At 40.8% G+C, this 135,033-nt stretch overlaps 1 protein-coding gene across 2 annotated transcripts; it reads right to left on the reverse strand.

Moving 5' to 3' along the window:
• Window positions 1-508: 508 nt before the first annotated feature.
• Window positions 509-106,461, reverse strand: AGPAT3 (1-acylglycerol-3-phosphate O-acyltransferase 3). 2 transcript variants are annotated; one of them, XM_063305277.1, is made up of 9 exons: window positions 105,895-106,461; window positions 24,005-24,231; window positions 15,195-15,364; window positions 14,628-14,789; window positions 13,319-13,472; window positions 11,036-11,138; window positions 8,258-8,333; window positions 6,965-7,163; window positions 509-3,303 (listed from the first exon to the last, which is right to left on the reverse strand). In XM_063305277.1, exons 2-9 carry the CDS (start codon window positions 24,180-24,182, stop codon window positions 3,215-3,217), a joined length of 1,131 nt encoding a protein of 376 aa, XP_063161347.1. In that variant the 5' UTR covers window positions 24,183-24,231; window positions 105,895-106,461; the 3' UTR covers window positions 509-3,214. The 2 variants fall into 2 exon arrangements, with proteins under 2 accessions (XP_063161347.1, XP_063161348.1); XM_063305278.1 differs by lacking the exon at window positions 105,895-106,461 and adding an exon at window positions 86,047-86,153.
• Between the last annotated feature and the right edge of the window lie 28,572 nt (window positions 106,462-135,033).

A 135,033-nucleotide genomic window follows, 5' to 3' on the forward strand; every position in this document is an offset into this window, starting at 1 on the left:
AGTGTTGTGATGTAATTTTTTAAAAATCCTAGATATAATGAAAGCACTAAATTAAAACTAACTGGATTAGGGTACCAGATTGCATCCAATCCCAGGAGGCTTGTGGCCAACAGTATAGTTCCAATGAAGTGAACAGCTAGCTTTGGACAGGCAACTGGCAGTGAAAAGGTAAGCCGTATTTCTTAATGAACAAAAAAAATTGTTCTCCCAAAAAGGCTACATTACCACGCTTAACCCAATAAATCAACCACCAACCAACCAACTTGCTGTATGGGGTAATGTTGGCCATGGAAAGGAAAAAAGAAAATTCTCAAGTATCCATGCTCAAGTACTTCCACTTACCTCAAGTGGAATCCCATCCTCATTTTTTTATACCTAGAATTTAACCCAATACATCTAAACCCAAACAGAACATTGAAAATGGAGAGGAAGAAGGGAGAAATACTGCTATATTTGAATGATGATCAAAATTTAATAATGAAGACCAGAAAGAAAAAGGAAAAAAAAATTATGATATATTTTGTTTATTATTGCTCTCAAAGGGCTTGATAGTCAAATATACAGGCTATGTTCTATTAAACGAGAAGAAAATAGTGGAAAGTATAAAATCTATTCTTACTGTTCCAATCCAAATAAACTGATATTTTTTATGCCATACACTGCTATTTTGAGATATATTCTTTCACATATATTCTGCTTAGTTGTTATTTTATTTGAAAGACAAACCAAAAAGATGAACTATCATTGTGCAGTGTTGTACACTTCAGTTTTCAAAATGGATGTGTCTTTCTAGATTTCAAACAAAATCTTCTACGGTTTTAAAACAAAGTATGATCTGTATGTTAGGAGATGAAAATAAAACAAGTGTGACGTATGTTTTTCCTCCTCATTATAGGCATGCACTACCTTCCGTTATCTGCACTAAGCAGACAGTGGACACCTGCTTATTCTTCCTAGCAGCTATATTCTCAATGACCCTCCCTCCGTTCCCACCCTGTCCCATTTATTTCTGTCAGGATATCTGGTTTTTATCTACCAGCACAGAACTCCTTGTAGTTGCAACACGAAACATGAGGCCTTTCTACTTGGCTTCTGTTAAAATATTTTGAACGTCTTTGTCAGAAAGCAATATCACATCTGCCAAAGGGAAAAAACTTCCAACAAGCAAGACATATTTATCAAGCTTAAAAAAAGTCAGAAAACGGAATCATTCCTAATGATTTAAAAACAAACACAAGCAGAACCTATTTACTGAGTGAATAATAGAGTCATGTCCCCAAATCACCTTATTCAACTTTCAGTGAAGCTGATCAGAGCTCTCAGCCCTTAGAAACAAGGTGGATATGATCCTTTGTAGGAGGCATTACTGCTTATCCTGGGTCTGGCAGCTCAGGGGGACAATGCAGCAAAAGGTTGTACTCTAAATGTGCATGTATTCATGCAGAAAATAAATGTGCGTCAAACTTTGCTGTAGCAGTTCCCTCTGCTAGAGACAAGTTGCAAAGCTGCAAACCAAAACACTACGAAAACACTTAAAATGAGCTCCAAAAGGCAGACAACCTTAGTGTCATTAGTGTTTGAAGGTAAAATGTGACATATTTACCTTTGGCTATGAAAGAATAACTATTTAATAGAATTATTAAAATTAATATAAATCAGATAAGGTTCTAAGTTTATGAAGAATTTTAGTTAAAAAGCTGTGTCAGATTCTGTATGTATGTTTGTATTGAGCTGATGTCAAATTTCTTCCCAGCACTGAAGGAAGAAAATAACCACGGCCACATGCTAATAAATGAATACTTCCTTTCTAAATATTTGCAAACATCAGCCAGCACAGCTATATATTAAAGATACCCACTCACGAATTCTATGAGATTTCTTCCTGGTGGTTAACCATTTACATATAGTATCCATTAAAGAGCTGCCATAAAAATCTAAATTTGGCTGGCATGCAGTCCACTTCAGCCTCATAGCTTTCCAAATGGAGGCACCACCCATGCACTGAAATTGGAGACGGATGCCGCATAAAGCTATCTAGCTCCTTTAGGTATATTTCCAAGCCAGAGAGAGCAAAAAACATTATTGTTAACATTATCACGGCAGAAAATTAAAAAAAGGTATTAACCTTATCCCAACCTCCAATGTTTAGGTATTAAAGCAACTGTTGGTTTACATGGCAATGTATACAGATAACCAGGCAACTTAGATCCTACCCCATCAACACATTTACCTGGAAAACATCTCGTCTGATTGCAGATTAAAATATTTTCAAGTAAGTATATATCAGGTTCGAGCCCCAGAGGTACAACATTGTCCCCTAGTTCTCAGCACAAGGATCTTTCTATAGTGCTATGCTGGTTTTTTAACACGCCATGCAGAAGATTTGAGCAGAAGAGACATTTTGAAGAAACTCTCAAGTCCTAGAGACTGAGCACTCTGAGACATGCAGGTACAAATTACAGGCCTGTCATGTCACTTTTTTTGTTGTTTTCAAAGAAAGGAAAAAAGCAAAGCAATATCTATGTAAGCAATTGAGCTAAACATGTTTCAGTTTTAATTAGGACAATATAGAGTAGCTGTGCAAAAATAAAATAGACTAGAATCGCATTAGGTTTTAGGAAGTTCTGGTTGAAAGGATGTATTTATCTGTTGGGTGATGCTGTCATCAAAATACTGCTTTTGTGGAAGGTAATAATTATTAAAATAAAAATACTTCTAAAATAAAAATGCCTGGAAGGATATGCAGCTTCTTCCAAGTGGTTCCTCCACAAGAAACATCTGTAAATAAATTAGACACTGTAGTTTGCTGCACTGTATGCTGATTAAAAAACAACAACCCTAAGAACAGATTTTATTTTAGCAAGTAGAAACATTTAGTGGTTTCTCTTGAAAAGCAAATGTGACACTCTTGAAAGATAAACAGTTATCTGAAGATGCTTGTACTTCCCTCTGTTAATTCATCCTCCCATCCGCCACAGAGCAAAGCAAAATAAAAAACATGAGGTTAGCCCAAAAACTACAAACAAGGATCCTTAGTCAGGTAAGTAGTCAGCTTTTTCCATGTTTCTTGAATCTTCCCAATTCTTCAGTCTTGGCTCAAGTATTATTAGTTATCAGTTAATAAGAAAAAAAGATAAGTTTTCTAAGTGTCTTTCTTTCCAATGAAGTTAATTTGATACCATTGTCTTTTATAGTCAAAAATGCATTTGTAAAATTATTTCTTTTTCTTGAATTCTTGGTTGCCATAGCTGGAGCCCTTTTCTATTTCCGTTACTCCTATCAGTCTGCGAACTCCAAAGGATGCTTTACACAGGAGGGAAAAAAGATTGCATTATTCCAGGAGTAATTTCAATATTCAGTAGCAAAAAATATGTACATGTATAAAGTAGATGCAAACACATTCCAAACATGTGCAGGTTGGATAATCTCTGTGGTTTTTTTAAAGTGCCTAACTCTTACACCAAGATAAAATCTGTAATTTTTACAAAATTGCATGTGCATTATTTAGCCATACATTCAACTTTTTGCAAGATGTATGATGTTTCCACCAGCTATTAGGAAAAGGACAGAACAATTCAGGATACTACAGCCCCACTTACTAGCAATTCTACTGCCACAGTTTTTATCTTCAGAGCAACTCTTCAGAGGAAGAAAAGTGGGTCAGGAAATCTCAAAGAATCTTCTGTGATAGCTGAGAACCTGAGTCAGAATCATTCCTATTAACTAAGGGTCCTCTTCCTAGATTCACTGGTACAGCTAAGCCCACATGAACAAGTGAGGGTGCTAAACTGAGTATCAAAAGGTAAAAAGATACTGCATTGTTCAAGGAAGAGCATCTTTGAAGCTCTTAGCATGCATGGATGACTTGCAGCCAGATCAGCTTGTTGAGCACCAGCTGAGATAAGGCAGGATAATTCAATAGGCTGCATGGTCTGGCGGCTAGATCAGGCTTAAGTGAGTACTACTTGTTAGGATTCAGACCTGGACTCCGCATAAATCACTGATATCCAGACATTTGATCTAAATTCGGTTCCTAGCTAGACTCGGCAGAAGGCTCTTAGAAAAATTCATCTGGTTTTGAATGTTTATTGCAGACAAGAATGAAGCCTCAAACACAACCATGCAAAGATGTTAGAGATTTTAATATAGCTATACTCCAGAATTTAAACTTTAGATTTCTTCCTCGCCTCTTTTGGCATTGCCAAATACTTGGTGGTTCACTTGAGGGTTTTGGGAGCAGCTGAGATAAGTTCACAAAACAGCTCTCTTTAGCCAGGGAACAGCTAGATCCTGTCTTAGCCCATACATTAGCTATATAAGCAGAGATTCCTAATGTCATCAGTATAGAGCACTTTCTTCATGTACTTCAGCAAATGTTTCTTGTAGTCTAGGGGTAAATTTGTATAGTTTAGTTTTAAATTATCCTATCCAAGAAATTTATACATAAATTTATACATAAAATTGTCCATGTATGAATACTGATTAGTGCGTGTGTGTATATTAAAGGTAAAGGTAAAGGTTTCCCTTGACATTAAGTCCAGTCGTGTCTGACTCTAGGGGGCGGTGCTCATCTCCGTTTCAAAGCCGAAGAGCCGGCGTTTGTCTGTAGACACTTCCATGGTCATGTGGCCAGTATGAATACACGGAACGCCGTTACCTGCCCGCCGAAGCGGTACCTATTAATCTACTTACATTTGCATGTTTTCGAACTGCTAGGTTGGCAGGAGCTGGGACTAGCAACGGGAGCTCACCCCGTCACGCAGATTCGAACCGCCGACCTTCCGATCGGCAAGCCCAGCAGCTCAGCGGTTTAACCCGCAGAGGACAAAAACTCTAATATTTCCTTTTAATTAAACGTTACCGCAAATGCTAGCTTTATAGCAAATTGTCTTTGCATTTTGATAGGAAATAAGGTACCTTAAAAATACAAAAAAAAAAAAAAGTGTGGGAGGTTATACTTGCAGTGTAAATTCCAACTACTTGATAGATTACTTGGGTGCCCTGATGCGTATCTTTGCCCTCTCATCTTCATCCCCTGAAACCATACCTAGAACACTTATTTGTTTTTGACTTCTGGACCAATTTACTAATACATTTATGTAAGTCTCTCCGGCTTTGAGTAATGTTTTGTTATTTGACTACACTACGTAAGTCAACTTTTGTCACATCTGAACACCTTGACCTAGAATAGCATACTTGTTCAACATCTTCCACAATAACTATTTCTGAGATTTTCCCCAAAATTTCCACATTTTTTACACAGCTGATAGTGACTTACGACACTGTATCTTGCACCATCATTTTCTGCAACTTCACAGAACGGTGGAATATGTACAATCTTATGTGTTTATTGTAAACCACCCAGAGTCCCTTTTGGGAGATGGGCGGTGATAAATTTGATTAATAAATAAATAAAATGTGTGCACAAAGATACATGCAAAGTAGAGACTCAAGAGGACCAAGCAACTAAAAGTGGGAAAAAGAAAAATTCTACTGTCTTTGGTATATATTTATTCAGATGTCTGTGTTAAAACAATAGTACTTAGCATATTTTAGTATCATTAACAGAAATCAATCTTTGGGGTTTTTTTCCTTTTTCCAGCTAAACTGATTTCGTCTGTCAAATTCCTTATACAACTAGCACACCTTTGCTTTCTTTTCATTTCTCCAGTGGAAATTTGCACTAATGAGGTAAATAGAAGAATTTGTGAAAATCCTAGGAGAGCCAGCCGCAGAATAGAAGTGAAAGGGACAAAGTAGGTACAAAAGCAATTTCAGTTCTAATGAATAGGTTATAAAAAGTGTAACTGCTAAGGGTGCATTATACAAAATACTGTATTACAGTGAGTTTAATCTCTTAAAATTCTGAGAGGAAGGTGCTCAGCACAAAATCTGAATGATTGCTCTGAAGTTATTAGCCTAAATGATTAAAAAATGTCAGTGCTACAAATGACTGGCTAATTTTGTTGTTAAAGCACTAGTTCAAAACAGGGTAAGCACAACTGATACTATTTCTTTGAACTGATTTAAATAATCTTAAAATTATGTTCAAATTATGTTACCTAAAACAGAGACTGTCCAACTTGTGGGGGTCTACTTAAAAAACAACAACAAAACCTAAGGCCTGAGAACCACCCAACATAGTATGGCACAAAACAGCATACGCTTGAAACTAAAACGTGGTTAAGTCTCTTGCAACAAAAGCCAAATAATCTCATACCCATCTTAAAAATGAACTCTTGTACTATGGTTTAAATATTGACTGAATTCCATACAATCCACTCTTCATTAACCCAAGGTTTCTTTTTTTCACTCATAACTTGATAGTCCAGGACCATCCATTTGTTATTACACACTGTTAAAAATTAGGAAAGAACAGGCCTTGCAGATCTACTGCAAATCATCCAGGCATCTGAAAGTTGGTTTCAACAGATTTTTTTACCCATCCTCGTAGAAGAGAGCAATACCTACAAGAATAGATATGATTTACAGGCTGTTGTATTATGTTACTCTGGGGGCATATTAAAGGAAATTGTTAGGGAGTAGCTTCTAACATGGATGTTCAGAAGAAATTTGAACTATATATTGCAACTGGATTTGACATTAGAAATAAAATTTTAAATAAGGAATAAAGTAGTCCATTGCAGATAGAGCAACCACTGTGGTCTAGTGAAAAATACAGGATCAGCCTCTCTCAACCAATGTCCAAGATAACTTGCAATGAAAACTCCCAAGATTTTCAGCCAGAATGCCTCGGGCATGAGGCTGGGATGAACGGATAGAGATAGATGGGCAAATACTAAAAGACATTTAATACTGTAAGCACCATTCTTCCCCATCCTGTCACTGAGCTGACTATGTGAGTAAATTTATTGGGAACTGGCCACCTGATTAGATGCAGGCAACTGGTTACAAGCACATTTTAAATTCAGCTTTTATAGGAAACTCTAGCCATTTTTATTACCTGCCCCAACAAAGCCCAGGAATGCAAGAATCAGAAGAGGTGATCCACTTGCAAAAATTCCAAAACCAAATTTGAAAAGAGGAGACAGAAGAACGGTAGCCCAGAAGAGAAAGTTGAGGAGGGTCCATGGTCTTCTGGGAGGTTTAAATTGTTGCCCAGGAAATAAACCTTCTTGATTATATTTCTCTTGTAAGGCATCCTTGAAGAGAGAAATAACTTTTTTTAATGTTCTAATTACTTATGCTTTCTTCTATATACCAGTATATTGGTAAATACTATACAGTTTTTCAATCGAGAAAGGATATTGCCAGTAGAATTCTTCCCTACAATGTGCCAGGTATGGGCCAACTGAGGAAAAAATGGAAAATAAGATGAGCAGCACCATATAGATTCCAGACAGGCAACTTTCAGGATCTGAGAGCTCCACACACTCTTTGGCAGAATGGCAAGGGCAGTTCCCCAAAAGTGGCAAAGCCAAAAGGGGGAGTGAGTGGAAACAAAGGACTCCATCCATCCACCCACCCACCCATCCCAGGATATGAATTCAATGTATAAACAAACATTCTGCCTCCAGCAGCAGCAACCAAATGATTTCAGAAGGCCCAGAGCATATGAAAACTCAACAGACAGGACAGCACCCACTCAGGTATGCTTGAGCACCATTCTCCAACACTTTTCCCCTTAAAATTGAAGATAGACCATCCCAAAATTAGATACAGACTCAGATACTGCGGCATCTGAAAAAAAATGCAATTCCAAAACTACTACTGCCTCAAACCACTTGGGGGTGGGGCACAAAGGCAATCCATAAGGTCATCAATTGCCCATACTTGATAACACTAATTTCAATCTCCCAAAGGAGACAAAGGAAAGAAGTGCTTTTGATCATGCTATCAATTATAGTATGAAATGTAATAAGATATTTAATTAAATCCAATATATAGTAATGATACCAATAAATCTGGCCCTTGGAAAAAACATACACATGTTCACTGATCAACTAGATGTGCTTAAGGTCTTTCAAAGTTATTTTAAAGCTAATAGCCGTTGGGGCAAATCAGGTTAGGAGCATGGCCCTAAGGAAATAATAGCACTGATATGATAGCAGGACAGTTTTACTAACTCCCTTTAATAACTTCATAAATAATCATGCAAGATCTTTATTACAGAACTTTCCCATTGCACTTAAAGAGGAAAAAAAAATGTTTGGAGTTATCAATACTGTCTTTCCTAAAAAAATCATTCTGTTAGCACACAGCTCTGCAAGATTTTAAATGCAAATAACACGTTTACCTTTTCCTGATAAAGTTTATGAAGCCACTTTGCTGCTTCCTTTTCATCCAAAGGGATATCTTCTAAAGGAAACCTCCTAGGTTGTTGGAAAAGGGTTCAATAAAGAGTTTTTATTACAATAATTACAATATTAAAATATCTTCAGAATTATAAGCTGCATGTACAGTATTTTGGAATGCTGAGTACAAATAACCAGGATGTTAACATCTCTTTCTCCTTTTACCAGATCTCTTATATCCTATACAAATGCATTTTATGAATGTACCCTTACATTGGAAATAGCTACAACAGGTGATACATGAAATATGTAGCAGTAATTCAATATAGCCATCACTTACATTACACTTAAGAGTAGATATTAGTTTCTATCTCAGTCTTAGAATATCTTCACAATAAAAAATGTTCTTGCAGATGGGCAAAATGCCACTCTTACACTCTTGAGCAATCACTGTCAAATCTGAAACGGTGACTTAACCTCTGAAATTCCTATTTCAGAAATTAGCAGTGAAATTATATTCACTGAATTGATGAAGTATTTTTTCGTATCTCCTAGGCCAAGAACCTATCTTCCCTGATTCTACTGACAATCTAAGATCAAAAGATGAAATGTCATGGCTACAAGACTGAGCTCTGAGCATCTGGTTGAATTCGTAATTTTACCATGAATCTGCACAAGAGAAGCAGCAAATTTATTTGCTTGTTTGTTTGTTTATATATTCGTTTGTATTTCAAATTTAGTCACTGCCCATCTCACTCAGAGCAACTCTGGGCAGTTTACAATAAAACCAGAATAAATAGACATTAAAATATAATAAAAACAATGTTCTTAAATAAAAAATATAATCCAAGATATAGATGTTAAAAGTTCTTAATTTAATTTATGGGAGCATCTTCAGGGTGCTAACCACCCACAGGATTGATTACCCCTCCTCACACCCCACGCGAGATGGCAGAGCCAGGCCTTCACCCCTTTCCGGAAGGCTGGGAGAGTGCAGGCCTGCCTCAACTCTGGGGGAAGAGTGTTCCATAGGGTGGGGGCAACAGCAGAGAAGGCTTACTTCCTGGGCCCCACCAATTGACAATCTTTCATGAACGGGCTCCATAACATGCCCTCTCTGCCTAACCGGGTGGGATGGGTCGATGTAAAGGGGGTAAGATGGTCCCTCAGGTAACCTGGACCCATGCCATGCAGGGCTTTAAAGGTGATAACCAACACCTTGAATTGGACCCAGAAGCAAACTGGCATCCAATGAGAACAACCTGCAACAAAGAGCCTGAACAACTGAGTATCTTGGGATATAGCCGTCCCAAACCTGTTTAGGTGAACTTCCGATCATTTCATCTGGTATTGTGCTTGAAATGCTCCTGGCAGAGTGGCCCTATGGAGTTAAACTGAGTTACAGCTTTGCTAAATTTTCTGCACAGCCTCTGTAAGATTTTATGTGTCAAATTAACCTTACAAAAATTTACTTAGGCTGCAACCCTATGCATACTTACCTGGGAATAAAACCCTCTGATCACAGTGGAACTTACTACTGGGTAAACATATATAGGATTGCACTGTTTATTCATAGTTATGTAGAGGGTTGCCAAAAGGTTGTACAAGTCTTAGCATGACCATCCACTGAATGTTTTGCTTGCAGAGTATGTGCAAAAGTGGCATACATCTGTAACCTTCAGTAAGCTATATGGCTAAACTATTAGTTTTTTCCATTGCTGGACAATACCGATTCCTATTTTCTGCATAGAGCTCTCAAAATCAGGGTTTCTCAACCAGGGTTCCGTGGAACCCTAGGGTTCTGCAAGAGGTCACTAGGGCTTCCCTGGGAGATCACGATTTATTTAAACATTTATTTCAAATTTGGGCAATGTCACAATTAAGAGGTAAGTTTCATTCTTCATTTTTAGTTTAAGAATACTGTTAACGCATATATACAGGCCTACACATGAAACAAATATAGTAATTTTGTCACTTCTCACCTATATTTCAGCCTGAATGTGCAGGGGTTCCCCAAGGTCTGAAAAATATTTCAAGGGTTCCTCCAGGGTCAAAAGGATGAGAAAGGCTGCTCTAAATTACCTGTCAGTGCAAACTATATTGTCACATCCTGCAATACATTTGCCACTAGAGGGAGCCAATGGCAAAGATCATATAATCAACAGTTTTCTTATCTGAAGCCTATTGTGAACATAGAAAAAAGCATTTGCTTTATACAGAAAGGGAAATTGTGTTTTCTGGAAAATGTATTGCATTGATTTAAATTCCCCCAATCCCAAGACAGCATGGCCAACATGTTAGATCCTTATCTCATTCAAAGGAATTCAAAGACTTAACTAAGTAAGGTCCTGATTCCTTTCTTAAAAATAGAAAGAAATAATGGAGGCTGAGTATCAGTTCCCAAGAGTGCATTCTACAGAGTGGGAAGAACACAGGGGAAGGCCCTCGTCCATTTTCGCAAGGTGCTTATTTTATATAAGACATATTTTTGGAGTTTTGAAAGTTGTATATCTAGTGACCATATTGAGCTTTCATACTAAACCTAAAACCAAGTGAAACAACATACACTAGAGAGTAAATTACCATATTTTAAAGAATTTGATTCTCTTAGATGCACATATTTGCCTCTATCCTCTAAAATTAATAGTAAAACAAGTCTCTTCCAAACTAAGTCTGAAAAGCTGAAGATGGGAAAGCATAGAGGTGAGGGTGCAAAGGTTTTATTGCAATAACTGGACACAGTGACAGCTCTCAGCTGTAAACCATGCTCATGCACTCACCTGACACACATATCTGCTTCGTATTTCTTCCCGTAAAGAATTCCTAGTAAGGATGGGTTCTTGTTTCCTCTGAAGTTTAATGTTACATCATACACTGCTGAAACTAACACAAGAAAGATAACATTATTATTTCAATATTCAAACAGCTGGAATTCAATTGGTTATTATATTAAAAGGCACAAGCACATACACATACACACAGACAGAGAGAGACTATTATACCTATGTTTCAGATATCATGGTCACTAGTGGCAACAAGGAGTTCTAGGGGTCATGCAGATTTTTGCAGTCCAGCTATGGTAGCCCTAGAATTACATCAGTGGGTACACCTGAATCTGGAGGCCCACCATTCTCTAAACTTAGTGTGTGTTCTATTTGCCAGACAGATTACCCAAAATCTTGACTGCACAGCCATTCTAATAAAAGTGTGGATGGTTGAGGCACATCTATATTGTAATAACTTACATACTTTCTCCTGTTCTTTTACTAGGTTTGGATAATGCCAAACCCTCATCCGTCTACAATAACAGGACTGAAAGCCATGGTCTGATGATTTCAAATTCTGATTTGGATGCAGACAATGTCTCACGGTATATTTAAATGGAACACTACACACACACCCCTTTCCTAGTCCATTTGTTGATTGGCTGGAAGGAAATCAAAAGCATTCACTTCTCTTTTAAACTACATTTTGTAGTTTCATCTGAACTGGAGCAAGCTGTGTTCAGTTTTGTGCTTAGCTATGATATGTTTCAATCAGAGTTTACAGTGCTGAAGAACATAAACAATGGCTGGGTTCCTGTGAACAGTAAGTCTTAAAAGCATGGTTCTCATGTACAGTGTTTGTGTGCACACATGCATAAATGTATATATATATATGTACATGTGTATATGTGCATAAATATTTATTACAGTCAATAACCAGTTCATAAAACACACTGCATACATAAAACAAATACTGATTAATTAATTAGGTAAGCATGTCAATCAAACTGCTGCACATCTTACATAATACATGATAGAATTTGGCCACAGTTAAAGAAACAGAATCACTTGAGTCCAAAAGTAAGAGTTGTAAATAAAACTGATCTGAATGACCAGAAAATTTGATTAAATGTGAAGTTAACAACTCATGGCAGATATCAGCATAAAACAAACAGTATAGTAAGATATGTCTGGTGGTTTCAATGGCTGCTTTTCCACATGGGCATAGTCTAGATTTGAATGGAACCCCTTGTATCTCTAAAACCACTGATGGGAGCACATTGAACCATGCCAAAGTTATAGCCAGTGGTGTGCTGGAGCAGGCGTGCTAGACCTGGTTGTTAAATGTCCTGAAATTTTGCGAGCCAGTTGACAACAGAAGTGAGCCTCGACCCCTAACGTGCCAATCAGGTGTTCCACAGCTAGTGGTGCAGTGCAGTAGCAGCAATGGGGCCAACAGAACCAGTTCTTAAACATTTAGCAGCACATCACTGGCTAAGGGCCCTCCTAAGTTTGGCAACAGTAATTTGATTAAAATATCTAGCAGGTCTGAAAGGGATGTGAGGGCTACTTAGAAATAAGTCTTTTGGGAAAGACATCAGATTTAATTGAATAAATTATCAAGAACATAAATGAAAGAAAACCACAAGTGTTCCAGTTTCTTATGTATTGCCTTGGCCCAAAATAAAACCAAATTATCAGAAAGGACTTCGGGGATTAAATCAGCTAGGGAGAAAAATAGTTTACTGCAGTATGTTGAATTGTGTATTCAGGCACTGGATTCAGTCTTATTGATGTCAGCTTGTCTTTACTTTTTAATGTGAATGAGGACTAATGTAAAATAATATAATTGGCTGTCTATCAGAGAAAAGAAATGGTGTGTATTTCTAAACACATTTAGCTTCAAGATCCACAGTGCTCCCTTAATGCTGCTAGCTGGGAGAATGTAGTTAAACATTTAACTCACCCATAGTATTTAGCCAGCCATCTGTCCTATTTAACAACTTTTCCTATGTGGTATAACATGAACTTACATCTCACATGCGTGCTGGGAGTGTTAATTAGGCAATGTTTACACACCACTTAGAAATGTGAAGTGCTAAGTAGCATTATTAATTTCTCTAAATTCAAAAAGAAAACTAATCAATGTATTAAGATTTATTTATATGACCAAGTTCACAACTTTAAATACTAACTTTTGTATCAATACAGATATTGCATGTTGAAAAATTTAGTGACCATCATAACAATTACGCTAAGAAATCATATTCACGAACACAGTAAGCGAGGCCAAGATACCTGTTCCCCTGAGACACTGGACAGCAGTCGTAAAACCTCTGGTTCTGGGCAACAAGTGATATTTGAGTTTAGGCAATCCTTTGGATTCAGCCACCTCCATACTGATACGATGCTTAGTTTCTGTAAATCGAGTTCCCTCACAGTATAAGAGAAACTGTAACACAGAACAGGGTGGGTGGAGAAATCTTGCTTTACAGTACTGTTCCACTGTTTTACAAAAGGTTTTAGGGCATGAAGACGAGAATAAATATGGTTTTAAATCTGGATGCAAAATCTGCCTTAGAAGAAAGATCAGAGGACGTTCATAGCCTACAGACTTTTGCCCTGAAACCTTCTTCCTGAAAAAAACATTCTGCTGCAAAGATCTCCATAGATCAGTGTTTCTCAACAGCACACTGGCTAGAGAATTCAGTTGAAGTCCACACAACTTAAAGTTGCTAAGATTGAGAAATAAAGCTGAAGGTAATGAGGAATGCCTCCCAATGTTCTTGGATACCAGTAACTCATCCCCAGAACTTCCCTCATTTCTGGTATCCCACCTTCATTACACCAAAACCAGCAGCAATAAGCAGCAGTTTGGCCCAAACATACATTTCAGAATCAGAAATGTTTACGTCAGTGTTCTTTCAGCCACCAATCCTTGCAATAATATTTTATTCCTCAAAATCATTACATTACATCTAAATTAGTGCTACCATCTCTGGGCTGCAAGACTCTAGATGAGGATTACATGATAGCAAAGTTTTCTGCTGTGGTTGTTCAGATTTTTGCAGCCCAGATCTGAAAGCATCCCCAATGCCCCTGTTCCTGTTGTTGCATGTGGAGTTCTGAAGCAGGGTTCTGCTTGGGTTGCCTTGAATGCCAGAAGCCTTCCTGTGAACAGGAGCCTCATCTGCGCAGGTCCCAGGGAGCACAAAGGATTCTGCTGTATTAAAACAAAGGAGGATACAATCCTCACCCTGTGAGAGACCTGGAGATGGTGTGGGCAAGCATGGCCCTATTGCTCTCTTTAGATTCCTTTAATGATATTGTACCAGTAAGTGATGGTTCGCTTCAATTATGATTGATCTATGTGTATGTTACATCCCTCTGTAAACTACTAAAGACAGAATGTAATGAGATATCCTGTAAAAGCTAAGGATTTAATTTAATAACATAATAATCCATGTATGACAGGAAAGACAGACTGTGCACTGCATATGACCAATGTTATGTCTTATAAAAACACAGAAATGCAATATACATATCCATACAAAACTGTATTTTTCACCATCCCATTAAAAGAATTGATGTGCAGAACTTCACTTACCCACATATACTCAGGATAATCGGATAGTCGTTTTAGCCCTTCAATAACAGTATCTCTATCTTCTTCCCATTTCCTTTTGCAAAAAACAATCTCCAAGAAGTACCACGTCCAGCCAATTATGGGCACATACAATAGTTCTTTCTTAGCAAGAACTTTTGAACTCTAAAACACACATAAACACTATTTGCATTTGTTTATCTGAAATGTATCAATTGCAAATACAATTGCTTTCAAACGTGTTCTGAAATGGCCTAAAGAATTTCTCCAAAATTATCTGTCTCCTGTCCAAAAGCCTGTGGTGTAGGTCAGTTTGAACCAATGACTGCCTCAAGGTCACACAACAAGTTAATAGCAAAGTGTAACTAAGAAATTTTGCCTCCCTACCTAAACTACATTGGATCTCTTGTATTGAATTGAACTGAATTTAAATTCAATGAGATACCACAAAAGAAATATGTCCAGTCTAAGAGCTTCCTACTCTCTGATTTAAAACAAAAAACAAAAACAAAACATCCAATTCCCTAATTTCAGTTACAATGAACAAAGTTATAAGTTAAGACCACTCACCCCTAACACACCAAACCGTTCTGTCATGGTCCAGCCACACAGAAAATCTATTTCAAAGTTGTGGTTGAGAATAATGATGACATGTTCTTTTCCAAACTTATCAATTGTGGCCTGGTCTGAGAATAAAGTGCATTCTGTTCCAGACCACCATTCCAGCAACATCACTAACTCTAGATTATGGGAGACAAAAAAATCGAAGATATTAGGTATGACAAAACCTATTCTATCAGTCTCTGCTACTGCTGTAGATATTAATTCCACAGTTACATTATTTACATAGGGCAGAAGAAAGCAATATGTAGTCTACATCTCCTGGTTTATTATTGGGCAGGCCAAGGTTCATATTTCAAAACATCAAGTTTTCTAAATTTCAGCAGTGTATAGAAATTTTAATTCAATGAAATTGACCAAGGTTTCCAATCTGGTTTAATCCCAAACAAGACCACCATTTCTATTAATAGGAAGAATATCATTTTTCAAAAGCTCTTATAACAACAGGGACATAACTTTGCCAGCTGTTAAACACTGTTAAATCATTCAGGCTTATGCAATAGGACTGTATATTAGCTTTCCTCTATCCCTCCTCCTCTCCATTCTGCACCATAATTTTACTCTGTTGACATTTCTTACTAACACGATATAGCTTGAGGCAAAAATGTGAAGCAGAGCTGAAAAACTGACTTCACTACGACTAGGGAAAAGAGTCCTAGTTTTGTTCTATCTATCTATCTATCTATCTATCTATCTATCTATCTATCTATCTATCTATCTATCTATCTATCTATATATCTCCATATGATTTTGTGTGTGTTTGTGTTTGTCTATTTAATCATAACTCCTACAGTATTTTTCCAGTGCTAAACATTGGTAATTGTTGGTTGAAAATTGAATAAATGGTACATTGCGTTCTATAAGAACTAGCCAGCTAGCCTGAATATGTTTTAATAGAGGTAAAGTACAATTAAGGTACACTGTTAATGAATTCAACCTTTAAGCTTCTTCATTTTAATACTTCGTTTAAATATTAATAGATGTAGCTTTGTTCAATCTGCTGATTGGCAAGCCTAAAACAGAATTATTTAGCTGTCAGCCTAAGCAAAGCTTTTTGTTCTCAGTGCTATGGATCTCAAAAGCCATGAAACAGGGTATTATGTCAAGAGTTTAGAATAATAGTTTCTAAATGCATTTTCCCCCATTGTTGAATATCGTATTTTGTTTTTGATGAGTGTCAAATTATTCCATACTACTAAATATCAAAATTGACATACATAAAATAAAAGGGGAAACAAATGTAAGTAAAGTCCTAGTTAAAGAACTTAATTGGATCAGGGGCACAATGATTATTAGAAGGCAACGATGCATGGTCACTGTCATGTTCATCATTCCAATGGTCTGGATACATCGTAACGTTTCTCATGTCAATTTCCTGATCCGTGTCTGTCATTTGCTGGGAGGAGAATTTCAGCCGTGCCGGGCTGTAATCTCCTTACTGTTACTGAGGAATGTATGTTTGGGTTATTGCATGTGTTCAAGGTTACTTTCCCAGGCCGATGTGTAACGGTTACCAACACCTGGGAGGGGGTGGTTGCTATGGTGGGGCGAGGGGCGGGATCGGGTTTGAAGCAAGGGTTTTTAGTTTGTATTTGGCGTGCTTTTGGTCATTCTCAGCTTTCTTTGTATTTGCACACTATTCTTTCAATAAATCAGTTATCCTTAAGCACCTGCTTGTGAGACTGAATCTGTCAGAATAGGCAACCATTACATAAAGCTGAGAATCTTAAAACTCTTACCACTAACCTCCTTCCAGTGTTACTGTGAGGAAATAAAGTTAGTGATGACTGAACCTGCTTCCCGCTCTGGAGAGAGTGAGGATTCCAGCGTGGGGGAAACAGATTCCATGAGGCAAAGAAGGGAAAGGACCCTCACTCCGGAATCGGAGGAGCTGTCGGAGACCTCGGACGCCAGCTCAGCTACTGCGAAAGCGGTAAAGTCCAAGGTGGTCAGAAAGGATGAGGGAACCCTGTCCGGAACGCCCCAGGCACCTGTGAAGCCAAGGTATCCGCTGTCCCCAGATGTGGCCATAAGGGAGAGGAGTGGGTCGGACGTCTCCGAGGCCAGTGAGAAATCACAGAGATTGGAAGCCAGGGTAAAGTCTCTAGAAGACATGATGGTGAGGATGTCATTTGCGAGGGGCAGCCAGGATAGAGGAAGAAGGGAATATCACTACAGACGGTCGTCTCCATCCGTTTCTCCCTCCCCCCCCCCCCGAGTGTGAGGAGGAAAGACCGGAGGAGGTACTGGGTGGGATCACCACCGTGCAGTCCCCGGCGGGCGTCCCCATCGCCCCCGCAGCGGACTGAGGATGCAGGGAGGGGATGAAGCAGGGAGCGGAAGAAAAGTCCCAAAGTCGGAGTTGCGAGTCCCCCCCCCCTCGGGAGAAGAGGTCTCCAGAGCCCAGGAGGAGGGCCGGGAGGAAGGAGAGGAAGAGCAGCCCACAAAGAGCCAGGTATAGGGATTTCACTGTCAAGTTTGATGGGGATCCCACAAAAATGTCATTCTTCCTGACTAATGTGAAAAGCTATATGGAGGAGTTTGGGAGGCTGTTTCCTTCAGAAAGGGCAAAGATAAACGCTGTAGCTACCCAACTGGAGGGGAGGGCAGCTGACTGGTTTGTCCAATTAACCGAGATGGATGCCCTGGAGTTGGATTATTTCAGAGACTTTCTGTGGGCGCTAAAAATGCATTTTGCTGACCCATTAGCAAAAGAAAAAGCTAAGGTGGCTCTGAGGGAACTGATCCAAGGATCAAAGTCCGTGGCAGATTATGCCCTGGAATTCCAAGCCCTAGCAGCCAAGGTGGATGATTGGTCGCCAACTACTCTAATAGAAATGTTCAAAGACGGAATGCGACCTGACTTACTGAGATGGGCGTTGGGAAGGGCAGATCCGCTCACCCTATATGACTGGATTCAACTAGCGGCGAATGTCGAGCAAGCCCAGGCTAGGTTCGCACAAACCAGGAGGGGTCCCAAGCAAATGGCCATGACAAGGACGGCCAAGCCACCGGACACCACTGACAGAGCGGGACGTACGGCCTGGCAGGAGGAGAGGGAGAGCCGCTTTGCGAAAGGGCAATGCCTGCGATGTGGGAAGGAGGGGCACCAAGCAGCGGCGTGCCCACAGAGGAAGACCGAGGAGCGTCTGGCAAAGCCGTCAGGGAAATCCCCCTCCGTGCCCAGGAAGATGAAGGCAGCGATGGCTGAAACCGAGGCTGAGAACATTCCTTTCTATGGGGACGAAGGGGAGCTTGAGCCGTCTCAGCCGGCGGGAAATGCCAGCCACCTGCCCTAAGAGGCGCCACTGGGCAGGTGGTAGAGGAGGGGCGCGACCACGCTTCGCCTGCTCAAGCCTTTCCACCCGTCCAATCGCTGGCACCCGCAACCCTCACCACCTGCTCCCATTATGATTGATGGGCAGCAACACTTCGAAGTCCAAGAGATTCTTGATTCTAGATGCCTTCATTCTACTTTGCAATACCTGGTCCGGTGGAAACATTTCCCTCATCCGGAGTGGGTTGCTGCCCGCGATGTTAACTCCCCTGTTTTAATTACCCATTTTCATACTGCCTATCCTGATAAGCCTGCTTCTTAGTTTAGTTTCTTTAAGGGGGGCGGTATGTCATGTTCATCGTTCCAATGGTCTGGATACATCGTAACGTTTCTCATGTCAATTTCCTGATCCGTGTCTGTCATTTGCTGGGAGGAGAATTTCAGCCGTGCCGGGCTGTAATCTCCTTACTGTTACTGAGGAATGTATGTTTGGGTTATTGCATGTGTTCAAGGTTACTTTCCCAGGCCGATGTGTAACGGTTACCAACACCTGGGAGGGGGTGGTTGCTATGGTGGGGCGAGGGGCGGGATCGGGTTTGAAGCAAGGGTTTTTAGTTTGTATTTGGCGCGCTTTTGGTCATTCTCAGCTTTCTTTGTATTTGCACACTATTCTTTCAATAAATCAGTTATCCTTAAGCACCTGCTTGTGAGACTGAATCTGTCAGAATAGGCAACCATTACAGTCACAGTCCAATATTTTCCTGTGACATCATGCAACTTGGGAATGGAAATGCCAAAATGTCTAAAATCCAAAAAACTCATAGATCTAATTCCTTGAGACCACTGAGATTTTACTATTGTTTTTGCTCAAACAATAGTCAGAGCAGGAATATTAGACTGCTTATAGAGCAAAGAGCTAACAAATGCTAACAAAATGGAAGCCAGCTGTTCAAAGAAAAACATTTCATTATAGGAATGGAAACCCCTACATAAATCATATGATGACCCCTAAAAGCCAAGTGGTAGTTTATAGCATATCCTTTGTTTTTTATTTCCTAGAAACATTACAATTACTTTTGCTTCTTCCTCTTATTATTACTCAATTATAACTGGGAGATTATGAGAACTATGCCTATCGTACTAGAGATTACCAGATCAGGAAATCTGGCATGAATGAATGAATGAATGAATGAATGAATGAATGAATGAATGAATGAATCTATCTATCTATCTATCTATCTATCTATCTATCTATCTATCTATCTATCTATCTATCTATCTATCTATCTATCTATTTTCTTTTGCACTGAGTAGCCTCCAAAATTGCATAATCTGGTAAAAATCCATTGGCATGAAACATGTCCAGTTTATATATCTGATATCAGTAAGTTTGTCTCCTGCATTTCAGAGTTCAGCCTGGTTACCTGAAGAGGAATGGTCCCATTTATTTTCAGTACTGTAAAAAAAAAATGTCATGGCGCTCCTTTAAATCTGAATGTGCACTAGGCTGCTATGTTCAGAAATACTACAAATAATAAATGTGTAAATAATAAAGCCTCCAATTAGGTTTAGATTATCATTAGACACAATAGCATTAAAAACTGGCCATGCTAAACTATTGAAATGCTCAGGTCATTGAGAGGTAGCTTGAATATGTAAGGTTGAACCACAAATTCTCCTTATGAATTAAATACGCAGCCAAGTGTCTTCTCTATGCAGGAAGTCAGACAAAACATCCATGCTGCTTTACATCAGGAAGAAGCTTTTTAGAGAAGTGCAGCATTGAAAATTGAGCTGCTCAGCAAGAGATTGCAATCTCCTACGGAAGCAAGTTTGTGAATGACTTGAACACGGCTGTCATCCCAAGGTGAGGAAAAGGTTTCTAGTTCCAAGATTACCTCATCAAATACCTATATAATGCTTAAAAGAAAATGAAAGTCCTTAAATAACAGGGTTTCTTTCTAGAGACATCTAAATTAGAGGGACCTGGATGTAAACAGCTCAATTTGAACTGTGCTATGAATAAAATAGTTGTCATCCTAGGCTACCATCAACTGACATCTTTCTATCTCTTCACATTACTCTAAATTCAGTGCATGATAGGTCACACGATCTGCTCTAAGTCCTCAAACAATGAGAAATATTGAGTAGAGAAATATGGGTGAATCATCCTCAAGGCGAGAATTCCTTTAAAGAAAAAGGCTAAACTGCTGGTATATTAGTCTCAGTGTGTGTGTGAATGCAAATAAATAAATTTGAGAACTAGACATTTTAAAAACAAAGTGTTAAATAGTTCCTGCTATTTGGAAGAGACCATACCAAAATCTTACTCCCTGAAGTCTACTGATTTAGCACTTTGTAGATAAGGAACATGCAACAGATGCCCTCCCCACTGCCCCCGATAGCTTGAACTTCAGTGAATTCCAGCTTGCCAGTGATCAATGACCAGATGTCATGGGAATTGTAACACCACCATCTTTTTCACCTACTTACTCCCAAATGGACAGATTAGCCTTTGATATTACATGGACAGAATCCATATTCAAAAACCCACAGATGCAAAGCTTTTGTTTGTTTCTGAGTTCCCATAAGATATATAACAAAAAAAATTAGAGCTACTTTCAGTTTGGCCAAAACACTTGCCAACATTGGGGACATTTCCCTAGATGTCTGGCTGAGATTTGAATATGGTATTACATAGCTTTTCCCTTGGCCTGCCACATTTCTATGCCTTGTGCTTTTGGGGTTTTTTTTTTTTTTTTTGGCTCTTCTGTTCACATCATGGTTTCCTAGTAGAAGAACATTTCAGGTGGCAGACTTGACATATCTCATCTAAAGCTCACCCCAGACCTATTTTTTAAGCTACAACTGTACCCTAAGTCAATGTGGGAAGAACCAGGAGAAACTATATTTAACACAATGAAAATTAACTTAAGGTACACAAATGCCCCCATGTATTTATTTTCTCCTCCTACCTCCTGCCAACATTAAAAGTTGCAATTCAGTAGCAACTTTGGATGGGCTTTGGGGTGACACCAAAGACTTTTGGGGCTGCATGCAACCTTGAGATCTCAGGTTTCGTATCCCAGCTTTAAAAAGATTACTCATGTTTAGTCTTCATGGTCTAACAATAGCTCTAAATCCTCCTTTTCATCTCTTGTATCTGAGATCCTTTAACTGGAGATGCCACTGACTGAACCTCTTGACATGTACCAAAAAATGAAAGTAAATTACTGTTTTGTCTCTCCTGAAATGAAGTTTTTATACTTTATGCAAAGCTCTTCTCCTACCTCTCCTGCCTCAGTAAAGTGGTTAATTAGTTAATTTTAATTGCAGTATTATTCTTGCCTGCAAGTTCTACCACCCATGGCCAAGCTAACCAATAATCTGAAATAGAATTTTCTATTTCCTTAAGTTATCGATAGCAGGATTAGCTTAAAACATAGAAATATTCTGAGTTCCATGGTAATCAAAAGAAGTAGGTATATAAAAAGGAGATGAAGACTCTTATACTTTCTCATGAACAAGAATAACACACTAAGAGTAACATATGCTGGATATGCTCCAACATATCCAAATGGAAACAGGAAGGAACTTTAAGTGAGAGAGTGCATTTTGAGTTATAAACTAATTAAACTGATCTTAGTGATTTTCAGTATTTTTTCTCTCTGACATTCATTAATTGTCTGTAAGAAACAATTAGATTATATTGGAAATACTAGTTTCATTTTCTCCAGTAAATATTCCTAGATGTGACATTTTGTATGCCCTACAGACTTGATTTATTAATCATCACTGAAAACGTTAGTTTTTTATGAAATGGTAGTTTTTATTCTGAAAAGAAATAGACTTTATTGAAATTAAATACATAGTACTAGAGTCTCAGATGTATATCCCCCTCCAGTTATTTTGAATTACTTGTTTGTTTTTGCAATCACATTCCTTTCATTAACCCATTATTTGAATGGATATTTCTTAAAAGTATTATGATTGCTTTCTTTTTAAAATTTGACTTGAAATCGATATAGCCCACCGGTTCCTACTTAAGTGAGATATTCTGTAGGGTATTTCCTTAATGCCTTTTCTCTATTTATTTGGAAGTTTGGATCTGAAGGGGAAGCCTATACCTTAACTAACACTTGATAGCATATAGTGAGGTCACCATTAATTACCTCTCCCCCTTTAATGAACATCTGTAAAAGATAATTAATCACCTGCTCTTTAGCAATTCAGACATACGAAGTAGATTATGTCATTTAAAAAACATGTGGACAAGAAAGCTAAATAATTGTTTCAGCTTCACTTGTTTAAATTTAAAGACACAATTTATATACATATACAAACTCCTCCTGCTTGTACAAAATCTGTTCTACATTTTTCAGAATAAGATCATGGTAACCAGAACCTTTTGGGCCAGCACTGCAGTACAAATATACTGCATAAAGACCAGAGATAGGCACCAAGGGTATCAAGGTTGAAGGGAAGTGCTGTTAACAATTAAATTGTTTGTTGAGCAACAGAGTTAAATATATTTCAATTCAATAGCAATTTTGCTTTGGGCATGTTGAAAAGATATGCAGCAAAATAGTTGTTTCCTCAATGTTTTTCAGATAAAGAAATGAAAGGCGTATGAGTCCTCCACTATTGAGACAGTAAAATGCACAAGATTTTACATGTGTTTGTTGTCATAGGCTGCTGTAGTTAGCATTCTTATTCTTGAACACAATAAGCCAAAGGCCTATGAGACTTATTTAAAATCCTGATCTACTTACTACCTTTTACAACAACCTTTGGAAGAAAACAAGTACTAGAATAAATAGTAGAAATAAGCATATAATCCAAAAGATTGGGAGAACTGACAGTGAGCAAACTGGGGAAGTCTAATAAGATAAATGGATTTTCAAATTCTAATCATTTAAAAAAGAAAAGAAAAATAATCTTCTCCAGTGGTTACAGAAGATACTGGGTGGGATTGAAAGCAATATCAGAGAAGGAATTGCCAATACTCACTTGAAATATCTCCTGAATGGCAAGATGAAGGATCTATGCTAGCTGTGCAGATAAGCTATTTCTTTGTGGGACTGAAAGGGGGTGAGCAAGGAAAGACAATAACAACTTCAGAGGAGGTGCTTTAGGTATTGCCAGAGTGGGAATTGTGTGTTCCTTCTTCATCCACTTGCTTCTCATAGGAACCTATTTTCCTTTCATCCTAGCAGCTAGTCCATACCTATAACTACAAAGACTGGGAAAATGGGAAAGAGATACTTTGTGTTCAAGTCCTTCATGCACAAATAATTCTGAGACAATGCTTCCTGAGATAAGGCAGCCATAGATCATCCCAGAGTCATAATACTTGTGCATGCAAACACATTTCTGAAGGATGATTCCACTCCAATAAAGGATTCTCTACAGTATGAGAAGAAACCAACAATCCGAAGAAGCCACATTCCAAGCTAATGTAGAGAAACTATAGCATACTCACGGCTCCACAATGAATAGGAAAGGCGACAGTTTACTCGTCGGTAAAACTGCTTGTTTATAGGCCAGAGAATTAGTGTGCATAGTTGGATGAAGTTAATGATGAAGCCACTCACAACAAAGACAAACCCAATCAGGAGGTGAACTATAAACTGGGTCTTCAGAAATGCAATTTTGCCCATGATAGTCCCTTAGTAGCGCTTGCAAGGTCCTTCACTCAGAATAACAATCCTAGAGAGAGAAGGAAAGAAAAAAATTGTTTAGCAAATAAAAAGTTTGTAATCTAGGGAGTAAGGGGTGGGGGGGAGGAGAGGAGAGGAAAAAAAAGGGCACTGAGAGTTCTGCTTCATGTAGCAGCTGGGGAACCATAAAAGACATTTTTGTCACCAGGCCAATTCCATTCAGGTCTTCTCTGGCTGTGAGTCAAGAGTTGGTTAGCACTTGGTGTTACAGACGCATTTCCAATCAATAGTAACAGGAGCTCTTGCTATTAAATGACAACCCAGTTCTAATATACTTTATAGTAAAATGGTTTTCCAAAAGTCCTAGCATCTAAAGCCACAGTATATTAAAAAAAAAAAAACAATTTTGCCTAGGCATGAACAGGGAAATAAAAATGCCTTGTTTTTACACACAAATGCCGATCTTAAAATGCCTTTGAAATTGTAAATGGTCAGCATTGGCTCACATTAAGAATATACAGGACTGGCCCACAGTTCAAGGACATCTAGGCTTTTGCCCTGCATTGAAATACAAATTTAAGTTCCTTAAAAGGAAATGGAGTATCTGCAGTTCTTCCTTAGCCCTAGACAGAGGGGTCCCAAACATACATAAACAGGCCCTGGCGACATGTTGTTTCTACCATGTCCCCGTATCACTGCTTTCATCTTGTCTCCAGCTCATGAGTGGAGCAGGCTGAAGTTATCCTTGGCTGTATTCTTATTCTGACACCATCCAAAGGCAGCCTCACAGCATGTAAAATCTGTTAGGCTTTATCCTATGTGATGGTGGAGGGAACCCAGGTGACAAAGGCAACAGAGAATGAATAGGGATCAACAGTGGGCTCAGCATACTTCATGTGAGTATAGTCTCCTCCTGACTCAAGTACAAGTGGATAGCACTCTAACTTTGAATAAGGGGAGTAAGAGGGAAAAAAATGACCATAGGCTTAATGGGTGATGCCATGGCACACTTCTCCCCAAATAACCTTTTTCAAAACTGACTGGTACCCAAAGAAAAATGCCCTCAAACAGCAGGAAGGCTTCATATCTCAGTAGTTTAGAACTAAATGTAACCTAGGTTTGGAATAACATTCTGCATCAAAGTAATACAGTTTTTGGGTCAAGAAAAACTAAATCCTGGGAGAGTTTGTATATTTTTAAACAAACTGGAGCCCCACCCCCAAGAGTATACATGCTAATAATTGTGCATTTTTAAAGACTCCCGCAAGACTCCCTGCTGGTTTTGTTGTAACAAATACAGCCACCCCTCTGGAGAGTGTACTTTTCTTGGTTGCACAAGCAAAAGAAAGAAAGAAGTAACCACTTAATTTGTATCGGGGAGCTAATCCAGTGAGTACAGTCCCTAACTTGTTTAGTTATTCCAGAAATATGATTTGACATTTCAAATGCTAATATAACATCTCTGCTGTGCCACATTCTCTCACAGGACAGATCTGTTAGCTTAAAAGTATTTCCATTAATGTCAATACTGCTCAAATCAAATTATGATGGAAGCCTAAGAGCTTAAGCTTTTATAACCATACATTAAGATGTAATTTCTGAGCACCGTTAAGGATTAGAGCTCATGAGGCAGGAACCAACAGCACTCAGTTCAGGCAGAATCATTATATCAGTGTTTCTCAACCTTGTCAACTTTAAGAGTTGTAGACTTCAACTCCCAAAATTCCCCAGCAAGCTGGCTGGGAAATTCTGGGAGTTGAAGTCCACACCTCTTAAAGTTGACAAGGTTGAGAAACACTGCATTATACAGTATAAACTTGGAACAGATGTCTTTTGACTATTAAGACTGGGAAAAGAATGACCCAAAATCTGCTTTCTGAAGAGGGTGGGGGAAAAAAGGCCTAGGATTTAAACCTTGGGGCTCTTCTCATATCTATCTATCTATCTATCTATCTATCTATCTATCTATCTATCTATCTATCTATCTATCTATCTATTTCTATGTTTGGCAGAGGGGTTGACTTTATTATATATGTTGCAGCAAAATCTGCTGTCCTTGGATGGACTGTAGCTCCCATAACCCCTTGTGACTGGTCATGCTGGCTGCTAGGGTGGCTAGAAACTAAAATCTGCCACATCTGGACAGTTACACCTTCCTCATCTCCATCCTACAGCTATCTCACTTGGTCTTCAAATTTCCATATAAGAAAACTGTTAGAAAAAAAGCAAGTTACTTAATAAGTGGCATAGTCTTCAAGAAGACAGATTCACTCTGCTAATGTTATACTTAGTAAATGAGAAGGACAATGTGTTGGTAAGGATACCCTCTTGTATTTGTATAACAGCAGTAATTGGCAACTTAATTATCATAAATTAAGAATGTATGAATATACATTCATAATACTACAAGTAATATTCATAAATTCTTAATATAATAATATTAAGAATTTATGAATATATCTCATGCTGTATATCAGGTCAATGGGCTAGAGAAAGTTGCTGTCCGTTCTTGCTTCCCAGCAACATGGAAAAGAGGTACCTAGTAGGAAGAAAGGTCTGTACACCTGGGGGTGTCTTCAAAAGTTGTCATAGTGATTTACAAAGACAAATCACAGGCATATCTATGCTGATTACCTACAATAGGTTGTTGGTTATCTGAAAATATTCATGATGCAAATTTGGCTTCCAGTAGTCATAGGAATAATACAAGTGAACCATGGAGACACAGAAACAGTAATTAAACTATACCAATTTATGAGGGCAAAGTTCTCTGCTCAAAAATATATCAGAACAAGTAAGGAAAAAAAACTCCCCCAAACTTTCATCTTTATCTGTGGTTTCAAAAAGTGGTATTTTCAAAAGATTGTCTTTGCTTTCTGTCTGTACTTAAATCATTTGTACAAAATTTTCCTGTGTTTCTATGGTGAGCAGATAGAAATAGGAGGAGATGTAATCACTGCAGACAAAACATAAAATTGCCAGACATCTCACACAGGAAAGTAGAAGTCTAGAAGGATGACTAAAACTAAACCATGCCAATACTGAAACATAGTCTATCAGCTTATGCTGCCATTATTTTTTTGTTTCTGCTCATTCCAGAAAATTCAGTTTCTTTTGATGACAACTTTTTCTTCCAAAAGGTGGAGGAAAACAGAAGATTTCAGCTGTCCTTGACTTGTATCTAATCTATAGGGAAGCTTTAGCTGACGAAATCAAAGTGCAGGAACATTGGGTAATGTTCCTCCATGTAATACTGGAGTTCTTGATAATAAGGGAAGTGAACATATTTAAAAAAGCAGTTTCTAATGAACTCAGAATAATTATAGTTAAAAATGCACGGCAAATAAAATTAAAGGGAAAAGGAACTCAAGATGAGAGGTGTTAGAAGATGCTAAAACCACAATCACAAAAAATCCCAATGAGGGGAAACATGGAGGACAACAGAAGAAATCAGTATATCCACACAAGAATTTTAGTGAAAATCTGAAGAAACAAAGAAGGATGCATATTGAAGGTGAAATGAGGGACAGGCTACCAAGGAGGAATACATACAGTAGATATAGCTTGGAACTATATAGCTAGTGTCAGGAAGACTAAACTTCAGAATGGACTATGGTTGGTGAAGGATGGTAAGGAAATATCCCAATAAGACCAATCTCCAAAAAGTGGAAGAACTATGACTACAAACCAGTTAGTGTGATATCAATACCTGGGAAAATTTCAGAGCAGATTACAAAGCAATTGATCTGCAACCACTTGGAAAACAATGAGGCAGGTCAGCATAGATATACCAAGATTTTTGGTGATGGCGGGGGTGGTGCCTTCAAGTCAGTGTTGACTCCTGGTGACTGCCTGGATAAATCCCTGCAGTTTTCTTGGCAAGATTTCAGAAATGGTTTGTCATTGCTTCCTTCCTAGGGCTAAAGAGTGACTGGCCCAAGGTCACCCAGCTAGCTTTCTGCCTAAGGCAGGACTAGAACTCACGGTCTCCCAGTTTCTAGTCTGATGCCTTAACCACTACACTAAACTGGCTTATACCAAGAATAAGCCGTGCCAAATTAAACTAATAAACTAATTTTTGATGAGGTAACTTCTGTAGCATATTTGCCAATTTGCAGATGACACAAAACCAGGTAGGATAATACCCTAAAAAAGAGAAATAAATGCACAGGACTGAATGGAAAACACCTGGGTTGCTAATGCTCCTTGTGAACAAGATAGTAGGTTGCATAAACTGAACTACAGTTTTGAATCACAGAAAGTAAATATTCTACTTTACTCTGCATGAGTCAGACTCCAATGCATTACATTTCACAAAGGATTCAGACAAACTGGGAAAACATTCAAGAAAGACAGTGATCATTAAAACCTATGAAGAGAAATGGATGGATTCACATTTGAAAGAGAAAACTTGAGCAGGGGATGATATGATGGCACTCTTCAAATACCCCAAAGCGGAGATGTGCTGGAGGGGTCTGGTGGAGCTCATGCAAGGCCCTTGTTAATTTTGGGGGGATAATCTAATCCAGCAAAAGTAGGTTATTAAATAGTTCCTCTCATCCTGCAGCTTTTTTCAATGTGATGCCTCTTCTTTTGATACAGCTACCAATCAGACCTTTTGCCTAGATTCTACCGGAACTGGGAAGGGTTGATTGTGGCACAAAGAGGATTCCCCTCTGCCAACGGTAATGACAGCCCATGCTTTCATTGCCTAATAAGCCCTGTGCTAACAACAGGGCTGCAGTCGAGGCAACCTGATACTGCTGCTTCATACTTTATTGTCCTTTTGAGAGCCTCTGGACTCATTCCTCAGTGTTTTCTTCCTCTGTAGCCTTCTCTCATCAGGGCAGTCAGCTCAGCAAGAACAAGCTAATTCCCTCCAGCCACTCCAGTTTACCCAGGAGCCACTCTTCTCACCTCCACCAGTACCCTCATTCCCTTTCCCACCCAGGCCACAGAGAGCCCCTTGTTAACTAGTTGCCAGCACATCCCTGCCTGGAAGGGTGTTACACAGAAGGTTAAGGTTAAGAGCCCTTCTCTATCATTCCAGAATGTAGGACACAGAACAATGGATTTATGTTACAAGCAGGCAGATTCTGACTGAATGTTAGGAAAAACACTCAAAAAAAGTAAGAGCAGTTCAACAGTAGAATCAATTATCTGGCCTGGTGGTAGTCTCCCCTTCACTGGTTGCATTCCAAATAGAGGCCAGGGAGGCATATGTCAGTGATGCTTTAATTTGGATTTCTCCACTGTACAAAAATTGGACTCAGTAACCAATCTGGGACATCCTAACAACGAGAAAGTCTGATTGTTTCAGAGAAAAGTGGTTTCTGTTCTTAATAATAATGAATTCTGAGGATTCTTTGTAGATGGCCTCTACCTTTAATTGCATTAATTTACTTAAGTAATAATGGGATCAATCACCACAAGATTTTGACTGTTTTCAAGAATTCTGACAACTTTGTAAATTTTAGTATTATCCTTTCACCTACTTCTCTCCACATTTTTTTGTTTTTATAATTTTATAATAAAAGCAAACCAAGCCAAATAGTATTCTTAAAGTGTAAGTAAAAGGATAATACTACAATTTACAAAGTTGCCACCACTCATTCTATATATAAGAGAAAACCCAGCTCTGTACTGTTTATTGGGAGGAAAAAGTAAAAAAATTCTCCTGATTCAACTTTTTCCCTTTGCTATACCTAGCAGAGCAATTAATACATGGAATAGCTAAATTCTGTCAGAGTGAGAGTACAGAATCAAAAAGAAGATATAAATCTTTTATTATATAGATTAAAGCCAAGGACCTAAGAGTTGAAGACAGTGGGGAGAAGTGGAAAAGGAAATATGAACTTATTACAGGCATTAATTCTGTGGCACCTATTCCAGGCAGGAATACACATCCATACAAAAATACAGTTAGGATACCAAAGCACAGCTCAGATTAATCCATAAAATAATGAAAGGGGAAAAGAAAATATCATGACTACTGCACGCTTTAAGCACCAGCTATTCTTCCACGTAGAGATGCATATCCACACACATGCATATTACAGGTAGAACAAAATAGGACTCAGGATACCATGGCACAGCCTAGGTTAATCAATAAAATAAATCAGCAAAGGGATCCTGTCCTACATCTAGCTCTGCTATTCCCTAGACAGTTATTTTCTTCTGATTCTCCCCCCTGCTCCAGGTTGGGGTAGCTTTCTTATCTGGCTGAAGCCAGATGGCCTCTGTTCATGTGATGAAAGATGAAAAAACAAAAGGCAAAATAGAGCCGCCCCTCCCCCTTTAAAAGCTTACCTGAGAGAGAGGAAACCAGCCATTCCTGATTGGTTGCTCAGAGTCTCCCTGGCCTTTGATGGTCTCTCTAGATTGGCAGGAACAGTTTAAATTTCCTTGAATTGTTTTGCATTGGCAAGTTTTGGGGATGGGATTGGACCCCCTTAATTGCAACAGCACATTCCACATTTATATTAAGTTATCTCTCTTACGGGAAAAGAAGCTGGTGCATATAACAAGATACAATGGAATCAATTAGAGCAGGGTTTCCCAAATTGTGATGTGTACCTCCCTTGGGGAGGTGCAAACAGAATCCAGGGGAGGTGCAAAGAACCTTTTAGCTGTACATTCTTACAATAAATCCACTTTTCCCAAGGTTTCGTATTGTTTTCATTGTTCATTTGTGTTCATTTTGGTGTTCGGATTTTTAGGGGAGCTGCGTACACTTAGATTACACTAAAGGGAGGTGTGATGGCAAAAAGTTTAGGAACCCCTGATTGAAAAACACTCTAAGACAACTGCCACGAAAGTCTAAGAATTGGTATGTAAATATGCCAATTATATTTCATGACCTCAGGAAAAACAGACATGAAATCAGACTACCCCACAAGTTCACCTTTATCAGCAAATGGGGCAGCAAATCTTAAACAGCATGCCAACATGAACTCTTCACACACATATCTGCAGTTATCAGATGGCAAACTTGAGAGCAAAACGTTATATTTCATTTCATTTTAGAAAAAAATAATATGGAAACTGTTAGACTACAGGTATTTGTTGCAGAATAAGCTTCTATTGTGAGGAACTTTGGGGCATTCTGGATGGGTCTGTAGTAGCTGCTTGTTGGAGAAAAATTGTGACTTATAAACAGGCAAATCTAAACCTCTCTCTGGGAGGCCAAATGAAAAGTCAGTTTTTGCCATCCCTCCTCCCTGTTCTGCTGACTTTTTATTTATTTATTCTAAGATTTTCTTCTTTATTGGTATCATTGGAAGGAAAATGAATACATCAACAGCACACCTAGCAAACATTTTCACTTATTCTAGATGTCTGTCTTGAGCAAATATCTTTGAATCTACTATATCAAAGCTTCCCAATTTCTGCCCTTTTTTCTTTTCCCATTGTGACGCTACTAAAAAGTAGAAATGACTGACTTTTCCTCTACCATTTTATGGAGTTATCTAAGTGCAGATCTCTCTCCCTCCCTGCAAAGAGATACAGTATATCAACAAAAACCTACAGATTCCACATTTTCTTTGCATAAATATTAACAAGTAAATAGGATTATACACACAGTGTATGTGTTCTATATATTTATATTCACTGACCTTTTCTTAACTTTACTTTTTTTTATTACTTACACACAGAAATAGGAAACATCAGCTTGAAAGAAGATCTCTTTATAGCAGTACATTTTCCTATTGCCCTTTTCATATATATTACTCTGCATTTGGCACTGGGACCTATGCTCAAGATCTACTAGCCAGCATGAACATGTCATCTGTAACGTCTAGGTCAGTGTTTTTCGAACTTCAATTCCCAGAATTCCCCAGCCAGCATAAAAATGAAAAAAAGAAAAACATTAAACATGCATAATGACAAAACTGAAATCTCATGAAATGACTGTAGGCACTAAATACTGTTAATAACAAGCTAAACACACCAGGGTTCTTTATAATTTCTTATGAGCATAGACCCTTATTTCTCCATTCCTAGAGGTATTTATGTTTCACATAACCTGTATAATGAAAACATAAAACAAAACAAAACAAACAAAAAACCAATAAAGACAATTGTTCAGATGCTAGAGGTTAGGAGGGAGAATGCTAGATGAGGTGTTCCCTTGAAAGACAGGTGGTGGCAGGAACCAGGAAGCCAGTACCCCAGGCTGGGGGGTGGAGCCAAGGTGTAAAAGCCCAGAGGATGTCTGGAACAGGAAGTTTGAGATTTCCAGCTATGTCCTGATGGGCTTAGCTCTGTTCACTATAGTGTATTCAGAACTTTCTTTTCAAGAGACTGAAGGATTACTTGTATGAAGGATTATTTGTGCACATACACATACATACACACCAACATAAGAACACACTCATTATTTTTCTTGATTCAACAATTATACTATTAATGGACAAATAGGTCATTTTTTGAAGTTAGTCACTGAAATAAGCAAATTTTATTTATTTATCAAGTTTATTTATCAGATACTTTATAATCACCAGGCTGGCTCTATGACCAATTCCACTAATTCTAGGCAGAGAAAATAAGTAAACTTTGTAGTTCTAAAGACACTCCATATTCAGCACTAAGATAGCCAGAGCAGCTGTTATTCCATTATAAACAAAAACAAAGGGTGTCTATGATGACCAGTATAGTTGTATGACTCAAGGAGTTTCTCCTGCAGACAGTCACACTGACCAAAAGTACATACATAAATCCATTTTGAGAATAAGATTTTAAAAATAATATTATGCATTGAAATGATACAGTGCTGTTAATGAGAGAGCCTTGTACCTTTTTTATGCTGTGTGTGTTAAGAGCATGCAAGATTTCTTCCAATTTGTAGATGCACTGGGTAGAGATACAACTTTAAAAACTGCCACCTACAAAATATTTCAATCCATGTAAGCACATTCCAAAACCGCTCTTTTTAAAAGCAGGTATTTGAAAAATGGTTTTGTTGATGGAATGAAGATTACTAAACAGCATCTGCAGGATGGGAAAAGAAAAGTTTTCATGCCAAGTTTATGATTTAGCAACTGATGCGGCCAGGGCAAATAATTCTGATCAGTACATTTATATGTATAGGCTGTTCTAACAAAGGTACTTAAGATTCACAAACAGAAAATTAAATCTAATGCTCATTTTATATTGAAACCATACAGCATTAGTAACAAGCATGCTATATGTAATTTCTTTTCCTTCTGCCCCATGTACTGTGATGCTACCTGTCTCTTCAGATCCCTCCTTTTCCCCATTACTCAATCACAGACATAAACAGGGATGCTGTGCAAAGACTGGTTTACTGCCCTTTTGTATGGATGATTGTAATGGCTGGTTGGCCAGAAGTCCTAGAATGGAGGGGTTGGAAGATTACTTTCATAGAGCATCTTATCTGGGCAATGCAATATGCCTACTGAAATTAGTAAGAAGTTCTGTAACAGTTCCCTGATTTAGTCAATCGTTTGGCTTGTGAATCACCAAAACTCAAAACAGTAGAAGTTCAGGAATCCAATCTTTTTCTCTATCCAAATGACTTCATACATTATAGTGAGGTTTGAATCAGGAAAGAAGGCAGCTTCATTGGAAAAGGCAAGGAAAAAACAGACAAAGAGTTCTTGATATCTAGCTCTGAGGCCTTGAATAGCTAACTAATCTTTTATGTGCTTAATTGCATTATAGAGAAATCTTTACTTCAGTAGGTCTGCATTTCAGAAATCAGAATTATAGTATTATTTCCTCTAAAAATTCTAATCTACTGCCTCATCGCTACTGCTGTTAGGATATTTTGCACAAGGCGCTTTAGCAACAGAAATCTACCAACTCAAGTAACAGGAAAAGATGCTGATTCTATTGGTTGCAGCTGTATCTTTGCCACTCTTACACATGAACAGTTATGAACATTAAGGGCAGAAAGACACACCAAGATGAGCTACATAACATTGCTTTCTGAAGAGTGATTGGTACGCTAAGAATTGTGACATTTCTTACCATATCACACAACCACAGAGCCAAGACACCAGTTTAACAGGAGGTTTAACAGTTCAGTTGTATATTTGCTAAGTGCACTGAGGACTGCAAAGCTTTCTGGGTTGATGTTTTAAATGTATATGTTGCATTTTTGCTGTTAACTTTACTTTACTGGTTCTAGTTCTCCCAAGGTTTGGGAAGAATGGGCCTGAATTTCTCATCAGGGTGCATTAAATCTGTTTTCTTAAAGGACTTGCTTTACATCTAAGAAAAACTGGGAACTTCCTCTCCCCCTAAATCCCCCTGCCACTCCTTGGAGATAAAGTTGTGTTTAAATAGTTCTTAAGAGACCACAAGAAGCCAGCAGACCACTCCAATTTAAGTGTCCCCAGTCACAGCTAGACATCAGGTTGCTCAAAACTAAGTCTTTTTTAATCCACTACACATGGATTTGAGGCTTACAGTTTTGTTTTGTTTTTTGAAGAAACTTTATTAATTTTCAGAATGTAAGTAAAACATATAAGAATAGAGACTGAAGAAAGAAAGAAAGAAAGAAAGAAAGAAAGAAAGAAAGAAAGAAAGAAAGAAAACTTAAAAGTACAGAAATTAAAAGAGACATGGAAAAAAGAGTGACTTCCAACCATCTTCAGTACAGATACAAACATAAAAATACATTAACCTCTTACTCTATTTTAACTACAAAACACATTATTTCTATATTCTTATACAATCCTAATCATCAAATCCCAAAATTAAAACTTTTTCAGTTTCAAGCAAAAAGTCCAAAAGTGGTTTTCAAGTAGAAACAACGTCAGTTTCGCCATCTCTGCCAGCTCCATTAATTTCACCATCCATTCTTCCACTGTAGGAATTCATTAGTCCTTCCATCTTTGTGCATATAAAAGTCTTGCTGCTGTTATCATGTATAAAAAAAAAAATACAAATTTTCTTTCAAACTGTTTATCCATCAAAACTAAAAGAAAAACTTCTGGCTTCAACTGTATGTTGACCTTAAGAATCCTTTGAATTAAAGGAGGTTTCCAGTTTTCACCGCTGCCTAGATGGTTGCCTTTCCCTATTCTGCACCAACTCTGTGCATGGAATTGTTCTTATTTTTTTAATAGTAATTTTATCAAAAATTACATTTACAAAGATAAAAATGAATAGAAATTAAAAAAAGAAAAAATAGAAAGTGCAGAAAAGAAAAAATAGAAAAAAAATAGAAAAGGAAAAAATAAGAATACAGTAAAGGAAAAGGAAAAGAAATAAAGAAATGAATTGTTCTTACAGATACCTGAATTTATCCCTAAATGGTTTCACTGTTCCTCAGTGATTTAATAATATGTCAATGATATACTTAAAAAAATGAAGAAGATGGCTTCTGTTTAGTCATCACAAGCTAGGGGTTCCACTCCAGATACTGACGAAGAAGAAAAGCTGGATGGGCATTCTACTGAGATCCTGGATTCAGATGAAGTAGTGACAGCAACCTTCTCAAATTCTGAAGCGTTAGATAGAGCTACATTAACTCCTGATATCTCCCAGTAAGATCAGATAAAATTAATAGAATTGATGATTAAATTGCAGGCTATTTCTCAGCAGAACAAGAGAAAATTTATAAATTTGGAAGCAGGCATATCAAAAGGGATATTAAAATTAAATTTGATAAAAAGGTTGGAAGTACTGAAGACAATTATTGTTATATTTCCCCTGAAATCAGAATTAAGATTTCAGGAGTAAGTTTTAGGATAGGCTCATTACAATTTACGATTTGAATTACTTACATACAGGGCAACTCACCAGAAATAACTTTACAATAATTTACCTACCCTCGGATGTTGAAGAGCAGAAGCCCCTGTTAAACTACATCAAAAAATGCCTTAAAAAAGTCTTCTCACTGCCAGCTGATTTTCAGCTTGAGATCATAAACACTTATGAGTAGAGGCAATCTCTCATGGAGATCTGCCCCTATGATTGTTAAGTTTTTTAACTGCAGCATTAGAGATAATCTTTTACAAATTTCCAAGCAGGCCACTGAACTGAAATGCTTTGAGCATAGAATTATGATTTATCCTGAACTTCCAAATGCTTTAACTTCAGAAAGATTACAATTTGGCACATATGCTTGCAAGATTGAAGAAAAAATTTTTTCCTCCTGTATCCAGCAATTTTTTGTCTCTTATCTCATAAGCAACAGCTCTGTTTCTTTGTTGTCTTCTTATCCTTTCTTCTTCCTAAATGGCTAAAAGGTATGGAGCCTTTTTTATTTTTAATATTAATACAGTTGGAGTGGGAACTTCTTTGTTTTAGGTTATACATTATGTTTTTTTTTAAAAAAATTAGATCCATATTTACCAACTCCTTTAATTTAAAACTTCTTTTACATAGTGCTCATTTAGTATGCTTATTACAGCGCTAAATTTATAATGCTGGGAAGCTGACCTTGAGGAATATTTTGTCTACAAAGAAGCAGGGTACTTAAAAGTAGTCAGCTGGCATCTAAATGGATTTAGATTAAAAAAAAAAACAGAAGGGACAAATCTGTAACAAGTACAAAAAATTGTAACCTGATACTATTATGCTGCAAGAAACATACATTCTATCGACAGCTTTTTTCAAGGTCTAGAACTTGGATTAGACAAAATTATATTAGCGAATATTCAAATAAAGCATGCGAGGTAGCTGTCATATTTTATAGCTGCCTCAACACTGATATGGAATATAAACATTGTGACAGTGGACACTTTGTTTTTTGATGGTTAAGACAGCTACTCTCATGATCGTTCTTATTAATTTTTATGGTTCTGTTAAGAACACTCCTGAAACATTTCATTGGTTTTTTTGCAAAAGTATATTCTGTAAACTGTCAATATGTAATATCTGCTGGCAATTTCAGTCAAATTCAAGATTCTAAGTTAGACAGAAGTGCTCCAAAACAACAACAGCTTTTTCTCAAAACAGGAAGGTATGCAAGCATATACATTGGAATTCAAATTAACAGATATTTGGAGTTTTTAAAATCCAAAACACAGAAAATATATATGTTTTCATATACACATCAAAGCTGTTTAGATTATTTTTAAATTTCCTCTGGTTTGGTGGACTCTTCTATAGGTCCTACTGCAATTTCAGATCATGTTCCTGTGACACTAACTTTGAAAATTAGTAATTATAAATGAGATAATTCCAGATGGTACTTGAATGTATTTGAATGGTTCCTGCCTTAGAGACTCTCTTTTTGTTCTATCTATCTATCTATCTATCTATCTATCTATCTATCTATCTATCTATCTATCTATCTGGAAAAGTCGTTTTTTTAAAATTAATTGGGTTTCAAATAACATTTTAACTGTATGGGATGTGTTTAAGGCATTTATTAGGGTATCTAGTATTGCTTTTGCAAAAAAGAGATTTAGAAACTAATTTTATATAGTTGGAACAGATGATAAAGGACTCACATTTGTATATTCTAAAAATCCCACAGATGAATCATACTAAGCATTTACAGCAGCAAATTTGGAGCTTTTACATTCAGAACAGTTTAATACTCTTTGAAATGTATTGACTAGAAACACAATGATCAAGGTCTGCAACTTGGGGGATCCTCTTGGATACACAGCTCCTGCTAGAGCTGCAAGCAGAAGCCTTAGCCAGAGGGATCTTTACCACCTCTGGCTGGTGCAGCAGTTGCACTGAAATGGGAGGACCTTGTCATAGTAACTCATTACTACCCAGCTGAATTCCTGCAAGACACAGTACTTGCCTTTAAAGACCGCTCAGAAGCTGCAACTGGTCCAGAATGGAGTGGCCCATGTGTTAACGGGCAGCATGTTACCCCTATGCTATGGGGCCTGCATTGACTTCCAACAGACAATTTAAAATGTTAGTTTTGATCTAGAAAGCCCTACATGGCTTGGCACCTAGGTATTTCAAAGGCTGCCTCCTCTAACTAGACTTGTCCCAGCCAACGCAGTCCTCTCATGAAATGCAGCTAATATAGTTCTGTTTAGTGACAACACTCATTCTTTGGAACGGCTTTCTAGTTGAAATTTGCCCTGCTACCTCCCTGATGTCATTCAGGAAATCACTTAAACCCAAGCTCATTCACTGAGCATTTAGATAGTGGTGACACTCTCCTACCTGAGTTATTTATTGAATGATAGTATTGATCAAGTTTGGTTATGTTACAGGTTGATTTTATTTTTACTACCTTACTACTCTTATTAATGTACCATGGATGTATAAATAAATATAGATTTGCTTCTTTACTTATAACTGTGAGCACATTTCTTCCAGAAATCTTACTTTCTATTATATTCATGGGAAAACAAAGGTAGACAAAAGAGAGCTACTGTGTCTCTTTGGAACATTAAAGTTGCTGATATTTTTTATATCTGGCTCAATACTTTTTAAATATTTGAGCACTTCATTTCCCAGTTGCACCACTGCTTTGTATACTGATTTAGCTGCTTATTTTTAAAGCTCATTTTAAATATGGAAGTCTCTTTGCAAGACAGTGTACATTTGTTACACAGGTATTCAACCTTTATGCTTTCAATTTAGTAGCCATTCTTATGTGCTCAACTGTGCTTCTTTGCATGCTGGGTTTGCACTCATACTTTCTAATGCCTTCTCCCAAAGAGGTCTTACCCACCAAATTCAAAATTTAGAAAGAAATCCTGACAAATTGCTTCTCTGGCCACCAAAACCAATTCTCATTTATTCAAACCATTTATTTATGTAAAATGTTTTCCTTCTCTTCTTTATACAGGATATTAAAGAGGGCTGTAGTAATTCACAATATCTTTCCTCTTTGAGGTCCAGGGGAAAAGAACACAATTGGAAGCTCAAGGTCACATCCTCCCATGAAAGCCTTAAGAGAAGCTGCCAATTACCAAATTGCAATTTCTAGTGCAATTGAAAGGAAATAATTAAACACTTGATTGGCAAATATTGTTCAAGTTTAAATCAAACTAATTTTTTGTCTTGGTTCTATGAACTAGTTTTGAGGGAGCACCACAATCAAAAGCAAAATGAGACCCTTAGTCTATAGCTAGATTAACTTCTATAATTAGAAATAGACTCTGCACATTTCATAACACTCCAAACATTCAGTGCTTATTTTTAGATCTTACTGTCATAATATTAGCCTTCTTAGAGCTGAAAGAAGTTCTTACTACTAATAAAACCTAATAAGATTCATGAGATCAGCTAAGGCACATTAGGATACACTCAAGTTGTCTCTAGAGATCAATACTTTGGATATTCTCCACTTAAATGTAAAGAAAATCATGGAGAGGGATATTGTTTAGAAATACTACAAAGCACAACAAGCAATAAACGCATGTATAATTTTTGCATGGAAAACTGAAGAGGTTCCTTTTCATTAAATGCCCAAATGTGTATTTCTAGCTTGCAGAATTTTACTTTAAAATAATAGGATTTCAAAGATGGGGCATTTATCTTCACACAATATTTTTCTTTTTATACTTACCAGGAAAGATGGGAAAAGAGTGAACTTCTGGTAAGTTTGAAATGCTGGAATTCCAGTACTTTGGTAACTCGGGTAGCTTAATATCCAATGTATGCCAATTAGATTATCAAGAGTGCTATTTTCCTATGTGCTCCCCCAATGTGTTGTTTTTGCTCTTCACTATTCCAAATATCTGATGCTTACAATCTTCTCCTATTATCATAGAAGGAAAAGGTCCCTATTGTTACCGAAAACAGTAAGAATGTCTCTTATGTTGGCCATAGATGGGGCAGTAGAAACAGCCTCAAGAGGTTCTGACATTAACAGAGAGAAAACAAAGGTGAGGCTCCAGTTTGGAGGATGCAGTAAGAGAAAAACGTGCTGGACATTTCATGAAATGCTTCATTAACTGATCTGAAAGCAGAGAACTGCTCAATGAAGCAAAAAAGGAGATGATGCAAGGTATCTTATTTATTAAAGAGACAGCTATGCTTTGCTGTTTCAAATGTAACAGAAGGACCAAAGTGTAACAGACTTGATAGACAGTGGAACACTGTCAATTGAGTCTTCAAACAGAGTCTGGATGGTCATCTATCAGAGATTCTCTGGTGGATCTGTATTGAGCATGACAGACAAGATGACCTCTAAGTTCTATTCCAGCTCTATGATTCTATGATGTTGAATGGGAAGACCTCAAAGAATGTCCATTTAGCTGCATAAGAAATTCTTCTGGAAGGCTTCCAAGGAGTTGTGGAATTGACTCCTCCAAGCTGTAAGGCAAAGAAAATCAAAGTCCAGAGAAAAGATTTGCCTCTGAAAAATGAAGAGAAAATCAGCTTGGAAGGCAGATGCATTCCTGATGGACATATAGAGCAACAAAGCAAACTATGGCTGATGAAGCCACAAAGGTGTGATGAGAATGCAGCTGATCCTTGCTAAGACTCTGAGTAATAGGGAATAGGTGAAAACACATAAAACTGTGAATCTATTCCAACAACAACAACAACAACAACAAAAAAAGGTGTCACCAGGACACTGAGTATCCATACTCATCTGCCTTGACTCCATTGCAAAAGATTAGCTAGAGCCTGTATAGTGATGCAAACAGATAAAACCTGGGTTGATTCAATGGGTTCTGATGAGAGCTACAAGTACACTGAGTGGGATTATGAGAGTGCCAAGAGAACCAAAGATCCATTCTAGAAGAACTGAATAGCATGGAATCAAATCAAGGAGAGATGCTCTTCAGAAACAGAAAAAAATGTGAGGTGACCCACCGTAATCTCAGGGATCTTGAGACAAACAAAAGAATCTTAGTTTTGATTATCCTAATGGATAAAGGGCTGGACCAAAGCAATAGATTTTAAGGGATATCTATTTCAATTCTTCCTTTCTGAGATGAATTCCTGTGCTTAAAAAGAAGGCAGTGAAAATTGAACAGTACAGACTGGAAAGTCCATCAACAGTGAAACTGAAGTAGTAGACTAGGACAAGGTCATTGTGAAGAGGAATTTGAGTTGGAGCTGGAATCAAGGAGATCATACAGCATTTATCATTCTTTTTCCTTTTGCCCTTATTGGGATTGAGAGGGGAGGCCTCTTTAGAAGGTTTTTAGTGGAAAAGATCCTGAGGATTCTCTGCAGGTGGTAGAGAATTTGATTGGTTACTTGAAGAAATGAGGAAGCTACCAAGCAATTCTTGGGACTTGGTAGGAAGGACCAAGAGTACCACAGCAGCTTTAGAATCTTTCACCTTTAAAGCCCCAAATGAGTAGCTGACAAACCAGAACTATTGCAAAAAGCTTGTTTATTTTACAAAGACAAAAGATACCACTTATGACATCCAAAGGGCATGTTTGCTCTTTCAGTACTGGCACTTCTGCTATGGAATCCTAAGGGCCTTAAGGCTAAAGTTTGGGTGCCTGAAACAGGATGAGACTGATTCCTGTGTCCCAATGAACCATTCTGAGTTTAGGGAAGAGTTGAGAGGTTAAAGAAAAGTAAGAAAAAATTAAGAAATCACAACTTATAATAAAGTAGAAGGATGATCAGCTCAAGGAAAAATGTGTTAAAGTTGTCATAGTCAAAACAAATGGAGTTCAGTAGGAGCCATGCTTTGTTAGGAGGAGTAGGGCTCCAGCCAAGCTCTAGAAACAGGGCTCTGTGCTGGTGCATACCTGTATATATGAATCACAAAGAAATGATGAAGAATTTGACTGTATTGACATATTTGACTGTATTGCCATAAGGTCAAACTCTTTGGAGCGAACAGGATAGGATTATTATCAAATGAGTACTGTAAACTGATGAAAGTTTAACTGATACAGGGCTAATAATCCTCCAATCCAAGCTGGATAACTATCAAAGGTAAGAATAACTTTTAAAGAATTTGTTCTTTTAAAGAAGTAGCACCTGTGCAAGAACTTAGAAGAAATAGAAGAAGCAGTAGCAGCAAGTTGCAAAATTTAAAAACAGTATTTACAAAGGGCGGAAATCGTGGCAGTACATCGTGCATATATGGCTGTCAACAGTCTGTGAGTTTTTAGAAAACAGCCTTCATTGACTGCTCTAAAGAAATCATGTTTCACTGATGAGCACATTATCCTAAGTCAAAAGAAACAAATCTCAAACTATGGCTTAGTACCATAGAAGACATTGTCACCACACTTATAGACCCCTGAAATATTGCAACCTGAGTCTTAGACACACATTCCACTGTAGCCTTCACTCATTTTATTGACTGGTTGATTTAAAATACTTGCATGGCGCCATATCCAAACTTCCATGATGTGATCCACAACACTCTCTTCCAACTGGCTTCACCCTATCCCAACACTTGGAGGAAAAGCCAGCTCTTCACAGCTTTCTGGAACGTTAAAAGGACAAGGGCCTGACCGGCCTCAAGGTGAAGGGCATTCCATAGGGCAGGGGCCACCACAGAAAAGGTACACTTCCTAGGTCTAGAGTTGGAGATATCGGCTCAGCATGGTTCTTGGCCTGGTTCCTGACATGGAGAGCACCTATGCTATCCAATCTGGAGGGATGGGCAGATACCCTCTGGGAGAGGCGGTCCCACAACTAACCTGCCCCTGTAACACGTAGAGCTTTAAAGTTGATAACCAGCACTTTACATTGCACCCGGAAGAAAACTGGGAGCCACTGCAGCTTGTACAACTGCCCATACGCTATGTATGATAGAAAATAAAATCCAACACATCTGCCAGGCACAAAGATGGGGAAGACCATCCCATTCTCTGAAATGTATTTATATTCTACTCCAGATATTTATACTTATCCTCAATCTAAATTATTTTCCCAAGACAGCTTATAAAAATACGAAAACCACAGGTTTTCCACTTCAAAAACTAAAATACATAATAAAATTAAACAGAAGAGTAAAAAGCAAAATAAAATTCACTATTTAAAATGCCTAGAAGAGTATAACTGCTTTTGTAGACGTGTACATCAGAGACTAAAGTTGCTACAGGTAGTCCTAGATTAACGACTGTCCCGTCTAGTGACCGTTCAAATGTACCACAGTGCTGGAAAAGTAGTTTTACAACTTGTCCTTGAACTTACGATTTTTGCAGCGTCCCCGCTGTCAGAATTCAGGTGCTTCACAATTGGTGCATATTTACAACAGTTGCAGCCTCCCATGATCACCATTTGTGCACTTTACAGCCAGCTTCCGACAAGCAAAGTCAATGGAGAAGCCAGCATTAAAATTGCAAATCATGGCCACATGATGTCACACTTAACTACTGTGGGTGATTCACTTAACAACTGCAATGGAACTAACTTAAGTCCAGTGCAGTCACATGATATTTCACTTAACAACCTTGTCACTTAGCGACTGAGTTGTCAGTCCCAATTGCAATTGTTAAGTGAGGACTACCTGTACTCTTAAATGTGGAGTTATTTTTTTTCAGCAAAGGCTGGGCTATCTGGGATTTGAATATCTGCGATAGATAATCTTTAGTACTACATATTAATCTGTGGTATATATAGATATATATAGCTTATAGATTCATGCATTTTCAATATAAAGGTACACATGAACAGAACTAAGTATTGTACAGTGTTTCTTTCCCCTAAAATTAGATTTCAATACTGGTGTGCATGTGGGTGTAAATTATAATAAATACATGTCCTGGACCAAGGTAGAGTTGTTTATCAAACTTTTAAAAGTAAATTTATGTAGTTCTTTTAATATATTTTTTTCATTTTTTAAATGATTGAAATGGTAAGAAAAGTTCATGGCTACAAAAAATGCTGGGTTTAGCACCTTATTATGCACACCTATTTTAGGCCATCATTTGCATAATACAGAACTTGGCAACAGAATTCTATATTCCTCTTATATCTGAACACAAAACATTCAAGAGCATTATATGATCTAACTTTAATTGAACAACCCTATCTCCATGTTCGGTATTATGTAATGCTGCATAATAATCTTAATTATATATGTGAACTTGAATATTTTTAGATTAAAAATAATATTTCCATTTGATTTGCACTTCAGAATGAAACAGCCTTGTATAAAAAAGAGGTTTTAAGAAATACAGTTCTCTGTTCAATTTTCATTTAAATGTTTGGCATACCTATATAGATAGGTACCCTTCATGCTATTCTCTGTCAGGTGAGTAACATTATACAAAACACAGGAAGGAAGGAAGAAATAGTAAACTGAAGTGATTAAAGGGATGAAATTAAAAAAGGAAATACTCTTAAATCTAGATTACCCCAACACTATTCACTCTATTGCACCATACCTATGTATCCTTGTAAATATCCTTGCCTCTACCATGTCTATATGTTGCTTCATACATTGCAGTTCTTTAAAGGTCTCATTTTCTCTTTTTGAGGATCTCATGAACTACATTCAAGTGTGACCTTCTCAGTCTTCACTGTCTTCTTCTTTTTTTAAAGAAATGTATTGAGTTTAAAGCAAAGATAAAAACTACAAAAAAGCAAAACACTATAAAAAGAAAAAACCTAACAAAGTGAGAAACAAAAGAAAAAAGAATTTTTGAAGATCACATAGAAAGGTGACTTCCGACTTTCAACAGGAAGAATATACAGCAGTTTCTCTAATCAATCCCTTATTCTATATCAAACCAAGATCACATTATTTCTATAAATCCTTCCATTAACACATATACAAATCACTAAAGCAATTGCTCTTTCTCCTTATATAAAGAATATATATATTTATATAAATTTCTAAATCAACTTCCCTCCCCCATAAAACAACATTAATTGAATTATTTCCTTCCCACCACTATTCTATATATTTCTGTCCACTATAACAAAAATCAAATTGTAAAAACATATAAATTGTCTACTTTTATAATTAATAATACTACAGCAGTCTTAATCCTATTAAACCTAAAAACCTAGCAATTCTTATTATACCTTATGAATACCTTATAAGTCTTACAAATCAAACAAACCTTAAGAAAAATCAAATAAATCTTAATCCAAATCATTAAAGAGAAATGAAATCATAATAGCCTCATTAGCAATCCAATTACACATTCTTAATTTTACCCCACCTCAACGTGTACCAAAGCATTTACATATCTCCCTGTTACACCTAAGGCATATTTCTTGCAAAAATCAAACAGCACAACTACCCCCTTAAAAACTCAAACTTCTCAACAAAAAAAGCATTCTCCCACAAAGCATTCTCTTCTCTCCCACAACAATCTCCCAGAAAGCAATAACAATCCCACAAAGAAACAGCTCTCCATGTAATCTGCAGCCCAGACTGTCGCTTTAACCCCTTCAGTACCAAAATGTAGTCTTCGCCTGGCATTACTTCAGTCTTGCTACCAGTAAAAAAATCTCCCTCCTTGTCAAAATCTTCATCTTTCCCCATAACATCTTCAGCCAGATGACACAGCCTGGAAATAATTTCTTCCCTAAAGTCCCGAATAGTCTGCAGAATAGGTTGACAGCACTCCAAAAAAATCTCTTTGAAGGACTGCTCAGGCTCATAACAGGACTCTGAAAAGTCCTCTTTGAAAACGTCCATATTTCAGGCAGTAGATTATGGTGCCCCCTAGATACTTAACTTGCACAGGTAGGAGTTAATGGGTTAATACAAAAGTTCAAAATGAAATTGGCACAAAGGAAAGTAAGTTAACAAGCAATCCCAGAAAAAGTGAACAGAAGACTGAAGATTCAAAACAATAAATCCAACGTGTAGTGAAATATTCAGTCCTTCAGATTCAATACAAAAATAATAGCAGGGAGGCAATTCTTTATTCTCAGTCCTCCTTAATCTTTAGATGGGAAAACAAGCCAAAAATTAAAAAATTAAAAATTAAATCCAGAAATAACGATAAGCACCAAGAGAGTCCGTTTCTTCTTTCTGTAAAAAGCCTCTCTTAGGGTACAAAAACTTTTAAAAAAGCAATAAATTGGGTGTTTAAGAAATGGGGTGGCTGGACTTACTGTTCCTTTAAGGGCTGCAACACAGCTCGGAAATGGTGAAATTCCAGCCTCCCAGCGAAGTCTTACTGGTCAATCGCACACACTGTCCACAATCACCTGGCTACAACTTGCTGTCTGGAGGACAAACAGGTCAATTCCAAGCATTTGCCTTGGTCCAGAAAAATGTTCTGGGCTATAGGAGAAACCAGCCTGTGCTGGGAAAAACTACCACAATGCCAGTTCTGCCCGCAGAGCTCGCAGGCAAAGCTGCTCAGTCCGCCATATTCCCACCAGAAGTCCCAGTCTTCACTGTCTTCTTGACCCCTTCACTCTTCCTTCATATATTTGTTTTGCAATTCAATCCTCATTCCTTTTTGCTACTCAACCAAATCATAACAACATACTTTTTTTGTACTAGTCATTCATTTTTGGATGACTTCAGCAACCATTTATTCTTCATCCTTTTATTTTACCACACACATTTCTTAAGTACCACATTCCCACTCTGAGTTACTTTTATATTTCTCCTAAAATACCCAACTCTCACTGCCATAAAACAAAGCGGAAAGAGGTCATTTGTGCTTCTTTCAAAAATTTTCGTACCACACAACCAATCACACACCAGCCTTTTCTACCAACACTTCCGCATCTTAAAGTTTCTCCATTCATTTTACCATCTTTAATATTCAATTCACTGAATTGTCTACTTGTCCTAGTTTTTTGCTATTTATATATAGGTTGTAATTGTTTCCTTCATTTTCCCTGTTAAACACATGAGCAGCAGTTAGCTGTGACTGTTCCAGCTGTTGCTGCTGCGAGGGATGGTGATGATGCTCTCTACTAAGCATGTAGCTAAAAGGAAAGGGAAAAAGGCAGAGGATTCATTGGTTGCTGGGGAGGGACAAACCACCGAAAAGAAGAATCCTCTTTCTTCTCCCTTGTTCCTTTGATAGCTTTGTAACAGTGGAACCATTTACCCAGGGAGGTAAATTCCCCTTCACCCGATATGTTCAGCTGGACCCTAGGCAGCCAGATGTCTGGCATGCTTTAATCTGGATTCCTGTACTGAGCAGGGGGATAGACTCCATATTCTAAATGGCCCCTACCAACCCTATCATTGAAAACTTCAGGTCAAGCATGGCTCTAAATTTCTGTTCTTCCAAAAACTTCAACTAAACTTTAAGGACTCCATGCTGCTAGATATATCGTTTTATTTTAGACAAAAAAGAAGTCAGTTATACACAGAAGATTGGCCTGATGCAAAATAGAAAAATCAATATATTTATATACATGTCAGCTCCAGAGTGAAAATTGTAAGTTTTTCTCTCCCATCCTTTTTAGCTAACAGACTCTTACCTATCCTTTTCCTAGCTCTGAGAGTGGAATTCACCTGCTCAGTGTTTATTTGACTGCTTTCTCTGGTCTGAACAGCACTGGCTTTCACCTTGCCAACTTCAACTAGTACAGGGGTTCTATGAGCAACATTTCCTTTGAAAATTGTTCCTTGATTATATAGTAATTATAGCTACTACACAAAGAGGCAAAGAGACCCCCTTAATGTATTTGTAGTTATCAAAAATATGATTATATAGAGGGTCAATGACAGAATTGGAAAAAAATTAAACAGACAAGAGGATTTGTGGATGTTGGAACACAGGGCCAGTTCCTATAGTTCGTAGGGCCAACTACTTATTTCTTAAATGGCACAACACATCATCATACATCCGAAGAATGAACCATCCTATCTGGATTTCCTGTGTGTTTCTACCCCTACTGTATTACATAAACTGTAGTATTTCAAAGGGTACCAACAAAGAACCTTTAACAAAAAAGAAAAGCTTGACAAATCAAAATTTTGTGCATCTGTAAAGCATTTTACAGTTTCTTGGACAGATATTCTTGTTCTATATTCACAACTAAAAAATACTTATGCTCAACCAAGGCTCAAGACATGAGGCAGATCATGGGATAATGTGGCTGTGGAATATCTACACCGGAACAGAAGAACAGAATTAAAGATATATATCAATTTCCTTCAATTTTATTCAAAAGATGCCTCTGATGGGTGCCAGCATGAACAAAGAAATCCATATAAAATTACTAGCTACTATACGAAATCATATCAGTTATAAGCAAAGTGTTCAAAACCCATGTGGACCCCAATCTTCTTAAGCAATTACTGAGTAAGATGCTACTTACCAGTACAGGTAATAGGCAACAGCGAGGATAATCAACACTGAACAAACACCAGTTAACAAACATATTCCTGATTGGTTTGTCAGCATGTTTTTAATATTTTTTTGGTTTTCCAGCTAATGGCAGGGAAAAGGCAACAGGAAAGCCAGGAAGACTGCAGTCCTTGCTTGAAGAACAAATCTTCCTTGACACAAAAGGATTATGATGACAAAAACACGGAGTAGCAAATCTGGAAATACTGCAGCTACTAAAACTGCCTTCTCAGCAACCGTCTATTCTCTCAGCACCATCTCTTTTCTCAATAGCATTGTTGTTAAACAATAACATTTAAATAGCCACAATAAAAGTAAAGAAAACCATAAAGACCTTGCAATAAATGTTACTGTCAACACTGATATATTGAGTCACTGACTTAATCCAATAATTGTCTTAAGGGAAACTGCCATTCAAAGCTTCACAAGATCTTGCACTGCACAATGGCAGGACAGCAGAGGACAAGATAGGAAATGCATGTGTGTGTGTAGATATGCACACTTTTATAATGTAGTCGTGCTAGAATTAACTTTTGTTACAAAAAATCTAGGGTGTACATTTAGATTTATTTATATTATGCTTTTATATTACAAAAGTTTGCATTTATAAGCACAGTGTAAGCAAGAACAATTATTACTTTAAAAGGGATTCATAAAAGAAAGGTGAACAACACTAAACAAAACTAAGGCTTTGGAATGAAAAACAGGAGAAATAACTTTTAACTGGTATAATTTGGCTTACTAGTAAGTCAAACATTACAATATGAGTTTGTTGGATAAGTCCATATATATGGATAGAGTCCATATAGCTACCTCTATGATTGTATTTATGTGTACGCATGCACACCACACACACACACACTGTGTAAAGCTTCAAATTAGTTATTTGATTTATAGCATCAGATCAATCAGAGAGATACTGAAGTGATTCAGAGAAAGACTAAACTTTCTGCCTTTGCAGGGTTCAGAATACGGTTGCAGCTTCCCCTCTGTATATGAATATGGATGACGTTGCAGTGTTAGGGTTACTAATGACTTTTACTATCTCCACAAACTCTGACTACCTACAGACAGAGGGAAGAGCTGCTCTGTTTGCTCTCACTCTTTCTCCTAAATTTCTTTAGGCAACCTGGTTTGGAGGATAAGAAGGAAAAGGAGACAGATTTATTCCACTGCTCTTTTTCAGTCTGTGCTCAATCACAAAAACACATACAGTACTTCTAACACAGAAAGCCCACAGTTTCAAACCTTGGTTTCTGCAAGGAAGACTATAAAAAGATATTCTGGAATCCTTGGGAGGCACCAATAATTAGTAAAAATGAACCCGAGTTGGCCCACAAGGAAAAAAAAATCAATATTCATAGTATGACCAACATGCTGTACGAACTTCTGAGATCTCCAGAATGCTTCACCAAGCAAGATGTTGTAAACTCACAAGATGAAGAACCAAGAAAGTGCAGCAATTTGCCCACATTGATTCAACCATGAGGTCTGCTGTTTAAAGGTGGCCCCAAGATGGAGATTATAGACTGAATGCTACACTGATACTGATCTAGGTATACCAATAAACATTATTTTCCATGCTGAAAAGAAGTTGAATTCTAATTCTAATTACGGTCTATATCAAACGTTAGTTATGTTTCTGAAGCTGAATCAAATCTACAAAATAAGCAAAATGAGACAGGATACATTACCCCAAAATTCTCAATGCCTTGCTTAGGAGGGACCCTCCTCCCCAATCCTCCACAACCACCCAGACTATTAATTTCAGTGGGACTTATTCCCATACTTCATATTCAGGAAAAAAAGGCAGTTAGCTGTGATGAAAGGATGAATTTTTGCAATAATTGTTGTGTATTTTACATATCCAAAAAGTAAAACAATTATAGTTCTGAATATTTAACAGTGATTCCACAATACCAACCTTTGGTTAACAGAAAAAAGAAGTTAAAATATAAAAGTGCTATTAATATGCATTGGTTTCTGTGTCAGATACGTACTCAAAATTTTTGAAATGTATATAATAAAACAACCGATTTTAATTATATTGTGTTCCTACTGAATTATTCAAAATGTTTTGACTTCCCAACATTAAGACTAAAAAGAGCACACCACCTAAACTGAGGGGAATTTGACAGGAAAAAATGTGTGGAACAATTAATGTAATTATGAATATAAATTAAGTAATAGGAATTGTGATGGGGTTACAACTGTGGCTACAACAGACAGCTAAAAATGGTAAGCCACGTGTCCTCCTCCTCTCTCATACCGATCTTTTCTGAATAGGAAAGGTCTGGTGAAAAGAATATGAGTTTAGACATGCTCTTCTTAAGACCTTCCCATTCAACACAAAGAGGTCCAAAGGGAGGGCTAGTGTTAGAACCCATAGATACACATCCCCTGTATCTGCTTCAAGAAGGCTGCAGTTCCATTTCTAACTTGGCGTAGTGGACAAACAAATGTGATACTGGTGAGAAAACTTACAGAACAGGTAATATCAGCATGTTCTCTGGAATACAATGCTAATAAAAAGTATGAAGGCTAAAAAAGACAATTAAACAAAAACACTGTGCAGCTATTAATATATTACTGTACTTCAGTCTCCTGTAGCACTAACAAATCTCACTTTCTTGCAAACAAGTTGCAAACAATTCAGCCAGAATTTTTCTGATGCACATTCACCATGGAAATGCCTTCAGAAGCCAATCCAAGAAAGCAACATCAGTATACTGCCATATCAAAAGACTCACAAAAGTCCCTTCCATTAAATCCACTATCAATTTAAAAAAAGGTACACAGCTAAAATCCACAAAATCACAATGCATGATTGGCAGCCCTGGGTCACCATTAGTGTCCCAAAGTTCATTTAAATACAATTGTTTCCTCAGAACAATTTACAGAAATTCAGTAGTGTGGCAGCCTCTCATACCTCAGGGAGCTAATGCTTCCATAATGTGAGGGCTGCTTTCCCCAGGCCCAAATCCCACCAACCTTGTATCAAACCTTGTATCAAAGGGGACCTTAAGCATCTCCACTTAGCATGCATACCCAGGATGGGTGGATCTCAGTTGGAGGAGACAATCCTGAACGTAACCAGGAGACAAGCCTGTAGGCTAAAAACAGTACTTTGCATTGTACTCGGAAACCTATTGGTGACCTTAGTACCAGTATTGTGCTGCTAAGCATTTCTCACATACCAGCAATCAAGCTGCTACATCCTGAACTAACAATGGCTTCTGCAAAGTCTTCAAAGGCAGTCCCAAGCAGAGCAAGTTACAGTAATCTAACAGCCTGGCAATGAGATATGGAGTCACCGCTATAAGGGATGACAGTCTAGGACAGACCATAATTGCCATTTTGGCTATAGCTGGGCAAAGGTTCCTTTGGCCATGGCCTCCACCTACTGTTCTAACAGGAGTTGTGAATCCAAGACACCCCCAAATTACATACCTGTTCCTTCAAGGGAAGTGCATCCAGAGCTAACCTTGGAACCACACTGAACTAAATTGTCTGCATACAAACAGTAGCTCCATCTCGCAGGAACCTGAGTTTGTTTATTTCAGATTCCACTTCTCGGGCATCTAGACTGCAATCCACCAGCACTAGCCTAGGGGATGCCAGCCCAGCTAGGAGATCCAGCAGCTCAGCTGGATTTGCTTCTTGGCAGCAGGGTGGTTGGTACACCAGGAGTATCCATTCGGCCCAACTTCACATGCAGGTGCCCACAACCAGTCTCCGTAGAGCAATGTTTCTTGTCACTGCAGAGGACCGTTCTATAGTTACAGTCCTTGCTCTCTAAAAGCAGTAGAAGCAGAAATAAGAAATTAAAGATTAACTGATATATGCAAGAATAAGTACTGACTTTTTCTGCATATCTCCTTTATATGTAGAAGTTAAGGAAATGACTTAGCTTGCACATACCTAATCATTTGAAATAATTTTTCAAAGAACATGAAGCAAAAGTTTATATTTCTGCATGAAAGGCTGTTTTTTGTTTTACTCCCACTGATGAGCTTTTCAGTAGTTTTTTTTTTAAGTATTACCATAGGCTTAACACTTGTGTATTTTATGTAATATAATCCAGCATCATAATCCTTTAACACAGATGTGATCCTCTTGTTCAGTGCCAAAGGCTATGGTCAGAAATATCTCATGAACTACAGATTAGTGCAATTTGCATGTCATTTTCATTAACACGGTAAATGCCAAAGACCAGAAGATGGGCACCTGCCCCTATTAGCTGGCATTACTGACTTGCACCAATCCAGGAAATAGATCAATTTAAAAGGACTTGCAAATCAGATAGGTGGGCAAGCTGGTTTATTCTTCTCTTCTAGTTCTTGCCCTTGAACATTTTCTCAAATATTTTCAAATGTATCAGCAATGTAAGAAACAGCTCTCAATTTTAAATTATAAATAAATAAATTAGATTTTTGAAAATTGTATAGAAAAACTATTGACATAATATTTCTGAATTAATGAGTCTTCCTTAAAAAGCTATTTATGTTTGGGGGGGAGGGTGAATTAACAGACTGAATGTTCCACGACTTTTACTCTTAAATATACAATGGTTCCTAACATGCTCTGTAGTCCAAGGTGACTGCCAAAAATATGAAAATGTAGAAATAGTGAAAAAAACCCAATCATAATAGTTCAAAATGGTCTTTTTTTGCCTTTCTGGTTTGCAGTATGATTTGCTTCAATTAATAATATCTAGATCTGTGATCAGTTTTGGCCAAGGTATATATAAAGATATTTTTAATCTGTTCAATTGTGTCCAATTCTTAGAGACTGCCTGGACAATCCCTGCAGTTTTCTTGGCAGGTTTTTCAGAAGTGTTTGCCATTGCCTCCTTCCTAGGGCTGAGAGAAAGTGACTGGCCCAAGGTCACCCAGCTGGCTTTGTGCCTAAGGTGGGACTAGAACTCATGGTCTCCTGGTTTCTAGCCTGATGCCAACCACTATACCAAACTGGCTCTCTTAGCCAAGATATATCTATATCTTAACATAGAGCAAGAGTATTTTGATTTCCCAAGTCATTCAGGTCAGGAAATATTAACAACTATGCTGATGATTCTTTGAGCCAACAAGTATTTGATGATTTCAATTTTTTTCACCAGGACCTTGAAAATACAGGATACTTTCAGGTAGAAGACTTCTGGCAACATTATTCAAAAGGTTTTGTGCAGTTATTTTATTGTTTCCTTAAATTCTCTCAAATAAAAGCAGTAATAGAAATAACACCGTAAAAATTGTAAATGGTGTTTGACCTCCATGTAAAGTTTTCTGAACAAAAGAAGATGATTTTTCAATAAAAGCCTTTTCTTAAAGCACCAACACAAAAGGTTGTTCCTGTTAGAATTAACCATGAGGTGGAGAACCAGTGGTCCTTCAGATGCCATTGAATAAAATTCACACAGCTCTAACCAGCTTGGCCAATGGTGAGGGATATTGGGAGTTGTAGCTCAGCAACGTGGTGGGCCACAGATTTCCCACTGCTGTTATATATTTATTTAAGGACCATATGTGGTCCAAGCAGATTTACCATTAAACACACTGCCTTACTTCATAATGTTAACAAAAGGGGTTTCCCAGTCTCTTGAAAATGTGCTGGTAGAATGCGTGTTCTGTCCTGAATATATAATTGTATAGATAGGACCAAGGGAAGGCTATTCTCAGTTAACTAAACCAGGATTGTGTAGGCTCAGATCAAGGTGCAGCAACAGAACTCTTCCACAATATTTATTTTATAATAGTTCCCTAGGGATCTATTTGTGATTGTGTTTTTCCTCTGTTAATTAAAGGAACACCCCCATGGGAAACATATAGCACTGCTGAGATTACAGGACAGTTTCATTCTTTTTTTAAACAATGAAAATATCAGAACTCTTATGTACTACCTCATTTGCTTAAACCAGATTTATTCTAAAATTTTAAATATTATTTGAGTAAAGCAAACTATCCAAAGCAATGTTTCTCACAATTATATATTAATGAGATACTATTAGTCATTCAATTTCGTAACTTTATTTTATTTATTTTATCTAATTTGTCCCCGCCCATCTCCTCCTGTTGGGGGACTCTGGGCGGTTTACAACAATCGATTAAAAACAACAACCATAAAATATACAGTATAAAAATACAATAATAAATAATATAAATAAAGGTAAAAATAAAGAATTCAGGTGGCGAAGAATCTAAAACAGTCCAAGTGTGGGAGGAGTGGTCTATAGCAACCATCCCCATGTAGATCTATTCCCTTTTCCACCCCAAGCGAGGCAGCAGAACCAGGTCTTCAGACTCCTCCGAAAGGCCAGGAGCGATGGGGCCAATCTCACCTCCGAGGGCAGCATGTTCCACAGGGCGGGAGCTACTGCAGAGAAGGCCCGCTTCCTGGACCCCGCCAGATGAAATTCTCTTACAGACAGGGTCCACAGCATGCCCTCTCTGCACGATCGGGTGGGACAGGTTGATGTAATGGGGAAGAGGCGGTCCCTCAGGTAACCTGGCCCCATGCCATGTAGGGCTTTAAAGGTAATAACCAACACTTTGAATTGGACCCAGAAGCAAACTGGTACCCAATGCAGCTCGTGCAGCAGTGGTGTTACATGTGCCCTTCTGGGGGCATCAAAAACAGCTCGTGCAGCTGTATTCTGGACCAGCTGGAGCTTCCGGATACTTTTCAAGGGTAGTCCCATGTACAGCGCATAGAACTTCATTCTCTAATGGAAGATTTCATAGGATTTCAAGGGGTCAGACAATCTGTTTAACAACCATACACTCATTGATATACTGCTTAGCCACTTCAACTATTTCACATGCCATAGCAACTTCTCCCCCTCCAAAAAGTGTACCAGTGACTGACTGAGAGAAGGCCATCTTCTATATTTTGTTGAATACTTTAGTCCAAAACTATGTACCATTCTTGGTACATAGCAGCTATCCTCAAAGCACTCAGGCAGCCACATCCTCTGAAGGACTGTTTGCTTTGTGCATGCACAGATGATACTGCCATTGGGATGGCCAGCAAAGCAACTTATCTGCACATACATATGCATGTGGATGCAATCTGGGATGGTTACTAATAAACGTGTCCATTTCTCATTTTCTTGTACGGTTCAATGTTACATTTTTTGCACAAAGGCACTTTATTTCTTAAAAGGTCTTTTAAAATGCTGACTGGTCACTTCCCTGTCCTAGAATATCCTCACATATGTTTTAATTTATTACCTAACTTTCCTTGTTAGTGACCTGTCCATTCAGAGATATGCAGGAAGGATGTTGATAGTTGATTCTAAAAGACAGAAATTATCCACCACTTCAATGTAGGGATCATTATCATCAGTATGCAGATGATAATCATATATCTTGAACACAGGCTGGACAAGTGAGACTATTAAGGTTCTGTCCCAGTGTCTAGAGGCTGTTCAGGTTTGGATAGAGAGGATCTATTTCTAAGTCAGTCCTACCAACACTAAGTGGCTGTGGATGTTTAGGCCATCCAGATCTGGGGATGTGCAATCTCTGACCTTGGATGGGGTTACACTTCCATATTCAAGTATTGTGCACAATCTCAAGGTCTTCCTGGATCCTATTCAATAAGCAAGTGGCAGGTGTGGCTAGGAAGACCTTTGCACAGTTTCATCTTGTGCACCAGTTGCACCCTTTCCTAGGCTGGGAGGCCCTTCAGTCACTCACAGCCTGGTCACCTCATGGCTTGACTGCTGCAATGTGCTATACATGGGGACATCCTTGAAGACCACCCAGAAGCTTCAACCAGTACAGAATGCAGCTGCGTGGGCAGTGATGGAAATGCCTCAGTATGTCCGTGTAATACCTCTGCTTTGCAAGCTGCACCAGTTGCCAGTTTGCTTCTGGGTGCAATTCAAGGTGTGTAGCATTCTTTTCTTTCAAGACTTTGTTCTTACTCATGTAAACACAAACTTTTTCCCCGACCCATCACTGCAGCTATAATAGCAAGAGCATAAGGCATCTCTCAGTGTCTTTCCAAGCCCACAGAATTAAAGGAGTGTGAAAAAGATATCCTACTTTGCTCTTCTCTGTGGTCCTTCCAATTGGAAAATAAAAAGACCTCCAGAGATTCACAACAGTTTATTTCCAGATAGAAAGGCAGCTGGAGGAAAAGGACAAGTTGTACTCTACTGCTGCATTTTCTTTGCTGCCAACCAATCCATTCTCTCAATCTTTAGCTGGTTCTTCTATTGGTTGTTTGGCATTAACAAATGCTTATCCATTCTGATCTCAGGAATCAGGCCACATTATTTCAGTATGATGTCAGGGCTAGATGAATGCCAGCAATCTGGAAAGAATCAGACACTAGAAGTAGTGATCAGAAAAGCAATCAGGATACAAGTGCAAAGAAGTAAGGGAGCGGGGGGCAGAGGTGGAGGGCAAAACCAGAAATGATACACATCCTAAAGTTAAGATAGGGCAACTTGTTGCTGAACTTCAACACCCAATCAACGCAGCTGAGATCTCTAGTTCAGAAACATCAAGAATTCCACAGGTTTCCTAAACCTGCTACAAGTAAAGCTCAGCTGGAATATGAAGACTATAAACTTTTTTCTGCCAGGATGAGCCAATAGCTAGTGAGAAATATTGAACCAAAATAGATTAGGTAGGTGTCATGTTCACCGTTGCAATGTTTGATTTACATCGTAACGTTTCGCATGCCATGGTGCCAACGCGCGTTCCAGTTGGGAGGGAGGTGCTGGGAGACCTTGTACCAGGCTGTATATCTGTTTTCTTGGGGATGGAATGTGTTTGGGTTATTGTTGGTGTTCAAGGTCTTTTTACCCGTTGATCAGCTGAACTCGTTAGGGGCACCTGGGATGGGGAACTTGAAACGGTTGTACGGGGGGAGGGCTTACATTCGCACTGAGGGTTTTTAGTTTGTATTTGGCGCACTTCTGCTCATTCTCAGCTTTCTTTGTACTTGCACACTATTCTTTAATAAACCAGATTTGATTCAAGCTAGTGCTTGTGAGTCTGAGTGTGTTTTAGGATAGGCAACCATTACATAAAGCTGAGAAACTTTGTAATTCCCGTTAACTCCTTCCAAGGTTATTCCTTGTGAGGAAATTAGTTAGCGATGACCGAACCAAGACCAACATCCGAGGGGCTGGAACCGCAAGAGGGTCCGGCACCGAAGAGCCCCCTTCCCCCCGACCTTTCGTTCTACCCGAGGGGCTCTAGCTCAAGCCCTGAGCTGGGAGGATCCAGCAATGAGGGAGAACCCAAGGAAGAGGCGGCTGGGACTTCCTGGAAGTATCGGTTCCCCTTGACTCCCGAGGGAGAGTTGACCAAAGTGGCTCCAGAGAAACGACCGGACACCCAATGAGGGGAAGGATCACTGACCCCTGAGAGGGTGAGGAGGTTGGAGGCAAAGGTGGAGTCGATGGAAGACCTGCTGAAAACCCTGTCGATTGCGATGGGTGACCAGGGAAACCGCGATGAGAATCCTCGCTCTCCACAGCCCTCCTCCCCTCCTCCTAGCGGACCGCAGCTGGCACGAGGCCGGAGGAGACATCGTGATGGAGCCTCACCACGGAGAGGTCCTCTAGGGTGTCCTGGGCCCCTACCGCTCAACCTGCAACTGGGTCCCCTCCAACCGGGAAGGTGGCGAAGGACTTTGCTGTCAAATTTGATGAAGACCCCACCAAACTTTCCTTTTTCATAACCAATGCGAAAAACTACATGAAGCAATATGGGTTGTGCTTCACCTCTGAAGAGGCTAAGATATCGGCCATCACTCCTAAGCTGAAGGGCAGAGCAGAGGACTGGTATGTCCAAATGACGGAAGCGGATGCTCCTGAGCTTGGGTCGTTCGACGACTTCATGTTCGCCTTGAAGCTGTTCTTTGAAGACCCCCTAGCCAAAGCCAGGGCTAAGGAGGCGCTCAAGGAACTCACCCAAGGACCCAGGTTGGTAGCTGATTATGCCCTTGAATTCAAAGCTTTGGCAGGCAAGGTTCCCGACTGGTCCCAATCAACACCCATCGAGAGATTCAAAGAAGGGCTCAACCGAGACGTCCTCAGGTGGGCGCTGGGCAGGGATGATCCGGAGTCACTGTACGAGTAGATCTGCCTGGCCGGAAAGGCTGAGCATGCCCAGCGCACCTACATGCAGATCCGTCGAACCGAGAAGACAACAACCCTATCGCGGGGACCCCGGAGTGGAGCAACAGCTGCCCCACTGAGCCACCGAGCTGGAGATAAGGAGAGGGATCGCCGCTATGTGCGAGGGCAGTGCCTCCGTTGTGGGAAAGGAGGCCATCAAGCTGCTGAGTGCCCGAAGCTCAAGCCTGGAGAGCGAACAATGAAAGCCCTGGCTAAATCGCCCCAGCCGTCACACCGAACAACCACAGCCAAAGGTGCCACTGATCTGGAGGAAGCCCTGTATCTCTACGCAGAGGTTGAAGAAGATGCAAAAGAGCCGGCAGGAAACACCAGCCACCTGCCCTGAATGGCGCCCTGGGGCAGGTGGAGGAAGATGGGCGTGAGGACACTATGGTGAGTGCTGATTGCCCCACCCTGGCAGTGAAAGTGAAGCTGGGCTCCCACACCCGAACCACAGAAGTTTGGGCTCTGGTTGACTCTCGGTGTTCGAGATGCCTCATCCACCCAGATCTAGTGACTGCCCTAGACCTGCCCAGTTTCCCTCTCCAGCAGTCTCTAATCTTTACCCAGCTAGACGGGACAACAGTGCGAGGGGGTCCAGCAACTCATTTCACTGGGACTGTAGCAATGCAAATGGGCAGCCACAAAGAGGCTTTAAAATTCATCATTGCTCCTGTGGGTGATCCCATGGTAATTCTAGGGATCCCTTGGCTAACTTGGCGAAATCCCTACATAAACTGGCAGCACCGAACCCTTACCTTTAGCGATGGGTTTTACCAAGCCCCTCCAGTGGGGAGACCCTTAAGTGGGGGGGGGGAGCCAGGGCTGCAATTGCAGCGCCGCGCCCTACCTTACCGCAGCTTGAAGGGCTGCCAGACCACTACCGAGACCTTGCAGACGTTTTTGGGGAAATGGAGGCAGACCAGCTACCACCCCATCATAAAACTGACTGTGCAATCGAGTTGCTCCCCAACACACAGCTGCCTAAACCAAAAATTTACCCAATGACCAAAAAGGAACTAGAGGCATTGCGTGAGTTCATTGACAAAAACCTGGCACGAGGCTTCATTGAAACTGCCAATTCCCCAGTGTGCTCTTCCGGGAAAAGAAAGACGGCACTCTCAGACTCTGTACGGACTATCGGGGGTTAAATTCAGTCTCCCTATGTAATAAATATCCTTTGCCTCTAATGAAAGACATGTTAGCCCATCTGTCAAAAGGGAAAATTTTCTCTAAACTCGACCTCCGGGAAGCCTACTTTCGCATACGCATACGGGCTGGAGACGAGTGGAAAACTGCTTTTAATTGCCCATTGGGCTCCTTCCAGTACAAGGTCCTCCCGTTTGGCTTAGCCGGCACGCCTGGAGTTTTCATGCAACTCATTAATGAAGTGTTACACGATCACTTATTTAAGGGGGTCTTGGTCTATTTAGACGATGTACTGATCTACTCTGAAACCAAGGAGGAGCATGAACGCCTTCTTAGGCAGGTGTTAGAAAAACTGAGGGCAGCCAAGCTGTATGCCAAACTGGCCAAATGTGAATTTCACAAAACCCAACTAGACTATTTGGGCTATCGGGTCTCTGACAAGGGGATCGAGATGGACCTGAGAAAATTAGGGCCATCTTAAATTGGGAACGCCCTCGCACCCGACGCCAACTACAAAGTTTTCTGGGGTTCAGCAACTATTACCGCCAGTTCATCCAGGGGTTTGTTGAAATTGCCTTGCCCCTTACCAACCTACTTTGCACGAAAGGGTTGGGGGAAACACGTAAGGTAAAACACCCCGGGGCAGTGTTGAATTGGACTCCAGAATGCCAGGCTGTATTCGAGAAACTAAAGACTTTCTTTACTGCGGAACCAATTCTGCGGCACCCTGATCCTGAACGCCCCTTTGTTGTCCAAGTAGACGCCTCTGACTTTTCTACTGGGACTATATTGCTGCAGAAGGACTCTGCCGACATCCTGAAACCCTGCGCTTATCTGTCCAGGAAATTTTCTGAGACTGAGCACCGGTGGCATGTTTGGGAAAAGGAAGCTTTTGCTGTTAAAGCTGCTTTAGAAACTTGGTGCCACCTCCTTGAGGGGGCTGCCTACCCGTTCGAGGTTTGGACGGACCACAGACATTTGGAGGCTCTCCGCACCCCCTGCCGCCTGAGCCCCAAACAAATTCGCTGGGCTCAATTTTTCAGTCGGTTTAATTTCCAACTGAAGTTCATACCCGGCAAGAAAAACTTTCTCGCGGACGCTTTGTCCCGCTTGCCGTAAGATTTTGACCACACCCCTCAAGTAATTGGTACTGTCCTCTCTTCACCACAATTGGGACTGGCTGCTGTCACCCGAAGCCAAACCCGTGCTCCGCCTGCGCAGAGCACCACCCCAACCCCGCCCCATAAGCAGCCGCTCCCTTGTCAATTACAATCAGACTTTCTGCAAGCAGTGAAATCTGACACTTGGTTGCTGGCTAATCAAGACAAAGTATCCTTTAAGGATGATCTTGCATGGGTCGGCCACCACCTTTATGTGCCTGAAACTTTACGAGCTTCTGTGTTACAGCAATCCCATGATGATAAAGTGGTGGGCCATTTCGGGTTCGTCAAAACCCTGCATTTGGTGCGCCACCAATTTTGGTGGCCCTCGCTACGGCGGGATGTCAAAGACTATGTTGCCTCTTGCCCTGTCTGTGCCATGTCCAAATGAAAAGTGGGAAAACCACAAGGTCTTCTCCAACCTGTTGCTAACCCATCTCGCCCCTGGGCTGAGATCTCTATGGACTTATTGGTTGACCTCCCACCCAGTCAAAAGAAAACTGTCATTTGGGTGGTCAAGGCTTTTTCTCCAAACAAGCCCATTTTATTCCATGCACCTCCTTGCCGTCTGCTCAGCAGCTGGCTCGCCTCTATGTCACATCTACCATCTCCATGGCTGCTCCTCCCGTTTGGTGACCGACCGCGGGACACAATTTACCTCCCAATTTTGGTGGGCTTTTTTAAAACTCATTGGCACCGAACAGGCGTTGTCAACGACGTCGCATCCGGAGACGGACGGATCTACTGAGATTCTTAACTCCACCCTGGAGCAGTTTCTTCGCTCCTACACCAAGTACCATCAGAACAATTGGGTCGAACTTCTGCCCTTTGCAGAAGTTGCCTACAACAACGCCATTCACCAGAGCACTGGACAAACCCCCTTCTGGGTTGTTTTCGGCCAGGAATTTGTTCCCATTCCTGAGTTGCCTCAACCCCCATCTAACCCCTGCTCAGCTTATGATTGGGCTGCGCAGCTGGCTGACTCCTGGCCAATCATTCGGCAAGCTCTGGACGATGCCCAGGCTTCCTACAAACGTCACGCTGACAAACGCCGTTCTCCCCAACACACCTTTAAGGTTGGGGATTTGGTTTACCTCTCCACAAAGTTCATCAAATCCCCTCAGCCTTCAAAGAAGCTTGCCCCTAAATTCATCGGGCCGTTCCCCATCGTGGCTCTTATCAATCCTGTTACTGTCAAACTTGAGTTGCCTCACAATTTAAGACGCTTGCACCCTGTTTTCCATTGCAGCTTGCTCCAACCGGCTCGCTCCTCCGCTCACTGGCATCCCCAACCTCCTCCACCTCCACCGATCATGATTGATGGCCAGCAACATTTTGAAATCAAAGAGGTCATCGACTCCCGCAAGCTTTGCAACTCCCTGCAGTACCTAGTACGCTGGAAGCACTTCCCCCACCCTGAGTGGGTGCCTGCTCAACACGTCAATGCTTCTGATTTAGTTCGCCGCTTTCACCTAGCTTATCCTTTCAAGCCTGCGGCTTGACCCTGCCTTTCACCATTGTTAATTTTGCTTTGCTTTGCTTTCTTTTGGGGGGGTGGTATGTCATGTTCACCGTTGTAATGTTGGATTTACATCGTAATATTTCACATGCCATGGTGCCAACGCGCATTCCAGTTGGGAGGGAGCTGCTGGGAGACCTTGTACCAGGCTGTATATCTGTTTTCTTGGGGATGGAATGTGTTTGGGTTATCATTGGTGTTCAAGGTCTTTTTACCCGTTGATTAGCTGAACTCGTTAGGGGCACCTGGGATGGGGAACTTGAAACGGTTCTACGGGGGGAGGGCTTATATTTGCACCGAGGGTTTTTAGTTTGTATTTGGCGCGCTTCTGCTCATTCTCAGCTTTCTTTGTACTTGCACACTATTCTTTAATAAACCAGATTTGATTCAAGCTATTGCTTGTGAATCTGAGTGTGTTTTAGGATAGGCAACCATTACAGTAGGTTTTTTTCCCCCAAAAGAACCTCAGGGACCAAAGACCATCAGTAAATAAGCTACAGTGTGATTTATTTGGTTTTGGTTTGGAAAAATTTTGAACCAAGCTGTTATTGCCATTAATCTTCTTTAGCTGAGATCAGGGAGGGAGTTCTGAAATAATCCAGAACAGAAGATAAAGAATAAACTCAGGGCAGAAAGATCAGAAATGGCAACAGACTTCCAGAAACCTGAAGAAAGGAGAAAAAGATCACCCATGCTGAGAATAAAATTTTAGTAGCAACTCTGTGAGAGTGCTGATTTGTCAGGAAGTCACGGGCAAGCTCAGAAAAGCAACAAAAAAAATGTATTTTGTACTTCATCTTACCAATGAAATCACAAGGAGAAGGAACAGTTCAGTCTTAAGCTCTTGAGATCATCGGTGAATTCTACTGGGGGAAGAATTAGGATAAGGACAATTAGATAATAAAATCTCCCTTTTGTTCTAAGTCAGTTACTTTTTAATAGAAGAAATAAGAGACTGTATTAGAAATAGCTGGTAGAAGTAGAAAATGAGACATATAAGTTGATCCTGGTGACAGTTACCACAGCAGCCTTCCAAATAAGCCACCTTGTGAAAAAGTGTAGCAGAACCATTGCCAAGATCCTTAATATTTGCATCTGACTGTGAGGATAACCCAGTAAGTTGTTACTTGAGATTTTTTTTTCCACCACCCCCTGGGCTCACCTCCCTTCATATCTTCAGCCTCAGAAGCCAGAAGTGAGACTTTCCAGGCTGTATCAACAGCCAGCCTCACAACAGCAAAGTTGGGACTAAAAATGCAAGTTGCTTATCACTCAACATCTCCCCAACTCCACTGGCTTTATCTTCAACTGCTCCTTTCCCCTTTTTTCCAATCTTGCCTCGTATTAGACAGCTTCTGTGCTTCAGATTCTTAGCTAACAGTTCTTAGGTCACTTTGCATTCAAATCAAGTCACTATCTTGCAGTCTAGGTACAACAAATAGCTGCTCCAGCAATGAGTCCCTATGCAACCCATTTCAATCACAGCCAGTCATTAAGATATGTGCCGAAGAAGCCCACAAGAACTGATTTGTCACCTGCACAACAGAACCTGAAAAACTTTGCAGAAAATAAGCCATCCTGCTTGCCTTAGAAAAGGCACATGGGATTGACAGATTTTCCACAGCAATAATTACCTGAAGCAGGATCCTGTCCAACTACCAATGTGGGAGTGAAGGGAGTAGCTTCATATGGAAACTAACATTTCTAGGAAGGATCCATACTATTTTGGGCTTTGGGGATGAAAAGTAGCATCTCTGTGCACACCTTCAGGGAATTCTAGCAATTACACAGAAATAGCTTTGAAATACTGCTTGGAACAGTAAACAAATACATTTGAACTAATTAATGGAACAAAATAGATGTGAAACAGCATTACTTGAGTAGAAATATTAATTTAATTGCAAACAAACAACTAACTTTGAAGAGACCACCAAAAAAAACTCCCACACCAGCTTCCAGAGTTGTATCAATTTATCATAATCACAGCCCCTGCTCTATTTCCAAAACACATGTTTAACCAAACTGAAGTTATCACCTCCTTCAGGCTAGCATAGTGACTCTGATGCAATAAATGCTGAATTTAAAAAAATATTAAAAGGTGACAGCTTCTAAAAAACAAATCACAAAGTTTTTCAGCTCTGGAACTTACCTGTTTCAACACCATGAGTATCATTGCTCCATATCCTCAAGCTGTCCTCCTGATTGTAATCAATGTACGCCATGGTGAATATTCTTATAGCTGAGAGAACTCTGAACCTTGTTACTCAAAACAGGAGTTCCTCATTGTCAAATAGGAAGTTCCTTGGAAAACTGAGCTTTCAAAAGCAATTTGAGATACAGCATGGATAGCATGCTGTAACACCACTCTAACACCTGAGCAAGCATCAGAAGGAGCTTCCAAGGCTTATAGCTTCACTGGGGGGACCCAGATGATGCCCATTCTGCCGGATCTCTTGGGATGTGCAGAAACCACCACAGATAAACAGCCCTACAAGTAACCTGGCTCCACTTTGAATTGCAATCGGAGCTCTACTGGGAGCCAGCGCAGTTCATGTAGCAATGGTGTTACATGGGTGAATGCACAGCATCCAATACTGCCTGTTCCTCTGCATCCTAGATCAGTTAAAGCTTCTGAATGCTGTTCAAGGGCAGTTCTATGTGCAGTGTAATAGTTCAAGTGGGAAGTGACTAAGGCGTGAGTGACCATGAGCAGAGCTTCCCAATCTAGGAATGGGCACAACTGGCACACAGAATGTATCTGTGCAAAGGATGTCCTGGCCACAGCAGCCACCTGCTCCTTGAGCTGGAGCTGTGAATCCAGGAGGACCCCAGAGCATAGCAATTCTGCCAGGGGAGGAGAGATTACCTCATCCACAGTTATTGATGGGAGATCACTAGATATAGGAGGCCCTAAACCTATAGGCACTCAATCTTGTCAGGGCTGAGTCAAAACCTGTTATACCCCATCCTGGTTTGCACAGCTTTCAGGAACTGGGAAAGCATTTGAGCAACATCCCTTGGATGGCCCAGAAATATATAACTGAGTATCATCAGTAGGGCGAGGATTTCTATGACCTAAAAATGTTAGAATATGCAAGCATTTATGACCTTAAAATTGTTTAAATATGATCAATTCAACCAAAAATATGATTTTTAAAGCAAAAATATAACTTTACAATTTTTCTGAAATTAGCACCCAATTTTTAAAAAACTGTGCTTACAAAAACACACACACGCACAATTAAAAGGTTTATTCTTCACTTCCAGGGCAGGAGTGCTAGTATTAAAGGAATCAAATGAACATTTTGAGAGTAAAATGGTCATCCCTGGATTCGTTTTCATTAACAGCAGAATTGCATTGGATGACCATGTGCATCTTGAAGTTATCAAACTCAAAACTCCTTCTGTTATCCGCCAGTACATTCTTGTATCTGGAGAAACTCCGTTCGACATCACAAAAGGTTATAGGAACAAATTTGAAAAAAGCAAACTCATCTGGAGAAAATTCTGGCTCAAAGTCTTCAAATTTGGCTACGAGTCCATTTAGAACGTTACTTATTTTGCAAAGTGTTGAATAATCCAGATTAGATTGCAGCACTCTTTGCGGTTTATCACTAATTTTTTCAGCCACTTTCCCCTTTGCTAGCTTTAAATCACTCCCAGTTTGTTTTACAATGTTCAGTGCATCACTAAGTTCCATTCCTACAGTTTCAAGGCGGGTGATTGCTCTTGATAACCCACTGAAGTTAGATCCTATATATACAAAGTTTCCAGCCAAGGTTTCAAAAAAGGAATCTTACACAATCTTGATGGAGGAAGATCCACAACAGTCAAATTCTTTAACTATCCGCTGCAAGAAAGCATTAATTTGTGAAATAATACATAGCCACATCCAGCCAAGTCCCCCAATGTGTCACATGTTGGGGAGGGACAGCCAAAGTAGGAGCAATTTCTTTGAACTTTTGTACTTGAAATGGAGCTTTAATGAACATTTTTTTTTCCATTCAAAATTATCTTATCTACATCAGGATAGCTGCTTCGAATCTCTTCGGCCACTCTGTGTAACCCATGTGCAAGGCATGTGATATGGATGATTTTTGGATAAAGAAGTTTAAGTCCCTTGGATGCTTTTGTCATATATGGAGTGGCATCTGTAACAAAGAGAAGGATATTTCCCCTTTTTACACCATCCGGCCAGAGTAGTTTCATAGATCGTCAAAGAGCATAGCAATAGTGGAATTGTTTACTTTTTGTAGAGTTTCACGTTAGAAGAAATACTTCACCAGGCTTGTCACATTTCAGAGTGTCAATAATAGCATTGGCTACATACAGTATCTTCCGTTTACATCACTTGTTTCATCTATTGAAACCCGTATCTTATTGTTGTCAACAGCAGCAGGTCTTATCTTTGCTAACACATCTTCATAGCAGGCAGAGATGTAATTTTTCCTTACAGTTGATTCATTTGGAATCCGGTGACTGGTGCCTGAGGCTACCACTACCAAATTTCCTTAAGGGAATATCTGAAGTAACCATCATTGTACAGAGATCCTTACAAAATTATTGATGAACCTGCAGTTGAAGAAGAAGCTCTCTTGAAAAGGAGATGTTGCCTGTACTCAGTGAAGGTAAATCTTGCTAAACAATTCTTGTGTTTCATGGTGTCACAATGTTGTTGAATATTAAAATGCTTTTGGGCCGATACCTTAACTTCACACAATTTACAAAACAAAATAACACCATTGCTACTGAAAATCTGCTCCCCAAATTCTTGAACAAGATGCTGTAATTTCACACTTGCTGAACATCTACTTTTAGGCATGTTGAAAGCAGATTGCAGCTCTCACATGACTCCACCACCTCGAACACACACACAAACCTGAGTTGGGGAGCAAATGAGAAAAAGAAAATAGGCAAATTCTCACTCTTTTTTTCAGGCCTGTCAGGGGAGAAGCCTCTGCCTGCTGAAGTCACTTAAAAAAAAAAGGATGCTCTCCCTCTCTTACACACACACATACAGCCTTGAGTTGGGGAGCAAATAAGAAAAAGAAAAAACAGACAAATTCTCACCTTTTTTCAGGCCTGGTCAGGGGAGAAGACTTTTCCCTTTCCCTCCCTCCTTCACACACACAGGGGTGTGTGTGAAGGAGTTGGGGAGCAAATAAGAAAAGAAAACACAACAGGTAAATTCTCACCTTTTTTTTCAGGCCTGGTCAGGGGAAAAGCCTTTGTTCCCACCTCTCTCTCTCTCTCTCTCTCTCTCACACACACACACACACACTGTCCTAACAGTCAGGAATCATGCTGAGACGAGGAATAGGTCTCTAGTGTTTATTACTGCTATATAAGACAGAAAATCCTAACAAACTGAAGAAGCGTGGGAAAAACCCAGACAGATAAACCCCAAAAGTTAAGGCGGGTCTGATCTGTGTCTCTTTGAATGGCTGCTTAATTCCTCAGTACTACGCATGCGTTTTCCCCCCTGGATAGAGGCCCCCTCCTGCTCGCCATCAGTACTCATGACATCACCCTCCCCTCCAGATTCACATTCCATTTCAGCCCCCTCCCTTCCAGAGGTCTCATAAGAGTCCATCTCTTCCTCCAAGCTCCCATGGGAACTGGGCAACGATGGAAATTCTTCAAAGGAAAACTCCTCCAAGGACGAATCAGTGCTGCTCTCCAGGTCTGATAACGCTTCTGGCCCAGGTGGCTGCTGCTGGAAAATAGCTAGATAATTAGAAGATTATTCCCCCCTCCCCCATGGGAAATGCAAGCCCGAGATGGAGGGCTGCGGCTCTCCCTCCTCCTCTGCTTCTGGTCTGAAGGGTTCAGGCGGGGGTGGAGGGTGCAAACTTACGAACTCCTCTGCTTGGGATTCCTCTGCTTGCTCAGCCAAGTGAGGAATCTCTGGTAGACTGCGAGGCTTGGGTTTGTGAGGGAAAAGCTGATGGAATTGATGAACCAGCGTTGGTGCATCTACATCTCTGGCATTCTCCCACGTGCGCACTTCCTCCAGGTACCCTTTCCAGTGTATTAAATATTGGATGCCCCTTCCCCTCCTCCTAGAGCCCAGAATTTCCTTGACTTCGTATTCCTCCTCCCCCTCCACAATTACTGGAGGTGGGGGGGCAGTTGCAATCGTAAGGCACTTGGGGGAGGGTCCATGGCTAGCAAGGCTCTGTGAAAGACTGGATGGATTTCATAGCTTTAAGCGATAAGCCACTGGATTTATCTACTGTACCACACTGAAAGGGCCCACAAACTTAGAGTCCAACTTCTTGGAGGGCCTGGTAGAGGTCAAAAACTTGGTAGAGAGCCACACTTTGTCTCCTACCGCAATCGCTGGTCCCTCTTGTCTGTGAGCATCTGCAGCTCTCTTGTAAGCACTCTTTGCCCTGTTCAGCTGCTCCTTTAACAACTCCTGTGCGGCTTGTTGCTCTTTAAGAAAATCAGCCGCGGCTGGAACAGCTCCCTGCTGGGAGGAGGTGGGCAACACCCGAGGGTTAACCCCGTAGAATGCTTGGAAAGGAGACATCTTGGTAGAGGATTGCACAGAGTTGTTATAGGTAAATTCTGCCATGGGGAGCAGGGCTGGCCAATTGTCTTGCTGATAAGTGGTGTAACATCTGAGATACTGCTGTAACCATTGGTTAATTTTCTCAGCTTGCCCGTTACTAGCCAGATGATGCGATGATGATAGGTGGATCTGGACCCCTAATGACTGGAAAAGCGCCCTCCAGAACCTGGAAGTGAACTGAGGGCCTCTGTCACTCACCAAATGATTTATCATGCCTCTACACCTAAAGACATGGTCCAGAAACAACTGCGCTGTGGCTTGCGCAGATGGGAGGCCCTTGCAAGGAATAAAATGCGCCATTTTAGTGAAAAGGTCCACCACCACTAGTATGGAAGTCAGCCCCTGGACCAGGGGTAAATCAGTGATGAAATCCATGGAGATTGTATCCCAAGGCCTACTGGGGGTGGGTAGGGGTTGCAAGAGTCCTGTGGGCTTCCCTGGGAGAGGCTTGGCCCGTCTACAGGTATGACAAGAAGCCACATAGCCCTTTATGTCTGCAGTCATCTTAGGCCACCAGTAGTCTCTCAGAGCTCTATGGAGAGTTTTGAAAACACCTCCGTGGCCTGCCGTTTGATGGTCATGGCAAAGTCTCAGTACTTCTTCCCTCAATGAGGGGGGAATGTATAATTGCCCACTATGCCAGAGGATTCCTGCCTCCACATTAAAGGGGGAGGCAATGTCTTGCGGGTCCCACTGGAGGTCATCCATCCTGGCCCTGGCATATGGGTCCTGTTGCTGCTGAGCTCTGACTCTTGTAAATAGGTCCTCTGCTTGTCTGCCTGCTGCTAAAATCTCTGTCTGGTTCCCCCTCATAGACTGCTGAAAGTTGTGAGGTTGTAATATAGTAGCCTGTACCTCCTGGTGAGTAGCGGGGATTGCCTAATGGATCAAGACAGGGCATCTGCCGAACAGTTCTGCGCCCCGGGAACATAAGAAATAACAAAATTGAAACGGGAGAAAAACTGGCTCCATCTGATTTGGCGTGGGGTGAGGGATCTGGTGTTTTGTAGAAGCTGTAAATTCTTGTGATCGGTGCAAACTTTCACAGGAAAGGTTGCACCTTCTAGCCAGTGCCTCCACTCTTGAAATGCTACTTTAATTGCTAGCAACTCCTTGTTTAAAAGATCATAGTTTCTCTCTGCTGGTGAGAGCATGCAGGAGAAAAATGCACAAGGGAGCAATGCATTCTCGGTTTTGTTTGTATATTGCAATAACACTGCCCCAATGGCAATATCGGAAGCATCTGAATGCATTATGAATTGCTTCGTGGGATCAGGGTGCTTTAAAAGTGGCTGGGATGCAAAGAGTTGCTTAAATTCTTGGAAGGTTGCTTGCTCCCTCTCCCCCCAAATGAATTTTGATCCTTTCTTCAAAAGCTGTGTCAGGGGTTTAGCCCTGTCACTAAATTTATGAATCTCCTGTAGAAATTGCAAAACCCTAGGAATCTTTGTACATCTTTCACATTTCAGGGGGGTTGCCAAGAGAGAATTGCCTGGACCTTAGAAGGGTCCATGGATATGCCTTCTGTTGATATTTTATAGCCCAGGAAATGTAATTCAGTTAAATCAAAGGCACACTTCTCTAGCTTGGCGAACAGCTTGTTCTCTCTCAATCTTTGTAAGACATTACATACATGGGTTGCATGAGTTGTAGCATTGTCAGAGAACATTAATATGTCATCTAGATAAATGACCAGATACTTATCTAGTAAATCAGAGAAAATTTGAATCATAAATCGGGGAAATATGGCTCCTGCATTAGACAAGCCAAAGGGCAAAACATGGTACTGTCATGTTCACCGTTTCAATGTGCTTGGTACATCATAACGTTTTGCATGTCATTAGCCTGATATGTGTTTGATCTCAGAAGGGAGGAAGATTCCTCTTCGGGGAGTTCTTATCTGTTGGCTGCTGGGTTGGAATGTATTTGGGTTATCTCATGTATTCAAGGTTGCTTTCCCAGGATGTGTGGAAAACGGTTACCAGCACCTGGGAGGGGGGTGGTTGCTATGGCTGGTAGGGGGAGGGATTACATTTGGAGCCAAGGGTTTTTAGTTTGTATTTGGCGCGCTTTTAGTCATTCTCAGCTTTCTCTGTAACTGTCATAATTTCCCTAATAAATCAGATTTCATTTAAGTAACCTCTTGTGAGTCTGAGTGTTTGGGATAGGCAACCATTACATAAAGCTGAGAATCCAAAACTTCAAATCCCGCTGGCCCCTATCCAGGAAAAGACAAGTTCGTCCGATCCTGCGAGGGAGAGTGCTGGCGATGACCGATCCAGATGTGCTACTCGTGGAGAGTGAGGGGTCGAGTGAGGGAGAGCCCGATTCTACCATGATGCGCCCCGACAGAGCCCCCCTGGGAGAACTCTCTGTGATTCGAGAGGAGGCGAGTTCGGGGTCTGAAGGCGAACCTACGGGCATGAAGACCGCGCCAGAGACCACGGTCACGACCCCGGGCGAACTGGTCACCTGGGACGACAGTCGGGGGGACTTCTCGGAGGCGAGGGGCTCGTCCTGGAGGCAGAGATACCCGCTGTCGCCAGTGGTGGTACAGGTGCCGCCGAGGGGGGACTCCCCCACTCCAGACCGAATCCGGGTGCTAGAGTCGAAGATGGACTCCCTGGAGCTCATTCTGCAGAAAATTAGCATGGACCTGAGTTCGCTGAAAGAGGTGCGGGAGGGGTCAAGCCAGCGGCATTCCACCCCTTCCTCCCAGGCACAGTCCCCACAACGGAGAAGGGGAGCTCGCCCAAAAGAGGGGGATTGGGCTCCCAGGGTGGAACTAGCGTCGCCGCCCGTCCTGGCGGCGGGCAGGACCTGTCAGAGCAGCTGAACCGCCAGTGGGGGGACGCAGCCCGTCGGGCGGAGGATTGAGGGACTTCTCTGTCAAGTTCGACGGAGACCCGACAAAACTCTCATTCTTCCTGACGAATGCCAAGGCGTACATGGAAGAGTGGGGGTCGCTTTTTCGATCGGAAAAAGCGAAAATCATCACCATTGCCACCAAGCTTAAGGGGAGGGCAGCGGACTGGTAAGTACAGATGTGCCAGTCGGAAGCCCCTGAACTGGAGAAATTCGACGAATTCCTCTGGGCTCTACAGCATCATTTCGAGGATCCACTAGCGAAGGAGCGGGCGAAGCATGCCTTGAAAGAACTCAAGCAGGGATTGAGAACTGTGGCTGACTACGTGCTGGAATTTAAAGCGCTAGCGGGGAAGGTGGAAGATTGGTCGCAGGCAACTGTCATAGAGCTGTTCAAAGATGGTTTAAACACCGAAGTGCTGCGCTGGTCGCTGGGGTGAGATGACCCTGACAGTTTGTACGGGTGGATCCAGCTCGCTGGAAAGGCTGAGCATGCCCATGAAGTGTTTGCGCAGAGACGAGCAACGAAGTCGGGGCGAGATGGCAAGCCCACCTGGCCCTCGGGCTCCTTTGGACAATCCGGACAATGTTCCTGGGAAGAGGAGAAGGAGCGGCATTACGCAAAGGGGCAGTGCCTGCGCTGTGGCGAGGGGCACCGCGCGGCGGCGTGCCCAAGGGCGAAGGGTGAGGACCGGCAGGGGAAATCGACTGCGAAGTCCCCTTCTCTACCAAGGAAAATGAAAGCAGCTGTGGCCGACAGCGAGCTGGAAAGCGTGCCGTTCTACGGGGACGAGGGTGAACCAGAATTGCTACAGCCGGCGGGAAACGCCAGCCACCTGCTCTAAAGGGCGCCGCAGGGCAGGTGGTAGAAGAGGGGCGCGAGCCGGTGTCGGTGAGTGGCAACTATCATATTCTCGCTGTGAAAGTAAAATTGGGATCCCGTTCGAAGACGATAGAAGTGTGGGCAATGATCGATTCTGTGTGCTCACGGTGCTTAATGCATCCCGACGTGGTAGCTGCCTTGGAGTTACCCACCTTTCCATTGCAACGACCCATTGCTTTCACCCAATTGGACGGGTCCATGGCCGGGGGCAAACCGGTCACGCATTTCACCGGTTTGGTAGCCTTGCAGATGGGTAGCCACCGGGAAGGGTTGTCATTTGTAGTGGCTCCGGTGGGGGGTCCTTTGGTGGTTTTGGGTGTCCCATGGTTGGTCCAGCAGAATCCTCAGATAAATTGGGTCTATCGAACTGTAACCTTTAGGGACGGATTTTACCAAGCACCAGAGGGAACTGAAGCCCCAGAGGAGGTGGTGGGGGTAGCGGCAGCTGCGACCCCTCCTCTTGAGGGTCTACCGGAGGAGTACCAGGTCTTTGCTGATGTGTTTGGGGAGAAAGAAGTGGATCAACTGCCTCCTCATCGGAAAACTGATTGTGCCATTGAGCTGGTGCCTAACACCCAATTGCCTAACCCAAAGATTTACTCAATGACTCAGAAGGAACTAACTTTGTTAAGGGAGTTTATGGACAAAAACTTGGCAAGAGGGTTCATTGAACCAGCTAGCTCACCAGTGGGGGCACCGGTCCTCTTCCGCCCGAAGAAAGATGGGACATTAAGACTCTGTACCGATTTCCGTGGGCTCAATGCAGTCTCAATATCAAATAAATATCCCCTGCCTTTGGTAAAAGATATGTTATCACATCTGGCTAAGGGGAAAATCTTCTCAAAACTGGATTTAAGGGAAGCCTATTACCGTGTGAGGATCCGGGAGGGGGATGAATGGAAAACGGCATTCAATTGCCCATTGGGAGCTTTTCAATATAAGGTTTTACCCTTTGGTTTGGCTGGGGCCCCTGGGGTGTTTATGCAATTGATCAATGAAGTACTACATGAACATCTGTTTAAAGGGGTATTGGTCTACTTAGATGATGTATTGATTTATACTGAAACTCTGGAAGAACATGTACATTTGGTTAAGCAGGTGCTTCGCAAACTAAGGAAAGCTGAGTTGTATGCCAAACTGTCAAAATGTGCCTTCCATCAAACACAAATTGATTATCTGGGGTACCGGATCTCAGATAAAGGCATAGAAATGGATCCTGCTAAAATCCAGGCTATCTTAGAATGGGAAAGACCCCGCACGCGTAGGCAACTTCAAAGTTTCCTGGGGTTCAGCAATTACTACAGGTTGTTCATAAAGGGGTTCGCTGAAATAACCTTACCCCTGACTGATTTGCTTCGGACAAAGGGGGTGGGAGAAACCCGCCGGGTAAAAAACCCAGGCGCGCTGCTTAGATGGACTCCGGCTTGTCAGGCGGCGTTCGATAAGCTGAAGGAGTCTTTTACACAGGAGCCTATTTTACAACATCCTGACCCCTCCAAGCCTTTTGTTGTTCAGGTGGATGCCTCTGATTATTCTATTGGAGCCCTGCTGTTGCAAGCCGATGGGGCGGGGTGCTTAAAACCATGTGCCTACCTGTCCCGTAAATTCTCTGAGACAGAGAGACGTTGGCATGTGTGGGAAAAGGAGGCTTTTGCAGTTAAAGCGGCTTTGGACTCTTGGCGCCATTTGCTGGAAGGGGCTAATCACCCATTTGAGGTGTGGACTGACCATAAGAACTTGGAAGCCCTTAGTACCCCTCGCAAGCTGAGCCCTAAACAAGTTCGCTGGGCTCAGTTCTTTAACCGGTTCAACTTCAAACTGAAGTTTATCCCAGGGAAAAAGAACTTTTTAGCAGACGCGCTGTCCCGGCAACCCCAGGACTCCAGCGCAGCGCCAGAGGTGGTCAGCACGCTGTGGACACAGCCACAACTAGGAATGCCTGCTGTGACCCGCAGCCAAGCCCGTGCGCAGCAGCCAGCCGGCAGTGATTCCGCGCCGCAAGGCACCTTGTCCATTTCGTCTCAATTGCAACAAAAGTTTCTAAAGGAGCAGAAAACTGACACTTGGTTGCTAGCCAATAGAGACAATGTTACTTTTGATCGGGGATTCGCTTGGAAATCCAACCGTCTCTATGTCCCTGACAGCTTGCGAAAGGAGGTTTTACTCCGTTCGCACGATGATAAGCTTGCTGGGCATTTTGGTTTTGTGAAAACATTGCACCTGGTCCGCAGACAGTTTTGGTGGCCCACATTGCGCAAAGATGTGAAGGATTATGTGGTGTCTTGTTCTGTGTGTGCTATGTCTAAACGTAAAGTGGGAAAGCCTCAAGGCTTGTTGCAACCAGTGGCCAGTCCCGCTTGCCCCTGGGAGGAGGTTCCCATGGATTTCATAGTGGAGTTGCCTCCTAGCCAACGAAAAACTGTGATTTGGGTCGTAAAAGACTATTTCTCCAAGCAAGCGCATTTTATCCCATGTGTCTCCATTCCTTCAGCACAATTGGCCCGCCTATTCCTTGTACACGTGTACAGGTTACACGGATGTCCCTCCCGCTTGATTTCGGACAGGGGCACACAATTCACCTCTCAATTTTGGCGGGCATTCTTAAAACTTTTGGGCACTAAACAGGCATTGTCCACGGCGTGGCATCCTGAGACTGACGGGGCCACAGAGGCGCTAAATTCAACACTGGAGCAATATCTGCGTGCTTTCGTGAATTATCAACAGGACAACTGGGTTGACCTCCTTCCCTTTGCTGAGGTTGCCTACAACAACGCTGTTCATCAAAGCACCGGTCAAACCCCTTTTCGCACCGTACATGGCAGGGATTTTGTCCCTATTCCTGACTTGCCACAGCCGTCCATCCCGCCTGCCTCACCGTCCGAATGGGCAACACAGCTGGCGGACTCTTGGCCGGTCATCCAGCAGGCACTAGCGGACGCCCAGTCTGCTTACAAACAGCACGCTGATAAAAAGCGTGCCCCTCACCCTGAGTTTCAAGTGGGTGACATGGTATATCTGTCTACTAAGTTCATCAAGTCCTCTCAACCTTCGAAAAAATTAGCTCCTAAGTTTGTGGGTCCATTTCCTATTGTCGCACAAATCAACCCTGTGACTTTTAAACTTGATTTGCCGCATAACTTGAAACGCTTACACCCTGTCTTTCATTGCAGTTTGCTCAAACCCCTTGCTCGCTCTGACCGCTGGCATGATCAACCTCTGCCGCCTCCTCCCATCATGATTGATGGGCAACAACACTTTGAAGTAAAAGAAAGTCTTGACTCTCGCCGGCTTCGCAACATGCTGCAGTACCTAGTTCGCTGGAAACACTTCCCCCACCCGGAGTGGGTGGCCACTCACGATGTGGCTTCCCCTGTGCTTGTTACTCGATTCCATAATGCTTACCCCTCCAAACCGGGTCCTTAGTTTTTTTTTGGGGGGGGGGCAGTATGTCATGTTCACCGTTTCAATGTGCTTGGTACATCATAACGTTTTGCATGTCATTAGCCTGATACGTGTTTGATCTCAGAAGGGAGGAAGATTCCTCTTCGGGGAGTTCTTATCTGTTGGCTGCTAGGTTGGAATGTATTTGGGTTATCTCATGTATTCAAGGTTGCTTTCCCAGGATGTGTGGAAAATGGTTACCAGCACCTGGGAGGGGGGTGGTTGCTATGGCTGGTAGGGGGGAGGGATTACGTTTGGAGCCGAGGGTTTTTAGTTTGTATTTGGCGCGCTTTTAGTCATTCTCAGCTTTCTCTGTAACTGTCATAATTTCCCTAATAAATCAGATTTCATTTAAGTAACCTCTTGTGAGTCTGAGTGTTTGGGATAGGCAACCATTACAGGTACTCAAATTTACCAAACCTGGTATCGAAGGCAGTCAGATATTCATGCCCCTCTTTCATCCAGATCAGATTGTATGCATTCCTGAGGTCCAACCTAGTAAAAATGCGTGCTTTCTGTAGGCGATCCAGCAGATCAGATATTAGCAGGAGGGAATAATTTTCTTTTATCGTGACTTTATTGAGGGAACTGAAATCGTGCACCACTCATGGGTGCCTCCTGGTTTGCCGGTGCCAACGGGTCAGGCTTCTTTGGTATGAAGAAGGTAGGACCAGACGCTGGGGAAGTAGATGGTCGGATGAAACCCTTTTGGAGATTAGAATCCAAGTAATCCTTTAAGGTGGCTAGTTCCTTGGGGGACATGGGATATTGTTTCCTTGCTGGAATCATGGCTCCTGGTATCAACTCAATGGTGCAATCACAGTCCCTATGGGGGGTAGTACTGTGGCCTCTTGTTTGCTGAAAATGTCTGCGAAATCTGCATACTTGGCTGGCAACTGCCCCCCCCCCTGCTTCCGTGGCTGCGTTGGTTGCTGGAGAGAGGAGAGCGGCTTGAATCTTGTGGTGCTGGCATTCCTTAGCTGGGAAGGAGATTGCTCCCGTAGTCCAGTTCAACAATGGGTTGTGGATCTTCAGCCAAGGTGTGCCCAGGAATACAGAAACGTTAAGTGATGCCGTAACATAAAGTTGGATCCGCTCAGTGTGGTCTCCCGTTGTTAGCTGCAAAGGTTCTGTGAAACTTCTAATCGGCCCTGCCTTGAGGGGCTGGCTGTCAATGGTCTCCACTTCTATGGGATGTGGCAATTCTATGGTCGGGATGTTGAAGTCTTTTACGGACTGTACATCAATAAAATTGGTGGAAGCTCCGGAATCCACGAGGGCCTCTAGCTTGACCTGGTGCTCTGGGTTTACGTGTATTATGACTGGTAAGTAGTAAAAGGATTGCCTGGAATCCTCGGAATGAGCCCTTCTTAATTGATTGATGGTCTCCCTGCTGAGCTCTGTGGAGGGAGACTGATGGAGTTTCCCTGGTTGGAAGTAGAGGCAGAGGTGGCTCTTGGTTCAGCTGCTTGCCCTGGGGCTCTTATGGAATTTGCTTGGCTTCTCTCTGGGCAAGCTCTCACCATGTGCCCCTGGACTCCGCAGTAGAAACAGAGGGCTCGCTCTCTCCTTCTCTGTCTATCAGCCTCGGAAATAAGCCTCCTGCTCGCCCCGATCTGCATCGGCTCCTCTGGTCCTGAGTAAGGAGATGCTGCGGAGAGAGCTGGAAATCCTGGAAGTGCCCTGAGGCCCCTGCCTCTCCCTGGCTGCATCTGTCTGAGCTCTTCTAGCCTGGCATCTATGACCACAGACAACTGGTATAAAGCTTCTAGGGTAGCTGGTGTTCCCTGGCGCACTAATTCATTTTTAATTTCTTCATCCAGCCCCTGTTTGAATTGGTCTTTCAAGGCACTCTCATTCCAGTCCAGATCTCCTGCTAACAGCTTGAAATCAGCAATGTAGATTCTCACTCTCTTGTTGCCTTGCTTGAGCTTCCGAATTTCCCGGCTGGCAGTGACCTCTCTGATCGGGTCATCAAAGTGTGCTCGGAACCCTGCCAGAAAATTCTGGTAGTTGTTGAGAATTGGGTCGTTGTTCTCCACCATGGGAATAGCCCATTTGGCTGCTGGGCCCTTTAGCAGACTTAAAATGAAGGCGACTCTGGTTCTGTCTGTGGGAAACTCTGCCGGTCTGCTGTCGAAAAACGTTGTGCACTGTGTGAGAAAGGTTCTCAACTGTCCTGCTTCTCCTCCAAACTTCTCTGGTAGACTGCCCTGGGATCTCAAGACTACTGCCGGAGCTGCTGCTGCTGCTGGTACCGGTTGTGGGTTAATTGGAGCTGGTTGTTGTGACTGCTGTAGCATAGCTGCTTGTAATGTGTTGATCTGGAGATCTACTTGTTGGTGTTGTTGCAGGGCTGCTGCCAGTTGTTGGATGGCTTGCCGAATTTCCTGGTTTTCCGAAGACATTTTCCCAAATGTCTCTCCTTTATTTTTCTTTGTTCCTCCCTCTTTCAATGGGAGTAGGAGTTTGTTAGGATTGATGTCCTAACAGTCAGGAATCACACTGAGACGAGGAATAGGTCTCTAGTGTTTATTACTGCTACATAAGACAGAAAATCCTAACAAACTGAAGAAGCGTGGGAAAACCCATACAGATAAACCCCAAAAGTCAAGGCGGGTCTGATCTGTGTCTCTTTGAATGGCTGCTTAATTCCTCAGTTCTATGCATGCGTTTTCCCCCCTGGATAGAGGCCCCCTCCTGCTCGCCATCAGTGCTCATGACACACACACCCCTCCCTGAGTTGGGGAGCGAATAAGAAAAAGAAAAAATAAAACAGGATAATTCTCACTTCCTTTGCTGGCTCGAACTTGCTGGCTTATCAGGAGGGTTGCCTATGACCAAAATATGACGTTTGTTACACAATTAAGCAGAAATATGACATAACACCTTTAAAAAGTCAAAATATAACTTTTCAGGCAAAATAAAAAGCATCTAATTCTCACCAGATTACTCTAAAACATGTTTTAACTTACTTATAGATTCAAATAACGGTTCCAGAAAAAATAAGACATGTCGTAGAAATCCTTGCCCTAATCATCAGCATACTGATGATACTTGATCCTGTGCCAACGGATGACCTCCCTATGTCACAGATGAGAGAGGCTTTATTACAGATTGATCTGGCATTTAGTAGTGGTAGGCCAAACCCAGGCCCACCAAAGGTCAGATGACTAATCTTGGGGTTGAACACAGGGGGCTAAAACATAGCATCGGTAGTAAACACTGGGGCTTCCCCTAGAGCAGCTGCCCCCTCTCTCCTGCCATATCTCCCCATCCTCATCATCACCATGTTGTCATTGCCTATTTTCTTACTAATTACAACATCCATCATGCTGACCCTCTCCCAACCTCCCCCAGGTCAAAGGGGCCCCTTAACAACCCACCACACAACCAGGCAAATAATAGGCAGGTTCTAGCATGCAAGAGCTTCTGCCCAGCACTCAGCACCCAGCCAATCTGGTCATTTGCCACCTCCAATCCATCCACTCAATCTCCCAACCCTCCTGCTCTCCCCCAGTGGGTCAAAGGAATAAACTTTCTCTCAACAGCCCCTCCAGCATAGGTCAGCTAAGTCCCCACTCTTTATTTCTAACTGGAGAAAGGGTGAATGGCTCCATTCCATTCCCATCCCCTTTTCCTAAAGCCTTCTCACACCAAAAATACCAATCCAATCCCTCTAAAGTACCACATCTCTCTCACATCTTCAGGGACTAAAGACATGTAATACCAGGGCTGCCACAAGCCACAAACGTAACAGCAGCAGCAAACTTCTGTACATTTTAGTCCCAAATTTGTAGCATGGGGTGAGGAGAGAGAAAACAAAAAGAAAGCCAAAATGGCTGCTGCTCCATGCGGCTGCTCACACAGCAGCTGCAGGACATAGGTTGGTTCTCTCACAGGACCACCAACTTGTTTCCACTTCCACTGCCATCCCAAACCTGGATGCCCAAAAACTTACATCAGCTCAAAGACTGACATATCATGGTTGCCGTAGCCACTGAGACTTGCTAGACACTGGCCAGCAGAGGCAGCTACTACCATGCAACTACTGCTAGCATCACAGACAACATGGAGGATATCAGCCATGCCACCAGCCAGTTGTCTTCCCTACCTCCAAGCTCCCTGCCACCAGCCAGCTGATCATCCAACTGTTGATGAAGGTGCTGCTAAGGCTGCCATGCTGCCAATGATTCTCTAAGCTTTCCAGCTCCAGAATCAGTCTCCAATCCTTCACTGACCACCTGACACACTCCAGCCACTTAGCCAAATACTCTCAGGGGACAGTTCCCTGCTGGTCTCCAAAGCTGCCCCACTGCCAACTCCGTGTTGCACCAGGACAAAAGAGTCTCCCAAACACTCCAGCTCTTGATTGCCAACATTCAATGTTTGTATTATTATAATTGTCTTTTTCTTTTAAGTTTTGTTTGCCGCTGGAGTCACTTGTTGAGGTGGGCGGCCATACAAACTGAATTAATAAATAAATAATAAATCTCCACCAACCATCCGCTCCAGCCCTTCTCCACATACCAGATCCATTATTCTACGTCCTAAACACTGGCCAACCAGATGCTTCAGAAAACTGTGGGACAGCACAACATTACTGATGTCCATCAAGGGTCCTAAAGGTTCCACGGGGCCTTCCATTTAGATACTGGAAATTGGAGCCATTAATAGAAAAGTTCTATGCGTGTTTCTTCTGAATATGTTCCACTGAGTTCAGTACATCTTACTTCCAGACAATGGATTTGAGAATAACAGAGCTACACTCCTGTCTAATCTATTTTTAAAGGCTTAGCAAGAATCATCTTCACATCAGAAGTTAATCATTATGAAACACTGCTTCCTTTTGTCTATGTTTAGCCTACACTAGAATAATTATATTGTGTGAACTCTATGAATGAGACCAACCAGTTTCTCTAAGTGTTACATTAAGGTATAGAGCGCTCATGGAGGTGGATCTGAGAACAAAACTACACATTACATAATTCAGACCATTTTTTTAAAGTCACACTTTTGTTAAGTGTACATTGCAGGTGAAATAGCTCTGATCTGTACAGAGACTGAAGTACAAGTCAGAGATTAACTCAAAGAAGGTGCTACCTGGCTCTTGTTACCATGATGAAAATATAATGGAATATAGGATTTGCAAAAGGTTATAGTATAATAGAAATAATATTTCATAGATTGTATATAATTACTTTAATTTATTTTGTATTCCAATGTCTTTTAAAAGCCATACCTATAAAACTCTGGGTCATTAAAAATTGACATTTTACATAACAATGTGTAAGAAACTCTACCTTGCCACTAGTTACACAAGGATCAGGTGTAGGCAAGAACTGCCATCAACATAACAGAAATAAGATACTTAACTCAGTATCTAAGAGTCTCACTATACAAGAATGCTAAGCTACATGAAGCAGTCTTTGCATAAAGGCTGCCCAACATTATATACATTAATACACGCAACAGTTGTTTTCTTGGCAACAATATGGAAGTGGTTTACCTCTGCCTTCTTCTATCAAGTTTTTTTCACTTCTCAGTGTAGCCTAGACCCTGGACATTCCCTAGTGGTCTCCCATCCATACAAGTACTAACCATGTCTGATCCTGCTTACTCTTTCCAAGCTCAGCTAAATGCTGCCATCTGCTGTGACATCCATCCATCTGTCCAGTATACATGTATAGTTTTACCCTAACTCTGGCTTATTGTTGGAACTTTTACACTTTAAACTCTCAGCACAAGAATATGATTTGGTATGAGAGGGGCAACTGTCACATATGCAAGAAAAATAGATCTCCCACATCTGAATCTCAGCTCTGCCTGAATATAGTACTTAAAAACAGTTGGATAATGTTTCATGTACATTAATTACTTTATCCCTGTAAAAATAGCTCAGTGTTATTAACCACATATTTCCAAGAAGTCTGAGGCAGAGAGATAATGGCTTACCAAGGGCCACCTGCAAGTTTACAGCTAAAGTAAGATTTGAAATTAGAACTTAGCAGATGCTCCCTTAATAACCAGGATAGCCCAGCTCATTCTTCCTTGCAAATTAGAAAACAGGGCTGCTGTTGTTGCATATGTTGTTAAAAGGATTCCACTGGCAGCATTCACCTTAACTGACTTTACATTAAAAAAAAAACAGTATGGCCACATGCTTCTTTTCTTTCCAGTTTTGTCAAAATCTCAATGCCTTCAAGAAGTAAAAGCAGTCTAAAAGGAGGTTCAGATGTCCTAAAGAGAAGGGAAGTGCAGAGAATGCTTCCTTTGCATGTCCTTCTTCCTCACTTCTTCAGAACTGACTAAGCTGAGCCCACACATCCCACTGACAAAGTTAATTTGCTATCTTCTTCTCCCTCCCACAACATCTGTTACAGATGTTTCAACCAACCCCTAAAAGTAAAATCAGTTTCACAATGGATCCAGTTTTCTACAAAGGTGATAGGAGGGGTTCAGAGGTGAGGGAGATGCTTACTGAGTTTGGTTCCATTCGAAGGACTGCATCTGACGACCTTCCAATGCTATGTTTCTAATCTACTGTAATGAAAACCCTCCCCTTTCAGTAAGTTTTAAAAAAATATAAATATACCTATGGAAATGCATATTGCAATTTCTGAAATACTGAACTATACCATGATTTCAGCATTTTAAAAAAAAAATAGGCTAGTATATTCTTGGAACTCAGTGAAGGGTGTTTTTTTTACAAGTTCCAAAACCTTCTCTTAATATTCCGTTTAATTATAGTCTTTGTAATTAAACTACAAATTACACACCTTTGCAAAGGACAACTGGAACAAGAGCAACAATAACAAAAGAACTCTGAGAAAGGAAACCCAGTTATTCCACTTCCTAAAAAGCCTTCTCTAAAATTGTACCCTCCAGAATTATATGACTACAACTCCCACTCTTCCCAATCAACTTCACTAATGATCATTAATGGGAATAGTAATCTGATATCCGAAGAACTCTGTAAAATATATGCAGAACATATTTTTATATATTGTTGAAGGTGATTATATAGATTCATATACTGTGTATGATGTATGTGTATATGTGTGTATGATGCTATGCTAGCTATACTAACTATAACAGCTATACTATACTGGTTGGTATTATATGTGAACCATCATTATGAAAACCTATGGCTATGTCCCTATATTTTATGAAACATTAGTCCATAGCAAATGGGAATGTATACTAAAGAATTTTAAATACTTAGATGAGACTTATAAATTTGTTCTTCCAGCTTTCCAATAGTGTTTTTGCCATGAAAAATATGTCTTTCTCTTCTTTTGCATCATAGCATTTTGTTCCTGGAAAAGCTTGTTAGAAACATACCTTAAGAACTGGGTTTTGGATTGTTCACTAAAAGGTATACAACTCTAATGCTTGATAGCATCAACCATATACTGCTTGAATGCAAAGAGAGGCAACTGTAGACTCAGGGGAATATGTGGCACCTACTCTTCCACCCACTTTTTCTTTGCATGCCCTGGAGCTCTCTCCAGGTGCACGACTGAAATTTGGTGCCACGACTACCTAAACTTGGGGGCAATTACATAAAAGCTTTATCACAAAATGAAGTTTAGCCTCATATATTCAACCAACTCACAAAGGTTGTGGGGGAAGGGTCAAACACCTGCCATCTTGTTTTTTTGAGCCCTCCTATGAATGCCCCTGTCCACATAGCAAACTGATATTTACAGAACAAACACAGTAGCTGATTTATACTTCAGAAAAAACACATCATGACTATCAAATGAAGATAGGCCACTGCTTAAAAATGAGTCCATTTCCTAACTTCTTCTAGCATATTTGGAACAGTGTCCTTCTGTTAAGGAAATACATGGCAATAAAAATGCTTGAGCACTTCAGCCTGAAAAATCACCACTCTATCCTAATTTTAAGACGGCTTAATTAAATTCCATTTATGTAGCAAAATAGAATTATACTTTGTCTAGAGAAGTCTATAGAGAACTTGAGAAAAACGTGCTGATAAATGAGAAACCAGCAGCAAGACAGACCAAAGACAGCACACTGTCTATGAGTTGTACACCAAACAAAGCTTCATCTTGAAGATACTTTTGCAATGCAATGCAATTCTTACATTACATCAGCTGTTGGTCAGTGCATACCTAACAGAAGAGTCAAGAGCTTTGCTGGAGTTTGCTGAATGGAAATGCACCCAAGGGGAGACACATTCTCTGTTCTCTTTTTCCTAACAGGCATTCAATAACAAATTATAATACATCTATTATCTAACAGGCTGACTGACTGAAATGTCTCCAAAGAGGTTTTCCCTTTTTGTCCCCTGGCAATCTCTTATATGAGAGAAGTCTTTGAAGCTCCACTGAGATATGGCAATATCTAGAGCTTAATCTAAATGTAATCAGGAGCTCTGAATTGTATGCCAGAAGGAAGGACAGAGCTGCAATTCTGGAAGGAAGTTAATTCAAATCTAGACATTTAAAAAAAAATGTACAGGAGCAGAGTAATCTGTTTTTGATCCATCTACTGTAGCTCTGTTCTGACTATAGTACAAATCAGCAACATGACATTTAACAGTATCAGAGAATCCTGTAGGTGACATCGATGGATATTCACAATCAAATAAAAGTAATAATAAATTTGCTATTTTATGAGATCGTCAAAACTCATGAGGTGCTCGCATTTTGCATTAGTCATTTCATGATTTTGTATTAGAAAGCCAAAATTATATGAGGTCTCATATAAGTAAGCAGAAACCTTACAAAAATGAGGGTAGGAACACTCCAAACCTGTAAAATTACAGCATCTTGGGAATGAGATGATTCAAAATCTTGTGAGTCTTGAGAATCTTACAAGAACTCAGATAAACATCAAAATGCAGACAACTACTGTCATAAATTGCACTTGTTGTAAACCCAGTAACTGAAATCTGCAACCAAGGGAATGGTTTCTATTCTTCCTTTTCTGGTTTATTCTATTCATTTTCTGGTTTGTTCTATTCTTCCTTTTCTGGTTTCCCATTTCTAGCCCCCAACAATCACCCATTCCTTCCATACTGAGCATGCTAAGACTTTAGTTGAGTTCTTTGAGATTCTTCTTTGTTAAAAGTTCATTTTTTCCCTCTCTCTGAAAGATTAGTTATTTTCTTACAGACTCAGCTGATGTGTCCCCCAAGAACATTGGAAGGAGCCATTTCAGCTAAATGGGGATTGGCTTACAGACAACTGAGCTGGCTATTTGTATATATCAAAGGTGCACATATGGTTGCTTGATTCTATTAGGGCTGCACAAAATATCAGAAGGGGCACTTTGGAAAGTGCACTGGCACTTGAAGAATTAAAGCATCTGCATCCCCTGGAAGGCTTGCACAGTTACTTCAAAATTGAATTTATTCCTAATGGTCGGTACATGCATATTTGTGCAGATAACAATTCCACTGCAACTGCCAGTAAAAGCAAAGCTGGTAGAATGATTGCATTAGGATTAAGGAGAGAGATCTCTGGGCCACACTGGCCCTTAAGGAAATGAGAAGAACCTCTCCTCAGTTGCCATATCAATGTGCAAGAAGATGAAGAAATTAGCAGAAGGATATTACCTAAAATGGAACACTGGTAGGCTACTTTGTAAGCATAAAGGTTGGTGTTTGGTCACCTAACCCCTTTCTCAAACAAGTCCTTAAAAAGACCGTACTTGCAGACCAGTATTATAAATGTTTGCAATATACAGCCACCGCCTTTTCTAAAAGAACAAGAAGCAAGGGAAAATTAGAAAACCAAAACATCTTCACCCACATCACAATTTTCAGATAAGTAATTTAACAAGATGTACGGAATGGAACTGATGCACGTTATCAAACATCCGCTGAAACATTACAGGAAAGAATGACAGTATCCTACACTTCAAATAACTGTGATGAGTGATTCTCTAGCAACATCACTAGTCAATACCATTATCTCAAGGCAAAACTAAAGATTCTTTTGAACCGCCCCACCAAACAGCAATTAAGGTTATTTTTAAGCACCCACAGTCTTCAGTGTTTTCCTCCTCTTCAGAAAAGCCTTAGATTTTGACTTGCATGAAGTTGTTCTTTTGTATCGTCAGCTGAAAAGCAGAGGATGAAAATGTTCTTGGCAATACTAAGAGGGAACAAAAAAGAAAGCATCATCCAACTATGCTGTTATACCAAGTTTTTATACTGCTTGGCAAGAAGATGTAATGATGCCATACATTAAGTATCAGATAGTTACTATAATAATGCACAATTCTGCCTTTTACAGCTGGATTTAATATTCCATGTTTCAGATTAGTTCAGTGCAACCCTACGTTTATTTAGTAGCAGCAGTTAGCCAAGTTGATTCAAAAAGCTAAGCAGGATATTACCCAGTTAGCACCTGGATGAGAGACAACCCGGAATTAGCAAAGATAGAGGCAAACTAGGAAGTTGAAAAAAGTATCCCAGAAGAAGGCAACAACAAATCACTTCCATTTTACTGACAACAAGAAGGACTGGTTCATGAAGTCACCAGCAGTAGACTGCAGCTAAAAGATTTTATCTGTCTAAATCTCTTTTAGTTTAATGGAGTATTTATTTATTTAATACATTTATTTTTAATGGAGCATATTTATGGAGTATTCAAGGTATAAGATTATGGTTTTATGACTCGTTCCTCCTCCCCAACATAAAGAGGTTTTGGAGCTCTTTAATCAGAGGATTGGTAAATCTTTCAAAATGATTGTTAGAGAAGTACTACAAAACCATAAATGTGCATTGTTCTGGATTCAATCAGGATTCAGCAAGGGTATTTCATATTCAATTCCCACTCAGCACTGGGAAATCATTCTCTTATTGTCTAATTAATAGGACCTGATCTTGGAGGAAGAGTAGACTACAAATGAGCTACAGATGCTAAGCTATAATAATAGATATCATCATTCCCTAATGAATTTTAGAATTTAATGAACCACATAACTTAATGATAATCAAACTCTCATTTCCATCCTAGACTGCAGAACAAGCAAAAAAGCATAGTTTAGGGTTACCAAATCTGGGTGGTAAAAATCTTGAAGACCTCGAGATGTCTCCAAAGAGATGCAGTAAACCCCAATTTTATGCTGCTATCTACAGGCCCTCCAGGTTTTTGTAGCCCAGATCTGGTAGCCATAGCTAATCAGCTGGAATGAGACAGTAAATTTTACAGCAGGTTAAACCATTTTGTGCCCCAAGCATCCTCTTTAGCACCTACCAGGCTATCTGGCCTACCTGATTTTTAAAAATATTTTTAATAAAAGGTGTAAACAGTCAAACAGTATTGCAAAGCAAAGCATCAGACATATTTGTTTGCAGCAATGTCTTTGGAACCCAGAAAGACCTCATTGGGACTGTAGGGAGCAGGGGATAAATGCTTTCTGTTAAATTGATATTTTTGGATCATGCCCACCCTGGCAGCTATTTAGGAAAATGCTAGTCTTCCATGGTAGCCATTTTGAGAGTGTGCCCATTACATGCTTCCTAAATTCCAAAAGTCCCCAAAGGTTTCTGCTATATTTCTGCTACATAGTTTTCTGAATGCCATAGAGCAAATAAATACAATGGGAGAACAAGAGTCTTGTACTAATTCTCCTAGCATCAAACCATGTTATGATACGGGCTGGGTTTAGACAACAAAAACTAACCAATCACATTTTAGCCAAGTGTGTTGTGCAAACCTGTCCAAGTAGCTAGCTTATGGTTCAGTTTGTTATATAAATACAAACCTAGACGATTGGGCTTTTTGAACAAAGCACATTAAATTAACCATGGGTGGATACATCATGCAAACACAGCCTTATTTTTTAAAAAAAATACATGACCATTAGTCTCAGGAGGGGCTGAACAGTAATCAGGGTTGCTGTGAGAGATTGTGGGGAGGCTGAGAAAATAATTTAAGGGAGAATAGACATAAACCATCAAAATATAGAGGAACAGTCCACTGCAGCTTCTCTTATAAACAGAATATGAGCCAGGTGAGAAAAAATCTGGGAAAAACTGTTGCAAATCATTCAACGAGGATGCATCTTAATGGGTTTGCTGCAATAGAAAGTTACAAGATGCAAGAGTTGGGTAGTTATGATGTCACCATACTGATCAAGTGGTAGGAAGCAAAAGCAGAAAAGGCCATCCATCTTTGGCTTAAAACAGCAGAGACAGAATGTTTAAAGTATATCTTCCCCGGTAAAAGAAAAAAGAAAAAGGAAGTGGAGAGCCAGTTTGGTGTAGTGGTTAAGGCATCAAGCTAGAAACTGGGAGACCTTGAGTTCTACTCCTGCCTTAGGCACAAAGCCAGCTGGGTGACCCTGTGCCAGTCACTTTCTTTCAGCCCTAGGAAGGAGGCAAGGGCAAACCACTTCTGAAAAACCTTCCCAAGAAAATTCAAGGCCTTGTCCAGCCATTCACCAGGAGTAAAAAAAACCTGACTTGAAGGGAGGGAGGGAGGGAGAGAGAGAGAGAGAGAATATGAAGGGGAAATGTCTTTCTAAGTAGCTGCTACCAGTACGTCACAACCTATAAGCAGATTACTGATCTCCTAACAAAGAAGCCCTTCTGAACTCAAATTTAGTAATTTAATCTAGCTAATTTATTAGCAAGACACTGCAGCATTATTGCGTATAAAGTGTACCAAAAGAGATGCCTGGACTGGACTGTTAAATAAACAGAAGAGAATATCTGTAGCTCAGGGTAGAACTATGGAGTCCATGGTGCTCTCTGAGCTTGGTTCTTTGCTTGCAGATGTTTCATGCAGATCTTTCATTAGCAACATGATGTTACCTAGTTGGGTAAGGAAATGTCATGTTCGCCGTTTCAATGTCTTTGATACATCGTAACGTTTCGCATGTCATTAGCTGGATGCGTGTTTCATCTTTCTCGGGAGGATGGGAGTAGTTATCTTTTGGTTTTGCTTTGGAATGTATTTACATTATCTACTGCGCTCAAGGTTACTTTCCCAGGCTAGCAACTCTGACGATTGCTAGCACCTGTGCCGGGCGGGGCTGTTACGAGGGAGGCGGGATACGTTTGTACCAAGGGTTTAAGTTTGTATTTGGCGCGCTTTTGCTCATTCTCAGCTTTCTCTGTATTTGCCTTTAGTTCCTTAATAAATCAGAACTCATAAAGCAGCCTCTTGTGAGTCTGAGTATTTGGGCTAGGGCAATCATTACATAAAGCTGAGAATCTAAGATCCTAACTCCGCTGGCCCCTGTCCAGGAAAAGACAAGTTGTCTAACCCTGTGAGGGAGAGCGCCAGCGATGACCGAACCCGACATCGTGAGGATGGAAGAAGGGGAACCGGACTCGACCGTGAGGCGGCCTGACCGAACGTCCCAGGGAGGGGAGCTGTCTGCCATCCTAGAAGAGGCGAGCTCCGAGTCGGAGGGTGAAGCCGAGGGTCTGAAAACCGCCCCGGAGACTACCGTAAATTCTCCGGGCGAGCTGGTCACCTGGGATGAGACCCAAGGGGATGCCACGGTGGCGGGGGGCCCGTCTTGGAGGCAGAGATACCCATTATCCCCCAACGTGGTGCAGGTGCAGCCAACGGAGGGCTCTCCCACCCCGGATCGGATCCGAGTGCTGGAGTCAAAAATGGACTCGTTAGAAGCTATCCTGAAACAGCTGAGCTTAGATGTGACCTCGTTGCGGGAAGTCCGGGAAGAGTCAAGCCAACGGTATTCAACCCCTTCGTCCCATGGGCAGTCCCCGGAGCGGCGACGGCCAGTGCGGAGACGCGAAGGGGACCAGTCGGTCCAGATGGAAATCGCGGCATTGCCAGGGCGACCGCCCCGGGCCCCCGTGCCGCCGCGAGCCAGGGAAGCACAAACCCCTGCCGCACCGGCGGCGGGGCGCAGCCCGGCGGGAGGCGGGATGAGAGACTTCCCGGTCAAGTTTGATGGGGACCCGACCAAACTCTCATTTTTCTTGACGAATGCTAAAGCCTACATGGAGGAATGGGGGTCGCTTTTCCAATCGGAAAAGGCAAAGATCATTACCATTGCCACCAAACTGAAGGGGAAGGCGGCAGACTGGTATGTCCAGATGTGCCAGTCGGAAGCGCCTGAACTGGAAAAATTCGATGAGTTCCTCTGGGCATTGAAACAACACTTCGAGGATCCATTGGCGAAAGAGAGGGCAAAGCGAGCCCTGAAGGAACTTAAGCAGGGGTTCAGATCCGTGGCGGATTATGCTTTGGAGTTTAAAGCGCTGGCTGGGAAGGTGGATGACTGGTCCCAAGCCACCATTATCGAGCTATTCAAGGATGGCCTGAATACAGAGGTGCTGCGCTGGTCCTTGGGGAGGGACGACCCATATACGCTGTACGAATGGATCCTGCTGGCGGGGAGGGCTGAACATGCCCATGAGATCTTCGCCCATCGAAAGACCGCCAAATCGGGGTGGGAGGTGAAGCCCAGCCGCCCATCGAGCACCGGGGGAAAACCAGGACAACGACCCTGGGACGAAGAGCGAGAGAAGCGGTATGCGAAAGGCCTGTGTCTGAGATGTGGTAAAGAGGGGCATCGAGTGGCGGCGTGCCCGAAGGCAAAGGGAGAGGAACGGCTTGGAAAACCGCCGGCCAAGTCCCCTGCCTTGCCGAGGAAGCAGAAAGCTGCGGTGGCTGAAACGGAGGGAGACGATGCGATGTTCTACGAGGAGGAGGGTGAGCCCGAAATCCTGCTGCCGGCGGGAAACGCCAGCCACCTGCTTTAAAGGGCGCCGCAGGGCAGGTGGTGGAAGAAGGGCGCGAGCCTTCATCGGTGAGTGGTAGTTACCGCATTCTCACGGTGAAATTGAAGTTGGGCTCCCAAACCAAGACTGTAGAAGTATGGGCCATGATTGATTCGGGGTGTTCCCAGTGTCTAATGCACCCCGATGTGGTAGCGGCTTTGGAGCTACCTACTTTCCCTTTACAGCGACCCATCGCCTTTACACAGCTGGATGGGTCCATGGCAGGGGGCAAACCGGTCACCCAGTTCACAGGGCGGGTAGCTTTGCAGCTGGGCAGCCATCGGGAAGATTTGTCCTTCGTCGTGGCTCCAGTAGGTGGTCCCTTGGTGGTGTTGGGGGTGCCCTGGTTGGTGCAGCAAAACCCCCAAATCAACTGGGTTTACCGGACTATCACGTTTAGGGATGGGTTCTACCAAGCGACTGAGGGGAAGGGTGCCCCAGAGGAGATGGTGGGGGTTGCGGCAGCTGCGACTCTGCATTGCCCGGCCCCTCCTCTGGAAGGCTTGCCGGCGGATTACAGAACTTTTGCTGATGTGTTCGGCGAAAAGGAAGCCGACCAGTTGCCTCCCCATAGAAAGACGGACTGTGCCATCGAGCTGCTCCCTAACACTCAATTGCCCAAGCCAAAGATTTATTCCATGACACAAAAGGAGTTGACTTTGTTGAGAGACTTTGTGGACAAAAATTTGGTGCGCGGATTCATCGAGCCGGCGAACTCACCGGTGGGGGCGCCAGTTCTATTTCGCCCAAAAAAGGATGGGACATTGAGACTTTGTACCGATTTCCGCGGATTAAATGCCGTCTCAATTTCCAACAAATATCCCTTGCCATTGATCAAAGACATGTTGTCACATCTGGCTAAGGGAAAGATCTTCTCTAAACTTGATTTAAGAGAAGCATACTATCGTGTACGAATCAAGGAGGGGGATGAGTGGAAAACTGCATTCAATTGCCCATTGGGAGCCTTCCAATATAAAGTGTTACCTTTTGGGTTGGCTGGGGCCCCTGGGGTATTTATGCAATTGATCAATGAAGTACTGCATGAACATCTGTTTAAAGGGGTATTGGTGTATTTGGATGATGTACTGATTTATACTGAAACCATGGAAAAGCATGTGGCTCTGGTAAAAAGGGTACTGAGTAAACTCAGGTCAGCAGAATTGTATGCCAAACTGTCTAAATGTGCATTTCACCAGACCCAAATTGACTACTTGGGATATAGAATTTCAGATAAAGGCATCGAAATGGACCCTGCCAAGGTGCAGGCTATCATGGACTGGGAAAGCCCCCGTACCCGCAGGCAACTTCAAAGTTTCCTGGGGTTCAGCAACTACTACAGATTGTTCATAAGGGGGTTCGCTGAAATTGCCTTGCCACTCACCGAACTGCTTCGGACCAAGGGTGTGGGAGATACTCGGAGAGTAAAGAATCCAGGGGCGCTGTTGCGCTGGACGCCTGCTTGTCAAACGGCGTTCGAGCGGCTAAAAGCAGCTTTTGTCAAAGAGCCCATTTTACAACATCCTGATCCCTCAAAACCTTTTGTGGTGCAGGCGGATGCCTCCGATTATTCCATTGGGGCATTGTTGATGCAGCAAGACGGGACAGGGTGCCTCAAGCCATGTGCCTACTTGTCCCGCAAGTTCTCTGAGACTGAGAGACGTTGGCATGTATGGGAAAAGGAGGCATTTGCAGTGAAAGCCGCATTAGAAGCCTGGCGGCATCTGTTAGAGGGGGCTAATCATCCCTTTGAAGTATGGACTGATCACAAAAACCTAGAGGCTCTTAGTACCCCTCGAAAACTGAGCCCCAAACAGGTTCGGTGGGCTCAATTTTTCAACCGCTTCAATTTTCAGTTGAAATTTATTCCGGGGAAAAGGAATTTCTTGGCTGATGCGTTGTCCAGGCAACCTCAGGACTCCGGGGCAGCGCCAGAAGTGGTCAGCACCCTGTGGACAGCGCCCCAATTGGGTATGCAGGCTGTGACGCGTAGCCAAACACGCGCGCAGCAGCCTCCCACTGCGGACGCCGCCCAGCCGAACGCGTTGTCAATTCCCTCCCAGTTGCAACAAAAGTTTCTAAAAGAACTGAAAACGGATACTTGGTTGCTTGCGAATAAAGACAATGTTACTTTCGACCGAGGCTTCGCTTGGAAATCTAATCGCCTCTATGTCCCTGAAAGCCTCAGAAAAGACGTGTTACTACGTGCACACGATGACAAACTGGCAGGTCACTTCGGGTTTGTCAAAACCTTGCACCTCATTCGGAGACAGTTTTGGTGGCCCACATTACGTAAGGATGTTAAAGACTACATTGCCTCCTGCACTGTTTGTGCCATGTCTAAACGCAAGGTGGGCAAACCCCAGGGACTGTTGCAGCCGGTGGCTGCTCCTGCTTGCCCCTGGGATGAAATCTCCATGGACTTTATTGTTGAGCTACCACCCAGTCAACGCAAAACTGTCATTTGGGTGGTCAAAGACTATTTTTCAAAACAAGCTCACTTCATCCCTTGCGTGTCCATTCCGTCGGCACGTCAGTTGGCCCGCCTATTTCTTGTACACGTGTACAGGCTACACGGATGTCCCTCACGTTTGATTTCGGACAGAGGCACACAATTTACTTCACAATTTTGGCGGGCATTCCTTAAATTGTTAGGCACGAAACAAGCCCTGTCCACGGCTTGGCATCCTCAAACGGACGGGGCCACTGAGGCTTTAAATTCTACGCTGGAGCAATACCTCCGAGCTTTTGTGAATTACCAACAGGACAACTGGGTAGACCTCCTCCCTTTTGCTGAAGTCGCGTATAACAATGCAGTGCATCAAAGCACTGGCCAAACCCCATTTCGTGTGGCTCAAGGCAGAGACTTTGTCCCTATCCCTGATCTACCGCAACCTACCGGCGGATCGGCCACTCCGGATAATTGGGCATCGCAATTGGCAGACTCCTGGCCAATGATTCAAAAGGCACTAGCTGATGCACAGTTGGATTATAAACAGTACGCTGATCGGAAGCGGGCTCCTCAACCGGCATTTCAAGTAGGGGACTCGGTTTACCTTTCCACCAAGTTCATAAAGTCCTCACAACCTTCCAAGAAACTGGCTCCTAAATTTGTGGGTCCTTTCCCAATTACCGCTCAAATTAACCCTGTGACTTTTAAACTTGACTTGCCTCATAACCTCAAACGCTTACACCCTGTTTTTCATTGCAGTTTGCTCAAACCGACTATTCCTTCTGACCGCTGGCACCGCCAACCTCCACCTCCAACCCCCATCATGATTGACGGTCAGCAACACTTTGAAGTTAAAGAAATTTTGGACTCTAGACGCCTTCGCAATACTCTCCAATACTTAGTTCGCTGGAAACATTTTCCTCATCCTGAGTGAGTCGCTGCACCAGATGTGGCTTCCCCTGTTTTAGTTGCCCGTTTCCACTCAGCCTATCCCGCTAAACCGGGTCCCTAAGGGTATTTTTAGGGGGGCGGTATGTCATGTTCGCCGTTTCAATGTCTTTGATACATCGTAACGTTTCGCATGTCATTAGCTGGATGCGTGTTTCATCTTTCTCGGGAGGATGGGAGTAGTTATCTTTTGGTTTTGCTTTGGAATGTATTTACATTATCTACTGCGCTCAAGGTTACTTTCCCAGGCTAGCAACTCTGACGATTGCTAGCACCTGTGCCGGGCGGGGCTGTTACGAGGGAGGCGGGATACGTTTGTACCAAGGGTTTAAGTTTGTATTTGGCACGCTTTTGCTCATTCTCAGCTTTCTCTGTATTTGCCTTTAGTTCCTTAATAAATCAGAACTCATAAAGCAGCCTCTTGTGAGTCTGAGTATTTGGGCTAGGGCAATCATTACAGGAAACATCTGCAATCAAACAACAAAGCTCAAAGAGCACCAGGGACTCCACTGTTAAATAAAGCTAGAAAAGACTGAAAGGAGTTTGTCCAATCTGTATGTGCAGAATAACAGATCATATTCTACCCTCTTGAAGTGTTTTGGAAGTCCCTTACGACCTGGCTCTGGGCTGGGGGCTAGAGTGATTGTGGAGCCCCTGTTGAGACTCTTTGAATATTACTGTTGTTGTCTTATCCAGCAATTGTTTTTCATTATCTACTATACTTGAAATATTGCAAACCTCCCAGAGTCTTTTCGGGCAGCCTTAAAAATCCAGTAAATAAAATTAATAAAAATACCTGGGGTGGGGAAGCTGTGACCCTTACATTTGCCAAATGATAATTCCCAGGATTGCACACCACTGGCCACAGTGAGTGAAACTGTTTATTTTCAAAGTCATCTCTAGCCTTCCATAATTTCTCTGCTCTTGAGAGGACAGTCCAAATCATGGTATACCTGTTGTAGGCCTTCAGTATCTTCCCAACTAGCTGATGAAATCTGTTATCTGCCTTAAAGTACAAACCTGTAAGAGTTACTAAGTTCAGTGAGACTTACTCTCAGGTAAGTATTATATACCTCTCTATATCCTTCTACCTACAGGATTCATTATGGACCAACTCTTCCAGAGAAAGCCCCTTAAAATATCAGTTAATAGTCAATTTTGCATAAAATAACAAGCTATGTAAATGAACACATGGGGGGGGGACAGTAGAATTTTACTATTTCTAGAATGTTTTTATTCCAATTCACATTCTATGAAGGACTTCCAAATATTCTAGTTCACATAATAAATTTCCTGCAAGATATGCTTGCAGCTTGTGGTTCACTGTCTTGTGCGAAACACAGTGTGTGTGTAAACACATAAATAAATGCAGTGTGTAAACTGCCATGTGCAATTATAGGCAGGTTCTTAGTTCAAGCTTTGGATCAAAAGACTCTTAAAAGTAAAGTGCCAGCACAGATCTCCAGTTTAATGATCTACTGAAATGTTAGTGTGTCCAAATGTGTCTCTGGCATTTTCTCTGAGCATATGGAGCACATGTAAATCATTACATGAGAGCCTTCAGTCTACCAATCCAAACAAAAAATTAGATGGGAATCCATCCTAGTTTTATCTTGTTCAAGCCTTTCACATCTGGGAAAGCATGAGTCAACACACACGTTTTAAAAAGGCAATGACAAATGTGAAACAAGATTCCCGTGTCAGCAACTATGCTGGCGGTTGCAGTGGAAATTTTGCATTGAAAACTACATCATAGCAAAGGAACCATCAAAACTATATTCAAAACTACATTCTTCTAGCTCTTGACTTTTTGTGGGCAGGTGGATATACTTTAGCTTGCCTGAAACACTTACTCTGGCATTTGGATGCAATTCCTGTACATACATACATACATATATTTTCTAAGTTTGCATATATTCTTACTGCTTCCCAAAATCTCTTTTCAAGAATTGTTGAAGCAAGTTAAGAACAAATTCACATTCTTCTTCATTTTGTTGGATGTACTGACTGTCCATTTTTCAAATTCATGTTCCTAGTTATCCCCAAGTTTCCTCACAAACGTCCAAAGATAGTATGAATGTTGATAAAGGAAGAAGGAAAGAATTTCATGATTTTGCGGCCATGAGATTAACTACCTGCCCACAATGAATAACCGCTGTTATCTGCTTGCTTGAATCATAAGATGAAATCCCCCCACAATTTCTTCTTAGATTTCAAAGGCCTGATTCAGATACAATATTCAGAGAGCCAGCATGGTGTAGTGGTTAAGATTTTGGAATAGCAGCAGAGGATGGAGTACTACGTACACTGCCTTGAACTCCGAAGTGAAAGGTGGGCTTTAAATCTATTAAATGAATAAATGCCTGGCTTATAATGAATAAGCCATAGGCTGATTGCACACATCATTACACTTAATGTGTTATGTGAGCTCAGCTACATTGATTTAAAAACCATGGTTTCTGCCTTGATAGGTTGTGTGAACCCTGTCCATTTGATATTCAATAAACCATGGCTTATTATGATAGCTTAAGGTCCTTACATCCCGATGCAGTTTGCTTCCTTTGGGCCTAGCATGATGTGTGAATCCGTCCATATTGTCTTTAATATCATATGGGGCCCCAAGCAACTATGGCTTATAGAAAAGCTAGTTTCTTTTTTTAAAGACCTGACAGCATTTTCTGAAAATGCAACAAAATAGTTCCACTGCAATTCTGTATTTTTGTCACAAGTAAATGCCACTGATCTCAAAGGCATTTACTTCTAACTAGTTAAGCATAGCAGCTGTCCCTGAGCCAGAGTCCTTCAACTACAATTTCCATCTTTCCCAGCTCATGGCCAGGCTGGTGTCAGGTGAAGAGAGTTGGATTTCACAATATATGCAAGTTATCAGATTGCCGAAGTCTGGTATACAGGACTACAGTGTCAAGGCATATTAATTTTCTCAGCGAAAGCAAAAGGACCAGGCAAGTTGAATGTTTTGTGGAAAGCATCTAAAATGTTTACATTTCAAGAAATTCAAATTGGGTTACAGTATTATCTAAAATTAATCAAACCCCTGTAACAAAAGAAAATACTAAAATGAGAGCAAATGCTCCCACCCAGCTGTCCATAGAAGCCAGCTATTCTTTAAAAGCATGCTTTGGGGGATCTTCTCAAGGAAGGTGTTCTATGATTCTGGCAGCACTGAAGAAGTTTTAGAGGTTGATATGGTTGATTACTCTTTTGGTTCTGAAAGTGACAGTCATCATATAAAAAGAGCAGGACTACATGCTCTTTTTAAAACTTAAAACCCTTTAAAAACTTCAAAGCGAAAAAGAGGCACACTTAGAGCAAAGCATACACTAGCGAAGTAAGGCTCAAGCTCATTCTGAGTACTGTTCTGCTCTCCTCAACATTTCCTTCTCAGCTCTCCCTCACCAAGAACCTTGCCAGGAGCTTCTGTCCTGGTGCCAGTGTCTCAGCTGTTCTGACACCACAGTAGAGTTTCACAAGCAAGAATGCCATACACCTTTTATGCCACTGGCTGTGCTCCAATTTCACAAAGAGAGTCCACACAGGACTTGGAAGAACTTAAAATTCTGTACAGGAAGGCTTCTTTAGAAACATTTTCCTAAAATTAGCCACGCCATCTTTGCTCTTTAAGTACCGTGGGCTTTCAAAGGCAGGTTCAGAGTGTGGGGTACTCAGGAAGTAGATACACAAAAAAAAGCAACAGTACCTGCCAAGTAACATGCCCTACTAAAGAAATCTAAACAAAGACCTAATTCTACAAATTCAGTGAGTGCATTTTCAAAAGTATGTAATGGATCAAAACCTACAATAATTAAGGTTTGAGGTATCTTAAATACTGTAGGACGGTTCTTGAAAAGGACTTTACAACATTACAGTAATGAAATAGGTAACTTTTAACAATACTCATTAACAGATATAATCTGTTACCTACAGGCTATTCTAACAGCAGCCTGGGGCAAAAAGCATACAGTACTGACTTAATAGTTTTTGTGCAGTTACGTAAGAACTATTAACGTACCATGCTTTCTACTATTTTTATGTCACTTAAACAATACTGCAAACAAATGGACAATTATAATAGGTTTGTGCAAAACTTTCAAAGGATGTACTTCACAATGTACAAAATCCTGTACAAAGCACATTTTACCTAAGCATTACAGCAGCTTCATCTTTTAGTGGTTTAAGTGGTTGCTTTAAAAGGTGTTCCCAAAGGCAGCCAGGATTAGCTTATGAAGCAGTTGGGTGAATCTGGAAAAAGATATAATATAGTGTAGTGTAGTATAGGAAACAGAAGATGGAGATATACAATCCATCCAGCCAGGATACTTACAAGTACAGATTGCAGAACAAATCTTGATGTACTGGTGTCAAATATATGGCTTAAACTTAGAAAATTAGAGCAGCCTTTAGGGTTGTGCAGCCCTTAAGATTCAAAGGTAATTAGTTGCTTCAGGAAGTGTAAGGGCACACATGCAGTACCCCTTAAACCAAATACATTTTTCCTGGGACTGTACTGCAGGTTCAAAGAACAGCTGTGAGATCCTGTGAAAAGACACAGCTGCTTTAAGGACTTCCAAACAGGGGCTATGTGAGAACCCCTGCGTGCTCTGAAGCACTACAGTAGTTTGCCTTTGAATCTGAAGCACAGCTTGGAAATTTGCCATGGAGGACAAGGATATAAGATCAATACAAGGAAAATATTTTGTATGCTTAATTTATGTGAAACAGAACCTGAAGTAAGGTTCTTACCTGAGCTAAGAGGCATTATGAAAAATGAAGAAAAAAATGTTCCCAAATTTTCAAACTGGAAAAGATTGAAGTGGTTACCAGAAGAAGCTATCATGACAGCTAAAGAAAGATCAATGACAAAAGCCTTGGGACAGAATGATAATTGTATGCGGCCTTCCAAAGGCAGAGGACTTGAAAAGGTATCTCAGACCAAGAAAGTTAACAAAGAGAAGAAAATAACAAGAAATGGAAAATGGGAGATGTTTCTAAGAAGATGAAATAAATCACAGCAAACTTTACAGTTTAGGTAAGAATTGTCAGGCTTTGTACCAGGCTCAGACGTGAATCTCAGTTTTCTAGACAGTCAACCTTTATTCAACAGAAGCTCTCAGATACACCACATCTAGATTAATCTCTTTACTGCAGACAAGGCATACATTATAGATGCACAGAAAAGTTGCCCTCTACAATATACGGAAGTCAAAGCCATTTTAAGGATTTGTGTTCTAGGGTTTAAACTCTTGGCTTTTTCCTCCTGCCTTTCCAAGTTAATGGATGCTGTGTTCTTGATGGCTTTGGGAAATATCTGATCTATGTTGGCAAAATGGTTTCCTTCAGCCAAAAACTCGTGGTTCCTGTCTTACCAGCTTCATTCCTTACATATCTCCTTCCCCGTTCCATTCCCCCCACCCCCAGTCTGGAGATGGCAGGTGCTTTTTCCTTTCTGTCCTTCTGGTCATGAGTGGTTAAAGAGCATTATGTGCCTCTTTCCATTTCCATGTCTTCAGCCAGCAGGCTCTCCCCTCCCTTCAGACCTACCTACCGCTCTTCCTTCATTATTTGAGGACAGCAGGAAGGAGGAGAATTTCTATTTTTTGTAATTCTTTGTTAGTCATTCACCTAATCCCAGAACTCTTTCTTTTAGCATTGGGCAGGACAGTCTCCATGTTCCTTGCCAATCATACAATTCCTCTCTCCCCATCTTCAAACAAGTCTCCATCCCTCCAGAGTCAGACCTGCTGGCAGATGCAGAAATATGACTACATGAGTGGTCAGGTGCCTTAGGTTTATGAAGGGACTCAAATGGAACTATTGAAGAAGATATGGAGTAGGCCTCCCAAGAAATTCAACATCTGAGTCACCCTTCCAACGAATCAACATTCAGGTCTGCCTCTTTTGAACCAAGAATTTAAAAAATGCTTTACTTAGAATTTTTCCTACCCACCACCCAGTGCAGCAAAATTAGAAATGAAATTTACAGTAAAAATTGGCAAAACCCAATCTAGCTTTGTTATTAAAAATCAGGAAAAATATCTTTTATAAATCACCTGAGGACCTATGGGCAGTAGCTCAGACTGAAAAGCTAATTATATATTCAAATTTTCCATAATGAGAGCCAAAACAAATTAAATATTCATAGTTCTCTTCCATACAAATCAAGACTATAAGCCTCCTTGAGAACAAATCTGGTAAAATATGTACCTCTATAAATATTCCAAGAATTCAGAAAAGCGGGGAAGCAGGTAGTCATCCTTAATACAAAGTTCAGGAGCCAGTAATTAGTCTATATATATGGAGTCATAGGTCTTCTTAATAAAAAAGGTAGAAGCGCTGGTGGAGAGGAAGGGCAGATAAAGCTTTCTACAAGTTCTCATCTTTAAATTTCTAAAATTAATTGTAAAGTCACAGAACTCAAATACATCAATACAGCCTGAATATTTGGTGGGCAAGGCAGAAAGGTCCACATACTGAGTGGTAAGGATTTGACGCCATACAGATGGTGAGTCTTGAATGCTTGGAACTCAAAGGTAAGACTATTGCAAAATATCACAGGGAGGACAAATAAAACTGGAAAGAGTCTTGATGATTGCTGATGTGAGTTATAGAACTTTAATGCACTATGTGATGTGCTCTGAGCTTTAGAGCCAGCCATCAACCAGAACAGGGGATTGGAAGGCTTAGTTGGCAGGGAACACTTGTATTTTCAATTTAGTTGTCCATGGTACAGAATTTACAGTGGCCTGCAATTATATTTCAGGATCAGCCTTGGCCTGTAAGATAACAGGAATGAATCCATGCTAATATGTAGCTCCGTATTTTTGGCTGCTTCAGCCTCTGAGCCTTTGGAGGGTGGAACTGCCTCATTTCCTAAAAAGCTACATCTGGGGCATTTAGGACATCTGTTTGCAAAATACCCTCTTCCACACCAGATAAATGGTTTCCCACAGTGATCTATATGGGAGCAGGCAAATCTAATTGTCAGATTCACACCAAACTCAGCTGTAAATTTCAGCTCTCCAGACACTTCACCCCTCTTCAGGAATTGGCTTACTTGGGAGTTGACTCTCAGACATACAGTAAGTGGTTAAGGCAACAGGCTAGAAACCAGGAGGCTGTGAGTTCTGCCTTAGGCATGAAAGCTGGCTGGGTGACTTTGGGCCAGTCACTCACTCTCAGCCCAGCTCACCTCACAGGGTGCTTGTTGTGGGGAAAATAGGAGGAGGAAGGAGTAGTAGGTATGTTCACCACCTTGGGTTACTTACAAAAATAATAAAGGTGGGATAGAAAGTAAAATAAAATAAAAATAAAATAAAATAAATAAATTATTTATGTTTTTATTGCAGACAAGAAAGAAACCACAAAGTTCCAGCTGCAATACGCTAAATCCTACACCTCTAAGGTTTAAACTCTGGGCTTTTTCCTTCAGTTTTCCTGAGTGAAAGGGTAACTGGCCATTCTCTTCATGGCCTTGGAAAGCACCTAAACTATGCTGACACAGCATTTCTCTGTATCCTGGGAATCACTGGTTCCTGCCTCATTAGCTTCATTCCTAATAGAAAGACTTGACAGAAATCACAGAAGAATCCAAAAGAGTCAGATGAGGTTAAAAGATGGAAAGAATATACTGAAAGCCTCTATGAATAATAATAATATAGAGAGATATCTGTATACAGTATCTGCCTGGCTGGTTTGAACTGGCAGAGTTGGCACACTCTGGGTTCCATCAAGTACACCATGCCATCTGTCTAGACCCTGGAAACACGCCTTCTTGTAGCAGCGCCTGCCCTCAGGAATGAGGTTCCCCCCAAGATTCGAATGTACCCTACCCTACTGGTATTTCAAAGGGCCCTGAAGATATCACTCTTTGCCCAGGCCTTTGGCAAGGATGACTGACATCCCTTGCTTCCTTTTTGTTCCCCTCTGGGTTTGTTTTCTTTGCCATCTTTGTTCATTTGTCTTGTACTGTTCTTTGGTTTTAAATGTTTTTAACAATTATAAACCACCCAGACTCGCTGGGAGTCAGGCGGCATATTATATTATTATTATTATGGCTATTATTATTACTGCTATTATTATTATTAGATAGAGATAATATATTCAGGAAAGACTCTACTTAAAAGTGCTTTACAACAGACAATAAATAAGTTGTTATATAAGGAAGCATTGAAATGCCCACTGTTTAAACCCATAGGAGAAGAGGCAGTTAAACCGCTAATAGCTTTATTTCAACAAATATGGATAAAGGGTGTGTGGCTAGAGAATGAAACATTCAAGTATATTAAGCATATTCTATGCTCAAGAATCAAGACGAAAGAAAATGTGCAAATTATCCAATCATGGCACTAATTTCTCTCACCAAAGTTTTGCTTAAGATGTTACAAAGAATAATACACAGAGAGAAAGAGAAAGCAACACCAGTTAACAGGCAGGTTTCAGAACAGGCAGGGGGACAATAGCTAACCTAAGATGGATAATGGAAAGAACGAGACAATATAAGAAAAAGACTTGCCTTTGCGTTATTTACTATAGCAGTGACTTTATGCCAGAATTAGGAATTTATTAAGGCTAACTGGAATACCAGGACATCTGGTTATTTTTTTGAGGAATCTTTAAAATGAATGAGAAGCTACTGTAAAAACACAGGGAAACAGAGTAATTCAGAACAGAAAAGTAAACAAGCAGTTTGAAAACATGCCAATGTGAGTAGATTAATAGGTACCACTTCGGTGGGCAGGTAACAGCGTTCCATTCAGTCATGCCGGCCACATGACCACGGAAGTGTCTACGGACAAAACGCCGGCTCTTCGGCTTTGAAATGGAGATGAGCACTGCCCCCTAGAGTCAGACACGACTGGACTTAATGTCAAGGGAAACCTTTACCCTTTACTATGGATGGGCAGGGTCCAAGAGATTACAGGATTGACTCTAGAGAGTTAGGAAATATTGGCACAGAAGGTTGAATGTCCATGCAGTGACCAATCGGATTCAAGGCATCTAGTTAGCTATCTACTTGTGTCAGGTTCCAAAGTTCAGCAATGCCACAGTACCTATAAAGAGCTTTTCTCATAAAGTTATTATCTCTATAAATAGGGGGACACATTCCAAATATGCACAGAATATTTTTATTATTATTATGAATACTTTTGAGTTAATCAGTGTGATCCCAATACTCCTTTCCCAAAACGTTTTAATTTTTGTAAACAGTGCTTGCATTTATACCAGACAGTGAGAAATACATAATTACGTAGGAATTTTGGAGGACTCCTTTTCTGATTTACTGAATGGCCTGCAACTGTAGCATCCACCCGTAGCAAGAAACAACCACAACCGCACACCCATCATCTGGAAAGTCAAATGAATAGGAGTAGCCAAATGAGATTCATTCAGAATTAGAAATTCAGAAAGAGAAAAATAGAAAATATCACTCCTGTTAGCATATAAAACTAAATTGAATCTAACAAGTCAAAACATGAAAATGCATAAATTCACAGAAAGTGCTGAAATCAACCTTTAGGCCAAAATTCTAGCTGTGTGAGCCTCAAGAGACAAAAGTGTGCCCACAGTAACATTCAAGAAAAATATCAAAATATATTTTATTATTCAAATTTTATTATTATAAAATATATGCCAAATCAGCTAAAAGAAAAATGAGCTCCAGCACACAATGACATTGTATCATAGACATGGCAAAACCAGCCATAAGAAAGGATGTAAAAAGTTTTCCTGTTAACTAGTGGCTAACCATTAAGCGCACAGAACACAGAGTGCCAACATTAATCACACTGCTGGTATACCTGTGGAGCAGAAAGCAGAAGGAAACAAACCCCCACAAGAGATGTACTTCTGTCAAAAGGAAGCATTTGGCATGAAAGTTGGACAGTGAGTTAGATCTCATTTGAAACGCACTGCACAAATGGGACATGTTTTTGAAATTAATGGGACCTGAGCACTTGAAATGAATGAGACTTGTGCAACTAACTGGATCCAACCCAGTAACTTTTATTATTGTTAATTTCAGAAAAATAGCTGAGGCCAAAATGCATTATCTTTTGTCCTGATGCAAACTTCAGAGTCCAGAATGCTTTCCATCCAACTTGGCTATGCTAAATATGAAAAAAGTAAGACCATTGCCACGTAAATTGTTTCATTTAAAAAACTAAATATTAGAGAAGGGGTTGCCCTACAGCTTTCTTTCAGGCACATTATATTTCTATCTGTACATTTATTTATTCTGGGTGGAAGGGCATTCAATTGTAAGACTCTCTATAGTCTGAAGAGAACTGGGAAGCAGGTGTGCCTTATAGCACAAGGCCTTAATGACTCTTCCCTATCTTTGGGTACACACTGTTATCAAGGAACGTTGTGTACAGTACTGATAAACTAATGTCTTGCTGTATTTAAAGATTATCTATCTCTCTATAAAAAGCTAAAAATTGGAAAATATAGTAGTACCCACATCCCTGGCATGTGTGTGTATGAAAGCCGATTATAAATCAGCAATTACTGTACTAAGTATAATGCACTTCCAAGAATTGTTAGTTCTACTTATGTAGCACAAATTATACAAGGCTAGTACTGCATGGGTGATTGGCATAGATGAAAATTTTAATTACAAGTACACCCACTGTGGTGGTCATGAGAGTTAAAACATAGTTTACTCAGTTTGGGGGTTTGCACAACATACGAAACCACAAATTATCCATATAGGTGGGTTCACACTACATGCTAGTTAGCAGTCTAATGTATCATGTACCATGTGATTCCAGCCCATGTAATTAATTTACAGTTCAGTGCATGGTGTGAACAAAGGCAGCTGAGTCAATTTAATAATGTACATTATCTGAACACAATGACACACTCTGCCAGGATCAAATGAAGGATGACAGTCTTCTTCAGTTTGTCATTAATTATTCCAAAACTGTATTCTCTCTACCGTGCAATCCTTGGCTGCAAATACATCAGATGCAAAGTGAGGGTCCCAACTAGCTTTCAGAGAGCCCGCCCCTTGCCAGCAGCAAACTCAAGCCAGCCCTGCAGAGAAGCAATGAATAAGGGTTGAAATAAACGCACAGCTTCACAGCAAAAGATCACTCGACGAACGGCTATAGGACCAAGGTGTGGCGTGTAGAAGACCACAGCAGGCGCTTGGGTTGCGTAAATTAAAACCAGACATGCTAAATTAAACAGGAAACTCAATACAAAAGTAGCACACATGCTTACACACATACACGCACCCGTCACAGGCGGCCACATACAGTACCGTTGTTTTACCAACCGAGCGGGAACTAGTCCAGAAAGGGACGGAACTATGGGAGAAGGCACCTCGCTCCCTTTACGCACCGGTGCAAGACCGAAGCTTCCACGCCGCTTTGCGAAGGGTGGAAAAGCAGATTAATCCATTAAGGTCACGCGCAGAGCAAAAGCAAGCCAAGGGAGCCGCGAGAAGCTGACAGCTGAGGAAACGGAATGGAAAGGGTAGGGAGCGGAGATCCTGGGAGGACTGCAGCAAAGAGACGGCGGCGTGGAGGGGCTTTGCAGGAAGAAAGGAGGCTACGGCGCTCAGAGGAGGGGGCGGGGGAATCGCCGGAGCTCAAGAGCGAGTCAAGCCCGTCGCCTGGTGCGGTGGGGTTGAGGGAAAGAGGGAGCCCGACCTTCCGCCGGCCTTGCTGCAGCATCGGGGGTTCCTGCCGAAGCAGCACAAACCTGCAGTCCTCGCCGCCCCCGGAACTTCTGCTCCGCGGCTGATCCCCGGCTCAGAGCCTAAATCCCGCAACCACAGCCCCGTCTTCTCCCACCGTTAAGCAGCGGCACCCACACCTTTCTTCGGCGCCAGCGACGGGGCAGCCGCCTCTGCTCTGCGGAGGCTGGGACGCCGCTCCCAGAAGGGCGTGAAGGAACCTGTCGTAGCGGCGCCGGGATGAAGCCTTGTGTCCAGAGTGCGGCAGAACCAGCTGCCTCTGCGTGTTCGAGTGTGCCTCTGTTGTGTGAGTGCGTCCGTGTGTGCTCCCAGCAGCCGCTACTTCCTGTGCAACGACAGTTCAGTTCCTCCCGAACCAGGAGGCTGGGGAATGGGGCTGGCGGCTAAAGAAAGGGAGGCGCACGGTGGCGGCAGCCGTGGTTCAAGCGAGCTAGACCAGAGGGACCTGAGAGAGCTCCTGCCTGTGCGGGAAGAAAACCGGTTTAGCTTAAAGGCGCCCCCGGCGCGAGCATCGTCCCTCCGCGCCACTCTTCTTTTCCCACTCGAAATGCTCGCTTCTCCGGGGCTGCAACCCGGAGAACGGGAAAGGCGCGACCTCCGCAGCCCTGCTCCCCTGTCCCGCTTTCAGAGGTGGGCGGAGGAGCACCCCGCCCGCTCGCGCGCTGCACGACGTCGGCGGCAGCAGCGGCAGCTTCTTCCCAGGCTCTCGGAATGCGGGAAGGAGGGAGCGGCGTGCTTGCAAGCGCTGGTACCTTCGGTCGGCACGGTTCATTTCGCGGGATTTTCTTACCACAGCCCGGTCCCGCTATTCCATAGGCATCGCCCATTTATGCGAGGGAATGGACTATTTGCCTTTCTACCCTCTTAGTTAAGGTGAGGATCAAGGAGAACATCGCAGTTAATTGGAGGTTTTCAGTACTGCCTCCACTAGTTCCGTTTGGCCGTTGAAAACGAACGAGCGGAGGTGCCACCCTCAACTTCCAGTATTCACTCTATTGTTTGCACAGATGCCCCTACGTGAATATCTGAAAGCGTGAGAAAAACCACCATCCCCCACCCCATTTTTAATCTCTACATACCATTTCCCCAAAGATATTAAAGCTTATGAATATTTAGTTGTGCGTGCATATTGGTCTATTTATTTATTTATTTGATAGGTTTACATGCTGTTTTTAGGATAAATATTTATGAGGTTGACACTGACTTGATGGCACATCGTCTATTTTCAGGGTGGGTCACAACATTAAGAATAAAAACAAATGGAAGTATGGTGACCATTAAAATAGTATTAATGCAGTGGTTTAAGTTGGTAGCAATAAGAAGCACAGTTTGCTAAATCAAATCTTATTGCATTATTATAAGTTGTGATTTGGTGCAATATCAAATATTGGACATTAATCAGTAAGCCATCATTAAACTAATCTTGGTTTTATATGGTGTATTAAGCAGCCAATATTATAAATGAACCGCTAGTGAGTTAGCTGATCCCATTAATGTGAGATCCTCCTTCAGGCCTCATCCTTCTCAATAGTAGAGCCAACCCCTTGCTTTGGAGGTTGGTGTAAGACCATCAGCAGATAGTTGAATGAATCAGCATAGAGGGCAGAAGGATTGTGATTCTTTCCATGTTCTTCCCACTGTGCAATAGGTGGAAGGCATGAACAGAGCTCCAGGCTTACTAGTCAGCAATCTTAGCAATTGGCAATCCTTGGTTAGGATTGCTGTCTACACAGATGCATGCATTTGTATATGCATAAGCTGCCATTCATATTGCAGGACATACAGAAGTCAGAATGGGGCTGCTGATGTGATGTCATCCGCTCCCTCCAAACACTGACTGAATTGACTATGTGAATAAGGCATCTAATTTTCCAAACAGCTACGCTCTCCAAATTAACTTTTTTTCTAGTGCTTGCATTTGGACAGGGCACAAAAGAGCTCTCCATATGAACTATAAACGTGTACAGCTTCTACACAGGAGAACTTTAGCCCTGTCTGGATCCTCTGTAGAGGAGAGGTCTGTAGGTACACAGTGCCCATAAGAACTTGGTACATAAACAGAGTCCAAAAACGGGCATGCGTAACGTCAAGATGCCTGAGAGGAATATGATAGCCCTCTTCAAATACCTGAAAGGAGATCACACAGGAGGCGGTCAGGAGCTGTTCTCTATCATTCTTGAGTAAAGGGCACAGAGTAGTGGATTTAAGTTACAAGGAAGCAGATTCCAAATGTATGTAAGAGACGAGGATAAAACCTCCATAGCAGTAGGGGTGGTCTGAGAGTGCAACTATTTACTAGGGAAGTGGGGGGCTTCCCCCATTGGATATGCTCCAGCAGGTGCCAGGCTGCTATTTAGCGGGACTATTTTAAGATTCCTACTATACTGAAGAGAAGGTTGCATTCCATGACCAAAATGACCTCTTCCAATTCTGGTCAACCACCTATTATATTGTGCAATCTCTGTAGCTATTTGATGGTTTAGCATGGTGTGAAAACCCAGACATTTACTTTAATTACCCAATTATGATTTTTAATTAATTTAGGTGATAGCACGCAAGCATGGAGCCAACGCGACCTAGCAGAAGAGGAAAGCTCCATGTTACTGCTGTGCCCTTATGGCTTGACCTTCATCTGATTCCCCAGCCCATAATGGAGGTAGTCGTAAGTTTTCCTTGGCTCTCCTGGTGTGAAAGCGATGTTTTCTCTCGCATCTGATGTGCTTCAGCAACCCATTTGGCTGTCGGGGGGGTGGGCTCAGCCTAGCAGCTCTTGGCCACTGTAGACACACTTCTGCTCAGTCTCTGAGCACGTGGCTTTTTTTTTAAAGAGCTTTATCAGTTTTCAAAGTATAGCTAAAATACAACACAGAGACTGTAGAAAAGTTAGAATATAGAACTGAAGAAAAAAGAAAAAAATAGAAAAGTGCAAATAGAAAACAAATGGAAAGTGACTTCCAACTTTCTCCAATACAGATATTAAAAAATGTACAAATATATCTTACCATTAGTTAAGCCTTAGTAACATTATTTCTATTAAAACAGACAATCACTAAAACCCAAGGTCAAAACTTCATTTTTTTCCGACACAAGCAAGTAGTCTAAAAGTGGTTGCCAGGTAGAGATAAATCCAGAAACAGTATTTTCTCTTATTAACACTGTTAACTTAGCCATCTGGGCCAAATCCTTTAAGTTAATAATCCAATCTTCCACTGTAGGTATTTGTAAAAAATATAAAAGTCTTGCTGCTGTAATCATATATAAAAGTAAAATCCCATATTGTTTCTCAAGCTCCTTTTCCATCAAACCCAAGAGAACCTGTTCTGGTTTTTTTTTTTTTTTTGTTTTTTTGGTAGATTCACTTTGAGGAACTTTTGAATAATAGCACATATTTGGTTCCAAAACCTTTTAGCCTTCTCACAGGTCCACCAAAGATGATAAAAAGTTCCTTCACCCTGTAAACATTTCCAACAAACATTTGTTACACCATTATACATTTCTGACAACTTCTCAGGAGTTTCTGAGCACAAGGCTTTGAAGAGTTGCTTCTCTGCATGCCTATTCACAAGTAACCCCATGTGTTTAATAGTATTTATCCAAAACAAGTATAGATACATTTGAAGAGCAGCATGTGTAATTGCTGTGGAAATAAACACGCTGTAAAATAATTATATTTGTTCTTTGAGAAGGTGTTAAAATTAAATTTTGAATTCTAACAGATGACTCAATTCTGATTTGTCATACTGAGAAAGAATTTCCTGTTACTGCTTATAAGATCAGTATTTCTTATTTCTCACCGGTAATATTTAGTCACATATGTGGGTCTAGACTGTGTGTGATTTCTCAATTTATATGATCTGTCTGTGGGGGTGTTAGAATAATTTTGATTGATTTCCTCTTATAATTAGTTTAAATGTTCAAGTACCTTATCAATGAACAATAATGACAAATATAGTTAAATCTTAATAATGACAAATATCGTTAAATCTTCACTTCTAGTTTTTAAGAAAGAGGTCCTTATTTTATGTGCATTTGTATAGGTAGATATAATCTGAATAAAATAATGATGCCATGTAACATTTCACCTATGTTGGGATTAGCCTCACTAATAAAGCACAATTATGTCTAGGAAAATTTAAATAAACTTATAACCATGGCTCTTATCAAAGACAATAACTGGTTCTGGGCTGAAAATGCCCTGCCTTACATTCTACTCAAGAAAACTATTTTGCTCTGTTCTCTATTTGGTACCATGCCTTCAGGACAATTTTACATTTTATATTAAAATTAAAATTTACAATTTTAGAATTGCATTTGATGATTACTTTGTTAAGTCCTTGAGTCTTCTTTCTTCACTTGAACCATGGCAAGAAAGACAGACTTGGTCTCTTTAGCCAGAAGATCAACTCTGAATTTTTATAGAAACCTGGGGAGCTCTGGAAATTTGATGGAAATTCTTATGCAGCAATGTGGGCTATGAAAGTGTATTTATTATATAAATAAGGGATAAATATTAGCTAGCAATAATGTTGTCAGTTTTATTTCTTTGGTTGAAATTGCACATTATGGGTGTTCGTTTATAACCTATTTAGGTGCAAAACAAATCTAAAGGCAGAGTTCTAATGAGAAAAAGAAGACTGCTTAAGAGAAAGTGGACAATATTTAAAGAGGGTGAAGGATCAGGCTGGCTAACATTTCAACAAAGGTGAAATGTTACACGGCATCATTATTTGGCACCCAAATAACTGAAGGAGCTCTGACAACAGTGCAATTTCCCAGGCTCTGTGGGCAGCCAAGTAGAAGAATAACCTGTCATACTGGCACCACAGAAGATTGGTGAGATAATGATGATGGCTCTTCTTTCCTGTTGCACCTATAAGATTTAGCCAGCTGAGACAATATGTGTGCAACTTATTGTCAATTCCTCCACACCCCTGCTTCAAAAAGGTTACTTAGCAATCTTTCTGGATTGCATCATTACATTGTAAATCACTTTTACCTGTGAGCCTTCTGTCATGAGAAGAAGAGGTACTATGCAACCACTGGCCAGCTCCAGAGGTCCATCCACTATCATTGTTGTGGTTTCTGGAAAGCTGAAGAGATGGAAATAGCTATATCTTTCTCTGTAACTCTCTTAGTATTTATTTAATAAATTTCTTTTTTGCTTTTCACTCTGGTCTGCTATCTCCCAGCTGGCCACCAGGTGCAGCTCCTCAGATTCCTCTGGAAGTTGGCTTAGGGCTCTTCCAAAAGAACACTAATCCCATCTTCAAAAGAACTCTGACCAATAGCTGACATGGGGAAGAGGGTGGCACAATACCGCATGAAAGCACCCTCCCAATTCTCCTTGCAGCCCCCTCATAGTGTTTGTCTGCTGTCCAGGCCTGGACATCTGGAATAAGTTTGGACAAATGGCTAAGCTGAACAGGCTAGCCACCTGTCAACATTTGCCTGCTCCCCAGCCCCAGTCCCATCCCACCTTAAGGACAATGTTTGGCAATGTTATCCCACTGGGAAGATGGGAGGATAAAATGCTTGGTGTGAGTGGAGAGAAAGCCGGAAGAATCAATCAATCCCTTTTCTGGTTCATGGTGCACAGTCAACAAAAATACCACCATTTAGCTGCATCATGACTGTGGCAGGACAGAGATCTGCAATGGGTGCAGTAAATTTTACACTGGTATAGTTTTCTGCCAAATCAAGAATAAGTAGATAGAATAAACTGAGCTGTAGGTAAAGGCTCAGTACAGGTAAAGTTTTGTTACTGGTGCATGTCAAAATCACATTACTCATCTTTTCTAAAGTATTTTATTCCACTTGATCTCCGTTGTCTTTGACTCATAACCTTTCCCTTACACACCAATGTTTTGGCTGTTAGACCATTTCTCTTGCTAGCATTCGTAGGTACCACAGAATGGAGAGCTTTTATCTAGCTGTAGGATTTGGTAAGTGGGGCTTACAGAGACATAAAGAAAATTTAAAATTCTTAGGAGTATTCTGTCAGCTTACTTTGCCTACACAATGAGCTTTTGTATTTGACTAATCGTTAAATGAAAGAAGAAAAGGAAAGATGATAACAGGGATATACAGTTTGGCATAATAGTTGTGGATAAAGCCTGGATTTTAAGAGCTGGTTCTGATACATTAATGGAGAAGGATAATGCAGTAAACATATACCTTCAAAAACAAACTGCAGAGAGGTTCATGTTTAATCATAATTGTGATTTGTTTTGGTTTACTGCATTGTGCAAACCCAGCCAATTAGGGTCTAATCATAATTAAACAAACCATGACCTGGCCATTGTAATATCACTCTTGTACTTTTTTCTGTTGATCAGGACATAAGTAGAGTCCTTCTTCTGCAGGTCAAAAATCTAACTAATCCAGCATCCTTTTTGCAACTGTGGATAGACAGATGTTTCCAATGCACATACAAGTAGGACACAAAAGCAAATTGGTGAATTGTGCTTGCTTTCTCTGCTTCCAAATTAATGTTTGAGATTAGACCAGCTTTCCGCCACCTGATGCCTTCCAAATGTGTTAGGATTACAATGCCCACTTCATGCTAATTGGGAATCCTGGAGTTATATAGTTCCACCCCTTCTGGAACTACAGACTGGAAAAACTGAAGTTAGTCTGCATTAGCAAGGAGCATTCAAACTGGATCTAGAACTCATTTACTGTAATCATTTTAACAGATGGATAATTTTAAAGCTGTTAAGACAGTTCTGTAGCATCTCACATTTGACGTGAACCCAAAAGATCTGAAACAAATACAAATTATGGGCTGGTGTTGGCAAATAGCTTTTTTTAAATATAGTTATAGAAATCATTGTGAGTAGGCTTCAGTGTCTGTTAAAAAATAGCTTAGAAATACGTTTTCTATTTCATCTCTCACATTTAGGAATGCAGGGGTGGTAAAAGTATTCATCCAGTTCATGGTACCTATTTTTATGAGTTTTTTGGCTGCAGATTTGCAGACCACAGCAAAAGTCTTTAAAGCAATAGGGAGCTACTTCTAAAATTAGAGAGCCATTGTGAATAGAAGACGCTTGTCTCAGGCAAGTTCTAAATGGAAATATAAATGGCTTGAGAAATGGGAGTGAGGATTTGTCATCAACTTTGCTTTACTGATGTCCTGACTCCCAGGAAACACTCTGAGACAGAGAACTGGTCTCTAATGTTTTATTGATAATACACAACAGTAATCCTAACAAACTGAACAAACGTGGGAAAACCCAGCCATATAAACCCCGCAGGTTAAAGCGGTCCCAATCTGTGCCTCTTGGAATGGCTCACCAATTCCTCAGTGCTACGCATGCGCTTAACAGTCTGGAAGGGAGCCCCCTGCTCGCCATCCTTACTCATGACATCGCTCATGCTTCTGCTGGAATATCATCTGTAGATCATCCTGAATGAAGAGTTGACAGTTTGATTTGCTCAATAGGGTTCTGCCCTAGGGAATAGAACATTCTAATCCAGGCACAACCAGGAGGTGAGGTGGACGTAGGTGTCAGTGCAAATAGTGCCATTTCGGTAAGATATAAAGGATGCGGTGGTGCTGCGGGTTAAACCACTGAGCTGCTGAGCTTGCTGATCGGAAGGTCGGCGGTTTGAATCCACATGATGGGGTGAGCTCCCTTTGCTAGTCCCAGCTCCTGCCAACCTAGCAGTTCAAAAACATGCCAATGTGAGTAGATTAATAGGTACCGCTTCAGGGGGCAGGTAACAGTGTTCTGTGACTGTCATGCTGGCCACATGACCACGGAAGTGTCTACGGACAAACGCTGGCTCTTCGGCTTTGAAACAGAGATGAGCACTGCCCCCTAGAGTCAGACACGACTGGACTTAATGTTAAGGGAAACCTTTACCTTTACCTAGGTAAGACATATGCTTAACCGTGCTGAAGATTAGCCAAGTACAGGTTTCAGTGCACAATTAGTGATTTGTATGCCATCTTTTTTATGCTGTAGGATATTTTGTTGAATCTCCCTGTCATGCACTGGAATATTAAAGAATAAGAATACACAGCACTATGGGACATACTGATGAATCAATACAAAAATTAAAGGTAGCACCACAATACAGGCATCCAAACTTAATGTTGTTGTAGGGGGAAGGATTATTTTGGAAAAATGGTATTCACTCAGTTTATTTTAATCATATATACTTTTTGTATATGACCATTCCAGTCTACAGAAATAATCTTTGGTCAGCGCTACAATGTTTTTACAGTTGGGATGGCAAACTTTTTCCATTCCAAGGCTGCACTGATTTCAGTAATGAATAACATTATTAATTATTGAAATTAATGGACTGCCTCAGTTTCAGACAAGCACATTGGAGACTGCATGCCAGTGAAGGCCATAGCCTAAAGTAGGTGGAAACACAAACATCCCAAGCTGGTATGCATCAAACCAATACATGTGCTTGAACACACCTATCCCATTCATACATGCACAGACAGTTCCTTCAGGAGTAAGAGAACAGAGCCTTCGGAACGGCATCTGCCTTTGATAAAGCTGGCTGCATGCATGAAAGTTGTGCAGAGCTTTCTAGGAGTGGGAAGATAGTAACAGGAACATCCACAAATCAGGCAGAGAGGCCTTACAGGCCAAATCTGGAAAGTGTCGGGTATATTCCTATTCTGCTTTATCACACAGCCAAGTCAGACACTGCATTGGCAAAGAGGCATTAGGGAAAAGATGTAACAACCCCTAGGGTCACAGTTTTGATGTTGTGAATATTATGATATTTTAGATCATATAGTTCAGTGTTACTACACCCATATTGCCTATGAAACTGCAAGAGACACTATAAAAGCATTGCACTGAGCTTGTCTTGTTGACTATGGTGAGATTTATATTAAATCAAAAAAGTTAATAAGAGAAGACTATATTTTAGTGCAAGTCTTAAATCCATTTGTGTACCTTATTAACTATGGGAGAGTGGTAGGGGTAGCGAATTTCAGACTTCACTGGCAGTCTTTTCTAAGGACTCCCAAAAAGAGAATTACAATATCAATAGTAATTCTGCCACTAGTCAGGCTGAAACAGCTAACAACTGAGACTGTCTAGGTGAGAGCTCATAGCTCGTCTACTGAAGACTTTTTCCTTGAGCTCAGCTCTCAGCAAAATAGGAACATGCTTTGGCTTCTGATCCAACAGTCCCGAAACAACAAATTTAACAAACCTTGGGCCAGTCCAGAAACACGAGTGGTAACTGCATAATCATGTAGTCTCACACGTGGGAAATTTTTTAAGTACTGTAAGAATTTAATAAGAACTTTCCCTTTTAGAAGCCAAAGTTCTAAATATAAAAAAGGAGTTTAATGGGAAAAGAGGAATACAGGAGAATACAATAATAACAGACTTCCAAATGAAATTACTTTAATTAAAATAGTTACATATTGGAATAAGATTTTGAGCATCAGAATCTCTTCAGAGTGTATTGGGGAGAGGATGGCTACAGAGAGAGATAATTTGAACCTCCTGAATAAATGTTGTTAGGCAGGCCTTCTTTCTCTTTCTTCCTTTGAGCATTATCCTCACAATTCCATAGACAGCAGAGGATGAATGAAAAGCAGCCTCTTTGTTTTGCCCAGTGAAGCAAAATGCTTCCTCTCTGGTGTTATTGGCTTAGCTAGCAAATCATAAACTTATCTGGTAACTGAACCCATCTTTCTTATTCCTTTATGAATGAATTATAAAGATGATTAGTGGTTTTCATTTGTTAAAGCTACTGATGACATAGCCAAGCCTTGAGGGACTTGCCAAAAGTTAACAGGGATGGAGCCCACCCTCCTTTCATACACGTGTACAATATCATGGCAAGTATAAAAAGTGCAGACCTGACATCACAATGCTGCAACACTGCTTTAGTCATTGTTGTACTCTTGCCCTGCCCCTGTGGATGTCACCATGGACATATCACTTAAGACACTGGGAATGAAGCTCAACTTGAGGGAGATGTTACTTTTTCTAATCTCTTGACAAAGAAATAATTACTTCCATCATCTGGAACAGGCCATACATTTTGGGGGTGGAGGGGAAGACACCGTGGCCTTTGAATGTTGTGTGGAGGGTGGGACCAGGACAACAATTAAACTTGATTTCATTTCATTTACATTGAATTAAAGTTAAATATAATTAATATGACCATTCTCCAGTCATGTGTTTAATAAAAGAGTTGGTTGGAGTCAGGTGGCATCCACATTGAATTAATTAAATAAATAAGTAAATAATATTCTCTTCTGTCACCTTTGATCTACAGTAGGTGGGTAACGATGTTATCTGATTGCAGCACGATTTAACAATCTCCTGGCTCCTTGGAAACTAATTGATGTATTGTTTCATAAATGTTTGTTGAATCATATGTATGAAATATCAAATCCATGTGATGCTAAACCTGTGATTAGAAAACCTATGAAAACTGTTAGTTTACCGAATAACATGCAGAAAGGGTGAGTTTTCATTGGGAGCAACCTGGGAAGGAAGAATTTAATCCTTCTTTCTGCAGCCACAAGTACAGTAAAGCTTCCCTTCCCCCACTCTCACTATTCATGTTAGAAAACAAAATCCTTTTGGCACCAAGGGAGCTTTTTCTAAGACTAATCCTCACAAGTAAGTGCTAGAATAAACCTGCTAGTCTTTGAGGTGACACGGAAGTCTTTGCTGCATTTAGGCCCCTTGAAACACATACACTGTAGGAGGAGAGCCATATTAGTTTATGGTAACCAAAAATCAGGAGGAGCTTTCATGAACTACAACTCACTTCATCAGATACATGGAGTAGCTAAACTGATGTAGGATTTAAATTAGAATGAGGTGGAGGGCAAAAAGGGGGGAAGACAGAGTAGTTATGCAGATGCTTTTCTAAAATCTTGAATGGAGGAATACTGCCAGCAATAAAACCTGAATTTAGACATGTTAAATTTAGAACTATATCTAGTGAATACAGTGTGACTTACTCCAAAATGTATATACAGAATGCTACACACATGCCAATATCCAGGATTTTCAGAACTCAGAGGTGCAGCCATGTACTTCATTTGGCTTACTTATGTAGACTGATATGGAATAGTTTGGGTTAATTTTGCAATGTACTACAGATGACTTAAGATATGCCTAATTTTGCTAGCTCAGTTTCACAAGTTCTGTTGCAGGATTTTTGCTGTTTTTTCAGTCCGTTTGTTAAAAGCAAAGCTAAGCCGCCCACACAATACAGTATATACATGCCAACTTCTGAAGGTCTAAGAATGGGAGATCGTACAGACTGTTCACACATTCATGAACATGTGCATATACCAAGGAGTGACTGACGGAGGCAGAGTGATGGATAGTGTTTGACCTTCTTCCCTGTAGCTCTTCTTCCTTGCCTTCATGAATTGATGTCTCATTTCAAAGAGAGGTATGTAATTTTATTCCAACGTTCATGGCATTTCACTCATAAGACAGCTTCCTAGTATGCTAATATTAGAAATATATCCATGGTTATATTGCTTTGTTTGGAAATAGAGTGGTATTTTGAAGTAGAGTGAAGTCATTCTATGACTGGGTCCACACATTGCAGGATGCTGTAATGTGGCTGCAACCATTTTCCTCCTTTATCCATTTTTCTTCTATTAGGGGGCTCACCTGTCTGGATAGAATTCTTATCCCCTGTGGTGACCAGGTTAGCTGCCAAATACAGGTCTGAGTCTGATGGGGAGTGACAGCTGAGATGGGACTGTGAGAGGGAGCCCTACCATGAAACCAACTCCTACGATAAGTACCTTATAGGTTACACTTTGTGCTAAACCATAATGTCTGTTGGGTTTGGATGTTATGTAATCCTAGCCATTGTGGTTAGTATACCACCATATAATGGTGCAACATGAAGTGAATTCAGCGGTTGTAAGCTAGTCAGCAGAGCACAATTAAGTCAGGTGATAGAGACTTTTCCTTTTGCTTCTTTTCCTCTATAGGTAGGGGCCTTTCAGATTCCTGCTTGCCATTTAAAGTCCATCTGTGGAGTTCTTGGTGCTCTCTGAGCTTGGTTGTTTGCTTGCAGATGTTTTATGCAGATCCTTCATTACTGACATGAAGTTACCTACTTGGGTAACGAAATGTCTACAAGCAAACCACCAAGCTCAGAGAGCACCAAGGACTCTACAGTTCAACCCTGAGCTATATATATATATATTATCTTCTATTGAAAGTCCATTTGTTTTAATCATCAGAGATGATGAGCTAGCAGAACACTATTTTAAGGGCTGCTAGTACAATTCAGAGGGCAGCTTTTCTTATGTGGATGAAAGTCAGATTTTAATGGGGATTATTACTGGGTTTTGTATCATATTTAGCATAACTTTGTTTTTATAGCACTAGTTAAGACTAAGGTGTCCATAAGTTAAGGTATAATATGTTTTCTAAACCATTGCAAACAATTCAATTTTTATTTATCAGATTACTTGATCTTTCTTGCAGCAAAGTCTATGCACGGTTATTCAGAAGTCAGTCCCACTTACACTCCAATAAATGGGCATATTTTATGCATTGTATATTTCTTAGTCATTAGCAGAGTCTGCCCAAATGGCTTACAATATATGACATGCAACTGAGATACACTATAACAAGCTCATAAAACTATAAATCGATGTTATGTAATGTGAAGAATCAATCAGTTAGAACAAAACTTCAGCAGCAAAGCAGCATGTATAATAAAGAATGGCATATATGATTTAAAATACCCTTTCATAAAAGCCAAATAAAATAAATAAGTTATAAAACCCCAAGTTAATGATAGTGCCACTATTGAGAAGGCTGCATTTCACAAACCCACCAACCTTAAAAATCTTAAAGGCAGGCCAGCAAATAGGTTCTCCACTTATATTTTGACACAGGGTGAGGTTCTTAATAATGGGGCTATATATAATTGCCGTGATAAACATACAGATCTAGTTTGCTAATCAGATAAAGCCATGTTTTGGTTGTTTAATGGTTGTTTAACCATTGTTTATTGAATAAACTGCATTTGGTTAGGTTTGCAGATCATGCGAAACCATAAACTGTGGTTTTCAAACCACAACACTTTATAGAACATAAAGTCAATAAGCATAAAGCCAGTAAACATTGGCTGCACTATATGTAACATGTTTTAATTGGTTTTGTAGAATGTTTTAATTGCTGGTTTTACTGTATGCCACCCAGAGTCATTTTGTGTGAGATGGATGGCTATATAAATTTGACAAAGAAACAAACAAACAAAACATGCAAAGACAAAACTATACAAAACACACTATGGCACAATGAGATGGATGAATCCATGGGCTTCAAAGCCCTGAAGCAAGCTAGTAAGAGATTCTACCTCCAAATCTTTACTATTAATTTATAACACATTAGAACTGATCTGTGGCAGAAGACCAATTTGTTCTAATTTTCAAAACCTTTTGCTATTTTTTTATTGTTCATGTGTCAGTGTTATATATGGATTTTTTGCCTTCATATGTGCAGTCCTACCGTCAACAAGCTGGTTTTTAGTGAGAGGCAACTATGTATCATGATCAAAATAAAATACTTCTTTCTTTGTGTTCTATTATTTTCTATTGTTTGTGTTGAAAAGAAGTTAACAGTTGTGATTTTAGGATGGGTAAAGCTTGCCAATATAAGGCCATGCTTGTACTGCCAATCTTGATAATTCCTCCAGACACACTTTTAAACAAATTTAGGCCACTGGTGCATATATACAAAATCTGGAGGTAATATTACAGACTATATTTTGACTGGTCCGGGTGTGAGTTATGCAGTGGAAGGATGTGGATTTGTCCCAGAGTAAATCCAGCACGTTTGATCAGGCTTATTCCAAAATACATGCACAGCCTTGCTTTCTGATTGTACACTGAATTTTAAAATCTTCAAAATATTAGGGTTTGTGGCATCAAGATATTTTGACTTAATTAATATGTAACCTTTATGGAAGTGATCTTTTGAAGTGTTGGTAAATAGAACATTTGAAAGAAATAATAAAACAAACAGCATGACATACAACCAGGCTTCATGGATGTGCCTGCTTAATCAATACTTTTACAGCATTACATAAAACAGCTACATCTATTACCTTTCTGTAAAAGCAATAGAGATTGTATTGACTTTCAGCATAGTCCTTCTGTCACTTCATCAAACACTTTGGCTTTAAAAACTTGGTCAAATTATATCATCTCTTAGATACTAGAAAAATGCCAAGCAGTTCTTAGATGGAATAAGGTCAAAGATCATCTCTGTAATCTGCTTGTTAAGAACTGTTATCTTATAGACAAGGACCTTTGAGGGTCAGTTAATTATTGGGACAAAATTCTATGCCTCTGTCTGAGTTACACAATATTTAGTTATTTGGCATTATCAGCTGAAATTTTTAACGCATTTAATTTTTTTTCATAATTCAACAACGATGATGATACTAACCTTCCTGTAAGCACCTGACCAACACATTCTTCCCTGATTCTTCAGAGCTTTCATTCATCTTTGACAGCAAAACTCACCTACAACTCCAGGACCAATTATCCTTTCTCCCTCTGTCCAACCTACCTCATTCAACGCTTAACTGCAAAAAGAAACAGGGAAGCCTCACAGCAGCTGGGCTCACAGAAGTGACCCTGAGTGGTCTTTCAAACAGACTCGAACAAGTCTTTGAACTGTTAGAAAATATGCTGGCAGAGACTTGCCATCTGGAATAGCATTTGTCCCAAAGTCCTTCCAGCCCTGTTCCTGTTGTCTTTCAAGAAAGCTGTGGCAACTTGAACTTTTTCAATGGGCACAAGGTGTTTTGTGATCCTGCTTGGTGTATGTTGTTTGTTTCGCTATTTCCCCAGTGTAGGTGGCTTATATTTGCTTATGGTTGGCTAAGCATTTTATTTATTTGTTTGTTTGTTTGTTTGTTTTTAAAAATCTCTGTACATGGTCAAGAGTTGCTTCAGTGACTAAGTGGCAAATAAATTTATTAAATCAATCAATTAAATTGTGCAGCCCCCATTGCCAATCTCTCTTCAATAACAGTAACAGGTGCTGTCCTTATGCAACTCTTGAGGGCCATGTTGGCAAAGAACTGGAGGATTTCCTAGCATCATTTCTACTCCCCTTTACTTTCAGAAAAGCAACCATTAATCGCTCTCCCTAATGTGGGATGGGGGTGAAGACAGGTGCTTAGGATGGCAAGTTTAACCCCCTGTCAAGTTTCCCAAGTAACTGGTCACAGGCCAGAAGGAGGGCAGATGCCAGGAAGGGAAGGAGTGACCCCGGTGCTCAGTGCAACCCTCTTTCCATACCTGTGACCTGTAATTTGGGCTATTGGTGTATTGCTCTTCTGAAAAAATCCTAAATCCATGTCCAGAAATAGTTCAGCTGACAGGTCGCAGGCTGGAAAAGTATGGGGTGAAATGGGAGGCAACCATGATCAAGAGCCATCCACAACTAATGCTGCAAGGTAATGGTAGTCCTGACAGCAAGTGACCAGAGAATCCACTTCTGATCTCATGGCCAGCAGCACCCAAAGTAGCCAGTGGGTGGCTGTGAAAAACTTGTGGTTATGATGGGTCAGCATGTAAGGACAACAGCCATCCCCATGGAACTTAATGTCATCAAAGCCTGAATGGGGTAGGCAAAATGGTTACCCTCCCACCCATCCCCAGGAATAAAAACATTTTTAAAAATTGCCTCAAGAACCCTTGTCAGCAGAAGCAGTGGAAAACCTGTAATATGCTCAGTGGTAACATCACTAGTAATGCACAGCTGGCCGAACTCAGCTTTTCTTTCTTGTTTTAAATCCACCTATTGTGCAGCACAGAAGTAGTGCACTCTAGAGCTCAAGAGAACTCTAGCCCTCTTTGAAAAAAGATCTAGTGGTCTTTCCAAAGCACTCTAAACCTGTGTTCAAAAAACAAGTCTAGCACGCTTGAAAATCAGTGGTAACACATGTTTATGAGGAGCCCTTAGAAGTCCTGCCAAGCACTTTGAAAGCACCAGCCAGGCACCGAATGGCAGATGCCTCTGGGGAAGCCAGATATCCAGTCGCTCTTGTGGCCCAAGCAGAAAGGCAATTCCCAGTTATTGGAGGGGTGGGGCACTTGTGCAGCTTCCTCAAGTGGCCAGTGGGAGCTTGGCAGATGCCAGCCCTTGATTGCACCAGCAACCACATCATCACTGAGGTTAGCTGTATTGTGTCCATGAAAAAAAATGCTGTCAGAAAAGGAAAAACTCTACTTTAAAATTGGAATACCTAAGGACAAGTTTAAGTTGCCTCAGCTATAGGCTGGGGATGGACAAAAACAAATTCATGAGGTCGTGGCAGAAAAATGCTGTTGCCAGACCATGCCTGTTCTCTGTATTAGGGCAGTGTTTCTCGACCTTAGCTGGGGAATTCTGGAAATTGAAGTCCATGCCTCTTAAAATTGCCAAGGCTGAGAAACACTGTGTTAGGGACATGATGAAGAACCCTGAGACTTAACTCTCTGTATGAAACACACATCTGTGATCTGTGCATGCACCCTCTTCCCACAACCTTTCTGTTGGGATTCCTGCCAGAAGAATAAACAAGGTCACATTCCCTGTATCACTAACTCCTGCCTCCCAGGCTCTCCTGAGTAATCCAGTGTGTATGCAAACTCCATCCTTTACAGACATCAGCAGCCTCTCTCCATCCTAAGGGCACACAAGACAGAGCTTCTTGTCTTTGTAAAGCCAGTAATCCCAGGAACAGCAACAATTTATTTATTTATTTAGTGAATTTATATGGCCATCCAACTCACACACGGTGACTCCAGGTAGCTTACAGAATTAAAATCCACAATACAAAACCCCATCAACCCCGCCCCCCCGCAGTGGCTACAAATACAATCAAAACACAGGGTGGTTGTTGTGGGGAAAATAGGAGGAGGAAGGAGTATTAGGTATGTCTGCCACCTTGAGTTATTTATAAAAAATAATAAAGGTGGGGTAGAAAATAAATAAATAAATAATAAATCAGCCACTTGATCAGCTCCATATCAACCTGGAATCCCCCAGGCCCTCTGATAAAACCATGTCTTCAGGGTCTTCTGAAAAAATATCAAGGTGGGGGCCAATCTTATCTCTGGGAGAATGATGTTCCAAAGGGAGGGAGCCACCACGGAGAAGGCCCTTTTTTTTGGTCCCATTAGATGTACTCCCCTCATAGATGGGACCTGCAACATACCCTGCCTTCCCACTCTGGTGGGCCAGGTAGATGTAACTGGGGAAAGGCAGTTCTTCAAATAACAATAAATTCCCCACCATTCTCTTTTTATTTCAGCAGAACAAAACTGAGTCTGCTGACTATCAAAATCCATTTTCATTTGCTGAAACAGAATGGATCAAAGTTGCCTTGTTGTCATGAGTACTGATGGCGAGCAGGAGGGGGCCTCTATCCAGGGGGGAAAATGCATGCATAGTACTGAGGAATTAAGCAGCCATTCAAAGAGACACAGATCAGACCTGCCTTAACGTTTCGAGTTTATCTGTCTAGGTTTTTCCCATGCTTCTTTCTGTCTTATGTAGCAGTAATAAACACTAGAGATCTATTCCTCAACTCAGCGTGATTCCTGACTGTTAGGACACTTGTAATTAATTCCTACACATTCTCAGTGTCACCTGTGCTCAGTTCTTAATCACTATTCACAATCAGAAGACCATTAATTATGTGGCTGGTTATGAGCTGTATATGAGTGGAAGCATGTACAGGTCCTAGATTGCCAAAATCTCCGAAGAATGAGACAGCTAGATTTTAAGTCCACACAGACATGCTGGGGATTTCAAAATCCAATCTGTATTTTTCCAAACACTTGGTAGGTCTATCCTTCCCCATAAGAGAGACTGGAGACTTATATCAGGTTACCCAAGGCAATGATTTGCATAGTTGTAGCTTGTGACATGAGACAACTGCCGGTAGAGAAGAGACTATGCCACCTATTCATCAATGAGTTACCAGAAGCTGTGTCTTCTGTTTTGACAGTTATTTTAATATATAAAATATATTGATTGTGTTGCATTGCAGTTCTCTGGCTTTTTAAAATCTTTAGTACTAAACTGTAAAACAGATGTATATAACGGTTAAATTTCAGAATTATGACAAACCACCAACAAGTCTTCAAGGACAACAATACTAAAATAAAGAAGACATGAATATTTGTGGATCAGGTCCATAAGAGAATTGATTTAATGCTGGCTGGAAAATTCTGGGTCTTGAAGTCCAAACATCTGAGATTTGCTGAGATTGAGAAATACTGATGTAAGAAGTTTCTAGGTTTTCCAGAGTAATTACTACTCTGCTGTCTAGGGCAGGCTGTCCTAATCTGGCACCCTCTAGAAGTATTGACTGCCAGATTAGAGGAAATGGATCTATACTGCAATCGTAGTGATCAATTGCCTCTTTTGTCAGATCTGTAATTTTGGCAGTTACTGTCTCAACATATCCAGTCCCCATGTTGTGGAAGGCTGGACTGTGGCTGGAAGAAATCAAAACTTGTACAATGATGTGGGTTCATTTCTTTGCAATAGTCTTCAAATGTGGAGAAGTGAAAGAGAATGAATAATTACTCAGTTTGAACCAAAGTTCTAGCAAAACTGTAGCAGTTTGCTTTAGCATATTTTAAACAATACTAACAGATCCATTATTATTCAGTTCACCATAATTATTATCTCCGCTGAACTCCACAGAACTTTCAAGACTATTTGGTATTATTTCGTGCCCTGTTCTTGGTTAAACGGAGAAATGTTTGCTTTGCCTTCTCATATTTATCTTAATATTTTCTATCTGAAACTAAAAACAATAGGACTTCAGAGTCAAGAATATGTGCTAGCCTTTAAAAACAGATCTCTCTGTATGATTGGCAAGAGGAACATGCAGCAGCAACTGAGTAAAAAGCAATCTGAATGCAGTTTTATAGATGTTCTGTCTCTGTCTCTTTTCCCATATAAAAAATAAAGCATACAATCTCAGGAATTCTTTTACAGCTTCTAGATTGCTTGCATGAATGTAGGGAATGTCTGCTAAATTTATATTTAGCAGTGTTCTTTTCTTTAAAAGATCTCCTAAACACAGGTCTTGTTTCCCAGGGAGCACATGTATATAATTTCTTGAGTACACTTTATCAAATATCACGGATGGTCCTACTTTTCCCAGATGTCCTTGTCAAGAAGTGTTACAATTTCTCATATCTGCAGCTAAACATGTTTGCAACAGTTCTAGTGCATGATGTGATGTGTAACTTATCATTTTTCTTGGTAGGCCTTGTCTCAAATCCTCCATTTATAACTAAATTGCTATCCCTCAATGCTCATCCTTAGGCTCAGCAAACAATTCCCAATTTCTTACCAGCAAAGCTCCTGAAAAATAGGACCATGAAATCAGAGTTTAGATATACTTTTCTTGATCTATCCTCTCAAAATAAACTGTGCCAGGCAAATATGGGGTGCTTTCATACCAAATGTTATCATGTATTGGATTTGTGGGATTTGATGATGTCCTCCTCTACTTACAATGCTTACATCTTTTCCTATTGCTTCTTCATAATATTTTTGTTTCCAGAGAAAATCTGTTAAGGAGCAGCCTCCATCTGGGTGGACTTGTGGAGGACTGTGTGGAGTAGTGTAATTGTTTCAAAAAAGACATTTTACTTATTGATGAACTGCAAAGAGTTTAATGAAACATAATTGTTCTAAGGGTTGACTGTTCTTGCATGAGAATTTGCCATTCTTCCTCCAAACATCTGTTTAGTCCATATCTTTTTTCCTTTCTAGAGATAAATTTTGTGTAAGAGAAAAAGTAGATCCTGTTCTATATAAGCATTGCAGAGAAAGAATTTTGTTTGCAGCAATACATGCACTTGGGGTGGTGACCTTTTTTTGGCATAGGAAAATCACATCTCTTTTCTACACAAAAATTGTCTGTTAAAGAAAAGAAATCATCTACAAAGTGGCACTAAGGGGACCAATTAATGTCAACCCTCCTGGGAATAGGCTTAATAGGAATGTGCCAACTGAGAATAATTAATTTTGTTTTCCTTTATTACAGAAAGCAAAGCTAACTTCATGGTTTAAATACTAACACTGGAAATGAAAATGATAACTTTAAAATCCTTTTTTTTAATGTCAAGTTGCCCTTTGATGAAGGCACAGGACTTCCTGTATTCTGGATTGCATCCATTGTTCTGATTTGTCAGATGTCAGTCAGGAAGGCTGAATAACACCTATTTTAGCAGGAAGATATCCATAGAGCATTCAAACAAAAATCTCTGTTTTTCCAGAATTGTCCCATAAGCTCAAGAAACTCAGCTGTAGCTTCTAAATACTAAGGGCAGCCACAAATAGAATGCTAATCAAATTTAAGAATTATAAAAGTATGGGTGAAAGTTATCTAAATAATTAAATATCAGTTAATGTTGATTTTCCAGCTGAAAAACGGTTTAGAGATTAAAAGAAGAAAAGGCACTGCTACTTTAATCAACCTACAGATCTAAATGATTATGTCTATACTTTTTCTAAGACGTATCGTGATTTGGTTAGCATCTCATCCAAATCCATCACTGAGTGTGGCTTAATCTTAACCACATTCTATAATCGTAATTTATTCTTGGCTTAGTTATTCTAGTCATGGCTGCACACATTGGGTAAACCCACCTAATGGCCAGTTTATGCTTACGCAGCCAGTAGTTCTCCAGGAAAATAAAGTGGAGCACAGAGGTTAGCCACACAGCGTAGCCCCTCATACAGCAGGGTCTCTGCTGCTCCAATTATATGGGGTGGTTTGTTTTAAAAACAACGGGACTGGGAAAATACTATCTTTCCACAACCCTGCATGGGGAAATTATGACTCAGATCATGTCAGTCTACCCTGGTATTTTATTTTGTGTTTTAACTCAGGAAATACTGGCTAGCTAGAATGAATAAAAGTAAGGTAAAGGTTCCTGTTTAGTCGTGTCCGACACTAGGGGGCGGTGCTCATCTCCGTTTCATGGCTGAAGAGCCAGCATTGTCCGAAGATGCTTCCGCGGTCATGTGGCTAGCATGACAGTCATGGAACGCTGTTACCTTCCCGCCAAAGCAGTACCTATTTATCTACTTGCATTTGCATGCTTTTGAATTGCTAGGTTGGCAAGAGCTGGGCAAGTGCGGGAGCTCACTCCGTCACGCGGCGCTCGGGTCTCGAACCACCAAACTTGCAACCTTCCAGTCGACAAGCCTGGCGCCTTAACCACTGAGCCACCACGCCCCTTAGCTAGAAGGAATGGGAAGCGTCAAACTGCTCCCCACAACAGTTTGCTATAGTTGCCAGCTACCTGCCCTCAATCCTAGTTTAGCAAGTTGTGGAAGTATGCCTAACAAAATCTGCTTGAAATCATAAGTTAACATCCAGCTTTATAAAGCTGCCTAAAAATGTAACTCTGGATTGGTATGTGCTCTGTTCACTGATCTTTAAACTCCCATAAAATAAATTATAACCTAATTAATGAACCTCTGTTGGAGATTCAAAGAGGAGCTAGTGGTCTTAAACATTGTGGGCTGGCTTATCACTGCCCCAGGTAGTCAGTTTATAAAGAATGGAGATCCATCTGTACTCACCATCTTTTAAAAATATCTTGATTCAATTGACTGAGATACCAATAGCAGAGGTATCTGCAGGGAGTCAAAAGTGTCAAGATGACACTACAGTACTGTATGTTCATAGAGCAGTAATGTGAAATTTACAACCCACGTGGTTAGATGAAAGCAGCTGAATATAGACAGAAACAAATGTCATCTTCTGCCCATAATCAATTCCTTTGTCCTCTGCTGAAAAGGAGCTGACTGCAACTATTTAAATTTATTCAGATTGTACTTTCTACTGCTGTATTGGGCTTTTAAGATAACACTGTTGCTAAATATTGACAAAGGCATGTGGATTAAAGAGGTACTGTACTTTTTTTCTAGAAGAGTAGTTGTTTATGTCCATCTGGTAGCACCTTGACATCTATCACATTAATTATGTCATAAATGTTCTTAGGCTACAGTCTATAAGATCCACGCAGAATTATCCTGGGTGCGGAAGATTATATATACATCTAGTCAGTGGGCAAAGGGGAAGGAAATAATAAAAGGTCTGTCAGGTCTGGACTGCAGAACTCAGCAGATGCCAGCAAAAAGGTCTTGAAATCTCTAGTTCTTGGCTGCATCTCATGGTCTTCTGGATCTGATAGTCATTCAGTATTTTGTTTAGTGCTATATGGGAATCAGGATCCTTGGTTTATTCGTCTCCAAGCATATCAAAATCATGAGGCTGCTTTGTTGCTCCTGTCTCTCTCTAGTGCCAATGCATGCATGCACCCATACATGCACACACACACACATACACACACACATGTATTCATAGCAGTTGCATTCATATATCTTACTAAGCCATTAAGCCAAGTTTACAAACCACAATAGATAAGTTTGCACATAACCTGCCAAGAACAGATTAAAAAAATCATGATTTAGTATGGTGTATGAAACCATTTCCCCTGCCACAGGATCACTGGAATTTATAGAGAGCCAGTTTGGTCTAGCGGTTAAGGTTCTGGGCTAGACACCAGGAGTCTGTGAGTTCTAGTCCCACCTTAGGCATGAAAGCCAGCTGGCTGACCTTGGGCCAGTCCCTCTCTCTCAGCCCAACTTGGTGCAATGTAGACTAGCCTCCTCGTGGTGCACCCTGGGCAACATGACTTGTCACAGCTAAATAGTCTACACATCTGGCTGCTGGACCTCACAAGGATTTCCCAGCAAGAAAAAGCAGCATGAACACCGAACTGCTATGCCATATCATTAAAAACAACAACTGAAATTTATCTAACTAGACACTGTAGCAGAATTTCTTGATCGCTGTTAAAAATCCGACAGAATCTGGTAGTGCTGCTTGATCGTAAAGTAGATACTTAACAATGATCTACATCCTCCTACCTATCTACATCTTAGGTAAAGGTTTCCCTTGACATTAAGTCCAGTCGTGTCTGACTCTAGGGGGCGGTGCTCATCTCCATTTCAAAGCCGAAGAGCCGGCGTTTGTCCGTAGACACTTCCGTGGTCATGTGGCCGGCATGACTACAAGGAACGTCGTTACCTGCCCGCCGGAGCGGTACCTATTAATCTACTCACATCCTCCTACTAGGTCATTGTTAAAGCAGCATATGAACTTGCATATATAAAAATATCTAATTTGCTTTATTTAAAACCATATTTGTCTTATGCAGTGCATTGTCATTTTATAGTTGTTTTGTCGTCTAATGCAAAACCTGGAAAGAAACTATAAAGCAAAGAGACAACCTTCTTTGCTCTATAGATATACCCTCTTGCATTTTAACTATATAAATTGAAAGTGAATAAAGTTCTCATTTTAAATAATGCAAAACCTGGGCTTTTCCAGGTGTTCTGGACCACCATCCCCAAATAGCATGGCCAGTGATTCTAGGTGATGGGTGTTGGAGGGTACTTGGATGGTACCCAGTGTAGATACTAGCCTTTATCAACTCTAGCAATAATAATAATAATAATAATAATAATAATAATAATGTCTTTTCAATATACAAACACTGCAATACTGCCACTGTGTGTTCAAGTTAAAGGTACTTCAGAATACTGTTGGTGGAAACTGCAGATGGCTATGAATTTTGCATTGAAGTAGAAGTCACCATTCATTTGTTGCATGACAAGGATGGGCAAATTGTAGTTTTCTAGACCACAGTCTAAGGGCTAGGATTATTTTGTATTACTGTGTTTCTTTTTCTCTTAAGAGGAAAAGCTTCTTCCCACTTTTAAAAATTATGGAGGACCTCAAAAGAGCTTTTGTTTGTATGGATTATATTTATCAATATTTACTGTATTAAAAATTAAAATTGACACATTTGCTGCCACTACCAGTTCTCACTACTGTTTGATGGGATTTTAATATTGTATTATTTTTCAACATAGGCTGGCGAATAATTCTGATTTTGAGGACCCCTGAGAGAGCCTTGGGGGACTCCCAGGGGTCCTAAGATTACACATTAAGAAACACTGTTTTATTAAATAAATTGCAGATAGGCTTTTGCCATACCATACCCCCCATTCCACATACCAATATTTTCCCTTCTTTTCTTGGCCTGGTTTGTGTCTGATGGATGAATCCTGTGTAGTTCATCGTTTTCTGAGCTTGAGGTTACTGAATTATTTTATGACTTTCAGATCTTTGTATAGTATGATGCAATGCTGTTATCAGAAACTTTATTAAAAGACCAACATCCAACATCGCTGCCAGCACTTATTTTTTCTGCTTTATTGATTTCCTATATCAAACCAAAATCTATTTCCTGGTAATTTAAACCGATTGTTTCTTATCAGTGTTCTGGAACAGCTCTTGGCAGTTCCGCTGTCATCTACATGACAGCAGTTCAGATACTTGATAAAAGCAATCATGTCCCCTTGCAGTCTTTTCTTGTGCATTCTAAACATACTCAACATCTCCAAAGGTTCCTCATAACTTTTTCCTTTCCAGGGGAAAAAATCTATTTTGATTTGCTATCCTCTGGATACCCTCCAGTTTGCTTCCTAAAATACAGTGCCCGGAACTACTGGGCATAACATCCAAGGGCAACAATCTGACATGAGATTGTGGGGAAGCCAGGAAAGAAATCGGAGGAATGTTAGACATGAACAACCAAGAAGTAAGAGAGGAGTTTTTAACAACTTACCTCATAAGCAGCAGCTCAGTCCAGGCTGCAAAAAGCCTGGGAAGACAAGATTGAAATCATTTAGCTTGATCAGCGTTTTTCCAACTTGGCAACTTTAAGATGTGTAGACTTCAACTCCCAGAATTCCCCAGCCAGTATCCTAAAGTTGCCAAGTTTGAAAAGTTTGATGAGTTTGATGAACTCTCCAATAAATGAGGGGTAAAGGTTCCTATTGCAGTTTTCAAGATTCTGTATCTTACCCCCTAATGTATTTAAATCCATACATTTATTTTATCCTGAGGCTCAGTCCTAAAGTGGCCCAGTGGTTCTTACCTGTTATTTTTTCTGCTCTTTTCACTTCAAAGGAACATAGCATTATTTTGCAGATGAAAATCCCATAAAAATACATGCAGAAATTGACTGTTTTTCTTAAGAGGATGGCATTTGAATGAAAAGGTGTAATAAAAAAGTAAAGTTATCTGTAGAATAAACATGCTAAATTTTTTAAAACTCTGTTCTATGAATTACTTAGTATAAGTGAATTTTCCATATAGAGCCTTTCTAGTTCCATATAGTACTACAACTTTTATCATTAGATTATCCAGATAGGTAGCAAAAGACATCAAAACAATAAAAAAAACCCTACAGGTTTGAAAAATCACCACTTCTTTAAACAAGTGTTATTGGTTTTCAGAATCAGAGGTTCACAGGTTAAAATCTTAGAATCACATTTGGCCCTTGGAATTCTTGGGTATTGGCCAACATAAATATCCAAATTATAATTTTGGACTGTAATTATATTAACTAAATTTAATGTTAGTGTAAATTCAATTCAATTCTATCAAATGTCCTGGACACATTATTTTTTATGGTTCTGATTTGCTTCAATGGCCCTTTTTGCTGTTGGCTCAGAAAAGTTGTGCACCCACTTCTAACATCTCGTATGGAAATAGGGTCAACCTTCTTTTCCTGTATTTTTCAAAGGTAAACAACTTATTCTGTAAATAAGCAAAGTAGAGAAATTTGTTACGTATTCTTTTTTATGAAACAACTTATATCCTATGTTGGTGTTAAATAAATTGTAAATTGTTCATAATCAACTGGGCATCTTAATAAAAAAGATACAAAATAGAATAATACCCCCATCATCTTAGATATTACATTACCAGGTAAAGATCAATATAAACTCAAACATTAATATAACAATTCTAAATTTAACATTTTGGGTTAGAAGCAGGGAGATTTTAAAGTGTATTCACCCCCAAAATAAACTTAGAATGAATTACACTTCCGACTAAATTATCTTGGCATAGTATCTATTGCCAGAATCTTACAAGATTTTGTAGTCAATTGGTTTCTCTAATGAGACTCTCATTATTATTATTCTTGTTCACAATATGGGAGTTTTTTATGATCCCATAAATGTCTGGTGCACACAGACATTTTTTCAGTAAGTGAATTCTAAGGTTGTCTCTGTATTAAAAGTACTTTTCCATAACCATTTCAGAAATCTATGCTCATTAATTTCATCAAGTGAATGTGAATACTAACAAGCATAAAGGGAATTCATCTATTGTATTCTGCTACAATAGCCTCCAACTGTTTGCGCAACTGAAACAATTTCAGTTTTGGAAGATTTCATGACATGCCTGTGGTAATCTAAACTGAATTTATGGAAAGGCATGAATTCATTTATTATTTAGGCCACGTAGAACATAGCAACCATTATTACAAGATGAGTCCATTTCTGAAGCAGATGACAATGTTTCTGGGTTTAGATCCTAACTTGCTTCATACAGTTTACTAAACCATGGCTTTTTAAACCCTGTGTTCTTGAATAAATTCAAACTATCTGGTTTTACAAAATATGCCATGGCTGTGTTCATATGACAACTAAGCTAAAAAGTCTTCTTAATGTGGGTTGTCATCTTACTATCCCTCCCTGACTGTGGTGTTTCTTTAAGCAAAGTTGGGAGACTTATGTCATTCAAATCCAGAGTGGACACCATCTTGGGTTCATGGAAACCAGAATTTAAGCCTATAGAAACATTGTAGCCTACAAATTCTGGCTTCTATAAATCTCACATGGTGGCTTCTCTGGAGTCAGATGCCATGATTAAGATAACCCAGGCTCTGTTAGGGAGGGATGAGCAATAGGACCAATTGTAAGGCCATTGCGAGGAATATTCTTGCTATCTGGCAGATAAAGTTGCTTGGATTCACTCAGAGTTGGATTCTGACAGGACAGGTTCAATTGAGGTGCCCAAGGCAAGGCCTTGTGGGATTATCTAGACTGAGTTTGATGCTGGGACTCCCAGAGTAGTGGACAGGGCTGTCTTGACTATTAGCTCAGCCATCTGCCTGTTTAATCCAGGCTCCTTCTGGATGGTGAAAACGGTCCAGGAGATGACATGTGATTAGGTCCATGCAGTGGTGTTGGCTTTCTTGAGTGAAGGGTTGGTTTCCTTTCAGCCTTGAAGGAAGCTGTGGTGTACCCTCTCTTTAAGAAACCATTGCTGCTTCGCTCAGGTTTTGTGCTGGGGTTTAGTATGGAGACAGCATTGGTTGTGCTTGTTGATGATCTGTGGTGCAGCAGGGATGGGGATGGTCATTAGTTCTGGTGCTCCTTGATCTCTCAGTGACTTTAGATACTGTTGACCAACAGTATCATTTAGGGATGGCTTTGAGGATTGGGAGCGGGAGGAACTGTTTTGCAGGGGTTCACCTCCTTTTCTGTGGCCAATTTCAATTGGTGTTGACATGTGGGGAAAAAAGGTCTCTAGAAGGGATGAAAAAAGTTGACAATAACTGACCTTTCAGTTGCCTCATTATCTCCAATATACCCTTTGAGGATTCAAAAGAAGCATATAGGGTTCATTTTTGTCTTGTACTTTTGGAAATGGTAAAACAAGGACTGATAGGCAAGATAAAGCCAGCATTTCTACATTTTTTTAATTTGCTGTTTATTATCTCATTCAGTATTTGCAATTTAGTTTGACTAGAAATAAAGACAATGTTGCTATTTCAAATTTAACTAGAAACCTCTATTGTGATTTGCAGATAAACAGACATACTTTTGTGGCCCACGAATATCAGGATGGTTTACAAAGTCAGTAGTCCAATGTAAATTTTGTTTGTATCACACCTAAGTCTGAACTCCTGTGTTCTATTCTTGTTTAACTGCTCTGAGAAACCATAACCTTTCCATGTTAGTTCAGAGTGAAGGCAGTCTGAATTTCACCTCAGTTTTTCACTGAGAATATTTAACCAGAGGGCATCTTGAGGGTTCCCACCAATCTTCCTTCCCCCATAATTTCAATTTAAAGTCTCTTCTTAATGTTGTATAAGCCTAGTAATAGTATTACATCTAGTCTATTGGGGATGCAGTCCTGTATGTGGACTAATTGTTATAGGGGCAGACTATAACAGAATCATTATAGAGCTGAATTATAGAAGAGCTTGCCCATCCCCCTCTGAAATTCTCATTCAGGTTGTAACAGAGAAAAGGTATGTTGTGAGTGGCACTCATATACTCATCCAGCCTGCTCCGTTGGTTAATCAAAAAATTCAACAAAAATCATAGGAAGCCCACATTGGTCTTGCACATCTAATTCCAGCTTGGGGTAGGGTTCATGAGTAAATGAGTGGAAGAGAGAGCACCATTATCCCACCAAGACCTTCTCTCCATGTGGGGTCTGCATTCATCATGAATTCTAAGAGTTGAAACAGAATGATTAAAATAGCCTTATATGTCTTCATTCTCAAAACAATGCAGGTAATTCTGTAGACTTCTAGTCATTGTAACGTTTTTGCATTTATGGTATTTCTGAACAGAAACCAAACTTATTACTGTATGTACTTGCACATAAGCCAAGAATTTTAGGTGACAAAATACACTAAAAATTTTTGGTTTGGAAAAATGGAAGAATACAGAAATACCCACAATGGCGAATGGATTGTGAAGTTGTTAGAGTTTGCAGAAATGGCAAAACTGACTTGTTTGATTAAGGAGGGAACAACAATTAGTTTTATAAAAGACTGGAAACCCTTTATGGACTTTTTGCTGAAAATGGAGAAAAATGAATTGATTTTGGAATTTACTGATTAAAAAGGGTTGTTACTTTTCATGTTTTTGTAGTCTTTTCATTCTGTGTAAAAATCCTTTCTTAATCAAAATTATATATGGGGGGGGTGGCTTATCCTTGGATGGGCTTATCTGCAAGTATATAAGATAGTTTTTTCCCTCAGCTTTTGTAAAGTACCCGTATATACTGTATATACTCATGGATAAGCCATGGATAAGCAGACCCTCAATTTTTTTAACCAAAATACTATGAAAAATGTGCCACCCACAGATAAGCCAACTGTGAAAATTAAAATTTACGAAAACTTTGAGGGTTGGCTTATCTGCAGGTGGTGCATTTTTCATGGTATTTTGGTT

This window comes from Candoia aspera, chromosome 5 (genome assembly GCF_035149785.1).
Source record: "Candoia aspera isolate rCanAsp1 chromosome 5, rCanAsp1.hap2, whole genome shotgun sequence".
In the NCBI taxonomy this organism is placed as follows: domain Eukaryota; kingdom Metazoa; phylum Chordata; class Lepidosauria; order Squamata; family Boidae; genus Candoia; species Candoia aspera.

Bases quoted from the DNA above. Each gene is read 5' to 3' on its own strand.
- AGPAT3 (XM_063305277.1), bottom strand. From the start codon at position 24,182: ATGGGCAAAATTGCATTTCTGAAGACCCAGTTTATAGTTCACCTCCTG. The intron at 14,790-15,194 runs GTGAGTGGTCTT...TGTGTGTTTTAG, and splicing joins AACGGTTTGGTGTGTTAGGG to AGTTCAAAAGTTCTTGCTAA. The intron at 13,473-14,627 runs GTAAGTGAAGTT...TCTGTGTTACAG, and splicing joins ATTATCCTGAGTATATGTGG to TTTCTCTTATACTGTGAGGG.